Raw genomic sequence first — 111,714 nt, forward strand, 5'->3', positions numbered from 1 at the left:
CCAAGGGTTTCAAATGTACAAGAAGGTCTTTTTATTTTATTCAGTGACTGTCAATAATGTGAAATTGTGATGCCTTGTGACCCCATGTAATTTTGGTACGGTTTGAAACGGTATTGCTTACCGTTTAATTCACTGGGCAAATTCAGTGGCTTGCTCGAATTCTGGGTTTTATACAGCAGGGCTTGTTAAAAAAAATTAAGCCAAGCAGAAGTGTATAAATTTGGGCTTGTTTATCCAAAAGACTAATTTCGATGACTGTTTATTATATGTAAAATAAATGACGGAATATTCCTTACAGACAGAATATTCCTTGCAGGGTTGTTTCTTCGAAAATCCTAGGAGCAATTTTGTACCTAAGAGAGTTCAACAGAAGTTCTACCGCAGGGTTAAATTCACCTCCTAGGTACAAAACCGCTCCTACAAATCTAGGATAAAACGACCCAATCGGAGTGTACATAATCAATTCAACTTATGCTTCAACACCGTTACTATTATCAAGTGTCACAAGTTTATCACACAAACTGCATAACCAATAATAACACATAATACAAAGATAATTTCAAAAATCACTGAAAGCAAGATAAAAAGCGAAGTAAAGCCTTAACTGAACACATTTCTTTTTACCGGAAACGTTTTTTTTAGTTTCGCTTAACATACTTATGTTATGATCAGCACAATGACTTTGCAAACTGATTTTCCTTAACTGAACAAAGTGCTTTATTTTCACAAGACAATTTATCAAAACTTCCAAAGAGAATGATTTTCATAATTAAACAATGTTAACACTGGAAAATAAAATAAGGCCATTACAAAATGTTTTGATTTGTTGTGAACATTTATCATTTCTTAAAATGGCTATGTCAGCTGCAATATTATCAAGGACTAGATGTTAAAAACGCATGGTATAGCTAATTCAATGCAAGACAGATGCTATTTTTTTTTCTGTGTTTATGTGGTGTTCGCCGTGCCATCGATGCATGCATGGTAGACCTATATCAGCTAATGATTGTTTTCGATTATAAGGATATGAGTATATACTATGATTTTAGGCCAATATTTATGCCTGTTTTGAATATTCAGATAACTTAACTGTGAAAATATTTTGGATAAATTAGCTGAATATTAGAACCAGAGTTCAGACAATTGAACTGAATATCTGCATTTAAGATAATTCAGATAAATTAACTAATTTTCAGAACATGTACCAAAAATTTAACTGACGAGTTGGGAAAATTAAACTGAATATCTGCAATCAATATAATTTGGATAAATTAACTGAATATCAGAACCAAAGTTCAGATCATTTAACTAAATATCTGCATTAAAGATAGTTTAGATAAATTGAATAATTATCAGAACCTGTACAGATAATTTAACTGATGAGTTGAGATACTTTAACTGAATATCTGCACTTAAGTTCAGATATCTGAAGAGTTAGGATATAACTGACGAGTTCAGATAAGTTAACGGAATATTAGTATTTTGCAGTATTTGTATTCTGAATGTCATACATTTATTTTCCATGAAAACATTTCCCACTAAGGAAAGTTTTACAAATGTTCTGTTTCTTATAAGCTCAAGTATGAATCTAGTTTATTGTGAAGATAAAAAACATCCAAGTTCTGAACCCACATCAAAATAGAAAAAAATAGAAGCCCCGTTGGAATTCTTAAGATAAAATGTCACATATTCTTTTAAGAAATTCAAAACTCAGCTTTGTGGGAAATATTGCATTTTTTTTAAACTCAAGACAAAGATAACTATTTTGCAAGATAAAGACACTTACAATGTCAATAGGTCAGAACTCAATAGTGAAGTATAATCAAGTTATTCATAAATGATCTGTAGAAATAAATTTGACAAGAAGACAGGAGTTTTAACACGATTTATTTTAGCTTTGGTTTTAAAAGTCACAAGACATAGCAATCACAAATATGTTACAAAAACTTGAAACTGAATGATCACAACAGTTGAATATCAGCATCATGTAGAGTTCAGATAATTTAACTGAAGGGTTCAGGTCATTCTATTGAAGAGTTCAGATAATTTAACTGAAGGGTTCAGATCATTCTATTGAAGAGTTCAGATAATTTAACTGAAGGGTTCAGATAATTCTATTGTAGAGTTTAGATAATTTAACTGAAGAGTTCAGATAATTCTATTGTAGAGTTTAGATAATTTAACTGAAGGGTTCAGATAATTCTATTGTAGAGTTCAGATAATTTAACTGACGGGTTCAGATAATTCTATTGAAGAGTTCAGATAATTTAACTGACGGGTTCAGATAATTCTATTGAAGAGTTCAGATAATTTAACTGAAGGGTTCAGATGATTCTATTGAAGAGTTCAGATAATTTAACTGAAGAGTTCAGATGATTCTATTGAAGAGTTCAGATAATTTAACTGAAGGGTTCAGATGATTCTATTGAAGAGTTCAGATAATTTAACTGAAGGGTTCAGATGATTCTATTGAAGAGTTCAGATAATTTAACTGAAGGGTTCAGATAATTCTATTGTAGAGTTCAGATAATTTAACTGAAGGGTTCAGATAATTCTATTGTAGAGTTCAGATAATTTAACTGAAGGGTTCAGATAATTCTATTGTAGAGTTTAGATAATTTAACTGAAGAGTTCAGATAATTCTATTGTAGAGTTTAGATAATTTAACTGAAGGGTTCAGATAATTCTATTGAAGAGTTCAGATAATTTAACTGAAGGGTTCAGATAATTCTATTGAAGAGTTCAGATAATTTAACTGAAGAGTTCAGATAATTCTATTGAAAAGTTCAGATAATTTAACTGAAGAGTTCAGATAATTCTATTGAAGAGTTCAGATAATTTAACTGAAGGGTTCAGAAAATTTAACTGAAGAGTTCAGATAATTTAGTTAAATAGTTCAGATAATTTAACTGGAGTTAAAATGGTTTAATTAAAGAGTTCAGATAATTCTATTGAAGAGTTCAGATGGATTATTTGAGGGTTCATATAATTTAGAGTTCAGATAATTAAACTTAAAGAGATCAGATAATTCAACTGATGAGTTCAAATAATTCAACAGACAAGTTCAATTAATTTAAAATGCAGAGTTCAGTTAATTTAACTGATGAGTTAAGATAACTATCGTGAATATCCCAATAGAGTGATATTTTAACTAAACAAAAGCATTGTGTAAGACCCAGGCTATTTGACTCGGCACCAGCATAACATAGAGTTCAAATAATTTAACTGAATATTTAGGTTATTTAACTGAATTAGAATACAAGCTTTTTGTTGGGTTCCAATTATTAAGCTTGAAAATAGTTTGTATAGTTTGATGGTCAGAAGATGTCTTATATCTATTTCACTTAATATCAGCATTATGTGAGGTTAAGATAATTTAATGATGTTAAATGATATGAATTTTAAAGTTGTGATTTCGATTGCTGAATAAAGGAATCGATATATTGCAAATTATAAAACTAACTCATTATGCATTTTAAGCAACAGCTGTTGTGACAAATATTACAGATATAGAAGTATATAAGTCTGATTTCATCAGAGGTACTTCATACATTTACATACCATAGGGAACAATCCATTGTGTCAAAATATTTTCCGATAATTATCATCAATACTTAATTCTCCTTTAAGGGATATTGTATATGCTCGAATGATCATTGACAACTTGATTTATCACAGAAGTGATAAGCACCCCCAGACACTGCCCCTGTACACAGGAATGCTATTTTTAGAACACTTATTATTAAGTCAAGGGCTATTACTCTTGTAAGACTGAGGAAAATGTTGCACAATTTGGGCATGCATAATTTCCCAGTTTAACATGTGCAGGTTAAGGTGCTATACTTTAGAAGGTTATTGCGGCACTAGATTTTTCAAGGACGCAAGGTGGCGTGACAGACAAACCCCTATTTTGATATACATCTATCAGGCATAATAATGAAATTATGGGGACAGGCTATGTAGTTAAAAATATTCTGTGATCTTGGTTAACTGTAAACTTGAAATAAACTAGAAATGTGTCCATAGGACACGGATGCCCCCACTTCGATTTTTTGTCACAGAAAATAAGCCATAATGATTATTCAGGATAAATGATTAAAGCGATTTCCATGGCTATCAAACTTGATCAAGATATTGTGGTCACAAACATGTGTTAAAAGTTTGGTGAGGATTGGACAAACAGTTTTCAAGAATTAGATCGGAAACAATCTTCGGGACGTATTTTTCAAGTCTTTTTTTGCAAATAAAGGGCCGTAACTCCTAAATGACAAAAGCGATTTCCATGGCTATCGAACTTGATCAAGATATTATGGTCACAATCATGTATGTAAAGTTTGGTGAGGATTGGACACATACTTTTCAAGAATTAGATTGGAAACATATATTTTTGAAGTATTTTTGGCAAAAAAGGGCCGTAACTCCTAAATGACTAAAGCGATTTCCATGACTATCGAACTTGATCAAGATATTATGGTCACAAACATGTGTTTAAAGTTTGGTGAGGATTGGACAAACGGTTTTCAAGAATTAGATCGGAAACAATCTTCGGGACGTACGTACGTACGTACGTACAGACAGACAGACGTACGTACGGACAAGGGCAACCCTATATGCCGCCACTTTGTGGGGGCATAAAAAGATATTATCGAAAAACGAATACAATTATTACGAGATATAGTATAAATTGTGCATAAAATATATGATATTTTTTAAACAAACATGTTATTTTGATACCACTATGCGAGTGCTAGTAATATTATCATGTCTACAACAGCTCAGAAGTATTTGAAATATGATAATGTCACAGAGTACAAATATTCAGTGAACAAAAAAAAATTCCTGTGCAGAAAAGAGGAGACTCTTCACCATTCTGGAAATAAATTCCATAAGTTTTAATACCCATTTTTTCCAATTGCACTGTACTGATGATAGAAATGCGGCTTCTCTGGATTAAGCGCTTCAGAATAACCTACGTTATTTAACACATGCAATAATATTCAAACCAAGTCTATGAGAGGTAATCGATATTCAACTCGTTAGTATTATGGTCATAATCTTTAAATCCATTCAACCTATAGGTCAGTCATTTATATCATGAAATCTGATTAGCTTCATCTTTACTAAGATCCAAATAAGACCACCCAACATGTATTTATTTGTGAAGGGCTACTATGTGACTAGTTAACCATTTCATTGATTTAACAAGTATGAATTTGTACACAGAGGTGGTTTAGCCTCAGGCCTAAAATCATGGCAATTTTTTGAATCAGTGATACTTTTTTCCAACTATAATCTTTTGTTATAATAAGATTGTTTATTTAGTAAATCAGTATACCTTCAATTTATTTTATTTACTTAAAGGCACTCCCACCACTCTTATTGATAACAATCATTTTTCAGTTTTGATGCTTAGTCATTTCATTAACTTATTTTTATAAACAAAAAAACAAACAGCAACTGGCATATTTATATTCTCATCTTTTGTAATTTCAAGCCTTAACTTAGTTAATTCATTTTTCAGCAGCTTTACTATCACTTCTTAGCAAAATACATTAATTTCTGTGACACTTTAAAATAGTCATTAACAATAAAGCTCTAATTCAAAATTTTAATGATATAATAATTTCACATTTCACACAAAATATTTTTTTTTATGTCTGACCCTAAAAAGTAAAGTGAACAAATGTCTAACTTTTGCATTCAGGTTGTCACGGTAACCGTTTTGAATATATTGCACCACTTTACACAAAACAATTACTTCAAACAAGTTGAATAAAATGACATTTACCATAATTTGTACACATTTAAACATTCACAATTCAAGAAATCTTGCAAGGATAAAAGTCAACCTAATTTATGACATTATCATGTCTAGCTGTGTTCGTAAAATTTAACATTTAATGATCAATAAAAATACGACCATGTTCGGATAATCCCGTTAGCAATGCAGATTTCAAAACATGAAGAGTGAAAAAATAATACAGCTTATATTAAGGGACAATTTCAGTTGGCATGTATTTGTTAAAGTACAAATATCTTACAAGTAATTCACAATATATGTATATTTTGAACTAGTATTTACTGTATGCAAACAAGAGATTTTTCTCTTAGAATCTCAATTTAACAATATTATACAGTTGGAAAAACCTATACAATGTGTATAATCTTTCAATTATGTACCAGTATTAACCTATCCTAAATTGTTAAAAATATCTTAGGTAGCATATTTCATTTGACAATAAAAAATTGCTTCAACTTGATTTGGAACATAACATTGTTTTTCATGATTAATTTCCTTTCAAAACTTTCTGAACCCTTTTAGGGAGAAAATAACACAATTTTTAAAACCAAAAATAAAAAGAATGAGCTTACCTTGATCCGCATATAAGGGACATTAAATTGTTCAAGAAATAAAGGCCTCGTGCGCCTAACCCTAACATGTGGGCTCTTAATTTCATTATGTTGATTTATGACATTAAATTACATAAATAAATAATCATAACAACGTAGAAAAGAGTTGATGATATACGACAGATGATTTCATAGACATAACAAGAGAACCAATTTCAATAAATAGAAGAACAGATGACGAGTCATGTGACTATGTTTTCAACATAATTGAAATTCAATCAATCAATGTAGCACGGTAAAGTTGCGTAATAATTAAAATGACCTATGTAATATAATAACAACAATACATGTATTCAGATTATAAAAAAGCTAAGTTAGGTCTACACATTTCCACGGGTAAAATGCCCCATATTGATTTTTTATCTGTTATTATACACCTACAATCAAAATTGGGTTAACACCCACTATCGAAATTAGGGTTAACACCCACTATCGAAAATAGGGTTAAAACGATTAACAATCATTGCTTTTGTAACAGTCAAGAGTTTTAATTAATATAAATTGCACTATGCCAGCGCCCCACGATGAACATTTGGCAGCACCCTGTTACACACAATGTAGGGTTACATCCTACAATTAAAAGCAGGGTTATACCCTACCATCAAAATTTCACAAAGAGGCTTTGCCTTGTACAAGTTCATTCAGTAAAATAAGGCGCCCTACAGTATATTAACAGCAAGATTAACTTCAGGAAATAGCAAAACATCACACTGTTTTAAGGAACACATCTCCACAAATCCATCAAAGTTCTGACTAACAAATGTCTATTCTCTTTACTTAAGCCGAGAATGTCCACTTGTCTTCGGGAGCGTACAAAATGTAGTATTACTTCATAGAAAACTTCACCAAAGTTGCAAAATACAACAGCTAAACACATGCCTGCCTATTCCTTGCAGAGAAATGGATAATCAACAGGGCGTGGGATTTTAGAGCAAAAAAACCTCTACCCCACTGTACGCCACATTGAGGTCATGTATATGTTCTTTTGGTCATGTGACAGACATATGACCAATCAGATTCATTTTTCCTTTAACACAGTAATGTGGCAAAATGTTGAATCGCCACACTGATGTAATGAACAAAGGTTTAAAATCAAGGTCACTTTTTACGACATATTTAGCGATTAAACAATCACTCTAGAAGTCAATATTCTCACACAAGGTTATACTCTTTGAGATTAAGTTGTAAAATTGTGTCTTTTACTGCAGCGAACACAAACCGAATATTTTCCGTATCTGCAATGGAAGAGAGGAAATATGAAGTCATGTTAAGAATTTCTTAAAATAAGCAGTGCTCCAGCTTGCCTAAATAGCAGGGTGGGGCGCCCATCTGCCCTTTTCAGAAATAAGTAAAAATATAATAAATATACATAATTTTGACACTTAGATTTTATAACAGCTTAGCTATTCATATCAACTATTAGTATTGAAAGCAGTTACAACACATACACAATATGAAACTTTGACCATTGCTTGACCCTTGCAATGCCCCATTAAAACTCATTTAATGTGCATCAAGTGTGCCTTTTCTGACCTAGCACCCTGCCCTTTTCCTTGCTGGAGCACTGATAAGTGACATGTAATTTGTGAATATTTTCCAAGTCTACAGTGCATTTTTGGGGACTCTTGGGGAACCAATGAACCATGGGTCCTAAGTGAAATGCATTTTAATGTTTTAAGTTATACAAATGGTAACTGCACTCACTACACTTAATGTAACATACATGAGTGCAGTGTTTTTTTAAAAATTGGAAGTTTTTTTGCGAGAAAGTAATGGTCGTTATTCAGCAAATTACTTCACCCCCCTAAATCACTGATATATCTCATAGTTCACATAACTGATTCAAATGCTTATAAATTCTTCACCCAAGGAGTATCTTTCGAACATTTTTAAACATTGGTAATGGAACTTCCTACATATGTGTGTACTATCACTAAAGTCCTAGTTTTGGCACGCCAATGACACAAGGCTATGACAAACCCCAAAAGCAGCCCTTAGAAAAATGAGCTAACAAGTGTGCAGCATACACTACTTGACTGTTGATTTCTAGGCCGAACAAAGAGGATTTCTGGACAACTATTTAAGCCAAGGGTAATAGGCTTGCTACCACGTTAAACCCAGTTAGCTCAAACTCTGAGGGATCGGTGAAATTACCTTGAGCCTTAGTAAATTTCAGCCAAGCGTGATCGTTTATCTTCAGTATAAATAAAACAGTCCTTTACATCTAGTTCGAGCCAAAGAGGAGTTTGCGCCAAGCCAATCTGAGCCAACTTAATTCGACTGTATAGCAAGCTCATATCTCTTGGCTTCAAAAGTTGTCCAGATTAGTTGTGTATCGTCTTTGGCATTATGCATACCAAGTTTCATTTGAATATAGTATGTTGTATTAGTTACTCAAAGTTTAAGATTTTGAAAACAGGGCTATGACAAAACATTCTGTTTTCTAAGGGAGAAATTAAGACAGATGAGCTTAAAAAATATGGCTGATCTTTTACCTGTAGCACAAGTAAAGTGAGAATAGATGATCTTGTCCGGGTCAGGGTTCAGGTCCACAAACATCCGTAATATAAACTCCCGAGCAGACTGGGCATCCTTCTTTGGACCTGCAAATACAGTCATTAAAATAAGGACAGTCTAAATAAAATCTCCCCGGCAGGATTGGCATCCTTCTTTGGACCAGCAATTAGTCATTAATATTAGGAGAGTCCAGATATTAACTCCTGGGTACACTGGGCATCCTTCAATGGACATGCAAATAGTAATTGAGATGTAAACTGTTGTAAACATCTTTGGATCTGCAAGTACAGTCACTGAAATAAGGAGAGATATCAACAAAGACCAACAAATTTAACCACACTGATATTTGCTCTTTGCATAAAGATCTTTTTCATTTTCCAAAAATCTAACTGAAGAGTCCTCCTGTGTACAGGTTGGGGGCATGATGGTGAACAAGCGTGCGAAGTTTCAAAGCCAGATGTCAATGGACTTTGAAAATATTTGAGGTAGTACGCAAGCTTGAACGTAAATTTTAAGTCGAAAAGGGGCATAATTTGTCAAAATGCTTGATAGAGTGATCTCCTCCTGTGTACAAGTTGGGGGCATGATGGTGAACAAGCGTGCGAAGTTTCAAAGCCAGATGTCAATGGACTTTGAAAATATTTGAGGTGGTACGCAAACTTAAACATAAGTGGTTACGCCGACGCTCGGGTGACTAGGATAGCTCTCCTTATTCTTTGAATAGTCGAGCTAAAAACAAACGTGTTTTGTTCAATATAGACATTTTTCCTAACATACAAATACCATGATATTTATGTATATTGATATACCATATACTCATTGTAATATTTTGAGTCCTGTTGACAATTTGTAGCATCCTTGTGTGAAGATTCACGGGCATGTTGATCCCCAACCCCAAAGTAATAAGGGAATAGCAGACTAGAACCCTGTGAAGTTATGTGTGTAATGCCTCTGGCAACATGTTTACCAAATTGTATATAAATATCTCATACTTATAAACAGTTTTTGAGCTCTTTATCAACACTCAATAGTCATTGAACAAGCCCGAATTCTTATATTATTGCTTGGCATCAATTTTTTGAAAAAGCCCTGCTATAAAAAAATCAAGAATTTAAGCAAGCCTGGAAAGCATTTTACCAGTGTAGGGCTTGCGGGCTTTCGATTATTTCGACAACTGGCTCAACTAGCAGCCGACACCCAGTCTATCACAATACCCAAGACAAGCTCCAAATGGTTGTCTGGTTAGCGCACTCGCTTCTCACCAAGGCGACCCGGGTTCGATTCCCGGACTGGGCGCATGTGAGTTTGGTTAGTGGTCACCAAGCCGGACAAGTGGGTTTTCTCCGGGTACTCCGGTTTCCCCCACAACACAAGACCACACTCTCACGCAACATCATGCCAACGAGAGTGATTAATATAATGTTGTAATAGCTTGTTTCACAATCGTTGTAAAATTAAATAAAGTTTAAACTAAGCTCCAAATGCGTGAACTTACCATCAAATTCTGGGAAATAGTCAACTAAATGCGAATGCATAATTTTTTCTTCTAGTAGGTCTTTCTTGTTGAGGAACAGTATAACTGAGGAGTTCTGGAACCACGGATAAGTGATGATCGTGCGGAACAACGCTTTCGACTCCTCCATTCGGTTCTGGAAAGTAAATTGAGTTAAAACTTAAAGATGCTCTCTGACTCCCAAATAAGATGTTCCACAATTAATATTATACAATTGGTTTAATTTACCAAAAAGGATGAATCATATAAAAAAAACAATGGGTCTAATAAAGGATACCATGTTTAATTTGAAAGAAAGGTGCCGAAAACACCATATTTCTATCTTAAGAGACGATCACTGCATCTTTTAGCACTTACCAATCATTTAATATTGTGCGTTTTCCGCTATTAAATGCATGGTTACAATCTTGTTATCAGTAATAAATATTTTTCATAAATGCATTATTAAGTTAAGTAGTTAAAGGCTTATCAGTCAAAATGATGTTTGTTATACATGTGTATGTATTTATTTTAAACTCGAGTGCCACTTTAAGCTAGTGGAAAGAAAGGTTCATTAATCAAATGCCATCCCAATAAAAACATTGAATAATCAATGTGGCTGAATATGATGATATTGTAACAAAAGTTTTCGTAAGTGTTGTGTAAGTTTAAATTTCAGAGTGATTATTTTCAACTTGGCTTGGAAAGGACTCATATAATTTGGACCTTGCGGCCATCAAGCTGGTTAGAACCTTTTATTCTAGTGTTTCGGACTTTTTATGATATACTTCTTACAGATTTCATATGTATTTCAGAAATCAATAAATCGTTTCATATCTAAAACATTGCAAATGGGTCAAATTATTGAGTAGCTTTATACAAGGCCTAAAAAAAAAATACATTTGGTTCGGGTTACCCGACCCTACCTACGGAATAGGCGGCGACCCTACCGTTTTTATAGTCAGTTAAAAAAAAAAAAGTTAAAAAAAAAAAAATAGTAAATTTTTTTTTTGCTTTTTATTTTTTTGTCTTTCAATATGAAGTTTAAAACCTTAAATGCTTATATAGAAGATAACTTTAACACCATTCTCCAATGATGAAAATGACATTCTTATATAAATCCTAATAAAAAAATAAAATAAAATATAAAAAAAAGCCTACCTACCCTACCTATTTTTGAAAAGGATGTAATCCTAACCAAACATTTTTTTTTTTAGGCCCAATGATTATTTAGATAGAAATATTTCATCGAAAATAATTGTATACATATAATGCTTTGTTTTTCCTTTTAGTAAACTTGCATTGTTTGGGGATCCCGGACCCCAATGCACACATGTTACAGGGAAATAACCAAATTCATGTCACATTAATTTACCTTCAAATAAACACTTACAATACATATGACAACTGAATATTTGTGTCAGAAAAATCTAAATACCTGTCAACATGTTTGTTCTCCCCTTTCAATATGGTAAAAAATGAGATCTTATCCTGGTGATTGGGAAAAATATATACTTTTGAAATGGACCAGATATTTGGACCCTACAGCTGGGGGGATAGACCCTGATAATACACTAGGATAAATAATACACAGTGGAGAATAAGTTCGACAAAATCGGGCAAAAAATCTTAATTCTATGTTAAGTACAAGGGGAAGAAACAATTTATCCTAAGTCCATTTTTTTGATCTAATGATCTATAGTATGCAGGCAATAATATTAACCATATTCTGAGAGGAATAACTGCATACTAACTATCGTAGAATTATGAGTATTTTACAAACCCATTTCTATGACTACAAATTTATCTATGAGCTCTCACCATCTCTCAATCAATGATTTAACTCACGCAGACTTATTAATTATACAAGTAATACTAGTCAGCTAACATTCATTATCCTAGCAACTAAGCTGACTTTATTAATAATCAAATAACAATAAGGTACATGTATCAGTATTAAATAAGCCAATACTATAATTATAATAGACATCAACTGAGATCATCAATCCTGCCTTAAAGAACAAGCCCAAATTCACATGCTAGTACTTGCAGGGTTCGAATTTAGACTCGCACACTCGCAAAATGCGAGCGACATTTGCAAAGTGAGTGACTTTTATTCAAGCTCTCAAAATTCTGCGAGTGGCTTTTTCTAGACCACAAAATGTTAAAAGGAAAGTAAAATAAACATGAACTTAACTCCGCAACGTAGTCGAGTGTAAACAGCCTATAAGTGGCATGTTTACACTACCAGTTGAAGACAATACGGAGTCACGCTCTAGTAAGTTTTCAAATATAAAACAAATACGGAAAAGGCCAAGTTTTATCTCGAATCTTTCTGGGGTGCTCCGAGGCATGCATATTTCAAAGCAAAGCGAATACAAATGACGTAATCACCTAGCTCAATCATTGGCTGAATTTGGCGCTTTCGCGCACTATATGTAAACCCCATTGAATATATTTCCGCCCAACTGTTAAAGAGAATAGACTTAATCAATCGATATATTTCATGGTCTAAAGCATCCTTGCTACATTTACTGTTGCTTTTATTTATTTTGAATTTATAATGTTATTGTTTTTAATACTTAAATAAGACTTAATAAACCTGTAGCTTGCTTGCCGAATGGGTATTACCCGATGGCGAGGGTGAATATACAAAGTGAACAATGTCAAATTATTGGATAGCTTTGTTATCAAAAAGCGGCCAGCATCTGATGAGTCTTTCCGAACCCCCCAAAATGAATAAGCCATTAACAATTCCAGCAGTTGAGCGACTCGAGATTTATACGTTTTAATAGTCATAATATGTCTTGGGTGTAAATTTCTAATTAAATTAGACAATATCATAAGGGAATAAAGCAAATAATAAAATTGCAAGTTGATTTTTCATTTTGCGAGTTGCCTCAAAAAGCGCTCGCAAAATTATGCGAGTGCTCCTCAGAACCCTGACTTGGTAACATTTTTTTTAACAAGCCCTGCCATTTAAAATCCAGTATAAGAGCAAGCCCGAAAAGTATTTAACCAGGGCAGGGCTTGTGCCTACCTCTATCAATGCATTACATCTTCATTTAAACATTTCCTATGACGTGGTCACAAAAACATAAGGAACTTTATTTGCTATATCACTGAAAGATTTTACAAAGTTTGATGAAATCTAAAGATCATTTGCTTTATAAAAAAAAGATTTTACAAAGTTAGCAGAACTCTAATTTTTAAAAGTTGAACATTATAAAAATTTAGACATTTTCTAAATGATGAGAGGTCAATGCTCCTAAAAAAACAAATATATATATCTTTTCTATTTTCATGGGTGAATGTTGCAAAATTTCAAAATACTGAAAAACTAAGCTGGGGGCCCGGGTGCCGCAGGGCCCCTGGTGGGTCCAGGGCAAAGCCCTGGCTAGGGGTCCAGGGGCCGGAGGCCCCCGGAAGCTCCAGGAATTAAGCATTTCAAAACACATTTCCAAGCCTTTCCTGACTTAATCAATCAAATCTATGTTGTATATTTATGATATTTCTGGCAGCTTTTGTCACCTCCATTTATTTTTCAAAGAATGTTCAAGGTCTTTAGTATTATACCCTGGGGGTAGAAACTTTATTTTTAAATTTTGACAGCAGTATTTCGATTTATCTCTATGTTTATTTTTGCCTCCAATTTGCGGTATGTCGTAAAAGTCGTAAAGGATACTGACCGTAAATAATCGGCGAAAACCGGCTTTTTCCCCGAGGTTTTCGGATAACATTGGAATGACAATGCTTTTTTACGGAAAGAAACGACTATTTTCAGAACGTTCTGCTGATATCGACGACACTTCAGGAAACGCTATTTATAGAATAAAATTGGGAAACCAGTTAATTTAACTTTGTTTTGTCTACGATTTTGAGTAGACCGCGATGTTGATGATGGGGTATGGGGTACACCCCCCTCCCCCCCGAAAAACTCGCCGGATTTACACGATTTGGAAAAATGACCCCTGAGAAGACTGGAAATACAGAATTCCATATGAATACGGAAAACTGTCACCCATGTATTTTATATCTTTCCTATTTTTTTTAACCTGGGTATAAGAAAATATATACCTTTTCAGGAGGGGAATGGGGGTCAATCTGAGTACCAAAAAGGGCGAATAAAATACTGACAGTGTATTTTTTTAGAAACAAAGGCTAGTTAAACCTGCATACTTACTTCGTTATCTGACTCCACCAACACCTGGTCATATTCACTTAAGGCTACTAAAAACATAATGGACGTAACGTTTTCAAAACAATGGATCCACTTCCGCCTTTCTGATCGCTGCCCTCCGACATCAACCATTCTGAAATGGAGCAAATACAGTGGTGTGTAACCTTTAATTAATGTTTACATATCAAAAAACCATCTGTATCAGCAGTGTACGCGAAAACATTTTGGTGGGACATTTTTGTTATATTATACACAGGACATTTTCATGTTATGTAGGACATGCTTCAGTAAACATGTAATTACTCCAGTTAGTTGTATTTTATGATATCATTTCAATATAAAATTTTTCATCGACATACAATTTTTGACTTGTCACATGATGAATTAGACATCAGTTAGATAACGAGAAATAAAAGAACAATAAGCGGCTTTATGGTCTTCGCTGAACCTTCCAAGTCAGAGTCAATATCGGAATCATATTCAACTGGCAATGTTCAACTGTCCTCTTGTGTTTTTGGGTACACTGAATCAAGAGTTTATAACAGCTCAAAATTTTCAATCTTGAAATATAGCCAGGGGTCTATTTAAGGCCAGGGGTCTATTTAAGTAGAAGATATTCATGCCAAACCCAGGATAAAGGGGGCTTAAACTTGAAAGGGACTTAGACTCCTGTGAAATTCTTTCCAAAGTCTTTCATATTCATTTCAAGGAACTTCCTACTGTTTTTGATGCAAATGGCCGAGCAAAAAACAAACTTCACAACAGTACAATATTCTGGCGTTAAAAGCACTTATTCTGATTTCAAAAGTGATCCTGAAGTTGAGAAACCTAGTTTAAATTTGAAAATAGCATTTCTATTCAGTTTGTAATCTTAACGTTATCATAAATTTTGTTCATCTTACAATAATATTATCACCACATGAAAGCAATTTGCTATGCGTATGAACCAGTTATCAAAATAATCATTGAAGTAGTACTAATTGAAGCGAAGTCCAAATCACAAATAAAATTATAATCTTAAACTCTAAACATGCAGTTTTCTCAATAACTTTTTGTGGTACAGTCCCAAATAGAAATGTAGCCGACCAGCTAGAAAGGTGCTTTTTGAAGAAAAAAACACACTTTTTGGCAAATTTAAACTGACTGTAAAGTCATTTCAAACAGCTTTTTTGGCAAGCAGTCTGTTCTTACTGAGAACTCTGCAAGTGTTTAAGTTGTACTACTTTTCCTTCAAACAACTAAACCATTTCAACCAAACATATACAGGAGGACAGGGCTTTTTTTACAATATACGTCTATATAGAAACTTTGAAAATTTTCTGCTCAGAATAAAGTCTCACTAGCTTACACCACAAGCTAGGAAACTTACTAAACTGCTCAGAATAAAGTCTCACTAGCTTACACCACAAGCTAGAAAACTTACTAAACTGCTCAGAATAAAGTCTCACTAGCTTACACCACAAGCTAGGAAACTTACTAAACTGCTCAGAATAAAGTAGAAACTCACCTAAAAATGATGCTATCCAGGTCAAAGGGGTATTCTATGATGCCAGTTGTGGGCGATCTCACACGGAGAATGTCCTGTAGTGTTGGCAAGTAGTCCGGCTTTGTGATACGGTCCACATCATCAAGGTAGCTGAAACACAGAGGGAATGTTGTGTAACATTTTAAGGTGGATCATCTAAAACAATAAATTGTAAGCAAAATGTCCAGAACGTGACTGAAACAAGACCAGTGCTTTAGACTAGTTGCTGGATACCTAACCTCACACTTGAGGGAGATGATTTTCATGGTTTCATTACATGTGTCTAACATATTGATGGCACCATTTAAAAATGCCGAACTTACATTTTTGTACTTTTTCAGGAGATACATGTAACAAAAAACAATATAAAATGTCATATACGATGACATGTTGGTTCGGGTTTTTCTGCAACTTCTACTGACCAGTAAACTCAATTTCTATTGGCTGTTAAGTCCGGTGTTTTCAGAAAAGGCGGCAAACTAAGATTTGTTAATAAAAAGATGAAAACCCTGAAATAGCAAAAAATGTAGGTTCGACTTTTTTAAATGGTGCCATCAATATTAAGATGGAACATCCAAAACACTATAAATTGTAAGCAAAATGTCAAGAAGTGTTATACGACCCACATCATCAAGGAAGCAATCTTCAAGAAAGCAGAAGCAATTAAAATATTTTATGTAGCGTGGGCAAGAAATCTGACTGTGCGTACAGTCCATAACTATAAGATATATACATTCTTTTCTGAAGATTTTATTTATTTGCATAATGTTGATATATTTGCTTTGATAAATTGCTTCTTGACATTATTATAATTTTATCTGTTATTTGACAGCATTTGAAACTCAGACAACGTAATAATTCATTTCTGACAACTCAACGTATACTTTGTACTCATATCCATATACATCATGTGCCTTCATATATAGTCTCGTTATACTTTGTATAAATTTATAATTTCCTCATGTTGGTAAACTCTGTTTGCATTGAGTGTATGAATTAACTTTATAACTTACATTGTAACATCATGCGGAATTTTCTACTTAATATGTTGCATTGTAAATCTGTTTGAAATTGAATAATTCCATTAACACTTGAAAATTTAGAACCAAAGGCACTCAAACTCGGATCATTTGGCAAGAAGCAATAGTCGAAATTAACACAAGCCCTTCACTAGTAAAATGTCATCTGGGCTTGCTGAAATTCTGAATTTTATATAGCAAGGCTTGTTCAAAAAATTTATGCCAAGCAATAGCTCAAGAATTCAGGCTTGTTCATCCAAAAGTCTTAATTTCATTTCATCGACTGAAGAAGCAGGGCGGGACACTTGCTTCTAAGTTTCAGCTGTGGGTACTGTGGCCCTCTTGCTTGACAAGTGATAGTCTTTGATTATCTTATGGGGTCCTAAAATATGGTTTACAATCAAATTTTTTTTGCATGTGCCTTGGATATACAGAAAGTTCAAATGGGAGTTCTTAGCTTGAAAATGGAGTCATGCCCTGAGGCCAGGGCATCCCAGTTTGACTTATGGTCATTTTATTTAGTACTTTATACAAAATATCCTAAAACAGTAAGAGTTGTATTCTGATACAAAATCAGTGTTTTTTTAGGCCTGATTTGGGGCCGAAATTCGGCCCCATTCCCCTCTCCAAAAAGTATATATTTTTCCCCTATTTCAGTAAAAAATTCCCCTCCCGACGATGTCAAAATCTTCCTCTAAAATAACTTTGCCGATCGTAATTACGGCACTTTTCAATACGGTAAACGCAGTTTGGCGCCGCATTTTACACGTAGTGATCATACGTGCTAGTCTCCCTTGATTGATCGGTATCGTTCAAGCGCTCAGAAAATTAATTATATTACGATTATACGAAAAAACAAGCGTCCCGTCAATCTTCAAAATCAAAATGTCGCACAACGCGAAATTTTTGCATTTATACATTTTCCCCTTTTTGCCCTTTTACGACGCGATTTTCCCCTCCTGACGGGCCCTGGCCCCATTCCCCTAAAAGTGAAAAAAAACACTGAAAATATGAGCATGAACATTGCCTTACAGCTAAGAACTAAAAGATTCAAACGTACAATACATCGGAGAGAGAGTTAAACTGGTCCCTAAACTTTTTTTAAATGATTAAGTATGTCAATTACTTCTTTTGTTTTGATTTAAACTAATAATACAATAATAAATACTGACTTTACATATGTGGCAGTCAAAACCTGGTTTCCTATTTATAACAATCCCTAACATTTTCTGCCATCGGTTCCAGTTTGACTATCAATAATCGGTTCCACTCAAGTAACCGATTATCGATAGTACAATACCTTAATTGTAGTTTTATTCTTGTTCAATTACTCACTATATCCTTAACGTTGCTTATGTTATGTGTGTTTGAAGTTATTTAGAGATTTAGAGTTGTTGCTGTTTTGGCCATACTGTTAACATTAACTGTTATAACAACACTTGCGAATTAATAAATGAACTCATAGGAGAAAATTGGTGGAAACTAACCAAAACCAAATAACCAGAAGAAAGAAGAATATTAACTCGCCGGTTATATCGATCATCGATTATGACCAAATACAATTGATTTTCGCCGACTTCAGGTCCATCCAAACAATTTTCGATTCTAATCGATCATCAGAACATCACTAGTACTCACTACTTGGCTGAGTCTGTCAGCTGATACTCTCTCCTCCTGTCGTAGCACTCCTGTATACCGCTGTCATTCCACAGGCATTTGATGGCGTCCACAAACTGTTGTTCAAACGTCGTAACTGTTTCATGTTCATGGTCTATCTGCCGAATCAGGTTTGCATTTTCCTGCAAAAAAACCTGGAGCATTTATTTAATCAATCCGTGGGTAAAATTAGCACAAGCAAGCAAGCCCTGGCTACACTGGTAAAATACTTTCCGGGCTTGCTTGGGTTCTCTTTTTTATATATCAGGGCTTGTTAATAAAGTTGATGGCAAGCACTGTTTAATATTAATAATGAGGATTCGATCTTGTTCATCCAAGTCTATTATTGATGTCAGATTGAATTAAATATCAAAATTTTAGCATCATCTGTTATGTTCATATGCTCAATCTTCATGGGTTTTTTTAAGCAGAATACGAACATTAACTTCTTAAAATAATATATTCTTATGTCTTTAAACTATGACGAATTTCTGGTTTAAGGTAACCTTGGCTTTACCTGGTGTAACAGGAGACACACCAACATGTGTACAAAGTTAAACGTCTGGGCCTTTTATTGATTAATGGACATTTTAAAAACTCTCAGGGTTTTTCCAGACAATCAAAGTGCATTATTAAATAGTTACTATAGATATTATAGCAAGACTTAAGTGCCCTTGCCATTGTCACTGATAACATGTGTACAAAGATCATAGTGATTATCTTGAACAATTGAGTTATGGCCAAGTTTAACTTTTTGTATTATTTTTTCAAACTAACAAGAATCATATCAGGTACACATGACGTGCATTATCCTGATCATGAACATACGTACTAAGTTTCAGGTGAATATCTCCCAATCTTATTATAGATAAAGTGCAGTTTTTGAATGACGCCAACGACTCCAAGGCTACAACAATAACTAAACATTTTTTTTCATAAAAAGATGGTACCTCTGACTTCAATGTGCTTTTGGGTTTAAAATGTTCAAATTAAGCTACTCAGTATGTGCTTCGAAAATGGATTTGGAAAAACGAGTTAACACTTTGTGTGATGTTCAAACCTCATTGTTCGGATCTTTATAGTTGATCTTCAATGTGTCCATAGCTCGAATCATCGCGTTCATGGCCATGAAGATATTCTGATAGACAATCTTGATGAAGCCGCGTTTATCGTCGTCTGAGTATCCAGTGCCATGGATAATTCGCATCTGTTTGATGAAGGTGCTCTTGCCACTTTCTCCCGTACCTGAAATATAGCCAATTTCACATTAAGATGAGAGTTATGTAATGTTCATAAGGCAAGATACAATAAACTTAGACTCAAAGGGATTTTTCAACTGACATCGTTAGGTTGCATTTAGTCAGAAGTCATCATAATTTGCACAAGCCTATAGTGAAACCATTTCATGGAAAAGAAAAAAAACTTCAAACTTCCCTACAAGATTTAGTATTTACATTAAGGCTATAAATTCCTGTAATAGTGTAGAATTAAGGGGCTTAAATGCTTAACCATCGAGCTTTTATCACAGCAAAATGTTCAGTCATTGCAACAGAGTTTTAAATGAAACCCCTTTTTAATGTACAGAGACGATAAATTACCCTTACACTCCTGGTTTCTATTTTCTCAAACAATTTCAAGTCCCTTAAAAAACAGGTACAAGCTAAGCACACCAGTTTTGTTATGTAATAACTTTTGTAATATTCTCATTTTGAGGAGTTCTGCAACAACAAAAGCCTGAAAGAAATTATCTGTATGAAAATTATGATGTAAAATCAATTTTAAGGAATGGCTAAATGAATTAAGATACTCAAGCTTGTTACACTACAGATTTGGAGATATCGGGGCATGACACTCTGAAATTTAAAATGTCCACAGGCCCACCTTGACTAGGCTTGCTAAAGAAATAGCACACAAATACTTAGCCCAGCTTGTTACAAAATCCCATTTTTTGCACTACTTTCTGGCTCTGCATTATGTAATGAAACCATGAAAATCATCTCCCGCAAGTGTGAGGTTAGGTATCCAGCAACTAGTCTAAAACACTGGTCTTGTTTCGGTCACTTACTACCTTACAGTATAGTAGAAATTCAGCAAACATTTGATTTTTACTGGTTTATACAGTTGGTTTGCGGTTTGACAAATGCTTTGACTTTTTGCATAAATATTTCCAGCAAAAGGAAACCCCAAGCAATTAATTTAGAGAGTCAGCAAGGTTTATCGAAATCTTGAGCATCAGGGCCGCGTTTCAATCAAGATCGTAAGGCATTAGATTAAAAAATTCAAGGCATTTTGGGCATAAACTGCATTTCAAAATAAATATGCGTAATAACATTTATCGCATAAACTTCACTGGTGTACCTGATAACTCTTAAGCAGAATGTAGTTTACGACTAAGATGAGTTATCGAAACAGGGCCCAAAACTATATTAGACAGTGACATGAAAAAATTGTTTGAGGTAACTCCAGTTCATGTGCTCTCTCCCCGATGACAGTTTGACCAAGTTATCCTTTCCTATATGAGAATTTAGTCATTAAACTAGTTCAGATTGCCATGTGCCAGACCAAGGTCTCTATCCAATACCCAGGAAAATTGGAAGTAAATTTTGAATGCATATTGCACCAGTTAATTGTAACCACGGCCTCCAACCAGGTCCAGGGAATAGCGGGGACTTTGACTTTTGGTCCATCCAAACCCGGGTTAAATCCCCGCCCTGCGGAGACGAACTACTGGTAAAATCCCTCCTAAATCCCCCCGCACCCCAAGTTAAGGCCCATTCCCTGCTATTTTTGGTGCAACGACAAAACAACGCATCCACCCGGCACTGCATTACCGTCTTGAAGGTAAAAACACGGCCTGTTTCCCCCGCTATCCCCAGTATACCCCCGGACCGGGGGGGCGTTGTTACAATTGACGGGTGCATGTGGTCTCAGTAGGATTACCATTTTTCCCAGTCTTGTCAAAATTGAAGTCAATATTAAATGAAATATGAAATAAAACATGGACCTGTGAATGGATATATATGTTTATAACACCAAAACAGTTTTTCAATAACATGAATGCAACCAGACAGCGATGAAGTATGACCTCACAGAATTCTCAAAACTTGTCAAACACGTCACCCCTGTCACATTAATCTGTTTTTTTTTATCTCATATTTTCTTAATTAACAAATATCAAACACTAATAAATGTAAAACAAACTTTCCAGGGTGGTGAAAGATAACAGACATTCCTTTTGTCTGACCTTTTGAAATACATAACATTCAAAAGGTTGTCTTACTTAAGGCACACCAAAATTGAACAATTCATTAGTTTTTAGGTCAACTAAACATGACAGTTAACACTAAACTATGCACAAATCTGTTCATAAGACTGAGCTCATTTATTTTTTACATATGCATAGCAAAACTGTCCGAAAACAGATTTTAAACATCGACTTTAACGACAGATTCAGGTGTTGTTTATGTTTCGTAGATTCACTGATAAAAAACAAGAAACATTTCATGAATGTGGAAAAATCAACGTCATAATCCTCTGATCTTCAATGATGCTTAGTGACTGTCAGGCTAATACGTCTGTAAAATTGCGAAAATATGGAAAATAAAGAGAAAATGATATAATTATTAATATTCAAGATGGCCGACTTCACTGGGATTTTGCAGCATCGCCGATTTTGCAACACAAATAACAAAGACATGCCTCCATTCTTCACAAAACCATACCTACCCAGCAAAAGCAATTTGAGTTCCCTTCTCGCATCCCGTTTGTCTTTTCTCAACTGCTTCTCGATTTCTTGATTGATACGTTTTTGTTCCTGCTGCTCAGCGCTTAAACAGCACGCCATGTTGGAAAAGATGCACCGACGCTCACATACAATATTAGACTGGCTGGCTCGCAACGATGCGACCCCAGTCTGGCTTAAAATCCGGCGTCAAGGGTCCCGGAATAAGCCCGTCCCTCTATACGGGAACAAACCACGTTCGAACGACGGCCCTTTCTGAAGAAAACATCCAAACTTTTTGTTGTCTATCGTTTCTTCTGGATTCTGCCTTCATTAAGGGTGTGGTGAATTAGATGCGAAGGGGGCGGTTCCAGTCGATGGAACAGCCGACGATAAGCTGTATGAAAACCACAATTATTGCTTTTTATGTGGTGAAATGGATAACATTTTGGCTCGTAGAGATAAAGAAAATTATTTTCTTCCTTGCTGATTGAAATAACGTAAATGAGAAAACATACTTTGGATGCAATTCATGTTTGTATACATTTTAAAAACGACCTAATTATGGGAAACCGCAGTCAATTGGTACTAGGCGCATTTTGATATCAACAAACCGAAGCGGGGAACCAAATTGTTTCGGATCTTATTTCCCGTTTGGTGGTCTCGTTTTCGCCCAAGGTCTGTGCATACGTAATGAGCCGGGATGACTGCTGAATGAAATAAAGCGGACTAACCCAGCCGCTGTGTTAAACATCTTGTAGTTGTCTCGCTTGGAGTGGTTGTGCACCTTTTAATATAATAGAAATAGGAATGATGGATTGATCGAATTCGATTTCAATAATAAACGAATGAATCAAAAACAATTACTAAAGATGCACTATTACTCCCAAATTAGATTTACCACAATTTATACAATCGGTTAGATATACCAGAAAAGATTAATAAATGTCGAAAACAAAGGTTCTTATGAAGGATACCGAATTAATTTGAAAGAAATGTGCAGAAAACACACGGTATTTTACCTTATGAGACACTAGCAGATCACTGTAAATCTTTTAGCATTCACCAATCATTTAATATTTTGGGGTTTTCAGCTATTAAATAGAATCAATCAATCAGTCAATCAATCAATCAATCAATCAATCAATCAATCAATCAATCAATCAATCAATCAATCAATCAATCAATCAATCAATCAATCAAACAATCATCAATCAATCAATCAATCAATCAATCAATCAAACAACCAACCAACCAACCAAGCAACTAATCAACCTATCTATTTCAAGCATTATCTATCATACAAGTAGTTTTTGTGCTGGCATGGTGAGTGTTTGAGCACAGTAGTTTGATGGGAATGAACTTTGATATCAAGTTAGGCAATTCGTAGTAAAACTGTAGTATTACATAGTTATTTTAAGCTGGATCGTTGGTAAGAGTGACCTACCTGGTCATACTATCGAAGTAGTTGATAACTTTAACTATTTAGGAACTGTAATAAATTATACTGGAAGTTATACATTTAACCAAGAGCATTTGGTTGGGAAAGCCCTTAAAGCTATGAATATATTATTATATAAATGCAAAGAATATGACCTAAGTCCTAAACTGTTTTGTCAATTATTTGATGCTTTTGTTGGTTCGATATTGAATTATGCATGTGAAATATGGGGTTATACTAAGTCAAAAGAAATAGAACGTATACATTTAAAATTCTGTAAGCGATTGATGCAAGTTAAAATAAACACATGTAATGCTACAGTATATGGAGAACTCGGGAGATATCCCTTATATATCAATAGGTATGTCAGAATTATAAAATACTTTTTCAAACTTAATCGTAGTACTAATATTATTATCCAATATGTTTACACCCAGGCTATTAATGATTGTAATAAAGGGTGTGTAAACTGGGTCTCTAATGTTAAAAAATTGTTAAACGATTATGGATTTGCATATGTATTTGATAACCCAAGTGCTATATGTGTTAACACATTCATATGCGAATTTAAGTGTAGAGTGATAGATACTTTTAAACAAGAGTGGTACGGAAATATTAGTAAGAGTACTGTTTTAGACATGTATAGACTATTTAAAACCTCTTTCGAGTATGAAAAATATCTAGATTTAGCGCCTAAAAATTTACGTTTATACTTTGTCAAGCTTAGAGTTTCTGTACATCCGTTGAGAATACAAACCGGAAGATATGCACGCAACAATATATCTCGCAATGAACGTTATTGCCTATGTTGTAATGACTTAGATATTGAAGATGAATTTCATTTCATTTGTGTTTGTAGGTGCTATTCGCAAATACGTAAACTTTTTATAAAACCACTGTATTATGTAAATCCATCTGTTTTTAAGTTTCATAAATTACTGACTTCGTATGACAAGACTGAAATTATGAATGTCTGTAAATATATGAAACAAGCATTTGTTATACGCAACTCAATAATTAATAACATGACATAAGTACACTACTAAAGAAAATTGTCCTCACTGCCAATGTTATCAAGTAATACATACTATAAGGTTAGTTACTTAGAAATCAATTCTTGACTTTTGCTTGACAACATGCCTTAAATTTGTTAAAAAATCCTCTTAGTTTGTTTAGAGAAATGACATGAACTTATGTATAACTATATGTATTAAGACGATGTACAATTGTATAAGTCTAATAAAATATCTGTTCTGTTCTGTTCTGTTCATAAATCTGAAGAAAAGAAATATGATTTTAGGTTAAATGTCACTAAATATTTTTTTTCCATGTCGTATGACACCAAGGAAAGAGTTCATTCCCATCAAACTGCGTATTTGAGAAGAAAAGCCTGATTCATACTTTTAGAATAGCTAGGCTTAACTACAGAAAAAACACATACATTTTTTCTATGGCCAGTTTGTTTGCTTATCGTTAGTCATAAAAGCAAACAACAAGAACGTTCTTTATGTTGTTGCCCAACTAACTCAGAAGGGCTTCAAGCCTGGTACCATGCGTCAGTGTGTTTCCTGTTTTCTTCTACTCATGAAAGGGACTCGACCTAATTTTGGGTTAAAAATTGTTTTCCTAGTAATGCATCTGGAAAGACTTATTTTAATTAACATTATTTTACTCCTAGATATCAAGATTGCAGATTGTTTGATTGATTGATTGATTGATTGATTGATTGATTGATTGATTGATTGAGTGATTGATTGGTTGATTGATTGATTGATTATATTAAAGTGACACTCTTATTCAAAATCAATGCAAACACATTATTAATGTATACAAACTATTTTGGTTTTAATGGGGTGGGGGGGGGGGCATGCCGGAAAAAAGAAAACCGGCGCAATAACCACAAGGTCACATGGAGTTATACAATAGAATGTTGTTGTGTTTATAAAGGTCTGTCCACGCCCTATAATGGCTACATTGTTGGTTGGCCCCGTCACATCCCCAAGTGTGACTTAAGTTTACACAATTTCGAATCCAAATTATATACAACAGAAATGGATAGTTTGACCTTATAACAGTACATTGATAACATCACGTGATTATGCCAATCAACCACTCATGCAACAACGAACTCGCTGGAAGCCGCTATTAACGCAATTGAAAAAGGTAGATTTTAAAGACGATATTTGAGCAAAATCAACATTTGCTGAAGGGTTACAGCAGTGCCGTAGCTACACTGAGGCACACCGGTGTTTTTGGGGGGCATATAAAAATCTCTATAGCTCTAAAAATAACTCTTTTCGACTTACTTCATTTGCCTCAATGTACACAAACCATTGACAAAAGATACTCCAGAATGCAGGAAATCGCTTCTTGCCAAAAAAAATGGGGGGGGGGGGGGGCTGCCTCGGTGTTTTTTTTTAAGCTTGGCTACGGCACTGCAGCTGTCAGTATCTTAGTTTTAACACTCTTCATGTTTTACCACACTTTATTTCGTAACAAAGTGCATTTTACGAACCATAAGCGAGTCCCTTTAACTCAAATATCGGAACGGTAACTTGTAGATAAGACATAATTACCGGCCTATTACTACTAGACTGGTACCCTACGTTAATTCTCCTACACAAAATTGTTTGGAGCAAAGAGAATGAGGATACTACTGTGCGGCTATTAATTACAAAGCTTTTCTCTTAAACCACACGCTTTAAATTATTGAACCCGTTCCAATAAAAATTGTTGATTTTAGTCGTGAACTGAAATAATAAATGTGTCATAGTTTTATTATTTTTCCTGCATATTTGAGTGAATTGAACTTTAGCCAGGATTATAAATGATGAAGAAGTTGAGGAAATAAAAAGAAATCGATGAGTTGCCACTTGTGACCTTTTACACAGATTTGAGATTGATGAAGTTAAGACTACAGTCCTTTATTGAAACGGGCCGTCAACATGATACAACACAGAACACGACAGTTACACCCGCCACTACCCTCATGATTTTTAATTACACACTCGCACTATTTTAACGTGTATCTAATCTCAATAACTCGAGTTGTTGGTGCCATAACTATTACTTATAAGTTAAAACGAAAAGAATAGAAACAATTGTTTGTTCTGAAACATGCATGCTAACTTCAGAGATGTTCTTAACGTTCACAATTAAGAGGGGAGGGGGGGGGGGGGGGGTGGAGTCGGAGGGGGGGAGGGGCAAATTAGGGCGTTCTTCTCCTCACCAGGAATCAAAATTATAGGCTCAGCACGTGTAATGGGGGTTCGGACCTCCCCAAAGGAACATTTTGGCTAAGTTTAGTCTTTAATGGTGCATTTTGATGAGTTTCCGACCGCAATTGCACATAGATACTAGCCGCAGTGACACAGGATATGCGTTTTATCAGACATGTTTCATGATTTCTTTTGGTATTTCTCTTTCGTTGTTTTAAAGGGTACCAGTATTTTGGTGCCCGTTCTGGTTTACCAATATTGTTGGTCCCCTTTTGATTTTCTTTTGTACAAGTTGCATTCCTAGTAGTAGTGGTGGTGGTGGTAGTAGTATAGTAGTAGTAGTATAGTAGTAGTAGTAGTAGTAGTAGAAGTAGTAGCAGTAGTAGTAGTAGGTGTGGCAGTAGTAGTAGTAGTAGTAGTAGTAGTAGTAGTAGTAGTAGTAGTAGTAGTAGTAGTAGTAGTAGTAGTAGTAGTAGTAGTAGCAGCAGCAGCAGCAGCAGCAGCAGCAGCAGCAGCAGCAGCAGTAGTAGTAGTAGAAGAAGTAGTTGTAGTAGTAGTAGTAGTAGTAGTAGCAGCAGCAGCAGCACCACCACCAGCAGCAGCACCACCAGCAGCAGCAGCAGCAGCAGCAGCAGCAGTAGCAGTAGCAGTAGCAGTAGCAGTAGTAGTAGTAGTAGTAGTAGTAGTAGTAGTAGTAGAACTAGTAGTAGTAGTAGTAGTAGTAGTAGTAGTAGTAGTAGTAGTATCATAAATTCAATATTGGATACTTTTCCATGGCTGTTGTAATTCAAGATTGCAATGATATAACGTAAATTAAAATACAACCTACATTTTCAACCAACGAAATTGCAGATTGGCAATATCATTAAGCATTATGCCTAATTCAATAAGAAGTTTCGCAGTTCCGCCTTCAGCCACTCATCCGATTCACACTCCCTGCGTCAGATTTTGCGTAGCGAATGTGTCAGCCAATGAGGTTGTATTCAAAGTCAGTAGGATGACCTGAAGTAACATCTTAATGATTAAGAATGGCTTGTTCGTTACGCTCACTCCATCCAATTAATAAGATTCTACATAATGTCATCTAACTATTACTTGCGACTAAAGACAGAGACATCGTGGTACATACAGCGCATTGACGATGATACAATAGAATTAAACAAATGTAGTGTTCCCGCTACCGTTTAGATGTCCCTATGATTTGTAAATATTGATATGAAACACTAGCACCCGGCGCCGGATTTACTTTTTATTTCAATATGGGGGAACACGTAATACAAAATACGCCAAAATTGCACCTTTTCGGACACAAAATTGTTCAAAAGCACCCCTGCAAACATTTTATATCAAATACATTTCGGTTCTGAGGGAGGGGCGCAAGTCAAAAGGTTACGCTCCCTAAGTAATTCCCCTTCTAAAATGTAATCCTGGGTCCACCCTTTGGAAAATAAATAGCTTACAGCCATTTTCCTTTTCAAAACGGACCGCGTTTATATCAGGTGATATTTCTGTGTGACGTTACAAGCCACGTGATATGCTGAGACTATCGATATAGGTTAACAGGTAATGCAGGTAATGCATTTCCAATTGCGTATTTGATTATGTGAAAGGAATTAAAAACTTTTATTATTGAAACATATATATCTTTTAGCCATACGGAAGACGTATGTATATTTGTTTATTATTTGAGTTAATTGTGTTCGTTATTTAACAAGTAGATCGATACAATAGACATTAATAAGGATTTTTTAAAACGAAACTTAAACGTATTAGGGAATTTCCGTAATCTCGACCATTCCATGCTATTGTATGAAGAGAATCGTACGATTAGTTTGTTTATGCACATTTGTTCTTGAAATTAGTGTTGTGTTTTAAATGTCCGTTTTTAAAGTATGAGGTATCCTAAATATACGCTAAATACATACAAATTATATGATAAATACACAATAAATATCGACTTAACTAAGCTAAGAAAAAAGAGGTCAATTATATGACTGTTTTTTATTTACATGCACTTCGAATATAACAATTTTAGAAAACTTGCAAATGCCTGTAAAAACTTTAAAAAAAACTAAAGCTGTCACAGAAGTGACGAATACCCCCGAATGCCACCTAGATACAAAAATGGCAAACTATGTCTTTGAAAAGAGGCCATAACTCCGAGGTTATTGTACACTGCATTTCCACTTATCATGCTAAACCATTGTGTGTTGTTTAGTTCAAATCCATTGAGTAATTTAGAAGTTACGCTGCTGAAAAGAAAAGGTAGCAAATGGTAATAATTATGTACTTAGCTGAAATATAATTATGGTTCTTGTACACTGCACTTCCTCTCGTCGTGCTTAACCGTTGTACAAAGTTTAATAAAATCTTTAAGTTTTGAAGTTATGCTCCGGACAAGCAAAAGTAACAAAAGGCAATACCTTTGTGATTAGCTAAAATAGAGCTATGGTTCATGCACACTGCACTTCCCATCATTGTGCTTTACAATTGTATGAAGCTTAGTTAAATTCCATCGAGCAGTTTTTAAGTTATGTCCCGGACAAGAAAACAATGCAACGGACCGACAAACAAATAGACCACAGGGTCACTCCAATATACCCCTCAATCCTCGTTTGTAGAGGGTATACATATCATAAATATATTGTTTCCAAAAAAGGAAGATCGCACAAACTTAGATGCCCTTGACCCTATTTATAATTTCAATCAGAAGGGTAGTTGGACCTGTAACTGTTTCATACCATGTTGTAAATGACAACACGCCAATGGCAACAAGCGTAGAAGTGAATAGCGTTATGATGAATCCGCATGATAATTATAGCACTTTTAAGTTTCGCTTTTTTGTTAAGGTTCCGAAATAAGAGTTGACCCATAAAAGAAAACGAAGAAGCCATTTACAAACAAGGTAAAAATACCTTAATCTTAACGTTTGTCTAGCTCATGCCAGAAATCGCAAATGTCACAGTCTTATATAAAAAAAGCTTATACATTTCTCTCGTTGTTTTAAATAAAACGTTCTACTGGTTGAATATAGATACAAATATTTTTCAATCGATGCGATTCGTTTAGCAGATGGTAAGGATACCATATAATTAAACTTAATCATTGTGTCTGTATATGTTGTTTTTTCTTGCCAGACATAATTCATATTTACCCATGGGTTAGAAGATTTAGACGTTGCATGTGATTCGAAAAAAAACACTACATACAATCATGACCAACATGCTTGTGCTTGCTTTTGACAACACTTAGACCTGGAATATATAATCTGCATATGGACTTTACAGAGCTGTGAACACAATGGCTAATACTTAACGAGTTTTAACATGATGTCCAATTGTGCCTGGTCGGTATAAACAATTGCCGTCACTTTAAGATGGCAATACATTATTCAGCGACTTAAATAGTAAACAAATATGTCAAAGAAATATGAAGATAACGAACTGTTTCGTAATTGGATCAAGGGAGTGCTTGGAATTGATTTTCTGCATGATGGGCTTGTCGAATTTGTTGACAAGGAAACTGAACGCCAATGGGACACTATCGTTAAAACAATACAAAACAGATGCAAACTTAAGTCGTTTGATTGTAAAGATTGCACGATTGTAAACCTATTACCAGAGCACCCAGTTGGTTCTTGCTTGAATAGTTATCCAGATGAATGCAATTGTTCAAAAAGAAAGAAAAAGAACAAAAGAAAATGTCCATTGAAGGGTGCATGTGGTATATTTTATGACATGGTGATTGATGAGCATGTCAAGAAACAACCGAAATGGGACAACACAAATGTCGAGAATTGGCCAAACAGCTATTGGGAATACGCCAAATGCTTCATTCCTGGTCCAGGACACATCGATGACGATACATCTGCCAATACCGACACAGCAGCTTTGCTAAGCATTTGTCTCAACAACAATGACATACGTGGACTACTGGGGGATCCTGGTACATTAGAAAAGGTAAACTCCTATAACATTTGATCGCATTGATTCATCTAATTGTACTTGTACAAACTTACTTTTGAGTTAAACATTTTCTTCTAAAAATAAATTCATAGCAAACTTCATCTCAAAGTTTAAAATGGAAAAAGTAAACATGGTAACACAATCTTACATTTTGTTCTACTAGTCTCAAGCTATCTGCTTTCAAACCCAGTACAGCCGGTATATTTTAAAGAAGGCTTACTAGAATCATGGAAGCCACAACTATCTTTAGTATTGACATAATATGCTTCAACTAATTATAATAATACATGCAAAAATGATATTAAATAATAAACAACAATATGGTTATGCTTTTTAACTTAATACATATATGTGATTACACATTTCAGTCCAAATCCAACAGGAATGAATTGCTTCACTCCGGAAGGATGGAAATTACAAAAGAAAAACTGGCTGAAGTGCTTGCAAATATGAAGGCTGTGCTATCAACAGATGCTTTTTCTGGTTACGCTTGTGCCAGATTAGCAATAGACAGCATTGAAAAGGTATTATTATTAGTATTATTATTATTATTATTATTATTATTATTATTATTATTATTATTATTATTATTATTATTATTTTAAATTGAAAATTAAAAAATAAGCAAGCCCATATTTAGATAGTGTCCGATGTCTTTATACATTAAACCTACAATTTTCTCCTGAAATGCATAAAAAGGATGCGAGATTTCATTTGATATGTTGCAAATTAAAGGTAATATAGAATGATATATATTGCGTTTTTAGCTGGAAAGAGATGAAATCAAAGTTACGATTCAAACAGATATTACAGCTAGAAAAACAGCCTTAAAATCGATTGTATCTAAAAAGAAAGAAATTGAAAACGAAATAAAGGACAAAGAGGATGAAGTAAATAAAGGGATTGAAGGGGACAGAGAAAACAAAGATTCTGGAGAAATGTCAATTAATGATCTGTACAAAGAGACAGCAAAACTAACGAAGGCAGAGGAAGATCATACCACCAGCATTTCTAAGCATTTAAACACATTAAAGGACGAGGTCAAGGCGATGCAACTTTCCATTCAAAATCACGAGGATGACTTAAAGGCTATAACTGAGGGACTTTCTTCGCAGAGCTGTCTGCTGAAAACAATGAGACAAGTATTATAATTATTATTTAAGTATTATTTTGCACACAAATCTGTGTTTCGATATATATATTTCTTAGAGCTAACAGTACTGTACATAAGACGGTAGAGATTAATTTACACTGGCCACCCGTAAGAGATAGCCCCTGTATGTCTCCAGATCACACGGACTACCTTCAAGGTTGAAGTCACTGCGGAAAGATTTCGGAACTCCTCGGCCATTTTTTTATCGAAACTTTATATACTCAAAAATTGGTATGTTTAAGTCCGCTGCAAGTAGATCGCGTAGTAATTTAATTTTGCAGTTAAAGTTAATGACTTAACTCTTGGTAATCTTAATTATGTTTTCAATAATACACTTCACTGGCAATCAATTTAAACTGAGATCAACAAATATAAGCTAAACTACTATATTTAATTAATGATATAATTCAAAAATTTGCGAACTACTTCTACTGATGTACCGGCATACATCCGAGATTGTTTTCGATAAAAATGACCGATGAGTTCCGAATGGATTTCGCTACATTTGGTCGCTATGCATAAAACTAAACTTAAGCGTACATGACTGACTGTATACTTGTTTTAAAGTTGCTGGTACAAATTATTTGATTATTTTCCATTTATATAGGACCAGATAGAGCACGGAAAAGAATTAAAAGATACACATGAAGGTAAATTTTGTATTTCATATGCTTTCCTAACATTTATGAGTACATGCATTATATATAAGGTATTCTATTATGTGCCATTTAATACAATACTGTATTAAACTATGGTAACTTTGTATCTTTTCTGTAACGAGTTTTATGATATTTTGTTTCAAACAGCAACGATGTGAGTTTGTTTTTGTAACAAGGTACAAGGTCGGCCAAACTAAAGTTAAATAATCATGTCTTGGTAAAACATTTGGCGCTAAATTAGTAGGGCGAAATGGCGTCAATGTCGAGATATTTTACATAAGTGTAATGTAACAAAATACGAAGGGGTCGAATAACCCTCGAAACAAACAGCGTCATATAGTGAAAATTTAATAACATATTACGCTGTTTTGATTATAAAATAATAATGTGTTATAAATGAACTGTTATCATGTATTCGTTTTCTATAGTTTCATCCTAGCAACTTATTATCTTAATTTTAGATGTAAAGAAAGTTTTAGTTGGAATCGAAAGTTTAGGAAAGACGAATTTTGTGAAAGAATATCCGCTTCCACGTAAGTACATATATGTTAATCTTTGGTTACAACAATTTACAGACGTGGATATCGATGATTTCATCAAGGGTGAACTGCAGCGATGTTACATTAACAAAACTGTCCAGTGAAAGTTGGACATAACAAACCCGTAATCCTTGTTATTTATTATTTGACATGTACAGCGACTAAGATGGTATAATGGTTATGTAAAAATGACAGAGAAAAAATCCATTTAAAACAAATGCCACACAGAATAGTATAACAAACTTCTAGCCCAAATTTTCTTTTTACAGGTGAAAAATACTGATGATTGGTTGTATAAAAAAGCAATTTACTAGAATGGATCACGATTATATCAAGATATAATAAGATAAATAACATTAATACTATTCATTCATAATCATTTTGTATTACAGCGTCCAAATGTTCTCCTTTTTGTGAAGGTATTTAAGTGTATTAGAAATGGATAACCTATCCAAATACTAAATAAGTTAACAAAAGTTTTGATATTCAGTCCAAAGAGTTTTCGGATTGGCCAAGATTTCAATATTTCACTATGTATATAAATCGTTCAAATTCTGGTCATTCAAATTAATAAAAAATACCATTATTCTATATATAAATGTCAATGCAACACAAAAGTCTTTACGTATATAGACGTGTACAAGTATCATTTTGCAACCTCCTAATTATTTTTTAAAGGTATACGGGTTGTTATGGTCGTGAAAAATGTTGACGGGACAAAAGAGAAAATAGTGAGCGAGTTTTTAGTCGAAGTTGGTAACAACATGCAGACAAGCCTTTCTGTTGCCAACAAGCAATGGGAGCCAGTGGAAAAGGTTTTCCTTTCTGTCCTGCACGATTTAAACGATGGTTTGTATACAATGTTAAGATTTCCAAGGAGTTTAACGAATAGTTTCCAAAAAAAGGGAACCATTTAAGTACACAATCATAAACTTTTTCTACTAGATCATCTGAATAAAAAGCTTCCTTAGAATATACGTATAAAGAAATATTGATGTATTGTGTTCAAGCTAATAATCGTTGAATATTTTCAACTGCATTTTTATATTTTTAAATGAGTAAAAGATCAAATCCGTAATATTCCAGTCACTGCTCTGGTTGTCAGTTTCCATTACACTGCTTATCATTAATTTCCTGTGTAACGTCAGCTTGTCCAGAATAGTTCAGTGACAATACAAGGCACAGTTCGCCTTTCCTGTTTTACGCATTATGGCTATCGTTTAATGACTGCATCTTATATTTTAAGCGTTGGCCCTGTTGCTCTAGCTTGATTCACCAGTTTGTAGATGATGTCTGTATCCGATCGTTGAGTACCTGAAAATGCTAGTTTGTGACTCTCTTTCAGTGTCGTTTGAGCCTTTATCTTGTGCCTCTAAACTGGGTATATATTTCAATATTACAGCATGGCATAGCTTTTCATTCTGCTATTCATTTTGCAGGTACGAAAGACGTGCTTGAGCTTAAAAGCGAATGCGTAGCAATTTACATACAGTGTTATTCCCTGCAAGCACTCGTTCAACTTTGTCGAGAGGCCATGCATGGTGCTCTAACGAACCGCTTTCGGCCAGTTGAAAAGGAAGTCCGAAAGATTCATGGATTTAGTCAGGTCCGGTTCGAAATTGTTATCTTTGAGAAAGACTTCTTGTTTGTAACAAGTACCATCTGTGAGTATATTTGGACACAAATGTAAAGTATAATATTGAAATTACATGTATAGTCATGAAATGTTAGCTTTTTATAAATCCGAAGAACAGGCCCTCATTTATCGAAATTGTTACAAGCTTAAGTAGCGGCATTAATAGTAAATTTAACCTGATTTCTTGTTATCAGGGACTTAAAGCTGCACTCTCAGATATTTTCCATTTTTACAACATTTTTATTTTTTTGTCTTGGAAAGGGCAATTTTTTTGCGTAGATATCTGCAAACCAATGATATAAGATTGCTGACAAAAAATCAGATCGTTGATTTTCATATTTCCGTACGAAAATGAATTTTGAGTGGCCTAAACCAACGGTTTAGGAAAATGGTCTTATTTAACTGGTATCCATGGGTTTTCGCAAAAAGTGGCTAGTTCCAAGACAAAAAATAGAAAAAGTTGTCAAAACGTTCAATCTGTGAGAATGCAGCTTTAAGATGTTTCGAGAAATTGGGGTCAGTTCAAAAGGTTGCAATATTTCCGACATCACGTAATAAGTATTTGACTATGATATCTTACTTAACTTTTTCATATGAATACATAGTAATTATTTCTATTTTTTATTAATGCACCATTGTTACTTTTCTACAAAAAGACTACAATGTTAATATATTAATATACAATATATATAGGTTTTTAGGTTATAGGTCAAAGGTTAATATAATAGGGTTACAAATACTGCGTTTAGATCCGGGAAGGTTGTATTCAACTCGCGTGGATTTTTGCAGATTAGAATTTTACTAGGCGTAAGCCGAGTGAAATCAAAATCTGCAATAGTCCGCGAAAGTCCAATACGACATTCCGGATCAAAACTCAGATATAACAACCCATTTAATATATACATCACTTGTTAAATCACATAAAAGACACAAGTTTCATAATAAATGTCATTTTATTGATGATTTTTTTCTGCGTATGACGTCATTTAAACATTGCACAATGATACGTTTATGATATGACGTCAGCAAAGTGAAATACGACTGTCTTGAACTGGAGTGGAATACGGACTACCGTATTTTTTTGATATGTATTCAGAGGGGACTTATGACGGATATATAATGAAATGTATACTAAAATAAACAAAACGATGTATTGTTGTTATATTTCTTCAATTTAAACAGTGCGAAGGGCCAAACAAAAGTTGGCGATGCAAGATAACAAAACAGCAGATACCAATGAACACGTGCGTAGATTGCTCAGTGAGCATATGCCTCTACCTGCGGAGCTATGCAATGAAGGTAACATGTATTGTGATATTTTAGTTTGTTATCAACACTGTAAAGAAGTATTTGGTAACTATTCTAATAAATTCATATGCGCCATGTATCAGTAGATGTTATAACATATCAATCTTGATAAAATAATGGAATACTGTGATAATTCATGTGTTGAAAGAACAATATTTGCAAGACTTTATTTAGTATGAGGGAGTTTTCTGTCACTAAGAATATCGATTGTCTTCGTTTATTGTGTCGAAACTGTTTGATGGATATATTTCTTGTTTATCATCATAATGGTGTTTAATTTTTACTATTTTTAAGCCTCCGATGATCAGAGTGAAGGTGATGGAACAAGTGTGAATGACTCTGAAAATGATTATCACGAGAAAAACGGAACGATAACAGGTATCTAGTTATTGAATATGTAAATTCGACATTTACAAATAACTTATAGACCAACTCTTGTAAGTAAGTTGTAATTTACTTGAGGTTTAAAATGTTTTGTAGCATAAACACATTGTCATATATACCGGGATACCGACCTATTTGAAATTAGTTTTGTTACAGTGTTAAAAAGAACATGAACGGTTCATATGTTAAATGCTTGTGGATGACCTTTTTTCAGATAATTATTCAAGTGAAACAAGTCATTCAGAAATTGAAGATCAGGTTGACGATGATGAAATACCTCCTGTAGAAGGTGTCCTTGCAAATAATTCCATTTATTAGCATTTGTTCAGTACAAAGTATTTTATGGTAATATCCCGCTCTCGGTTAAAGGAGCACATCTTTACAGCGCGGATCCATGTCAGAATTATTTTCATAAAACAGTTAAAAAATGTTCGATGAGTAAACATCGTTCTATGAAATATAAAGCTATAAACACATCTTTTTTGTAATCATGTCTCATTTTAGATATATCCATAACTATGCTTTAAACATCAAATAACTAATTCAGATATATGTTAAAAACGTTTGCAGAAAGAAATATATGCTTGAAGAATCCAAAGCTTTCCATTTTTTCCTCCAAAAAATACTTTTCATAAAATACTTTGTATTCATGTATACACATTTACTTTTACATGTTTTACAGATCCCTGCAACGTTCAAGAATCCTCAGAAGTCCAGAGTGAAACAAAGGAAGGAATTCCTGACGCAACTGAACACCAGGATGAGCTTGGGTCTGTTACTGGAGACCGGACAGAAGGTACTGCATACAGTTCTATCTAAGTGGACCACTGGTGTCCTATATTTTTGAAATAATTAATTCAATTTCTTGCCGCCACATAGGCATCTTGTGCAGTGATTTTTTGGACCTGCCTATACCATGCAAATTGGGAAAAAGGTCGACTTTTAGAAAAAAATACAAAATCAAGACAAAAATAGCTAATATAATGGAAAATATACATTTGTTTTTACTTTTTATGCATACATTATGCTGTGTAAGAGTAAGTCTTGTCAAGATTTTATTTATATTTCAAGAAATTTTTTGCTTTTTTATTCATAAATGTTATCTGCGTTTATCCGAATCAAATAATGCTTTTTTGTGGAAAAATGCAGTTTTTCGCAAGGGGAAACAGCCTTTAGTAGGCATTTAATTGCACCCAAAATCACGAAGTTGTGCCATAAATGAAATTACAGAAATAATACCTTTTAAATCAAAGATATATTTTGCCTCGAATATAGTTTGTCTTGAGTAAACAATCTTTCTCACTCTTAATGTCGACACGTGTGATAAGCAATTTTCTGCCTCGTTCTGTTTTGTCATATTTATCTTCTACTGTTAAAAATAAATAAGTACAGAATTAATCTTAATGCAAAATTGGTCGTTTTGGTCGACCTTTTGCTAATGTCTTGCTTAAGAAATCATATGAGCTATATCAATGACAGTTGCCTTATATTGAAACCTTTGCGCGTTTCTCATTTTTAGCGAAAAACATTTGCTATCTAAATTATGTTCTTCAGAAACAATCACAACCGTTGAAAGTGAGTCAGACGATGAATCGTTTGCTGCGAAAGACCCACGTACCGATAACGCCCATGTGCTTGACTACAAGGCAAAGGGGATTGACTCTTTAACTGGTATAACACGTTTCAAATGCATGCCTGGTCTCACTTTTATCTTAATTAAACAACTTCATTTTGTTATGTATGTAGGCTCCACAAGTTTCATCATTTACAAATGTCATTTTTACAATAATTAAGCTGAGAACGCGAATTCTTACCCTCTTGGTTCACAGATCTAAAGAATTTGATTCTTGGCTTTGATGCATGTAAGTGGTGAATACAAACCAATCAAACTAAATGAATATTGAATTATCTAAACATTTTAAACCGTCTCAAACCGCAACTATCCATACAAATCTGTTTACTCGTAATAATTTAAACCTGTATACATCTCTTTAAATAGGAACAGTCACACATATGAAAGAAACACCATTTACTCGGGATGAAGCTGCAATAGAATCATCAATCGACAAAAACGATGTACCATGCAATCATAACGAAGTTGGCACAGCGTTATCAGCGGAAGTTGGATTAATGCCTAAGCATAGTTGTGAGCAGTCTGGGATTGAAGATTTAACTGACGGTACTGAGTTTTGTAAAACAAAACATCGTTCAATTTTAAAAAAAATGCTTTGATGTCTATTATCAGTTTACAAGTTCATCTGATTCGTGTCAACATTACGTTTTACTTCTTATAGTCCCAGACATGGCCATTCGATGTTGATTTTAAAATTGACTCTACCAAGTTACTGTTTTAGAATGTCGTCTATGTTTGTAAAATAGTAAAAAAGGAAAGTTTCTAAAGGCTTTCGTTATGTTGTTCGGTCATAAGGATAAATTTCAACATTTGGAACTGGGCTTTTTCGAAGATTAGAAAACTGAGAACTATAAATGGATTACATATTGGTCAAATAATTGATAGTATTAACTTTCACCTAGGTGCCATTTTAAACTAATATGCTTGAAAGGGAGAAACGAAAGTTTTATTTGATCAGGGTTTCGTGTCTCAGAAGAAGACAAAAGTAGCTAAACAATGATAAATGTATACACATCGTGATTAGTATCTTAAACCGATTTCATGTATTATCCTCCTGATAACGTGACTGCCTCCACTTGACTGATGTTGCTGGGGACGTAACATACTTTAGTAATAAAAACCATAGGATATCACCTGAATGTACATGCAGTCAATCGACGGTTGTATATTGTTCTATAATTTAATTTATTGGTAAATGATGACAGCTAAAGACGTTAACCGTAACATAATCGCCTTATAACATTACAGAAACACACGAATACTCTAAAGCTGTCGAGGAAGAATTAAAGACCGATCCCTGTCTATCTCAGTATGCAACTGAAGTAGACGAGCGCGCAAAAGGTATTACGACCTAGTTTTCTTCGTTACATTTTGAGAGATAAAATGGTGTATATTGTATCAATCTGTAAGGTGCATATGCGGTTAACATGCGGATCTGAAATGTTCTGTTAATTTCAGTTGACAAAACGAATGTACTTAATAACTTTTTATGGATACACATACTCATAACACGTTCTCTTTTTCTGTGAATGTAGCATGGAATAGAATGTCTGATGGTATAGAATGTCTCCGAATGTCTAATGGTAAAGAATGTCTCATGGTATACAAAGTATTTCACGGGGCGTGCAAATTTGAGGGACAAAGGTGCAAAGTATATCTAGCCACGCCACAAAATAGGTTCGCTTTAGGACCAATCTAAGTGGGTGACAACATGAAAAACTGATTTTTGTTGATTTTCCTGTGTGTTATTGTAAGATGGAAGAAATACATGTATACGATATTTAAACACATATTCATTTAGAGGGTTTAATAAAAAATTGAGTGCCCCATGCTTTTCATATTTGGTTTTGTGCAGCATCAACCAAAACACGATCAACTATCTGTTTATTTTGAGAGATAACTGTTTGATCTTTGAGCATTTAACAAAGCTAGCACGAAACACGAAAAGAATGACCAAGAATAGGGCTGTTCAAATATATACATTTAACTAGACGCGCGTAACACATAGGGTGACAGTCAACCGATCCATTTGTTTACACTTTCGTTGTTAAAACTTATATGTTCATATTATTTTACAGTTTTACGAAATTGATCTTTCAAGTAATGTATCCCAATCATTAACAACCAGAGATTGTGACTTAAACCGTAATTGGCGAATAATTTATTTATAATGTCTTATAACTTTTCGTATATAAACTATGCATGATGGTTGACAATTTACAGACTGTTTTACAAATATCACCACGTACAAATGTTTTTCTCACAAAATATTTGCTAACACATGCAACATCCTTCATGCTATTTCATATGCCTTTTATAAATGTTCGTGCCAGCCTATCTTTGAAGTTATATGATGAAAAATTTAAACAGTGGGTAAACATCTTAAATAAGTTTTAATCGAATGTGGCTTGGCGTCTTTATTAGTAAAAAAAGTATAAGATTGACAATATTTAGATTGAAAAAGTTACATTCTATAAAACGGTATATCTTTTAACCAGGGTTAATAACTGGCTTTACGGAATCACCATGCAATCAGAATGGAACTATCAAAGATTCTTTAGCGGCAGCTCACTGTTTACCATATCACGAGTCTGATGAGGTTGACGTTGAGGATAACACAAACGGTAGTTAAAGTTTTAAAACATTTGCTGTTGTGCAAATTCAGGCATGAAATATATCAGGGTTTCGTTGAAGTCCTTTTAGTGGGGGTTGGGAAGGAGCTTGGCTACATAAATGCTGACTATCAGATATTATTCGTTTATCATAACCTTTTAATTTATTTCTAGCACAGGATGGTTTAAAGTCTGTTTTATTTTTAGCCCCTTTCTAGTAATTGTTTCAAAATGAATAAATACCTCCCGTGACACAGTTGAACATGGAGTTTGTACTTCCTATTTTAGTCTTTATGAATACATGCCGTATAGTATGTTGGCTAATTTCCAACCCTTTACAATTTAAACAGTAATTATTTTAACAGAATCGCCGCCTGCCATCCATGAATCACCAACATCTGCCTTACTGCCTATGCGCGAATTCGTGGTTGATTCTCAGAGGAAAGGTATTTGCAACTTGCAGCTAGTATTTTCTTTTACCGATTTCAACATATAATCAATGTAATGAGGTTTTCTTTAGTTACGTACACGAATCAGTTTTCTAAAACTCAATTTATAATTAATGTGTTCATGTTATAAATTTTGCGCTAAAGCATTGTTTCATAAAATGACAGCTCACTAACGGTTTTTGTACCGAATGATAGACATACATGTCTTATCTTATTGCAGTATAAAAGCACACTTGCAATGTGACGTTACTGTTACCATTTACGATGATTAAATTTATTACAATTTCCTGGAATCATAATACACATATTATTAATTTATTATATGAATATTGAACTTGCTCAAAGTGATAATATTGTATGACACATGTGTTCATTCGTCTTTATATGCTGCAGTTGATTTTACAGAGATGTTCGGCGAAAGCAGCAAAACATCAGTATCAGAAATTTCCACAGAACTTGCGTGTTTTACATCAACCGGCATTCAGCCAAAGAATGATGTTGACACTGTTGACGATCAGGCGGAAGGTATGGACACACATTTGCCAATCATTTCTTATATAACATGTTGATTTATCGTTCCTATCCATGAAACTGTATCTATACCCATAACTCCTGTATAGCGCTACTAGATATTGAACCCAAAGTGATATTAATGATGGAATATCTTTGAAATTGCATTTCAGAAGCAGTCATGAGCTTAGGCAATACTTTCGACAACGCACAGCCACAGAGTGAAGACCAAGTAGAGCATCGTAAATGCCTTAAGGGTATGTTCCACTTTGTATTGTCTTGCTTACGTTAAATGTACCTTGAACTACATTTCTTCAATTGACTGGAGCTCATCATTGTAACTCAGGTGATTAATTTGATAAACTGTATAAAACCACTATACAAAAAAAAACTGTAAAAAAAAAGTATTTTGATGTATGCTATTACTTCTTCGACATTATCATAAGACAATGTGTATGGAAATACCTATCACTTTATTACGTGTTATTGTGTATCTGTTTTATTGTTAGAATAGTTTTCTTATACATGTCAATCATTCCTGTTAATTGTTCTAACCATTGTAGTTGGCGACATGAAGGTACTGTAATTCCATGGATATACAGACTCTTAAAAAGTAACAATGTAGATATACATGTAGTATGGGATGTTTTGCATTGGACGAGTCAAGATGAATGGCTTTCGGAATGTCTGAAACATCGGTGACAAAAAATCACACACTGAAATAGGCTCATAATGAAAAGGCTTTAGATTCTAACTGAAATATGTGACAATATGATAAAAATCCTCATTTTTCAATATCGGGGACATTATTTCATTCACATCTGACACGCTCTCGTCGTTTATTGTTAAGGGGACTAGACACCGGATGGCTACAAAATCGGCAAATTCAGTATTTCCTCAGAACAAGACTAGAATTGTCAATCCGACCTCATACTAGGCCGATTATACATCATTTTACATCATTAAAATAATATTTTGTCGCCGTTTCAGCCGAGTTACCCGTTTAAAAATAGCGTTTAATGGTGTTCCAGTTAATATTGTCTTTATTTAGCATGTGAAGATCAGGAGATTAGTACAGATACATATACCGAAGCTATGTATTACGTGGTAGACAAACTTTTCGATTTTTGAAAATACGTGAATAATTCTAAAGAGTCATGTGTCGTAAGCGAAGTTATACATCAGTTATTAAGGTTCTATGCGCTGAACTCAACAATATCAATTGCATGTAAGTTTTTGACAATTTTATATTTTCATCGGGTTGTATCATGTGGTATCTCGTCCGTTTAATGTATTTTATTGGTGGCATGCGCTTCATTCTTGTATTGGCAATGGTGTGATCTAGTTGTTCGCTCAAAGATATGTTACAATATATACAATGTAATCCCGATTATTCTGTTCGAACCCTGTCACACTGTCACGACACTGCAAATTGCAGCGAGTTCGTACTGAGATTTAACTAGTGTCGTTGTTTAGACAGTCCTCGTACAAGTCCCGCAACTCAATTATGCACTGTCGCATGGTTTTATATGTTCTAAGCAACTACCGTAGTTATTGCGGTACAAACACGAAAATAGTCAGATACCAATCTTGGTCCACTGCGACATTTAATCAAATTTTATTCGACTTCTACATGACATTTGGCGCATGCGTTACGAGAACCGTACTTATTTAGGCCGGAGTGTCTTTTAATACACTGTTATAGGAAATGCATCGTTATACACTCTTTTAATCGAGTAACGAGCATTTAATATAAATCAAAAACACGTTTCATATATATAATTAAAACAGTGTTTGTTAAATTGGTCATCATCTCATATCATGTCGTACTCATAGTACAACATTTCAAACCATATTTTATCAACTCGTTCTATTGATAGAAACATAATCTCGTTTAAATCAAACTATGTCGGACAAAAGCTATACGGCCTGAAGCATTTCCGAATTCATGTCAAATATATGTTTAATGTTAAAGTAACTCGTGAGATTTAGTTAAGACGTAAATATCCCAAACAAATTGCAAGGGCCACGTTGAACACCGCTACAAACATTAGTACTATTTATTTAACCGGCAAGTCGTAGCCATGACAATTTCTAGCGAGTGCTTTCTCTCAGCATATAGCGGTATGCTGGGAGAAATGTCAAGACCGTGTGGCATGGGTCAAAGATGTAGATACTCAAGTCAGCTTATTGTAATAAGTATATTGTGCGTATGTTTACATATAACACAATTATAATGGTTTTTAATCATTTTTGGATGCATGCAAAATAAATTATTTCTAAGGGGTATACTAACAAGGTATTAAATCCATTACCCCAAATCAAGTAAATAATGCAGATAAGACGATAAATAGAGTTAAAAAAGTGAAAAAATGTTTGTTCCGATTGAAGTTAAAGACCAGTCATGCATAAACTACAACCGTTTTTCTTAGTATTTTTCATTGTGAAAATAAGACGAGACATATAATTAATTTGGTACGTTTTTGACAGAACCATCCAAAGAAATGATCGAAACTGAAGAGGTGATAACAAGTTATTCTGAATTTCTAAGCAAAACGTCAGACGATCAAAATCACGATGGACCAGGAATACCAGGTATTCGTCCAACAAACGAAATTATGGTAAAATCAGTTGACATTTCTGAAATATTTCGGAGGAAGAGTCAACTTTTATTCATGTTATCAAGCAATTAACTATCCAGTTTTCTGGACGCACTGAGTTGTATACTTAAAGCAAAAATAATTATAATTTGCAATTTGCAAGTGTGAGAGCTAATAAAAGAGCAAATTATTTCAGGTGATGATGATTGTGTCGGAGGAAATTCAATTTTGACATACAGTAATGAGTCCGTCGCGCATGATGCAGGGGGCGACAAAGATACGGGCTATGGTAAGGTCATAGTATTGCCATTCAATTTAAAGGTTATTGCCTATGGTAAACACATACTTTTGCTATCCAATTTAAAAGATATGGGCTACGTTAAACATAAAGTATTGCCAGCTAATTTAAAAGTTACGCGCTACGATGAACACGAAATATTGCCATCCAATTAAAAAGATACGGGAAATGGTAAACGCATAGAATTGTCATCTTAATTAAAAGATACGGGCTACATTAAACACATACTATTGTCATCCAATTTAAAAGGTTCGGTCTATGGTAAACGCATGTCCCTGTATATTGCACCTACATCTCATGATATTAAGAGGAAATACAATGTTACTTCTATATATTTACTGTTGTCCATTAATTCATCATTAGTGTGGTTCTGGTAGAGGTAACATACTACGGTGGTGTAGATGTGACAAGTATGATTAATTTTCTATCTGGTGACCAGCAATTAACATCTTGTTCCAAAATCTTCTCTAAGTCGTGACCATGCTAAACTAAGTCATTGGAACTCGTTATGTAGTGGTCGCCTTTCTTCAACTTTATGCCACCGATTCTACTTATTGTCTCAATTATTAAGATTTAAAACAGTTTACAAAGAAATTCCTTAACTACCATTTGAACAATATGAGCATGTGGTATTTCCCTCGAATCTTATCAATTCATATATGATGGCAGAATTTACTGCAGCATTTAACTACTTAGCGACAAGAAGCAGGTCGACAAAGCAGAAAGCTTTTTAAAACCATGTATTGATATAAAAATAAAAATGTGGTATATACTTTTTCCGTCGAACTACAGCTAGTTATAAACATTATACTCTTCAACGATTGTGAAGAAAGTCATGATAACTTATACTTAGTCACTATCGTTGGCACGATGTTGCGCGAGGGTGTGGTCTTGTGTTGTGGGGAAAACCGGAGTGAACCCACTTGTCCGGCTTGGTGATCACTAACCAAACTCATATGCGCCCAGGCCGGGAATCGCCTTGGTGAGAAGCGACTGCGCTAACCACTGCGCTAACCGGACAACTACAGCTACAGCTAATGAGACACTGTTGATTTGTATCCAAACTTGTTCACATTTACCGCTTCAGATAGACAGGATGTTAGTGGTTCTGGTGGTGAAACGCATAAACCGAAACGTTCGGTTTCGATAGAAGACGATCTGAAAGGTATGATACTAACCTATCATCAGAGAGATATGATACTATTGAACAATCAGAAAGGTCAAAAACTAATATTCAAGTCAAGGTTTAGAGAAACTTAACATGTAAAAATATTGATCTACTGATTAAAATATTTATTTCTGATTTTGTCAAGACACTCAGCATTTCATCCACGATTACATGCATTGTTTTAAAGGAACACCCTTAATTTATTTACGACATGCTACCGAAGTTGTGACCTTTAGCAGTAATTTTAAACATAATTTATTTTACAACGATTGTGAAGAAAGTTTAACTAATATATATATACTTATGCAATCTCGTTGGCACTATGTTTCACAAGTATGTTGATTATTGCTTTAGGGAAAATCCACTTCTCCAGCTTGGTGCCCACAAATCGAACTCAAATACGTCCGGAATCGAACCCGGAACCCCAATGCTGAGATTTGAATGCGCTAACCAATGCGTTAACTGGACAACCGACAGTTATCAGTTAACGTTTTACAAGTTATAAAGGTTCGATATGTACAGCACAACATAATATTTTCAGTTAATTAGTAAATACTAGTGTCATATGAACATTTTTAGTTGATCCTTAAATTACAGATCATTCAGAGATCCCTGCTTTAGAATGTACACACCAAACTCAAAGAGAACGAGAATGTGTGCTATGTCGTGTTCGATTGTCAAACATCGTAGAATTCAAGAAACATTTACGAACAAAATCACATGTTGAAAACGTCCGCAAGGATAATGATGGAAGGGAAAGATGGAGTTGCAGGTCCCCACCTTATGGTAGAAAGGAGAATTATTCCCTTTGCCCAAGGTAATTTGTTACATGCACGTTCTTTCTATCTAAAACGAAACAGTCATAAGAAATATGTGTGTTTGTATTCCTCAACGTAATGACCACAATTTGCATGGAAGTTATCTTTGTTAATGTGAAGAATAAAATACAGTAATAAAATGTACAAAAACCAACTTACAAACAACAGAAATGGGAAACTAACAGTATAGGAAATCAAAGTGTTTAGGTACCTATCAAATGCAATGAGTGTGCCATTATTGGTGGGATACAAGTCATTTTAAAAAGCCTACTGAAAATACGGTTATTTTAAATGAATAGATACTCAAATTCTATGTTTATCACGGTCTGTAACAAGGAAACGTCATACGGATGAAAAAGAGCGTTGCGCTGTATCCATAACATCAAGGAAACATATCTTAGACATGATTTGAGTACGAAGAATGCTAAAGCTAGGGTATTTGGAAGAAATAAAAACACTTTATGGCTATTTTATGAAGAACCTTGCCTGCGATTGGGGAATTTCATTCATGTACCGTTACTTAACGCCGTTATGCTAGCTATTTGTAATTAAAAAGCTTCCATGTTAAATTTCATATGATTTGTAAATTAAACCACCTTTAATATTGTATTGTAGAATGTTTGTTTGTAATTTTCACGAGACAAGTTATTCTTTAACGCCTGTTTAACCTTAGTCAACACCCTCTTTCGATTTAAGGAAAAGGAATATCCAATGGTTACAAATTGGATTGAATCCATGCATTTGGACACATTTCAGAAAATATGATCTGCTCACACATCTTAATTTGTTTTAACAATTATGTTTTTAAACACCATCAGTGGCAATTTTCCAAAGCTCATTAAACTGACTTTTTTTCTGGCGAAGTTTCCGCAGTGCAGTCATTACTGCGAGGATCCCACTGGGAATTGATAGTTTATTGATATCTAGGGGCGGGCTGCATTCATGTAACACAATAAAAGATTAACCAAGAATACCTCAATATCCTAATGTTCCATGGTTTCCACTGTAAGAAAGTATTATGTTAACAGGTATTGTACCTGTGTCTTTACTTAATTTTACCTACCAAAAAGAAGAAACGTCGCAATGGCCTTTATGAGATTCCTGTAGGAATCGAGAATAATGTTGCGTTCATTTTAGAATGATAGGAACTTACTTGTTTGGTAAAAAATGATGTTTCGCGATTAGTATTTCCAACAGTCGTTTACCGCGATTGTTTGCTATGAATTGGGTGAGTTATGCTGGTTTTATAGACATACCTCCCTGGGGCAAGGAACAATCGCTTATTTGTTAATATTATTACAATGTTGTTCTGAAATGCATTCGGCGCTCGTTCACAAGTTTAAACAGCTTTAATAGTGTTATAAAACTTACCAAAGCTCTACCAACTCGGGCTAGTCCTATTTACGCGCCTTTTATATGGTCCATTACGATCAACTGCGAAGGCGTGCACATGATTATCGCAAAAACGCGTTCTGTTACATGTGCGGACACGCTCGAAAGCATTTAAATGGACGATCATGCCATTTGGTTCACTAATCTAGTAATTGCCTCTGTCGCGGACAATGCGCAGTTCCATATAGTAATATGGATGCCAAACTATTTCGTTTTCACTGGTTTATGACCTGAAACATGTGTTATTTTCGATAGAAAGAAAGTTTGTGATAGTAAGGAACGTTTCTGTAGTTTCAATTTGTTATTTTTTCCCTAAAAGGAATATTTCTAACATGTTTTTTTTACAGAAATAAAAACGGCACGTGTCCCTACGGCAACCAGTGCACCGAACCGCATTCGAAAAAAGAATGTGAAGAATGGACTGAACGAATAGGTCATAGAAAGAGAATCATTCGCTTTTTGTCGGAAAACCTAGAGAAACCGGATTTGGAGAATGATATTTCAGACATGTTATCGACAAACACAATGGTTCGTTTGACATTTTTATATATTATTAGGTAGTTCAAAAACATTAAGTTTAGGCATTTGGGCTAATAATTTTCTTAAATCATTTTTTATCATACACGTTTTCCAGGAATCACCGATATTGGACTTTGCCGTCGTGAAAATAGACAAAGATCAACATTTACGTGACAACAAGAAAAACTTAAAACATACATGGAATGTATCTGTTGAAAGTGAAGTAAGTTTTTTATTTTGTTTTTGTCAAAACAGCTGCCCTAGCAATAATGATTTTAGTCGTAAAGTTACAGTAGGGTAATATTTTTGTCACATGTTTATTTATTCGTAACATCTGAACTTTAAGTAATATTTAAGATGAAATCACATCTGAAGAAAACAAGTAAGTTAACATGTTGCCAACTGTGACGTTCCTGCAGATTTAAGATTTTTGAAATTACGACTGAAATCCTTTATTAAAACAGGCATCTGATCTGTTGTTTTGCGATATAGCTGCTACACAGTGTCGATAAATGATTTATTTTGTTGTTTAGGTTTTTAAGCTATATATTTAAAATTAAATGCGTTTTGGTAAGCTATCAATACAGTATCATTATGCTTTACAAAATACATTGCAGTACGCAATTAAAAGAATTAGACTTGTGGATCTCAATTATGACGTTTACTTCTGCATCGGAAAAGTACATGACATTTCTTCTGGAGATATTTGTGACACCTTTGACGATATGCAAGAGTGGACAAATCCCCGATATGTACAAAGCTACAAACACAATTTTAAATACAACATCAAGGTACGGACATATTACTGATCTGGAAAATGAGACATTGAGTATTCCATTGGCATTGTAATGATGCAATGTAATAATGATGTCTCTTGATGAGTTCACCTGAGTGTCAATATTCTTGTTTAAAATGCTATTCATGTGTGTGTGTGTGTTTATTTGTTCTGTTTCAGATCCAATTTTCAGCTGATATATATGGATCGTTTCAACAAAAGCTCAATATAGAGTTTGGACGCAAACAAGTAATTACAAAAGAATTTGCTGTGGAAACTTTGCAAGAAACCGATATAGAAGAAGTAAAGAAAGAGTATTAAATTAACGAGTCAAAGAGATGGTCGAAAGACGATGTCCAGGTCGTACCATTCAAGCCAATTAAGTACGTGTGTATAATACAAATGCTTATTATCGTTACGTTTATGTAAATATATCATTCAACGCGGTGTTTTAGCAACATTGACGTCATAATGGTGTTATGTTAGGCCAGCAGCCTTCATTTTTATAATAAATTGTTCAAACCATTCAGATTTTACTCACACATGTGTTTAAGTGAATATTTGAAATTTAATAGAGCAATGCATTCACAATAAAGTTCATTTTCGGAATGGAGATTACTCAATCATTTTAAATTGGATTTCTTATAATCGAGTTCACTATTTTTTGCAGAAGATCGGATGCAAAAGCCGAACAAGAATTGCTCAAGAATTATCCATTGAGAGATATCATGTCGGATGACTTTTCTAAAGATCTGACACCAAGTCCTACGAAAGATAATTACAAACCGTGGATGCATATGATGTTGTATGTCGAGGAACACGAACGGCTCAAACAAATCTCAAAGTATTCATCATTTATACGCTGTTGTTAATCTGATATACACCTATAGCATATAACAATGTGGTTTAAACCCGTATTCCCGAACGTCTTGAGCGTTCAGACTCAGGTTTAGAAAGTTGTTTTCTAAAACGATGCAAACTAATAATTTTGACAAAAACTGTTTCGAAGATTGTATAACAGATTATTTGTAAGTGATACAGCAACTTCCACTATCTTTGCTACTCAAATTGCATTTTACGAAATTAAAATTTTGCTTTTCTAAGTCTGAATCTCAAACTCAGACTCAATACATTCTTGAGTTTGAACCCTGTTTCCCTGACCATTTCAAGGCGACATCATGACCTTTTATCAATAAAGATGTTTTAATGCATATGTAATCTGTCTTTGTTGATATGGACGCTGTATGGACGTTTGCTAGGGCCTTAACTTTGTCTCGTAAAAGAGGGTCTTCGTTAATGTTTTATTTCAATAATTAGCAAAGTGATCGTAGTAAAAAGAACTTGCTACAATACGATCTTATGGAAGAACTACAAGGTAACATCTGCATACATGTATCAACGGAAAGCACGATCGATATTATTTTATTCGCGAAAATAAATTTGTATGTAAAAAAATATACATGCACTGTTTGATTGTTTTGCTACAGATACAACATGATAACAACATTGGAATTAGATGACTGCTTGCCGCCGCTAACATCGACGGACGGATACAAATATGCCGAACCGGGCCATCTCTTTGCTCGTATTCAGTTTAAAGAAAAATTATCGTTAGAAAGTCAGGCGGGAAGACTTATTCTTCAAAACACCAATTTAGTTTGGTTGTCACCCACCTCCTTGAACTCGAGTGAAGAAAGAAAGAAGGTAACGTTTATCGAATTTAATAATTACATATAAACTGACTAGAGACATCTGTATTCTGTTTTGGATTCCCAAAACAAACATTTTTTTGTAATATGTGCACTTATGGTAAATATTGTTTCATTACAAGTACCCATGATTATAAGTGAATAAGTATCGCAAATATATTCTGTGTTTGCAAAATGCGGATGAATGAGCATTTTCATTAAGCCTTGAAATTTAACTGTTCATTTGACCCAATCTTTGTGGGTATATAACCATGGTATTATTATTATTCGACGTGCTAAATATTAACCATTCAAGACGTTTGACCACGCTAATTGAAAATATGTGTATAAACATGTAAGTAAACACCTTGTCTTACACAGGGAATATAAGCTACTTATATGCGTCATGAATAATTCCTAACTCGTATTTTTATTCTCATCACTTTCAGGTATACGAGACAAAACTAGAATATCGAGAGGCAGATAATATTGACGTCGAGCTATCTGAACAGTGTGTGCTAGATCTACAACTGAGACAGGGTCAAACCTTAGAAGTCGAGGTAAAGTGCATTTTATTTTAACATCAAGTCTCAAACAAGGAACACAATGCCATGATTTCATATATTGAGTATTGCCCATTTCAGGTTCAAATTCAACTCAACCGAATTCATTTGTGTGAGCTACACGAGGCAGTGGATGAAATAGAGATTCCTGATCTTGTTTGCCCTGAAGAATTTCCTCCTCTTGATGTACAAATTTCCACAGAATCACGGTGACGTATTTGTTTTAATTTCACATTTATGCCACCAATTAGCTTCTATGTATCCTAATATTGCTTAGGACTATGGCAATTATGAGTCAGCCAAAAAAGTGATTTATTGCTAATAGTGTGGTTCACACATTTTGCCGTGTCAATAACACGAAAAAACTTATGTGTTGTTTCAACTTAGAACAATATCCTAATCTTGAATATGTTAGAAAAGAAAATTAAAGGACCTCTAGTTTATTTAAATTCTTATTCATTTATATATTTATAAGTACTGTTTGAGAATAATATGACATGAACTGTAAATAAGGCCATCAATTATGCATAAAACAAATGAGTTCAATATGTTTATACCGAGTTGTTACATGAAGTACATTTTTCGCGCTAAATTTACGTTTCTTTACTTCCGGTTTCATACCACTGTCCTATAAAATAGTTTTGGGGAAATAGAGCGGTTATAGTTTGTTCATCGCTGAACAAATTTATAATAAATATACAACTGTTGGAATTAATGCCGAGTATCCTTTAGTGTGTATATTTACAATATAATTGATATTAAATATCACTTTAACAGGACGTCAAAAAAGACTGATTCTCAATTGAAACAATGTAACGACCACCAATGGGATGCTGTTGCAAAGTGCGAAAGTCCCACGGAACAGAAATCTCCCCCATTGCTGATTGTTGGGCCTTTTGGAACCGGAAAGACATACACAATCGCCCAATGTACCAAACATGTTCTTCGCACTCCTGAAAATAGAGTACTCATCTGTACACACTCAAACAGGTAACATTTTATCCAAATATTAATATTATATCAATTCAATTAATAATATGAAGCGAATTTTTAAATATGCTAATATAATTATTAATTTTATAGTGTTTTTTTATTAAAAACAAGAGTATGTGACGAATGCCCCCGAATGTGACATTGACCTTTGAACAATGCAAGTACATAAAAATGGGAAGAAAATAGCAATAAAATGTGTGGATAAATCAAGTAATGTTTATGAACAAGTAGAATATATAAAACACTTATTACCTCTCATTGATGTTTGAAAACACCAGATGATTCCTATGCATGGTCACTGTAATATGTCAGTGTTGTTGTTGGTTTAATGCACACTAAACCAGAGAGATACATATGGTCAAGATCCCAATACATGGGTCGGTGCGTGAGAATACTGGCGAAATCCTTTCTGTGTGAGCGTGTGGAATATTCGAGAATTGGAAGGGCAATCGCAGTTTGATTTACATGTCAAATACATACTGCAAGAGATTTTAAATTTCCTCTGAACATAGAAAGATACCACTCATATTTTACAACCTACACTCTTACGTCCTCATATGCAGCATTCCATGGTAAACAAACATTAAGTGTGGCCAAAGGTATTGACACGGGTTTTACACGCGACACGTCGTCTTGGTATGTCAAACATATTTATTAAGTTATAAGTTATTTCAAAATATGTCCATACATGATAAGTGACAGCCCGGACACGACCACCTATACCTAATGTACTTATATGCAACAATCCTTTGTGATAAAACTTCAAGTGTGACCTTGACTTTAGGGGTTGGGACACGGGTCTTGCACGCGACTAGTCGTCTTGGTTTGTGGAACACATGCAAACAGTTATTCTAAAATGTGTCCATACAAGAGAAAGCTACAGCCCGGACACGATCACCTATACTCTATGTCCTTATTCCATAGTAATCAAACACCGTCAAAAATAATATATAATAGCATGGAGGAGTCAAGATCTTACCTGAAAAAATACCGAATAATACTTCACATAATTATCCATCGCAATAAAATCATATATTGTATCTGCATGACTAAATTCTTTAACTATTTAAGGGCCTACAACGTTTAATGTAAAACATTGTATTCAAACGTTTTTTCAGCGAAGCAGATATCTACATTCGAGATTATTTTCAACACATTTATCATGAGGGCAATGTTGAGGCAAAACCTTTGCGAATATATTACCAGGAAAGACGAATAGAAACTGTATCGGCTGATGTTCAAAAATTCTGTTTACTACAAACGGATGAAATGTCCGCAAGGATCCGTTTTCAGTAAGGCTTTGCATCGTGTTGAATGCATAAAGCGTACGTTATTTTTTTATAGATAACTCATACGAGATATAGTCAGTTTTCATTTAAATACAGATACCTTTTGTCAGCACAGCGAACAAATATTTAGATCTTCGAAAAGCCCGTGTAAAGTTATGGTATAAATGTACAATGCTTTGTCATGTTTAGGGCTCCAAATAAGAAGGACATCGAAGATTATAGAGTGGTAGTTACCACAATGGGATCGTCAAAATTATTGACTCGATTGCATCTCAAAAGAGGTATGTAATGTTTTATGTAAAATACTAATAATAAGGATAATGCAGTTATGCATTTTCAAAACGTTATTTTAATGATCGTCCTTTTCGGTTGTAGACTCTCTGGAACATACGATATTAAAACTCAGTGTAAGTGGAGTGGAAGTGTTGTATTTTCGATTACTCTCAATGAACTGCTCCAATATCAAGCAAACTGTTATTATTATACTTTGAATTATTTCGTGCTGGCGAGGAATATAAATTTTCTTTCTGTCATTTTGTGAAACATTAGTCATTGATAAATGTTAAAAGAATGTTTGTAATCAAAGGTTACTTCACTCACATATTTCTTGACGAGGCGGCGCAAGTCCTAGAAAGCGAAACTCTAATACCGCTTTCCTTGTGTGGCCCAAACACGAGGGTTGTTTTGGCGGGTGACCATATGCAGGTATGGACGATAGATTGTTGCTAGTCTTAAACTCTGCTCATGTATATCCGTACCTAATACAAGAACCACATAAAAAAAAAAATCCTGGCATTATTGTGTTGCGCCAATGGATACAACCCCTGATCTACAGACATTGTTCTTTGTTGCAATTATTTTGGTCCAATAAAGTAGTTATCATTCAGCGAGTGTAACTGTGTGAGGGTTGAAAGATGTAAGTAAGATCGAATCCCATAAGCAGCACGCTCTCTAGCCTCTAGCCTCGAAAATGCGTCATAACTATATCAGGTTAAAAATACATATCAATAACAACACTTACATAAATTACTATTTATATCAAGTAAATATCTTTGCAGATGAGTCCCGAGTTGTATTCCAAGTTTGCCAAACAAGAACAATTCAGCACTTCCTTACTGGAACGGCTGTACAACAAGTACAAAAAAGGTTCACCGTACACGATAATGTTATGCAAGAACTACCGCACCAATCAGCACATCATTGAATTCATGTCACGGACGCTCTACGACAATAAAGTTGTTGCAGAAAAAAACCCACCCCAGCATCCCCTTTTCTACCCTTTAACGTTTTACACGGCCATGGGTAGAGAAGTTTGTGCTGGTATAAAACAAGGATACTATAACCAAGCGGAGGTATGCTTTCTTTTCTGTGTTCGCATCTTTTTGCTTTAACCTTACCGGTTTATCAAGCTCTTGAGTATCAATGAAATAAGGTTGTCGCCATAATTATATGGCCTTTTATTACAAGTTGCTGAAAAGGAGTCACCCCAAAACGCATTAATTAAAGAAATGCTATCTTGGTATCTGTGTATATTCTTATTTGCAATGATGAGCACCACTTTTGTATGCAAATGTAGGCGTTTTTGTTATGGTATTATTAACCTTTATGCTTTATGATTTTCGTCCATTTCTTTTTCACAGATTTCCGAGGTTACAGACCATGTTCACTATTTGCGAAAAACCTGGCCAGATGAATGGGGACTGTTCGATGAAAAGAGTATCTGTGTCGTTGCACCATATTTCATGCAAGTATGTATGCAGTGACAGTATGATGCTTTAAGTAATTCAAGTACACATAATCGCGCATGTTATCAGTATGTTAAAAGAAGTACATACTTGTATTAGTAATGTAATGGAAACTACAGGTACAAGCAAATATCAAAATTATGATAACTTCATCTTTAACATCATTTCTTTGCCAGATTGCACTTTTAAGACACCAATTGAGATCTGTTGGTCTAGCTGGCGTTACGGTTGAGCGTGTTGGAAACGTTCAAGGTATCACTTTGTTTTTACACTTTATGCGTTTGTTTTGTTTTAACGATGCAGTGTCGCCATTATATAACGTGTTTTGTAAAGTGTACAGCAATTTTACATTTCGATCGTTTTTATTCAGGCAAGCAGTACCGTGTAATGATTATCAGTACTGTTCGAACGAAACTTCCGAAAGATATAGAAGACGAAGAGGATGTAGACATAGGATTTTTGTCGAACATCAAGCTCATTAACACAGCGATAACAAGGGCACAGTCCCTTGTTATAGCAGTTGGGGATCCCGTCGCACTCTGTACTTTTGGCGATTGCAGGTAAGAATTCATTTTCAGCAAGCAGAGCAGGTCCATATTTCGTAACATATATCAAAATGGGTCAAAGTCGGTGTCAGTTTGTGGCTTGCGTGATGCTTTCGAACCCTTTGCTCTTGGTGTATAAACGTGTCCACCGTGGGGTATCTGTGAATTTAATTTAAGTGGTTCACACTATTCATTGAGGTAGAACAATATGTTCAGCTAATGGTTTAACAGGCCCGAGTTAACTGTATCCTCTTTTCTGTAACCCCTGATCGATGCCGATATTCTGTGCGTCTCAGAATCTCCTTGGTGCTTTTCTTTAACCGGTTGTCTTCCGTCAATGTTCAGGGCGACTCTGAACCCCGATGACAGGAATACTTGCTACTTGTGCGAAAACCCAACGAAACGTTATGCTTTGTAGTCCAGCTAATCAGCTAACAAATACACACGAAATATGCCACATGCATTCTACACTACACTTATATCAGTAATTAATTAAATATAAAACAAATACTATCGACACAACAACGAGTAAATATTTTAAAGCAACCTTTCGGTACAGTTCACAAATAAAAGTTAAAAATAATATTGAATGAATCAACAATGAAAATAAAATGATAAAAGCTCCATTTAATGTAAACATTACGTCAACTTAAAATATATATATACATGTAGAATGTTTCCTGGAAATCGGTTTACCATTGATAAACAACATCGTTTATCTCATTACTAACCTTTTCTACAGAAAATTCTGGGGCAATTTCATAAGAGAATGTAATGAGCACAACTCGTTCCATGGAATGACTTTTGACACTATAGAGCGGCTGTGTCAACAGAGTCAACTTTCACTGAACCCGGACGCGGAGGAGTTTTATCCTTTGAATGACCCTTTTGAATCGACGAAATCCGGTGCCTTTGGAACTGCACATAGAACAAGGGTAAGCATCATCATCATATGTTATCTAGTTCATTAATTTGCGGGTAATTTCTATTTTTTGTTATGCTTCCCGTTTCAAAGTGATTACCACAAGAATTTGCCGATTTAGCACAATGAAAGCATGTTCTTATAGTTTTTTCTTTGGTTGTTTGTCCTTGTATCGTTTGGCTTTCAAAACTTTGCCGTATTACATATTCTTGCTATAGGGTGACTGTTTTATATTATTATTTTTTTTGATGAAGACAAGAAATAACAGCAGTGAAGAGAATTGGAAAGCGTACCGCCCAAATCCATCCACACCTTCCAAGGCGAAATCAGAACAACACTGCAATTGCTCCGTTAAAACACCGACGACAACGAAAAGCACATTTCATTCAGCTTATGAAGTTAATGCGAGGCCTTTGTCTGTCGTCAACCCAGACATGAAGGTAAATGATTTCTTTTTGATAGGTCATGAGTGATTAAATGCATCAAATAAACCAAACAGTTTTTTTCAGTTTAAACTAAAATCCACCTTAATATTTTTTTTACAAACATTGCACTTTGTTCTTTATAAAATGTTATCACTCCTGCCTTGATGATGATGATAAATATTGTGTATGACGTCATGACGTGCAGTAAGTTTAAATCAACATCGCCAAATAGTTGTCAAAAAAAGTACAACTAAACTGCAAGTTTTTTCTAAATGGAGCGTTGTTGCACGTAACCAGGGTGGTGAAAACATAAATTTACTTAGTCAGTCATTGAAATTAGACTTTAGGATGAACAAGCCCGAATTCTTATACTTTTGCTTGGCATCCATTTTTAACACATGCCCAGTTATATAAAATTCAGAATTTGAGCAAGCCCGAAAGGCCATATTACCAGCACAGGGCTTGCGGGCTTTTGTTAATTTCGACCACTGATTACTTGCTCCGTAAAACCATCAAAACACTTACATAATAGTGTCTTTTATTGAACCATTAATTTATGTAATCTTTGTTTTAGGATGGCAATACAAATAGCAATTTCAACGGAGGAACAGGACAATTGCAAAATGTCCATGCAGTTATGACGCCGCGTCAAGAACAAGACGGTGTAAAAGACAAGATGCAGACTTTAGGACATGCACCATTTTCGAATGGAGGTTATCAGGTGTCACAGCAAACGGCACCAAACGTAGTGAAGCCACAGGTTGAAAGCAGTATGTCCTATCCACATTTCCCGATGCCAACTCCAGCATTTAATATGAAGCCACCGAGTGCCTTAATGAATCCAGCCCTGATTCAGAAACCCAGCACATATCCATACAATCCTCCTCAACCAAATATCTCGTTTCCACCAAATGTATTGCAATCTGCTTCACAACCGATTTTCTGGAATCAAAATGCTCCTCCACAACAAGGCAACTTTTATGGAAACAACATGACGAACTTGTTTGCCGGTGCTAATTATGGTTTTATGGGAGCGAACGGTCCAAATGCGCAACAACATTTCAACCCAGGGTATGTGGGACCGAATATGTATGGTGGTAACACTCCAACGCAATTTCTGGTAAGTTAAAAGTATTAAAAGTCACAGAGGGCCATTGGTATTGTAATTTAATATACAATTAACGTAAACTAAAATAGCTGTAACGAATTGTCATACAATTCAAAACTACTATACAATTTTGAAGGATTAACCAAAATATCACATCCAGAGCTTACATGTTTTCCCAACATTTATTACAAAATATTTTGTAAAATTTATGTAATTATCGTTGTTGCCTTATTACACTTTGTGTCATCTTTTGAATGTATGTTTGTATTCCATTCGTGTTCGTGTGTCTAAAAAAACAAGATAATTCTAAATTTGTTTGACTCATGGGACTTACCATGTTAGTTTATCGAAATGATGACATCATCGACCATATAAGGTAGTGTATAAAATTCTGCTAATTACTATTTTTATTTCTGTGATACTTGTATTTCTTTAAAGGAATACACATCTAAGAAACACATTTGTTGACATTGCAGAGTCCGCAATTATTCTTTTTTTTGCCACCAATGACGCAAACAGCTCCACCCCAAAACTTTGCTGGTTCCTTCAACGCAAACCAGTCTTCAACCCAAGGGGTGATTAAGATATTTCGTCTTTATACTTTGTATATTAAAATAGAACTTGCTTTAAAATCTCGACACTTTAACTGAGTAATCCAATAAATAAATGAAATAATGTTGTCAAATACTTATCTTACTCAAGAAAATGTAATGTATTATCCAATAACAGGTGAAGTTATCTTCTCAAACCAACATGAGGCCAGGCGAAATGGAAGGTAACACGAAAGTACTTGATAATGAACATCGGAATTCTGCTATACCTCCTTTTCCCGATTTTCGAAATACACAGGAGGAACAGGAAGAGTGTTTAGCGCAGAAGTCTTCGACAAGTATTAACAATGACCGTCTGTGCCTAGAAACTACCCTCAAACCACCGACAAGAAAGTCAGGTAGTGTTGCTCAGAATGTAAAGCCTGACAATGAATTACCAGACGAAGAAACCTTACCATACCATCTGCCTGTGAGTCAAATCAGTGAGACACTTGTGGTAAGCACTATTTATAGATTTAAAGTTGTATATGGACTATGTAGAACGAACGGCTTTACGCCTACGCTCGTGTATCGCTTTTCATTCCAAAAAGGGGCATAACGCTCAAATTATGACACGATAATGACGCATATGATATGAAAATACATAGACTCTTCTTTGAAAAATAAATAAGATATTAGAATATAAATGCGATTAAAGCACAGAGTATGCCTCTTTAAATAAATCATTATCAACGACAAAATATGGCTAAATGCATTTTGTAAAAAATATTTCAACATAATTGTAGAGCGTTAACGAGAGTTCCATTTCAATTAAAGCAGCCTTAAGCAGCATTAATCATTCTAGTCGGACACAAAATATTGAAAAGAGTTCAGTCGAAATCTGACTCGATCGGTAACAATGATGCACAAAAGGTTCTGTCAATAGCTGTTTGTACTTGTAGAAAAAAAGTCTTTAAAGCTGTGATATAAAAGTAAAAGCTTTAATTCGACTTCGTTGCAACATTTCATGTTTCTTTTGTAGGCATGATGTAAATAGAGAATACTAGGTTAGTGCCGTGGATGGAGGAAGTTTATCTGGCAAGGCGGAGGAATTTATCGGGTGAGCCGAAGGCGAACCCGATAAAATCCGCAGCCGAGCCAGATAAACTTTCTCCTTTACGGCACTAACCTAGTATTCTATTTATCCTGTTACTTTGTTAATTAAACACTATAAAAACCTTAAAATTATTAAGTATCTTTAAAAGTAAGGTGGGGCAACTGTTTTTTCGCTGTTGACGTCATCACACCCGGTATCCATGTTTAAATCGCCCCCAAAATAATTCTCAAAACTGTTCAACTTTTTTCAATACGTTGATATTCAAAGTCATTGCATTTTAATACGTAAATATAAATTCAAAACATAAAAAGCTTTTAAACGTGCATAAGCATGGATCAGTCTCCAAACATTATCTGATGATGTAACAATTATTCCGCAAGTCACAGAGTACAGTACACAGGTCAAGATTCAAGATCACGAGTGTTTACAAACAATCGACACATATTAAATGGATTTAATTCATGTTAATAGTGTTGGATGTTCAGAACTGCACCGGCAAAGAGATTATACATTTCTGTTGTAAGTGAGATTTTGTCATTCACCACAGAAATGGAATAAACTATCTCACAGTTTCCAGCATTAGCTGGTGGGGTAAGATTTTCATATCACATGTAGATTTTCAGGTCGATTGTTTTGCCAGTGTCATTATTTTGCATAATGATGGGACTTTATGGGCGAGTGATTGTTGAGGTCGGCTGTTGGTGGTCCATTGATAAGATACTGAACAGTATTTGTGCTGTTCCTCTGACATTGCAGGATATAGAAAAGAAGTTCGTTTTCGCGGTCACATGACCACCTGACTGTAGATAAACATCACGTGGTCTACCATCCTAATAAACTAAAATTTTCACGGCACCTTGTTATTGGATCGATATGTATGCAAGTGACAGGATAAAATGTAAAGTTATTCGGTTTAATAAAATATTGATATAGAAACACTCGAAACACGTAAACATACAGTCGAACCTCGTTGGCTAGAACTCCCATTGACCGGCGAAAATACCTCGGAATGTTTACCTTCAGTATAAAGAAATAGGCCCTTTACCTCCACTTCGAGCCAACGAGGAATTCGAGTCAAGTATTATCACCTTTCATGAGATCTGACAGTTATATAATAATAATTCTTTGAGTGAAGATGTTGTTTATTTTCACAACTTACACATTTTAATACATAGCCAAATGAAAATATATATCCACATATAAACATTACATAGCCAAATAAATATTATAGAATGAGCACATATCTAAAGGTTGCATAACTCTCCCTTTCATAACAGACGTCTGAGCATATACGTTCCAAAGTAACTCTGAAAACAGGACCTAAGCCAAAGGAACCAGGTCATGAGAGTAATAGCTTTGTTCCTGAACCTGTTAAAAGAGAAAACCTCGACGAACTGGATCAAATTAACGGACAGACTTTAAACATGGAACATTTTAGCAAAGGGAATACTAGGAAAACAAAAAGAGAGGTACCAACTACTGTTACACTCGCTAATAAAGATAATAAAACACCAGTGGACGTGAACTTCTCAAATACCTATTCGGATATAGGAAGGCATAGGGAGGAGATTGGGGTAAGCTTTATTTATGCATTAATAATATATGTGGCTTATTAACACTATAGTAATCATACATACGTTTTACATTTCGCAAATATCAATGAAGCAGGAACGTTGTTTTAATATACATGTATTATGGTTTCAAATAGGAGATTAAGCATATTTCTAATCCAAGAAAGAAGAAAGCCAGTAAAAAAGAAATAGAAATAGCAAATGCCGTTAACGCAGCAGAAAATGATACAGAGTTCTCATTTAAAAACACCAAATCGTCTGGTAAACGAGATGCACAGAAAGGTAAAGAGTATATTTCTGGAGAGGCATCGAACGGTACCAAAAGCTTAAGCCCGTTGCGCAAACTTCCGTCCACAACCATGTCCAGTGGAGTTGATCAGAGTACGAATGAAACAGAAATACGTGGAATTAAATCAAGTAAGAAGGAACATATACAAACGGCTACACACAAACGTGTGGTAAGTGATATAAATGCGTTATTTTTTCACGTTTTGACTTGATTTATGAAATAGTGGAAATGCAATCGAAATGAATGAAAAAATGAAGATGTTTCATAACTTGCTGTAATTTACGTTACCTCAAAAATGCAATATTTTATGCGAAAAAAACAAGCATCAAAATAATATGCATCGTCTAGTGAATAAAATATAAATTAGACATTTAACTACAGATGGTACGGATGAATAAGCCACAATGCGAAGTATGAAATCACTGTACTTCACATGTATATAACGTCATATCATAAGTAAAGAATATTGCCTGTTTATACATATTAAACAGATACTGCCTACAGTGAGCATTTGTCATCATTTTGTAATCCGATCTATACAATGATTTGAACGTTACTTTGTGAAAAACTGCTACAAACAGTTTGAAGTAAAAATTAAAAGGATTATTGAATTCACACATTTCTCATCACAACTCTATTTTTTATTTTTTGGAAATTTTTTTTAGCGGCTCTAAAATTTCACGATATTTGACAAAAAGTACCAATCTGCATATAAAATACGTTACTTCAATTTCATTAGCATGACTTGACATTTTTACTAGATTACACATCACTCATATATGTTCTATGTTAAGGGACTAGAAACATCAATTACATTCTAAAACGGATATAATATTGCATCTGTTATATGTAGCTTACGTAACAACTTTTAACAATAATATCATCAAGAAAGCAACATTACTATATATTTATAATTGTTCAAATTTTGTTGAAATCACGGACTAGAAATGTGCTGTACACCCTCGAAAACAATTTTCTTTTTACGTCTAGTTCTCTTACATGACATTAAAGCAATTTGACATTTATTAGTATTTGTGTCATATTCGTGTTGAATTGCATTACTCATTCATCGTACCAATTATGCATAATTTACATGAAAAATATTACTTCACGTGTACGAGATTAGACATTATAGTAGAATTTTGAAAGTCAAAATACCTCATTTCATTCTCGAAACACGTTCAAACCGATATGCTCGCAATATAGCAACATCCTGCTCTAGTCTGTATCAGATTTGCCTAAATACTCGATGTCAATCATATCGTATTTTCCCGAGTCATTGTATTTTACAACTTCACTAGTACACAACGTTTTAATAATCTCTGATAAAACAATGTTACGACTTGCCACTCGTTGTCGATACCACTTGGTCCAACCACTACATTCTATATCGCGGTGTCGTAGTGGGTAATTTTCATGGGAGTGAAGCCATAGTGAATCAAGTGAATCATGCATTTCAAACGGATGCCCTACAGGGCGGCAGTAAACTCGTGTTGATACTGTTATGCGAGTCTAGAGAGGAACCTTGATCTTGGTTCTTTATGCAGAATGTGACATATCTCAATTTGTTCACCTGTGTATATTTTGTGATACCATATAACAGACAAACGTTCAAAAGAAGGTGACCAAGTACAGACAGTAAAGCTATATGGAATTAGTATTAGTTCTTTCCTAGGATATAAAGATGCGCCATTGTTGTATCTTACCTTGTTAAGCTATGAATTGCTTGTACTGAAAAAATATCTTCACCTTTGTTTATAGAAATCTCAAAAACATTGAAAAGTCGCCGGAAATCTAACAATTACCTTGTTAATGCGTGCCTCTTGTTAGGATGTAAACAATGCCTACTTGGGAAATATTTCAACATTGACACCTTCAACACGTGTACGACAGTAACACATTTCTCTTAGAACAACAAAGGTCTACAAGTTTTCTGCAGAGTCAAATTTTCTCTGGTCGAAAAGTAGACAAAGCAAAAATGTTTTGTCATTGTTGCCCATAAAAGATTTCCAATACGTATTTAGAACATGGCGTACCTCTTTCTTAAGGCAAACATGGCAATACTTTATTTGTTTAAGAACTCTTTGTAACATTTTACTTTTGTAAACACGTTGTTTTTTATGTTACACTTTAAAAGTAACGTACTTAACACAGCCTCGGAGCGTAAACATATCTCATTTTGTGGCTTTTTGCTTAAGCTTTGGGAAAATCATTACCAAATTGCCCCTGGGGGAGCAGGGCGATTTCACAGGTTAAGGCGTATATTGTAAAAACATTTGAATAACTTATTTTGGAAACTGGCGTATTTAACGTGTGGTTGTGGTACTATTGTTTTAGGAATAATTAATCCATGATCAAGGATTCTCATTTCAGGTCACCAAAATGCAAATTGGGAATCAAAGATCAGTTAATACTGGTCAAGAAAACGTCTCGAACGGAAAAGGGACGAAGTCTGTTAAAAAGTTTATGCCTTTTGAACAGTTTTTGCACGAGGTCAGTCCCATTTAAAAGTGTGTCTTATACTAACATTTTCTTATTATAACTCTGATTGCTGTGCTTGAATCTACAAAGGACTTTTTTTAAATGTTCACCATTGGTCAGTAAAACAGCTATTGTAAAATGATATTACTATCAGGTGGAATATAACATTCTATATCCGACGAATTCTAAAGATTTTTGAATTCATTTCGAACAAACCTTTTTAGAGAGCAGAGAAGTCAGTAGTATGTTTAGCAGAAAATACAAGGACAGCTTCTCGTTCAAGATCAAAGCGAAAACAGTCTTTAAACAAAGGTCCAGATCAGGAATATGCGTACAAGGTAAATAATTCCTTCATATATTCAACCATAGCTTTAACCTCACCCGCGTCACTGCCGAAAAATAAATCAGCCATGTTTATTAAGTTTTCTTGATAATGTCAGACAAGATTGTAGGCAAATTAAGAAATTAAATCCTGGCTCGGAGCTATGTCGATGATCAGTTCTGGTTATTACACAGAGCTGTAAAAATGTTCATTAATTACATGTATAGGTTTAAAGCTGATAATACCTTAAACTGTTCACTATCATCTGTTACGGCATACACATACTTAATGTTTAATAGTAAACGTGTTCATAAAGTTAAAAAAACAACTTTATTTAATACAATAACTCGTGTCATTAAAATGTTACAAGTTAAGAAATAGTTACAGTAAGTGTTCCTACAATATATTTTTACATGAAACAAATATGTTAATTAGAGGTCAGGAACCAACAATGCCTTCTGTCGGGATCCTGAAGTTCGTCCAGTCAGATCATATTCGGAAACTTTAAAGTCGTGGAGGAATACATCTAGTGAACTGGAATCAGCGGTTGGTATATCGTAATAGTTTATATTTAGTTCATGTAGCTACATGTGCCGGTAGAAGTTGCAGTTAAGATTATTTGCCATTGGCAAAATATCTCGTTAAACTTATGCTGATTCCGAATATAACGCCACCTTGAGCTATCGTACATATATATCTAATTTGTACAATGAACAAACCTGTTTAAAGTAGTGTAGTAAATGAAGTCCACGCGTAAAATTACCCGTAACTTCTCCATTATGTTAATTCCGCTAAAATCGCTCCACATACTACGACGTGAAAACCGTAGTGTCTGAACTTATGTGGTGTGCCTGTCGATTCAAAATTGTCTTTCTCCAGTACCATACTTAATACTAAGACAGTTCTCAAAATCGGCATAATTGAATAAGAATGAATATTATTGTGTGTGTTGTTACAAAAAGTATCGATATGATTTGAATAACAAATAATTAATACGCACAGCAGGGAATGGATGAGGAGGTTTCACTTCGTCCGAAATACCAACAGTTTTTGATGAAAGGAACGATTCTGCCCACACAACGAGGTCCAAAATTAACAGAGGTTAGAATGATTTTGTCTGTAAAAACATTCTTTTTATAATATGCTAGTTTAAAGATCTTAATTAGCTTAAATACATTTTATAAGTGCGTGCCTCTTTGCCATTTGAAGCGTAGATAACAGGCAACGCTTATAAATGCATAAACCATTAGTCAGTAAAACAGCTAGTGTGTGGACTGTTTGAGCGTGTTCTGTTTTTTCTTCACCGTGGCTTTTCGGCACTGGCCTTGTGCTTTGTCTCTGTGGATTTCATTGTATTATGGAACTACTCATATATAAAATAATATCATTATGAGGTGGAGTATAACATTCTGGATATTGTATGTCCGACAGATTCTAAAGATTTTTGAATTTATTTTGAACAAACCTTTTTAGAGAGCAGAGAAATCAGTAGTATGTTCATCAGAAAATACAAGCACAGCTTCTCGTCCAAGATCAAAGCAAAAACAGACTTTAAAGAAAGGTCCAGATCATGAACCTGTGTACAAGGTAAATGGGCAACGTTTGCAATAATTCCGTCTTATTCAAACATAACCGTTACCTCATTTGAGTCACTGCCGAAGAAAAACATTCAGCCTTATTTATTTACCTTTCTTGATAATGTCAGACAAGATTGTCGGCAGATGAAGTAGTAAAATCCTGACTCGGACCTTTGTTGATGATTAGTTCTGGTTATTACACAGAACTGTAAAACATGTTCATTAATCGCATGCATAGGTTTAAATCTGTTGATACTACAATCTGACTAGGCATACAATACTTTGTAATGCTATTTGTAGTTAAATGGTAGAGTTTGATATCAAATGTATACATACATCTTTCCAGGAAGAATGGCGAAAAATTTCCTATCAAAAGCGGCAACCACTTACCTTGGGAAATTTTACCCCATCATCAATTCACGATGAGACCATACAAAACACGTCGAATGGTAAATCAAGTGAAAAACAGAAAAGAAGGAAGAGTAAGGGCTGGACAGCGACAAGCCATCCTCCAATGACAAAATCACGCACCAATAGAAGATACTTAGATTCTGACAAAACCTGTTCATCTTTGACAACACGCGCTAAAACACCAGATCAGGAGACGTGTACTGACACTATAACACCAAAGGAGGAGTTAACCATAAAAGCAACAAATGATAATACCCAACCGATTACACAAATACATGATGAAACGGAATATGGTGAAGATATGAAAATAAAGAAGAACATATCAAACTATGAACGAAAATCAGCCGAGACGGTTGTTACCCCCAACACCGAAATCAAAAGAGAAAGACCTAAACTTAAGGGATCCATACGAGATTTATCCGAACAACCGGATGTTGCAGAGGAAGAGCGTGTAATCATTCGAAGGAAATTTCCACCTTCGTACGCAGATATTGTACGCGAAAAACACCAGTAATCATAGCGTTTATCTTATTTAGCATTTGCTGTTTGTATTAAACTCCACAAACTTCATCTTGAAAACGTCATATCATTTTGTTTTTGATGTGTTATAAAATCGACAGCTTTGACTTCGGTGATATTTTTTGTATTTATGTGTGGGTGATATGTTATGTATTTATGTGTTGAAACAGTTTGAGTAGTGCTATGAATGTACAGACGCTTTGGTGTAATGTTGAATATTAATACCAATCTGTACATTAATACATGGTTATACTGGCGGAAAAGAGTACCTGTGCATACAAAGACATCCAAAATAACTTAAGAAGTTCCGTGATTGGACATTGTTTTCCATAATAAGTAAAAATAGCAACGTAACTCAGAGTCAGATACGGAAGGGTACTAATCATAACAGGCCACATTTAAATCTAGCAACGAAACTCTGATACAATTGGGTTCCCTTCTTAGATGTTGGTAAAGCTTTTGTGTATTCTTTAAGGACCTGTGTAGATTGTCCATGCACATGCACACCTAGTTAATTCGTCTAATGTATGTTTTATGAGTTAAGTTCGTTTGTACGATTTTCATACGAGTTTTTGCCTTATACTGTTTTGATATCAACATGGTACTGTCTCCGATGAGCATTGTAGGTTGACAATTAATATGACATTGATAGATGTTCAAATAAGTTGTGAGGTTAGTCCTCCAAATGAGCTCTTATTGCCGTTGACACTTCAATTGAAGTAAAACAATCGTTTTGTGATGGTGTTTTTAAATTTAGCGTGTCTCTTGTTGATCATCTGCTTTTCCTTTAAAGATGTGACAATTTATTGTGTTCCTGCTTGTAGTTAATATTGTATTGGTTTTTGTGTGTTTTTTTTCACTCTCCTTAACATTCACTACCATGATATGACTGGCCAAATGTAGTAATATATTTATGTTTTATATATTTGTACGATGAGATGCTTGTTTCATAAGTAAAAACTAAACTTACATTATGTTATGTTAATTAATACATGCTCACTTTAAGCACCATGCTTAAAGTCTCAGTGCCACTAAGATTAAAAATAATAGTGAGAATACAACTGTGATAGAGTCCCATATCATGTCATATAATGTCTGATAATTTCCCAAAGACCACACGACATTTATCAAAAAGAAATGTATGGGAAATAACAACGAAATTCCAAACTGGTCCAATGACTTATTAAAGACTCATGAGGCAGATTAGTGGGCATTGCAACAGTGGTGTTAAGTGACAAATCGCTGATAGGTACTCGCTCATATTTTTGTAAAATGCTTATTTTGTGTATGACGGATTAAAGAGTGGCGAATCACAAGGGGTATCAAAAATAATATACTCAAAGCTGGAACCCTTCAGCAAATGTTGATATCTGCTCAAGTATCGTTTTTGAAGACAAATTTTTTCATATAAGCGCTAATCGGTTTGTTGTTTTGTAATTGGTTGATTGACATTAGCACGTGATGTTGTCAATGGTTGGTCAAGATGTCAAGATATCTACAAGCTTTATATCCTCGGTTTTATTACCGGGAAAACTATGTAAACCTAAAACCTCAGAGCTAAATATGCAATTAATTGGTATTCAGAAAGTGATATGCAAATTTTGTAATGTCTTTGTGCGCGCTAAATTTAGATAATAATTTTGGATTTGTTGTATATTGTTATTGCGATAAACGCGTCTTTTTATCATTCAATGGGTTACAAAAGGTCAAAAAGGATAAGAGATGTCATTTGGATATACATACAAAAAATGGTTTACTAAAACATAATGGGACTTTAACTTCTATTGGAATCCGCTCATAACATAATGCACATTACCTTTTTCTACGTCATGACTTAAAAATATTCTTATTTAATATTTCAAGGTACGTAAATGATAATGTATCAACTACATTTGTTCGCGTTATCTTACAAACATTAATTGAAAGCAGACGCAGCAGTTTGTGTATTGAAACGAAAAAGGTAGAAGAATACTGGCGTTGTTTTGGTGTTTTGTAAATTAATGATATGGTTCAGTAATAACTAAAATCTTGAGTCTGTGATTCCGATGCAGGAAATCAAATTTCAGAGTTTCAAAGACATTGATTTCACTTGTTTGACAACGGATGCCATATGTAGAAAAATTAAAGTAATGCCATTTAAACAAAGGAAACAATTTTAATTATTATAAAACAACTTTAGTATTAATACGCCGCGAGAGTGATATAAACCGATGCAATAGTTTTGCATATATAACTAGTCAAATAACTATGCAATTAAGGTAACCGGATCCTAAAAAAATGTTTTCATACGTGCTGTCCAAAAACGCAAACAAACATGTATTTGACACTTTATTCAAACGATATCCTGTTGGTCTCAACCAAGTCAGCTCTACGATGAAACGAATGGTGAAGAAGGCTGGGATTAATACAAATAAACACCTCTCATCACAGTGCCAGAATATACCTCGTAAATTGAATAATAATAATTTAACTGCGAACCAGATTGTTCAAATATCTGGACACAAGAACATACATCCATAACAACACAAGGAAATATCCAATAGCCTGTACTTCAGCGAAAATACCCCGTAAACTTCCAATCAAAATGCCTCAGTCCAGGCAGTTCGCCAGCAATGTTAAGTCCATACAGTCACTGAATCGACATTAAATCTCACTTTTCCCGAGGGAGCGGGGGGGGGGGCGAGTTCTATATACCAGCACCCGGGACCTGTTATCGGAAAAGCCGGGACTGTTAATATCGATCCCGTCTCGGGGCAAATACAGTGCTTTATGCCGGGACACTCAAAGCCGGGGCCTCGAGATAGGTGTTTAAGGGTAGAAAGTTTAAGTATACTTATTTAATCAATAGATGACCTTTGAAAAAAAACATACAATGCTTGGCACTTTTCGATGTAGAGCAACTTGAGTGAAGAGTACGAAGTAATTTATTGTTTCACTACCATGCGTTGAACACTAGTTTTGGTGTAATAAATCGTCTTCCGATAAGATTTTAAGGCATATTTGGTTTGTATTTTTTTTCTAAATTATATGATTTTTGTTTTATGAGCTTTAATAATATGCTAGTTTAGAAATCAGAGGGGTACATGTATTAGTTGCAATTAAATAATAATTATGGAAAATTCTATTTGAGTTGTTTGTTTTAGAGAAAATAATGATATGTTGTCAAGCAATGGTGTCATAAGTGACGTTGTTCTTGGCCGGTATTCATAAAATATCTTAAGTCGTTGCCTAACTTAAGTCGATTTTCAATTTTTTGAGGCCAGATATAAAGAAAATTAAAAATGATTAACACAATAGTATATTACATTTAATTAAAGTGACACTTTTATTCAAAATCAATACATACACATTTATAACAAACATAAATTTTGATTGATAAATCTTTAACTACTTACTAAATAATGCATTTATGGAAAATATTAATTACTGATAACAAGATTATAACCGTGAATTTAAGGTAGCACACCTCTAAATTTTTTAATGTGAATCATTTCCTGGATTCAAAAACAAAATTTAAAAGAAATTTGCCGTCAAATAACAATTTTATTTAATTTGAATTACTCTACCCCATTTCAGAATTTTCAATAAAACGACATCAACAAAGAGACAAGAAAAATCCTTTATTTCATTTATTTTTCAACATTTTGGTAATAATTTGGTATCAGAGTAACAAGAAATATATTTGCTTTCAGAAGTAATACACTATTCATCACATCACCAACAAATATAATCATTCTGTACTGAAATAGCCACATGGTATTTCAATTTTAACATACTGTTTTGACCGCGTAAAATTGGAACATCAAAGTTAAAGCAAAATTATCAAGTTATAGAGATACTCATGACCTGTTCTTTATTATTAATTATCTTTAATCTTGTAGGAACATTATGCCAAAATATCAAAATGTTTCACCGTCTCATTTAAAAAAAAATGAGTAATTTCCAACCACCCATTTCAGCCGTGCCTGCAAGTTATAAAATCTTCAAAAAGTTAATATTTTTGTGTAGAAATGTGTTTAATTACTTTTTAAGAAAATTACAATATTAACTTCTGTCAAAAATGAAAGCTTATGAAAACAAGGAAGAAAAACAATTTAAAAAAATGTGTTTCTGGCTGGATTCGAACCACTACCTTGAAAGCCTTTAAAAAAAGAGTTCCAAGTGGAGGTTTTCATTAGGGGTGTGCTACCTGAATAAATGAAAACCCCAAAATATTATATGATTGGTGAATGTAGATTTACAGTAATCTACTATCGTCTCATTAGGTAGAAATACCGAGTTTTCTGCACTTTTCTTTCAAATTAAACTCGGTATCCTTCGTAACAACCATTGTTTGCGACATTTACCCATCCTTTCTTGTATATTAAATCAATTGTATTAATTATGGTAAATGTTATTTGGGAGTAAGAGTGCATCTTTAAGGGGTTGTTCCTTTTGTGACCTAGTGAACGGATTTTGACGCTTCATATCAACTCAGTTTTGTTTACTAATGCTATGGTTATCAAGTCAAGTCAAGTCAAAGTTTTATTAGCAAATTCAATTAGAACATTGCCAGTACACAAAGAACATACGAGATGGCATTAATGACAACAAAATAGAGTGAAATATAGATATGAAATAAATATGAGATCATTTTTACAACATTTAATCTTAAGGAGAAAAGTATGAACTATACCTATACGTGAAATTTAGACATGTTAATTATGCTAAGCAGCATTTCTTCTATCCGTAGCGAATGATAAATAAGTAGCAATATTATTCAATATTTTATCATTATTACAGGACATCAAGTTATTAAATTTGGTCATATTAGGCCAGTGAATATAATACCTGGGTATATATTTTGTACGTAAATCCAAATAAAGAGGACACACTAACAAAAAGTGATATTCATTTTCTACAACATTCATATTACATTTATTACATTTTCTATCTTCTCGGTTTATATTTCTATATCTTCCTTCTTCAATATTAAGGTTGTGTGCCGAACATCTAAATCTAGTAAGAAGTATCCTTAACTTATTGCTATTAATACAAATTAAATATTTTTCAATTGCAAAATCTTGTTTAAAATTAACATAACACTGTAGCTTGTCTGAATTTCTAACATTTGTATACCATTGTTGTAAGTAAGTTTCATATATTCTTCTAACGACAGCTTCTATCTGTATATTCGTTCAACAACTGTTTCAGATTAACTGTCCAAGTGTTTATATATTCGCCATTAACAGATTTCATATTAAATACCTTATACATAAGAAACTCGGGATAACGTTTAACCTTGAACCAGTACTTGATAATTCGTATTTTCCTAAACAAACTTAATGGGAATCTTGCCAATTCACCATAAACTGCAGCATTGCATGATTGCTGTCTTACACCTAAAATTTGTTTTAAGAATTATAGTTGTACTCTCTGGATATCTTGGGCTTTATGGAAGCCCCATACTTCAAAACCATAATAAAGAATAGGAATTATCAAACAATCAAATAGTTTCAGTTTATCAAGTATGTGCCTACTCCGATAACTTATTTTGCGCTTGCAAATATGTTCCATTTTGTGATAAAGTAATACCTTGATAGATAAATTTGTTAACAGCATCCAATTTATGACCATCATATTGCAAATTAACATTTTCTATTCTATTTCCCTTTTTACAAACCATTACGAAGCTTTTGTCTATATTTACAGATATACCCCAAATATTACAATAGTCGTGTAATTTGTTAAGTAATTGTTGAAGTCCATTTTCTGTATATGAAAATAAAACAGTATCATCTGCAAACAACAACATGAATAGTTGGTTTTCTTCGATAGTGATAAAGTCAATATTATCTATTTTTAGATACTCTTCCATATCATTTATATAAAAAAAAAACAGAAATAAAAGTGGTGAAAGAGGTTCACCTTGTTTGACACCCATATTACTGTTAAAATAATCACTATATTGCGATTTAACACGTACACATGACTTAACTTCTTCATACATATTTTTAAGTATTGATAAGTTTTGTAGATGCACCATATTGTAATAATTTGTACCATATACCATTTCGATATACAACATCGAATGCCTTACGAAAGTCAATAAAGGCACAGTACAACTTTCGCTTATCATAGTGTATAAATAATATATTAATAATAGATGACAATACAAAAGTAGCGTCTACAGTACTTCTTTTGCCTCTAAATCCATATTGACAATCTGTGAGAAGGCTAACATCATCTGCCCATTTCCGCAATCGGTTATCCAGCAATATAGAAAATAATTTAGAAAATATACTTGTAAGGGTTATACCTCTATAATTGTCAACTTCATTAAGATTTCCCTTTTTAGGCAATGGTACAATTATACCTTTTGTCCAGCTTTGGGGGTAAACACAGTTTACATACATATAATTAAAAAGTTTACACAAAATTGGTGCGAAAACATCACTGCATTCAATAAACATTTTAGGCGTTAAATCATCCACACCACCGCTTTTACCTCTTTTTAATGAACTTATTGATTTTACAACTTCTTCTAACGTAAAATCATTATCTGCCTGATCTATATTAACATTTTCATCATTTTGACCGTTATCAATGACATCATTTGAGAATGTTTCGCCATCAAAAAGATTTTTAAAATGATTCATAAAATCATCTTTGCTAATATTATGTTCGTTGGGCTTAATATTTCGGATTTTCTTCTTTCCAAAATTTCTGAGGCTGCGTTTTAGACATATTATGTAATTCACTTCTTTGTTGAAAATTAAACTGCCTCTTAGCTTTACGAGTAATACCACGATAATTATTACGTTTCATATGCAACAATGCGCGAAATTCATCAGTGTTATGTTTTCTGTACATTCGATTTGCAAATCTAAATTCACGCCTCGCAATTTCACATTCATTATTGAACCAAGCATTTTTATATTTTCGGTTACATCTAGAACCACTTAATTTTACACTTTTACCACATGCAGCAAACGCTTTATCATATAAAAGACTAGAAAATGAATCAACACTGTCATCAAAGTTACATTCTCCACTTTTGATGCTATCAACAATACCATGAAAATCATTACTACAAGATGATATATTAATCTTAAACATACTAGTATTTGTGTTTTCATTGCAACATGTAAATTTCTTAAACTCAGCATTATTGTCACTATTCTCAAAATTGCGCATGTCAACTTTTAACATAAATGAAATTGGAACATGTGGTGAGAACCTGTATAAATCATGAATAGTAAAATTTTAACTAAGGGGAATAAATCCCCTGACACTACCAAATAGTCAATAACACTATTACCGTTATTCGAAAAGTAAGTATAATTGCCGACAAGTGCATCATTACCACATCTGCCGTTAACAATTTTCATATTACTAGATAAACATAGATCCAACACTTTAATACCCAATGTATTGATACGTTTATCAATAGAGTGCCTAATTGGAAATAAATCGTCACCATCATTTCAATCTACAGTTGGTATAAACCGTTCAAAATCATTTACATTTGACAAAACATCAGACCGTTCGCCCGTGCGGGAGTTAAGGTCACCTAAAATTGCAACTAATCCAAGATCACCATATTTTCTTACACCTGATTCTAACAGTTCCAAAATCCCAATTTTATGCCTCTGGAAATACACTGAATTGCTAGGGGGTATATACACGCAACAAATGTATACATCGTTTTATCACATGCTTACCCTTGTTTTCCGTGTAATATACCCATTACGAATATTTTTATCTTACACATGTGTCAGATAACCTATCAGACATTTCTCTTGGCTAGACTTATCACACGCAACCTAGATATCCATCCGCATTGTTTGTAAACAAAATGGTTTAAATGCCAACAAATACTTACCTCAATAATGAAGCTGAAAGACTTCCGGGAGACAAATGACTAACGAATCATAGTGCCAGAAAGCATCTTGTACAAAAACTTTCTGATAACAATGTTCCGCCAACCAGATAATGAAGATCATTAGTCACAGAAATATCCAGTCAGTCAACAAATAGTGAAATACAGCCACATTAGTGACAAACATCACAAGAATATTTCAAACATTTGCATCTTGACCAACACAAGCAATACGCAATCAATGCCATTTGCTTGCCAGTTTAATCAGCTGTCGGTTACCGAAAACACAGATACGAATTCCGCAGCACAGACATCTTCTTACACATCCCATGACGGCTAGAACATCATGTTCTCTGGAAACATTCTTGGTGGAACTTTTTCAAAATCAACATCCATGTAGTACAGAGAAAGGCTTTGCCGTAATCATCTGCATGTTGTGAAACTCCAATTACACTAAGAAAACGCTGCAAAATCATCGTAGAAAGCGACAGCGAATAACCTTTAAATCCGTGCACACAGTTAAACTTGACAGACCGATGTAGGTCACATAAACCGCGTAAATGAGTGTACTCTAAGTGTGACGTCATCAAATTGTGTACTTATTGGGTTTTTTGGTAAAAATCGTTCGTTATTCATGCTGTTGGATATTTTACAACACATTTTTATAGTTGTGACTTGTTAAGCGCTTTATCAGAATTAAAACTTGATAACCGCTAGTTACTTTTGTCATTTTAATTTGGAACTATTTATATGGCGCATCGTTAACATTCTACTCTGAGTACTTTGGCTGTCAAACAATCGGTTCAGAAATTGGAACTAAATTGGTAATAAAAACACCGTTTTAAGCATGTGATAAAAAAGATCTGACACTCGTTGTCATTTAATACAAGAATTTTATTAAACTCGTCCATGACAGTTGTTAGTAAGCTCGCCAGAGGCTCGCTTACTAACAAATTTCATAAACTCGTTTAATAAAATCTTGTATTAAATGACAACTCGTGTCAGATCCTATATATCCATGTTAAAATATATTTTATCGGCTTTAATCCATATAAATCCACTGTCATCTGTTTCGCATACCGTTATTCCTTGAAATAGTGATGACTTTATTAAAAGTAATACCCCACCGTGTCCCCGTCTAGATTTATTACTTTCTGGCCTTGGTACAGAAATAGTATGATAACCATTAATATTTATAGCGTCATTATTTTTTAACCATGTTTCACATAGGAATACAATATCAAATGCTTGAATTACATTAATAAATTCAGAGTCATTAACACATGATTTTAAACCGTCAATATTCCATGATCCAATGTTCAAGTCATACACACACTTTTCTCCGCGCCCCTATTGAGAACCGGAAGTGGTCGAAGGTGGATCCGTCTGCGCTGGTGCCGTCGTTGCCTAAGAATTGTCGCCTCGCCAGTAGACGCTGCAATTGTCACTGGTAGATCCCCGGCCGCCGTCAGTAACGATCGCGGTGGCTCCACAGGAGAAGCCGCAGATGCCTGCGGCCACATGGAAAGTGACGGCATAGGTGATTGGGTAACCGCAGCCGAACTCGGCACGCTCGCCCTCGTTGTCTCGCTATCCCTTGTATACGCCGGCGTGACTGTCGACGGTGACGCTAGCGTCGGTCGCCCGGAAGACGCGGGCAATCCCGTAGCCTTAAGTTCAAACTGTTGCGACGGGAAATGTGCCTTATACAGTCTGTTGTTAATATAAAGTTTATCTCTTACAAGATTTGCGCGATTGCCTTCGCGTCTTGCCAGCTTCATGATCGGAACAAGATGGCGTCACCTTTCGTTAACTTCCGGTGGGTACTGGTCTGTCCCATTTGGGCCTCTATAATCAAGCTTAACTCGTCGGAGTGCATCCTTAACCACCATTTTAGATTTAGTGTCAACAAACTTTGCAATAATCGGGCGAGTTTTTCCACGAACATATTCTCCAACTCTATGAGCTCTGCTAATTTTAACACCGTTTTCAATAAATAATACAGTTATGCAAAAGTCAAGGACCTTAGTCTCACAATTGTCACTGAACGGATCATTCCGATCTTGATGCCCCGGTTGCGTCACGGCAGAGTATGACAATGGCAGTCCGTTTGCTCCGTATGTAGCGGGCGGAGGGCCACCGGAAGTTGCGGAAGGTGGGCCACAAGAGGAAGCATACGTCGGTCCACCGGAATGGACACTGGGCGTACTGCCACCGAATGCCATGTCTCCCGGGCCTTCAGGGATACCCCAGAACAAGTAATAATCCCTTATTGAACGACATTTTAAATTGATCACACTTTCATTTGCATTCTCAGCGAGGCTTTTTAACTGATTGTTTTCACATTTCACATTTTTGAGTTCATTTTTTAATAATCCCATATCGCTCGTGTTTTGTACAGACGTTGCTAGTAATCCATCATACTGGTCACTGATAAATGAATGTCCTCGATTTTTGACTCCATACATGACAACCTGTCCGTTATGGTTTGAACACTTGACTTGATCTGATCTAATTGATTTAAATTGTTATCCATACTGTCTAAACGTTGAAAAAGAGTATGTACATAATCGGGGGTAATATTTTGTGACATGTTTTGCGAAATACATATGAATTACCCGACGCCATGTAATAGGATGTTTGCTGATTGTAGAATTGCGGGTTCATTGGATTTATTGGAGTTCCCATAATAAAAGGCTGGCTTAATGGGGTTGCTGGTTGCTGCTGCGACCCTTGGGCCCTTTGAGCCCCCTGTCTGGTGGCCATTTTGCGCTTAGTTTCTTTGTCTTCAGATGGCGGGGTCCGGTTTTCCGTTTTGCGTTTTCTTGGCATTGCTGCTCATTACACAAATTACGCACTTTTACAAATAAATCACTATAAACACTTTAAACCGTTTTAATCCATTTATCTATTAATATATCCATAGAAACTAACCATTGTTGAGATTTTTCACTAGGTTTAAAAATTCGCGGCCATCTTAGTTCAACGCATGTGCGACAGGACAGGTTATCGTTACATTGCAAATTGGACGGGGAACAAGGACGAAAATTATGCACAACACGTATAACACATAAGTGTATATTTTCTCGTATAAAATAACGTACACACATTTTCATTATCCACATAGGGTTAATAAGATGAAATATAAAACATCATTTATCATGTTTTCAATCTAACATAATATTTTTCTTCATAACATACAACATAATATATCTTTGAAATTTCAAGATATTGATTTACCTTCAAAAATAAATACAAGTATGGTGATCTCATGATATGGTTGATTTCGCACAACGTAAACAATTATCAACATGGCAATTTTAAACTAAAAAAATATTGAAATAAAAGATACCTATTTACTGATATCATCAAACGTGTTTTATCACGAAATGAAATGAATGTTTTTGGAGATCTGACATAATACTTCTTATCCTTGACTGTAAAGGCACATAAGATATAAGATATTTGATAAATTGTAAAATTACATTACCTGCATACAGAATACAATAAACGAAAGATACATTGATTTATGTAGATCCTGAACGTGGAACAGTTTATGTCTGCGATTCATTGATCAACAGTACATTCACTTATTAATATGACAAATCTTATAGTATATAACTTTTACCAATCATATCTGTAATATAGCTATTCAAACAAGAAAATAGATCACCACTTACTATCACGAGACTTGATAATGGTCTAACACTTTTGCGTTATCAAAATCTTATTTATCCTGAATTCATTTGATTGTTACTCTTATATGGTAATGATGTCTAAGTTCAATAATAAAAAAAAACAAAAAACTAGAGATTGCTTTTTTGAAAAAGCGCTTGTCTCCCCTATTGTGTGGTCGTAGCTGAGAAAAAATAAATGATGGACATGAAATTTGTAACTTTGGACTGGAGACAAACCAACAGTGAAGTTTGGTTTATTCGATTATATTAAATAGTGAAGAGAAGAAAGTGTTGTTGATTAATCATGGAAAATGTAAACGAAGTTTGCATTGTATGAAGTTCCTGGGCGCAAGCGTTATTCAATTATTGATCGGAAACCATTTTTCAGCTCACAGTCATCGTGACCATGACCTTTTACCTACTGATCACAACATCAATAGGGATCATCTACATAACCAACTTGCATACCAAGTATTAAGTTCTTGGGTGCAAGTGTTCTTTAGTTACTGAGCGGTAACCATTTCTTCAACTCAAGGTCATGGCAACCTTGACCTTTGACCTACTGATCTCAAAATCAATAGGGGTCATCTACTAGCCATGACCGACAAGCGTACCAAGAATGAAGTTCCTGGGTACAAGCGTTCTTAAGTTATTGAGCAGAAACCATTTTTAAGCTTAAGGTCACCGCCAACGTATCATTTTTTACCTGAAGGTAACCTTGACCTTTGACCTTTTGATCTGAAAATCAATAGGGGTCATCTTCTAGTCATGAACAACTAGCTTACCAAGTATGAAGTTCCTGAAACCAAAGGATCTTTAGTTATTGAGCGGAAACTTTTTCTTCACTTCAAGGTCATGGCAACCTTGACCTTTGACCTAGTGATCTCAAAATCAATATGGGTCATCTTCTAGTCATGACCAACTAGCATACCAAGTATGAAATTCCTGGTTGCAAGCGTTCTGTAGTTATTGAGCGGAAACAGTTTCTTCACCTCAAGGTCACGGTGACCTTGACCATTGACCTACTGATCTCAAAATCAATAGGAGTCATCTACTAGTCATGAACAACTATGAAGTTCCTGGGTACAAGCTTTCTTTAGTTATTGAGCAGAAACCATTTTTAAGCTTAAGGTCACTGCCAACATAACATTTTTTACCTGAAGGTAACCTTGACCTTTGACCTTTTGATCTCAATAGGAGTCATCTAATAGTCATGAACAACTAGCATACCAAGTATGAAGTTCCTGGACCCAAAGGATCTTTAGTTATTGAGTGGAAACCGTTTCTTCACCTCAAGGTCACGTTGACCCTGATCTTTGACCTAGTGACCCCAAATTCAATAGGGGTCATCTACTAGTCATGACCAACTAGCATACCAAGTATGAAGTTCCTGGGTCTAAGAGTTCTATAGTTGTTGGGCGGAAACGAAGTGTGACGTACTGACTGACTGACTGACAGACTGATGGACTGACTGACGGACAGGGCAAAAACAATATGTCTCCCCATGAATGGGGGAGACATAAAGATATTACACGCAAATGATTTTTACATGGAAGGTCACCACGACCTTGACTATTGACCTTGTTACCCCCAAAACAATTGGGATCATCTAGACATCATGACCAACCTCACTTCAAAGTTTGGTGAACCTAGATCAAAGCATTCTCCTGATATTGCACGGAAATATTTTTTTACATTAGAGGTCACAGCGACGTTGACCTTTGACCTTGTGACCCCCCAAAATATAGGAGTTTTCTAAACCTCATGATCAACCTCCCTACCAAGTTTGGTGAACCTAGGTCAAACCATTCTCAAGATATTGAGCGGAAATGTTTTTTACATTGGGGGTCGCCGCGACCTTGACCTTTGACCTAGTGACCCCAAAAACAATAGGGATCTTCTACACCTCATGACCAACCTCCCTACCAAGTTTGGTGAACCTAGGTCAAACCGTTCTCAAGATTTTGAGCAGAAATGTTTTTTATATTGGGGGTCGCCGCGACCTTGACCTTTGACCTAGTGACCCCAAAAACAATAGGGATCCTCTACACCTCACGACCAACCTCCCTACCAAGTTTGGTGATCCTAGGTCATGCGGTTTTCCAGTTATCGATCGGAAACGAAGTGTGACGTACGGACGGACTGACGGACTGACGGACTACCGGACTGACGGACAGGGCAAAAACAATATGTCTCCCCCAGAGAGGGGGAGACATAAAAAATCAAAACAATATACATTGTAAACTTAAACTACTTTAAATATTTAATGCTGCATTAATCGCTTGACGTCAATTTGGTTGCACCAACTTACTTACCTCCATGTTAATGACAATTAAAAATTACATGAAAGGTTGTGTACCAAAAGGAAACATTGCATATGATAAGCAGAATCACTGACAAATATCACGATTTCAAGTATTGTGTTTAAATAAAATAAACACAAGAGATCTCTGAAACAGTATGTACCCTGCGCGCAATGTTGTCAGGAATATTTGGTCAATTGAATAAAATATGCATAGACCGAAGTGCCAGCTGATTTGACCTGATGAACTCAAAATCAGTAAGGGTCATCTACTAGCAATGCCCAGTCTCTATTTCAAGTTTGAGTCGGTGTGTGCATTGTCAAGTTATCTCTCGGACATTATTGTTCGCGTTCAAGATCATTAAGGGTCATAAACTGGTCACACACAACCTATTTGTCAAGTTTAAGGATCATATGATTATGTTTGCATTGTCTTGTTATCACTCGGTCAAGCTTTTTGCATTTAAGATTACTGTGACCTTGACCATAGAGTCAATATCCTCAGAACTAATAGGGGTCATCTACTGGTCATGCCCAACTCCAGATTAAGTTTGAGAACAATATGTCTAGGCATTGTCGAGTTATCACTAGGACAAACATTTTTGCATTCAAGGTCAAAGTGACCTTGACCATTAAGCCAATGATCTCAAAGACAATATGGTTCATCTACTGGACACGCTCAACCTCCAAATCAAGTTTGAGGATCAAACGACATGTACAAAGCAATATACCCCCTCTATTTCGAAGGAGAGGGGAGAAAATCCACATATTTCTTGAACAGCTCTTGCATTCTCTGTTCTATCGAAGATATAGACACAGCACATTCTGATAAGGAAAAAATATATATTAATCATATTATAAACATGCGTATTTGACCTTCAAATATATTGCAAAAAAATAGGTCAAATGACGCTCGAGTTTCGATACAAGCTTTAACATTTGTATCAATTGTGCATATCATTTAGTTTACAAGTTATTAATAAGCAAGCAATATCAATTCAAAATATATCAAACATTTAGGGAATCACGAGCCATGATTAAAGTATTGACAAAGACGAGACGAGTTCAATTACTTTAAAACATTGTTTCTATGAATTTCATATTTGCAATATTCTTAACCAAACAATCAAACAAGTTTGCAACAAAAATAATCAGCACCATTTCGATAAACAGCAACATCCAATGAAATCATATCATTAACAAAGTATCACTTTTTCAACCCATTTATAACACTTCTACATTATTTATTAGTTCGCAAACGTTTTTACATATAAAAGTAGCCAAAATTATGTTTGATGAAGATGTCCAATAACAGCAATAATTACTCTTTTAAAATCTAAATTGTCTCTGTCAACTCTTCGATATGACTATGTCAGCGGTGAACATACATGAGAGTAAAATCAAATAATAAAATCAAATAAAAGCATGCAGCTTTAAAACGTATTTAAAATGTATTATATTCGAACACTTTCGATATATGGCAATCACAATATAATATTATTATATACACGTCAACAGGTATACATGTTTATAAAACTAAAAAAAAAGCTTGATTGGCAGTCAATATGTTTATATCAATGCCAAAAGGCTTCAAAATTTCATTCACTGAACAAATAAAAATATGAATTTAAAAAAATGAATTAAAATAGCATACGTATAACCAAATATATATATTTAAGACCTTGATTTACATACAGTTTCATGTCCAAAGAAATTTTGTTTTGTATGGCATTACATCATCTAATTCCATTATTTTTATAACAACGTGTAAATAATAGTTAAACATTCAAAAAATAGATTTTATTTAGCACAGGTCATAAGTTTATAAGTATCAAACTTTACTATTATTCAATTTCTGTTGTGAATAAAAATGAGATAACAAATATTGCGTTTCTTTAAATATTTTGCAGGTCTTAGACTCAAACTCAAAACATAAGATAATGTAAGCCCATTGCCTATGTTTGTGAACAGTCTTAGAACTCAAATCTGCCAATGACAAGCGCCTTCCTTCGCCGAGATGTTATAACCTTAATTTTATCAATTTGAAAAAAAAAACAACAACAACAAAAACAAAGCATAATCTGTAATATATTAAATATAATATGGATTCTTGGTATTGAATGGTACCTGTTCACGTTTTATAGGATCAGACATCGGGTGAAATATGAAAAAAATGCTTGTTTCAATTTTAAAATATCATCACAACTTCATATTAGAGCTCAATTGATTTTAATTTGGCATCATGAGCTTTTTTTTCTAGCTTTTAATTTAATGCCTGTATTAACAAATGACTTTATAATTTGAAAAGTCTTGACCGACACAAAATCTGTGAACGAGTCCCTTTAAAACTTAGTAAAGTTTCTGATGTCAAATGAAAATGATTATACAATATAGCGAACTTAAACTAATGTCGTAAAATAAGGGCTTGCAAACACATCCATGTAAACAGATATCATAGTAACCTTAATCACTAGAACCACAATACAACAACTCAATATGACACGTATTGTAAAAGTTGTACTAATAACTAAACTGGTAAGCTTATCTAATCTTAATTTTGAATGATCTCTAAGTATGAGGAGATCTACGGTATACCTAGCATAACTTCATATTACATACTCGTGACATTTTGCAAAATAAAAATGAAAATCATCACCACCCGTCTTTTTGGGAAATCACAGATTCTTCTCTGCTCTCTTTTTCACTATTTCAGCGTAAGATAATTTCTCAAAACCATCTTCTTCTGGCTTCTCTTTTGAAGGCACTGGCGATGTATATTCTGCCTCTCTAAAAACCTTCTGATCGTCAGTTTTGTTTAAACTTTCCGCGGATTTCACAATACCGATGTTTCCAGAACGCACGGCCTGTCGTGGATATTGCGGACTGTTTACGTTTGGATTCAATATATCTATGGACGGATTCAAAATAGATTTTATCCAATCTTCTGAGCATTCACCGGTGTCTGGTTTTACGAAACTTGGTACATAACGAATAACGCCGCTTTTTTTTCCGATTTGCTTTGTTCTGCTCGAATTCTTTGATGGCGTCTCATCATAACTTTTTATTCCGACCGATTCTAAGCGAGCGTCGTCTGTTTTACGATACCAGGACTGTTCATTTCTTGTGGTTGGATTCGATCGGTGACGACGCATTATAAACCCATCAGCATTATCGAACTGGAAACTTTCTTTCTCTCTTATTGTCTCCACTCGATACGGGTTGTCGTTCCTCTTAAGATCGGCCTTGTCCTGTAAAGAAATAGATCATTGCGCATGCTCTGTTGCTCAAAACGGCAAAATACATTTCAGCTAAAAATGAAATTTTATGTCACCTTCATGTATATTTGAATTTAGCTTTCTTGCGTAATTTAGTAATTATCAATTTTCAAATGAAAAAAGTACCTCATTTTCGTTGATATGATCATTTCAATTATACTTGGTTCGAACAATCGGGACAACATAACACATGCAAAAAAAATCTAGACTGATATGAATCTCCGCCTCGCGGATTTAGTTTAAACATTTTATATATTACACCGATTGTAAAGAAAGTAACGATCACTTTTATACCAAGTCACTTTCGTTGGCACAATGTTGCACAAAAGTGTGGTATTGTGTTGTGGGGAAAACCGGAGTGTCCGCTTGGTGACAATTAACCAAACTCACATGCACCTAGCAGGGTCTCATTGTTGAGCAGCGAGTGTGCTAACCACTGTGCTTACCGGACAGCGGATTTTGGAACTAGTACTATACTTTCTGACAGGCGAGATAACTGGTATAGGTGACCACTAGACTTGAACGTAAAATTTAAACATCATTGTTTAAATGCACTCACTTTTGACAGCAAATGACCTGTGGCGCTCGACTTTGATTCTATCAGGGACGTTATCTCATCAGAAAATGCAATATTGTAATGATCTGCTCGTGTCTCAAATGTCTTGGTGGTCTTTAAAGCGAAAAACAAACGTAGCATGACTCGTCGTCAAAGGTTATCTCGTTTAATTTTAAGTTGAAAAGTATTTGATAAGTACAAAAAAATACTTGTCAGTTCAAATCGTAGAGCATATCCATGATTTGGAAGAAAAGTTACTAATAAATCTTCATACCAATTGATCCTTTTTGGTTTCCTTGTTGTCGTTTTGTGTTCCAAGCAAATGAATCAAAGAATCATTGTTATCTTTTCCATAAAGGTCATGGACGATTTCCGGGTTCTCGGCAGTATTTTCGACCTCAGAAGGAAACACTGCATGTTGTTCAAACGACGCATCACTGGTACCTTCAACAGTTGACGGCAATTGATTAACCCCACCACAAGGATTTAGATAGTTCAAATGAGGCAAACTTCCCTTATCCCATGTTGGCAAGCAATAAATGGATTCTGGTGGGATGTTCGTACTACCATGCATACTTTCGGTCGCATCTGAGTTTCCTTTATCAGATCCTTGTGATGGCAATGGATCAATCGATGTTTGAGCGATGTTTGTCTTTTCGTAAATAAATTCTGTTGCTTCTGGGTTCATCTTAAACGATCCCGGTGATGGCGGAAGATCAATTGAGGTTCGTGAGATTTTCGCAATGCCAGGTTTGAACAATGTTGCATCTGGATTCATACCATGATATCGTTGACTTCTTATATAGCCCGGGTCTCTATTGAAAACGGTATCTTGCTGTGTTTTTAATGGCAACGCTTGCTCGACGTTTATCTCGCTGTGTATTGAAAACATCGAGGATTCGGTCATTGTTGTTGACGGTACAACATTCATATTCGCGTGGGGTGCAGGTAGTCCAAATTGAACATTGTCAATTGAAGGTATTTGCTCTGTTATCAATTCCACTGCTGCTTGATCTACACAAGGTGGCACTGCAATGCTTTGCAACGGATGTGTCACAGCTGGCTGCTTTAGATCTCCAAACTTGTTTTCTTGTGATAATGGCTACAAAAGGTACACAAATAATAAAGCATACTAATTTAAACCAGACAATATAAAATATAATATTTATGCGAAAAGCTACAGAAACAAGCTCAGTAGCAAAACTCCACAAGCAAAATAAGCCAAATAAACATTACATAAAATGATCGTTGAAGCACAAACCATACGTATTTTGGGGGGCTCTGTAAAATCACTTTAAACATAACAGTTATTTTTTGCTGAAACTATGTTGTTTCATTGAATGATGATTTAAAAAATCATGTAATATGTGAGTGTTGTTTTTTAGGCTTAAATACTTGTGCCTTGTGCAATATTACTGGTAGTAGTGAGGATGTTGGGTTTTACTGTGACGTTTCAAGTATTTCATAACTGGTGAAACGATAAACAAGAGGCCCGAGAGGGCTTTTTTCTTATCCAAGGCATTTTCTTAGAGGTTAATACACAGCGTTGCAAGCCATTGAGTGATAATTGCCCGAGTAAATCATTATGGCCTGAGACGTCGTCGAGGGTCAATCTGAACATGAGGGCCAATTATCACTCAACGGCCTGACTACGTCGTGTATTAAACTCTTTAATACATATGTTGTTATACATATGTTGTTGTTTTTCTTATTCCGAACCCTTGTAAGTTTAAAGCTTTTTTTAAAGTTAACCTGCAATCCAGTTGTGCATTCTTATTTGCTTCTGGTTTGACTACGATGAGTAAACTCACGCTCAAATTAAAGTTTTTGAGGATAAGTCAAAAAGAAAAACAACAGTTTGCTGTCATTTTATGTTACCATCAATTTACACTGTTCCCCTTGAAATATTCTCAACACGTCTCTCCGATTTTTTCTTTACGAATAACTGACATCTGTCGTTTCATGCTTTGAATGTCACAATTCTATTCAATAAACTTGAACACGTAGCAGGTAAAACGACTGTTTGTACTTAAATAAATTATACCTCGTACTCGTGACTACATGTCAACATGCATGTACAGTGGTTGTTTTTCAAGTAAATTCAATTTTGCAGCTTCCTATGATTTGATTTTAGAATGTCAACGCTGAGCAAACAAAACGCAGCCCTAATAGTCCACACTGGTTATGTAACACTAGCATAGTTTCCTAACTGCGCTCGCGTTTGCCTCCCAATAGGATTTTAATAATTAATATGGTCAGGCGTATCATTAAATTGTGATAATTAACATAAGGAATTATTCCACATTCCCCAAATTTTATTTTAAGACAAAATTTGATTTCACGTGCGAACGTTGACCTTGCCCTTGACCCTAGGGACCCTAAACGCAATCCCTTTAAAGGTCTCCATAAACTCTTCCTATTGACCAAGTTTAGCCAAGATATGTCATCCCTAACTAAAGTTATTCTGTTTCAACTGTTTTTCTATTTTTAGAAACAGTGACCTTGAACTTGACCCTAGGGACCCCAAAAGAAATCCCATGAAAGGTCTCCATAAACTCTTCCTATAGACCAAGTTTAGTCAAGATATGTCAACCCTAACTAAAGTTATTCAGTTTCAACCATTTTTTCTATTTTCAGTAACAGTGACCTTGACCTTGACCCAAGGGACCCCAAACGCAATCCTATGAAAGGTATCCATTAACTCTTCCTATAGACCAAGATTGGTCAAGAGATGTCAGCCTTTTCTAAAATTATTTAGTTTCAACTGTTTTTCTTTTTTTAGTAACAGTGACCTTGACCTTGACCCTAGGGACCCCAAACGCAATCCCATGTAAGGTACCCATAAACTCTTTCTATAGACCAAGTTTGGTCATGATATGTCAACCCTAACTAAAGTTATTATGTTTCAACAGTTTTTCTTATTTTAGTAACAGTGACCTTGACCTTGACCCTAGGGACCCCAAACGCAATACCATGAAAGGTACCCATAAACTCTTTCTATAGACCAAGTTTGGTCAAAAAATGTCAACCCTTACTCAAGTTATTCAGTTTCAACTGTTTTTCTATTTTTAGTAACAGTGACCTTGACCTTGACTCTAGGGACCCCAAACGGAATCCCATGAAAGGTATCCATAAACTCTTCCTATAGACCAAGTTTAGTCAAGATATGTCAACCCTAACTAAAGTTATTCAGTTTCAACCGTTTTTCTATTTTTAGTAACAGTGACCTTGACATTGACTCTAGGGACCCCAAACGCAATTCCATGAAAGATACCCATAAACTCTTTCTATAGACCAAGATTGGTCAAGATATATCAACCCTTACTAAAGTTATTCAGTTTCATAGGTGAGTTTGACGTCGCCCGCCCGAACAACGACCGCCCAAACAACGACGTTCGACATTTCAATAACCAGGTTTCACTATGTGAAAACCTGGTTAATAATAAAGTTGTCAAAACGTTCAATCTGTGAGAGTGCAGCTTTAAATATATTTATTCAACGAATTAACTTGACTTAATGAACAGATATCTAGACAACCACTAACATTCTGAATGAGACTTGTAAATAAAAAAGCACTTATAATTTAGCCTTTATATATTTTTTTTTTGTTCTACTTTTAGTTTGCAATTAGTTTTAGTTACCAATGTTTTGGAAAGAATACAATTTTGGTCGAACATTTGGTGGGATTTTTGTTTTGTAATACTTATGACAAAACATCACTGTACACGATGTTTTAGACAGAAGGACACACGGACGGACGGATATCGAAACTTCGATATACCTCCCTTGAGGCAAAATAAACGCAACGATGAAAGATAACGATAACTGAGTTGCGTAACTGCCATGAAACTGTCAGTGACAAAGAAGGCTTATAGGGAACGAACTCGAAACAATCCTTACACTCATCAACAAGACAAAAGCAAATCGAAGCCTTAATTGAGGCAGCATCAACTAACCCGAGCGACTGATTCAACCGCAGATACAGGACTGTTGGGAGGAACTCGGATGCTGTCGATCCACGTCCTTGGTACGAACTCCTTGGCTAGTGGATTCAACCTGTATGTTTCCTCAACCTCAGTATTTTCAAGCAACGACTTAAAATGTTTCCATGTCAGGCCAAAAAAGCTTCCATGGTCGTTGCATATTTCCAGGTAATATTCCCATACTTTGCTGTCAAGGATATTAAAAAAGTACATTGAGAAGCATTTATACCGACTTGAAATAATGCTTGTTTGTATAAATGAATGCAAAAAATCGAAAAAAGATATAATCGTTTCTCTCAAATAGTTCTTCGTTACTTGGATCGGCTATTGAAAATTACATGGCAAATACTAAATATTAAATGATATGAACTAATTGTGAGATTCAATGTGTACAAAACTACCATACAGCATACATTCCGTATTCCACATACCTGCAGCGTCCTATGAGGCACAGAGCAACAGGATCACCAACTGCAATAACCAACGACTGTGCCCTTGTAATGACCGTGTTCAACAGCTTTAGGTTCGACAAAAATCCGAGATCATAGTCATCATTGTCTGCGGTATTCACAGAACAGGTGTGCTTGGTCCGAACTGTGCTCATGATGATCACACGAAACTGTTTGCCTGCACGAATATCAAAGTCACACTTAACACTGTGCGATCATGCTGTTTAATGAGTAGTACAATACCGCTCGAATGACACTCATTAGTCAGTTGTCAATTTTTAAATATGACTCTCCGACATCACATTTATATCGTTCAGAGGATTTTGTCAAGACATTTGACGTGAATAAATTTGAAGAATCGGAGATGCACCGCACATACTAAGTACAATAAGCTTCATTTCTTTAAAACGTCAAAAAAGATCGTTCTAATAACAGCTAATGGATGTCTTCACAATTGATAAATTTGATCAACTATGGAAAAGTCATACCGACTTTCATGATACAACTTAGAAACACAATTTTAACGCTTTAAAAATAAGTTAATTACAAGAGCTGTCACAGTATGGGACGAATGCCTCCGAATGTGACATTGACCTATGAACAAGGTCAGTACATGAAAAGTTGATCTTGCCTTTACGTGTCAAATACATATGCCAAGTTATTTTAAATTGCCTCTGAACATAAAAAATACCACCCATACTTGACAACCTACACAGTTATGTCCTTATATTCAGAATTCCCTTGTGAATAAACACTAAGTGTATCTTTCACCTTACAGGTAGGGACATGGGTCTTGCACACGACACGTCGTCTTGGTATGTGGAACACATGTGGCAAGTTATTTTAAAATCTGTCCATACAAGGGAAAGTTACAGCCCGGACACGACAACCTATACTCTATGTTCTTATATGCAGCACTCCATTGTGAATAAACACTAAGTGTGACCTTGACCTTTGAGGCAGGGACACGGGTCTTGCACGCGACACGTCGTCTTGGTATGTGGAACACATGTGGCAAGATATTTTAAAATCTGTCCATACAAGAGAAAGTTACAGCCCGGACACGACAACCTATACTCTATGTCCTTATATGCAGCACTCCATTGTGAATAAACACTAAGTGTGACCTTGACCTTTGAGGTAGGGACACGGGTCTTGCACGCGACACGTCGTCTTGGTATGTGGAACACATGTGGCAAGATATTTTAAAATCTGTCCATACAAGGGAAAGTTACAGCCCGGACACCAAAACCTATACTCTATGTCCTTATATGCAGCACTCCATTGTGAATAAACACTAAGTGTGACCTTGACCTTTGAAGTAGGGACACGGGTCTTGCACGCGACACGTCGTCTTGGTATGTGGAACACATGTGGCAAGTTATTTTAAAATCTGTCCATACAAGAGAAAGTTACAACCCGGACACGACAACCTATACTCTATGTCCTTATATGCAGCACTCCATTATGAATAAACACTAAGTGTGACCTTGACCTTTGAGGTAGGGACACGAGTCTTGCACGCGACACGTCGTCTTGGTATGTGGAACACATGTGGCAAGTTATTTTAAAATCTGTCTATACAAGGAAAGTTACAGAGCCGGACGGACGGACGGACAGACGGACGGACGGTGCGATTTAAAAATAAAATTTCATGATACAACTCCTCTTTTTGAAGTTTAGACGCTTCAAAACTAATAAATGAAAAAACAAGAAACAGCGTACCTTGGACGTTGGTAACCATCTCGACTGGGACGTGGTGAATCCCTCGTCTCCGCAACTCTGCTCGTATGCACCATATCTGAAACATGATTTGAAAAACACCATGAACACTACAGGGACAAAGCTAGTAGTCAACATTTCAAAGCTTGGGGTACAAACGACAAGCCAAGTAGTCAACCAGTTTCAAAATTTAAATCCTATTCACAGGCCCCTACGACATGCCAAGAAGTCAAACAATTTCATATTTAAATCCTATTACAGGCCCCTACAACAAGCCAAGATGTCAAACAATTTCATATATAAATCCTATTACAGGCCCCTACGACGAGCCAAGAAGTCAAACAATTTCATATATAAATCCTATTACAGGCCCCTACGACAAGCCAAGAAGTCAAACAATTTCATATATAAATCCTGCTTACAGGCCCAGAAGTCAAACCATTTTAAATATAATCCTGTTTAAAGGCCCGAACGACGAACCAAGTCTTCAAATGATTTCAAATATAAATCATGATTATAGGCCCAAACGACAATCGGAGTAGTCAGACAATTTCAAATATAAGAGACCTAAACTACTTTGAACGAGAAACACAAACATACAAACACAACTACCGTGACAAGTACAGTAGTCAAAATTTTAGTTTTAAATCCTGTCAGTAAGCGACAGCATAAGGGCACAAATGACACTAAAAGAGAGACACAAACCAACATACACAACACACAGACCGCACAAAGATAAAAACGCTTTATTTATAAATGGTGGAGTGTTAGGTGAAACACGTGTTCACTGGAACACGAGTTTACTGGGCGTTTAAACGGGTTCATATGGGTACAACCCCACTATCGGCCCTCCCTAAAACCATTAATATTACAGTATTACAGATATGTTACAGCAATATGTTTATTCCATTCGCATATGAATAATGACAGCTACGAAATAGAATATATTTATACTTTGAAATGAAAGTGTTGCTAGTGTCAGTATTTTTTGAAAACACTGTCTATGTGAAAAGTTTTTAAAAAAAAAACCCGTACACATGCCCTTTTTTTCGAAAAAAATGAACAATAAATAACTACAGAGGCTGAGAGCACACTCGTTTATATCATGGTTAAGATGAAACACATCTGCAAGCAATATTGTGAATTTATTAAGCAACCGATCAAAGAGAACATATCAACGTTGAAATTTCAATGACTTTTGGCGACCATCATAATTGCGGGGGGGGGGGGGGACAAGTCACTTTTACTCATATTTTAGCCAAACATTTATCACGATTAAAATATACCAATGTTTTTACAATTGTTCAATCCTTACAGAACATATATAGACAATGTACGTATGTAGAGATAAAAGGTCGATAACTATAACGTAACATTCAGCGGTTTTCTTTCAAAATGTAAGTCTACTTTTTTTTAAATCTATACAATATACTAGATGGAAATGTAAGAAAACCAATAGAACGAACCTTCAAATGCAGGTATTGAGAATCTTACCTGCATGGTGTATGTCGAGACAACACAGATGCTTTTTCTGTCAAACCTTCCCCATTCTCGCGGCCAGTGTTTACAAAGTTGTTGGACCTGATCAACAACTTCGTACAACTGTTAAGGAAAATGTATGCATTAATACGCAATGATTAAATATAAATGGGTCTTAAACTTGATAAAGAGACAATGTCCCTTCTTGGTCGCTATAAATATCAGTCATTTTTTATAACCTATATTTATTTAAATAACCTAAGACTTATCAATAATCGACATTAATCAAATTGACCTCCATTGCTGTTGCACCTCTGTCGATATTTTTTATACTAGTGGAAGATCAGAGCATATCCAATGATTGCCTAGTAAACCATCGTATAATATTCCCATATCAGAAACATATTAACAATCATCTATGCTTACTTTAAGCGTTAATATGACAAACAATATGACGTTAAATTATTTGATAACATAACACAACCATTCGCGACATTTCTAATGGTAAATTTCATTCATGAAATCAACTTTAAGTATTCTTATGTGTAACTATGTCTGTGCCTTATTTAACCCATCAGCTTTCAAACCTCAGACATGTTGTAATATCCAATCTTCAAGTCAGGCATGATTTCTTTTCCTCTGGCAGTGAAAAAAGTGAGCGGATAGTAAACCTTATGAGGTGCAGGATTTTTGACTGCTTTCAAACGGCTGTCATAAAAGAGAGCTGAGGTGAAGTCAATGATAGCCTTGTTAGAGCGATAATTGTCACCAAGAGTAACAACAAACGGGCTGTCCATAAGGTAATACTCTGCAAGTCGCTCTAGCATTGACATCTGAAATTGTTCTTGCTGGGCAATCTTTGAACAAACGTCAGGGCTTATCTGGAATAAACAATTTAAACTGATTCACTTATTAATCACTGCGGTTCATCCGTGTATGAAATGTTCAGATAGTGCACTTTGTGAAGTCCGAAGAACTATAAAATGTGTATATTGATCAAATGACTTCATACCTCTACGGACCAAAATAAGAAGAAATTGAATGTTTAGTTACACACATTCTTTGCTTAACTGTCCTGAAATATTCTAACACTTTAAAGGCATACAAACATTGAATAAAATAAATTGTCTGAACAATGGTGTTGTAAATGTCACTTCTTCCGCCAAATTTCACCGAAATAATACGTTATTAAACCGATCACAAGCGTAGTATTTTTGAATTATTTAAGTTGCATCAATTTATAGAATCAAAATAGGTTAGTTAAAAACCTCTTAAAGGACAAGTCTAACCTTTGGTGAACTACTTTTCTCAATGTTTGCCTGAACTCTATTTGTAAAACAAAAGAACGTTTAAGGACTTCGTAAATCGTTATATACATGTAACCCTGGTTGTTATAGCTCAAACAGGTATGTTTCTGAAAGCTATACAAACCTGCATATGATCACCAGCAAGTATAATCCGTGTTTTTGCTCCAGCCAATGAAATTGGTATAAGCAAGTCACATTCCAGGGATTGCGCTGCTTCGTCGATGAATATATGCGTGAAGAAATCTAAAGAACAGAATACAATGTCATGATTTAGGTAACATTGCTTTTTCATGATAAAATTCTTAGGGATTTGAATATCATAAGTTTGACATATTAAAATTTGTTTTCAAATAAAAGACAATCAATCAAATGCATATAGTTAGTTCACTTTGTAACAGTTACTTTTGCTTTCACTGTGATGATATCTGTAAGCTGACATAAACACTCTACATCCTGGATAAGATATGAACACTTATACTACTAGACCGTTCGAATATCGAGGACAAATATGGATAATAAAAAGTTCAATACCTTCTGGAAGATCTAGATAGGTAAGCAGCTTTGCAGTATGCAAGGTAGTCACAATAACCCTGTGTTGAGAAACTTCGGCCTTGGTTGGTGATCTACAAAATTCAAAAACACCCAGAAACCGGGCATTAAAACGCAGTAACGTTACATAATTAACAATAAAAATTGATTCATTAGAAATATTAGATTGACCATTATGAGCGGACCATGCGGAGGAAATCAGCTTAGTTACTCAATTCTTACAAACGGAAATATTAACATTCGATGATTTTGTAAATAATATATAGGATCTGTTGAAACAAAACATTAAAATGTGGTTTATTTTTAATTGATGACACAATATATGTTTAAAACATCGAAAACTCTAAATCAGAATTCGTTGTAATATTTTATTTGGACCAACTTAAATTCGGATGTGTAAGAAAACTCGTTCAACAACAAGAGCTGTCACAGAGACAGCGCGCCCGACTGTTCCGCCACTTTTCAGTGTAAGGATTGAACAGTTTTGGCGAAACATGCATGGATCACTGTTAGATTAGATTTCATTGCAATACATGATGTGCTGAGATATTAAATTAAATTTGGTAACATGCAAAATTTTAACCAGAATTTTTAGGTCTAATAATAAAGGGCCATTATTTGCAAAATACAGTTATCTAACTTGGTTATTCAATTAGGCTGGGTTGTTGAATACCATTATATAAAGTCTCACAGGTTCGGATCATGATGGTGCAAAGTTTGAAAGGCATATGTCAATGGACTTTGAAAATATTTGAGGTAGTACGAAAACTTTAACGTAAGTTCTAAATAAAAAAGGGGCATACTATTGTAACAAAGCTTAATACAGTGACCTCCTTCTGTACACAGGTTTAGATCATGATGGTGAACAAGTGTGCAAAGTTTCAAAGCCATATATCGATGGACTTTGAAATGATCTGAGGTGGTATGTAAGTTCTAAGTAAAAAAGGGGCATAGTATTGTAAAAACGCTTGATACAGTGACCTCCCCATGTACACAGGTTTAGATCATGATGGTGAGCAAGTGTGCAAAGTTTCAAAGCCATATATCGATGGACTTTGAAATGATCTGAGGTGGTACGCAAACTTTAACATAATTTCTAAGTCGAAACAGTGGCATAATTCTGTCAAAAGGCTTGATAGAGTTACCTCCTCCTGTATACATGTTGGGGGCATGATGGTGAACAAGTGTGCAAAGTTTCAAAGCCAGATGACAATTAAATTGGAAAATATTTGAGGTGGTACGCAAACTTTAACATAAATTCTAAGTAGAAAAAGGGACATAATTCTGTCAAAATGCTTGATACGGTGAGGGAATGATGGTGAACAAGCGTGCAAAGTTTCAAAGCCAGATGTCAATGGACTTTGAAAATATCAGTCGGTACGCAAACTTTAACGTAAGTCGAAAAAGGGGCATAAATCTGTCAAAATGCTTGATACAGTTACCTCCTCCTGTGTACAGGTTGGGGGGATGATGGTGAACAAGTATGCAAAGTTTCAAAGCCAGATGTCAATGGACTTTGAAAATATTTGAGGTGGTATGCAAACTTTAACATAAATTTTAAGTAAAAAAAGGGGCATAATTTTGTCAAAATGCTTGATAGAGTTACCTCCTCCTGTGTACAGGTTAGGGGGAATGATGGTGAACAAGGGTGCAAAGTTTCAATGCCATATGTCAATGGACTTTGAAAATATTTTTGCGGTGGTACACAAACTCTTTCAAAAACTACATAAGTGGTTACGCCGACGCCGACGCTCGGGTGACTAGGATAGCTCTCCTTATTCTTCGAAAAGTCGAGCTAAAATGGCATTTTCAGCAAAGGTCCATGGAAATATTAGGCGTTGACTGTCATTTGTCACTATTTTTATCTTTTTGATAAAGTCATTATCATTGGTATACCAATTCCTCTTTATTTCTACCTCATTCAAAAATTAAAACACAAAGCTGATGGACATTAACTCCAATGTAGTTGAATGATCTTTTCAATATCGATTTGCAAGCCAAATTCATTCTGGTAGTGTAAATGATTATCTTCATTTCGTTAGGCTATTTGAATTGAGAAATTGCACATTTTCACCTACAGAAAATATTCTTTTTCGATTTCGACCATGCAGTTTCGGTAAAAATACAGGCACTCAATATATAGTATGAATAGCTAGGAAATGATAGCTACATAAATAAGTCAGCCACTCATAGGAAAATATTCGCAGAATAAAAATGATCGGAAAAATACGAAATATATGTGTACGCTTAATTTTGTCAACAAACAAACCGAAGCCGGATTACCCAATTGCAAACAATTGCGCTTATCACCACATAATAAACGCCGAGTAAGGCCGCAAAGCTAATCGAAGGCTATGGGCTAATGATTGAAGTCTTCTGGAGTCCGCTCAGACGCAAACAGACATTTTTCCATTAATGAAACAAAGTAAAATACCGAAATGTCCCCTTTTTTCCGTCGTTCTCTTCCAGTGTACAGTAAGCCAGGACAGTTTTTGGAACAGTCTGTTTCCATCGATACTTGTAGTAAATTCTCAGTGGCCGGGCTTCAGAGATGCCAGCTTCAACAAACTGGTGCATGTAATCTTTGATGTACGCGTCAGCCTCGCTGTTCAATGACAATTGAAAACAATTTTGAGTTAAATGAAACAATTAGTCGTACAACAATCGAACAGGGGCAATTTTAGCAGTTGCAAAATGCTTGTCTTGTCTGATCAACGAACATAACCCTATAATGTTCATATTTCAAATTCATTGAGATGTACCATTTAAATGGAGATATCAGGAATACGTGCACTTGTTTTAGGACTGAATATATTGTTGATAAAACAATTTGCAAGAAATAATATATTTTTACCTGTTTGAACTAGTGCTTATGAGCACTCGAGACTTTGGTTCTTGTGGAGACTTCATGCTTTGGGTGATGATGTATTTCACTGCCTGTGCAATCGTATATGTCTTTCCCGTCCCGTAGGGCCCAACAATAAGAAGCGGTGGCGTCACTTTCTTTAGGGTGCAGGAAGACTTGACCACGGCAGTAATTTGGTTTTGATTAAGATCTCCCATCCCTTCGTTATCGAATGTCCTTTCTCTGAAATGTATATATAAAATAGATCTTAATTGTCCTTTTATGTATGTCGTTATAATTTGTTTAAGTATTGGACAGAGCGCATTATATTTTGCTCACTTTAACATAAATGTTATATTTTAAAATTTGGCATAAGCAACAAAACCGAAATATAACGAAGATTCATGATTTAATTATGGTTTATAGTTTATTTCATACGATACTGTTAACACGTTAGGGTGGCAAATCAACAAATGGCCGAAATGTTTCGAATGTTCTTAAGCGTATCAAGCTGAAGTCATTTTATCAGGTTTAAATTCTTACTAATTAAAAATAAATTTATTACGATAATGATGAGGATAATTTACTTTTAAAGTCCAAAATCTCTTATGAATGTAATTATAACACGAATGGAATGAAAACAAAAAGGTGAGTCCTGTTATTAAGGACTTTTTTTCGAATAAAGAGGGCCAAGAGCTTGAGTGAGATATGTATTTTCGTATTCGGTAAACGTCTAAATGCAAATGGTTTGCCCTCTCTCACAAAAACGAATATCGGGTTATAATAAAAACTAAATGCCATTGCACTGTATTTCATGCCAAACTTAGACTTTTCCCTCAGTATTGAGGGTACTATGGCAACGAAAGCTTATGTTTTCGCGACCGATACGCCATTAGTCATATAGTGAACCTTATGACGAACTATTAAACATTGATTGAACATGATTCATGGCGTTTCACATACTATTTCGTATATAACTTACAGAACCGACGCTGTCTTTTGAAAATCGTGTGTGTGGAGGAGAGGCGGAAAAACAAAGTCTAGGTGATGTAAGTTGTCCACAGCCCGATGCATTTCACAAAATACGACGCGGTCGAGTTGAAATTGTATCTACGAAAGTAAAATAAAAAAAACAACATTCTCGAACAATTCAAGCAAAGGACAGCAACTAACTTAACAACCATTTGTAACATCGTATAATGATAATATTTTATATAAATCTGGTATCAATGAACAAAGTAAGCACCCGAAAATGTTTGACATGACACCGTTGAGATATCTATTACTTCTAATACATATTGCGTCTACCGAACTAATAGTAAAGGATTTATCTTTTACCAACACCAGTTACTATAATCAAATATCCCTATTTACACCAACAACTAAGCAAATTATACCTCGACCTGTATTTCCAGTCCACATTTAAGTCTAAGTCCCTGTACGCATTGTCTGGACAATTCTACATCTATGAAATCACGCTCTCTATGTTCTATTCGGGCTTCATAAACCTAAATAACAATAATTAAGGTTTAAGAATTTGATTTGCTAAAATACGCATAACAAGTTTTCTTATACATTTCACTTGAAATACAATTTGTGAATATTTGCGTTAAAGCTTTATTTGGAATTTATTATACAATCAATGAGATTTTCATATTCGATAAAGCAGCTGCGTATATCGAAATGTCACAAATAAATAACCAGGCATGGTACACCATTTTTTATGCAAATCAGCCTTAATTTCATCCGATAGCCATATGCACGCGAACCTGAGTTCAATATATTCTGGTATATTTATCGAGAGCGGTTAAATAACTTTAAAGGATAAAACGGGCATATATATTATTGTCTTGAATTAACACATACCGTCATTTTTGAATGTGCATATCCACTTTCAGCCGCAACTGGTGCAATCCATATCATATGAGTCTGTCTCAGAATCATTTTTCCAATTTTCGAATCGACAGACAACTCGTCGTTTAGAGAAATTCGCGCAAACAGTTCTCCATCTTGAGCATACAGTGTTTCAGACGTCGGGTTGTCAATTGGTTTAAGACAATCTTCCAAGATCAAGTATGTCTTGATATTGAATCTACAATATTCATCAGATACATCAAACAAGTGCACACGTGATACAAAACACGTTTTAATATTTCATATTTGAAAAGGATGAAAATTGGCAATCGGAAGTTGTATTGCCCTGGTTCGTTGAACAATGCTCAACGCAAAACTGAAAAGTGCACATGATTTCTTTTCGGTTTCAGGTATTTAAATGTTGTACATCAAAGCCATGCTTAGAAATCATAAAGCAGCTATCATCAACCAATGAGTTATTTAGCACCATTTTACGATACGAGTTTATTAAAATCCAAAACAGTTCATAAAATAGTTTTTGCTCAAACTACTGAAACAATTGCAATCGTCGCAAGCTTAAAAAACCCGTTCAAGAGCACAGGGTCAAAGCCAGAAATACAGAACAAAATAAAAACATTGGTAAAGCCTTAGAACAGTCAGAAAAATGTAATTTTATTGAGGGTTTATAATGGTTTTCTTTCACTACCTCACACTTATCCCATCAATCACAAAACACTCAAATGTTAACTCTTATCCAAGTACGCACGTGTCGATCACAGTAATACAATTCGATGAACATGTAAACACACTGAGGAGTAAATGCTATTGGTTTTGAAATACCTCCTGGCTCCATATTGCACTTTAGCGTTTTGATCATTATTACTAATAAGAAAAAGGACTGTTAAGGTAGGTACAACATAACCGCATTGCAAACTCCCAAATTATAACAAATACAAAATGTATAGACAACTGAGGCAAGTTGGACACTCTTTTTTGTATTTTTTTAACAAATGAATCTGCTCGGTGAAGGTCAATATGTTTAATTAAGTTTTTATCCCGTTTGCCTCTTTTGGCCGAGGCTGACATTCCATAAAATGAAAGACAAACACGATGGGCAGCAGGTTCCGAAAAACACGGGCTTCTCGTTGTGAGAAACTTATCTGGCCTCACCTTGAAATTTCCTCCAGTCCAGCCTGCTCCTCTGCATACAACATCATGTGCATCCATGTCGTGTAGTTTTCCCTATTAAGAGAATCCGGGAATTCTTCTGATAGGAGCTCTTTAAGCGGATACTGCTTCATAAGTTTGATTCCTATATCATCTTCCTCCGTTCTACGTTGGAACAAAATCAGATTTGTAACAAGACCTTTCGGAATAGCTCCTTTCTTGCGGGAGCACAATATACGGAACATGATGACAACAATCTCGATTTCATTAATAAAAGCAGAAATAATAAAATTGCCCTAGCTTGATCAACATTATAAAGGCGTACGTATTCAAGGCTGTGGCATTTAAATTTAAAAATGGAGAAGCGTTATTTGCACTTGCTTCTTCAATGTACAGGTACCGTTCGCATCATTTTGTTTTAACATATGATGTTACAACATACGTAAGTATAAAGCTCGGTTATATAGGTAAGCGGGGCTAGATATTGAAATGCATATATCTCTTAGTGTATGTTGGACTTCGTTTCTTGTGCCTTTCATCAAGCTCATACAAAAAAGAATTGACGGCTGACTCATCCCTGTATCTCATACCGGTATTTTACATAATGTATGTACAGTCGAACCCTGTTGGCTCGAACTCGCATGGACCGGCAAAAATACATCGAGTCTCGGAATATTCGAGCCAGTGGTAAAGCTTTCCTTCAGTATAATGAAATCGGTCCTTTGTAACAGTTCGAGCCAACGAGGAACTCGAGCCAAGCGGTAAAGCTTTCCTTCAGTATAATGAAATCGGTCCTTTACAACAGTTCGAGCCGAAGAGGAATTCGAGCCAAGCGAGTTCGAGTCAACGGGGTTCGACTGTAGTACGAACATATTCACTACCCTTACCTTTCAAAGAACTCCATAACGTTCACATTTTCTTCCTGCCATCTCCCTTCGCACTGTTTTTCAAACTTGTCACGAACTTCATCAACGCTTGTCACAGGCGCAGATTCTACAGCTACCTGTTTGAGAAGAAGTTCCGGCTTTCCAAAATCAAAGATGATGTTTTGATAAAACGATCCGTATATTTCTGTTTGGAATGCAACCTAAAAACCAAAAAAGAATAAATTGTAATGAATACAAGCAGTCGTTTTTTTCACATATGTACAGAAAAGGCCAATGGAAACCGATTAAAGTCAGTCTTTTCATGTCTACAACTGGCTCAAGACCACAGTTATCTGCCCCCCCCCCCCAAGATCCGGATGTGAATACAGAAAAAAGAGTGCTTGTGTTCAAGTATCAATATTTTATTAAAATTGAATGAAAAAGAAGAAAAAATGTTCTTTTTGCAGAGAACTTGACTGAATTTGACACTCTATTGCAGAAATTGATAGTTTTCAGTGTAAATATTGGAAAAATCATAGCTTGTGGAAGTCTGAAAATTAGTTGTTTGTAGCAGATTGACTCCTTGGCAGAAGGGTTAAGTATTTGAACTCAATTTTGACAGTCGGTTCAATGGTCGACATGGTGTTTTCTTGTGATTATATTTTGTGTCTTGAATTGTTCTAGAGATGCCATGTCCTTGTTTTTCAATTAGGATGTGTATAAAGTCAAAAGCCAGGTTAGTTTCTATATGGAACATATAGTAAAAATAACTGTGGTCTCACGCCAACTGATGTATATGTAGTATTGAGTTATAATGGCAATTGGGAATACGACATGTTCTTAGCAGTCTCTAAACCAGTACATGTATGGACTGATACATGTACAAACCTTTATCGTATATTTGTATACACCTCGGTCCAACAAATATTTTGGGTTTTTCCACTCATCTTTTTGTTGAAACCTTTCGTAACAATCGTCACGGTTGTCTGTGCTGTCTGTTATATTACTTATACTGTAGTACGTCGAAGCTTCCTGGTCAGTTAGACACACACTTTTCAGAGAATACTGGAAGAGAAATTAAAGATATATATATTCTGGTAAAACATTGGTACTTTACTTTCTAAGCATCAAATGATTGGTCAACTTTCTTCCCGATTAAAATATTGATTTTATGCAGTTCTATTCCGTATTTGCAAAAGGCTAGGTTAAGATACAAAAACATGCTTGATAGCATGACGTCACAAAAGTTTTAAACCATGATGTCACGAATAGTGTGAAAACATTTCTGCGTCACGCTGTAGATGTGCTAACTAAATGTCTCTATATTCGAGCCAAGTATATAGTATGTATCCAATATAAGGTATGTTAAAACTCTGTTATTGGCTAATATCGCTTACTTAATTAGGTCAGGACTTCAAACTCACTTTTTTATTTAAGAACTAGAAAAAATCACATCTTTATTTCATTTTAAGTCAATAATTGTCAATTATTGTACCGTTGATAAACTTAGTCTGTAATCAGGAAATAATTTTACTTTTGCGTGATATAACGACTAAAAATCACGGTTTATATTCGTCCAGATGCATAGAAATCTACAAATGCAATTATGGTCATATTTATGTGATATATTTTGATGAAATATAAGACTTTTTTAACTTTTAAAAAGAAGACAAGGTCATTTTAAACAACCGAAAATAGTTCCGGTCGACTACCGTGCATATAACGGCAATAGTGGCCGTTACTAACTTCGTTGTGTATATGAAACAAACTGCCTATTTTGTTTGAATACAGTTTTTCGTCGTGGCACAGCTCCTCAAATCATATCACCGAATAGATATATCATATCCACATACAAATACGTTTTCATAACATTCGAATCGAGTAATTTACTAATGGTTACCTCGCTGTTTATTTTGAACGTCCATTTATTCTTGAACCTCTTTGTGATGGTATGTACATTCAAATCAGAGAGAGATTGGATGAATACAAAATCAAGCTCTTGCCTTGTCTGGAAATAAAAAATTGGTAGAACAAAATTCACAAGAGTACAAAAATAGCTGTTTCGGTTTGATTGCGGCTCTTCAATGGCGGAGATGGAAATAAATATTTTCCCAGCCCGCCCCCACAGCACATAGCGGTGTTATAATTTAAAAAAGAGATTTTATAATAACAATTTATACGACATCATAACGACAATATATTTATCAATCATACCGCTTTCATCTGCTTTTCTTCTTTAAAAAGCTTGTGCAAAGAATAACCCAACGCTAGACCCTCAATATTTTCTCCAATATGAAGAACAAGTTGTCTCATTGATTCCAGTCGCTTATTCCATTCTTTTAATTCGCTATCAGTGTGAGGTCTAGTGCATTTATCTCCGTACGGACATGCTTTCTTCTTTGAATACCTGAATTCAATTAGCGCAAAAATCGGAACCTCTGTATAGACATGTATGTAAAATTCCAAAATCATACTAGAAGTATACATGCAAAGACATCCAAATACAAATCTCGTTGTTTAGCAAATGAATCGATAGCATATCAAATACAAAAAAAAATTGTGAGAAACTCTCAAGAGCGAAATTAAGTATGTATTATGCAATGAAAGTCTTTTTTTACTATATCTATATTAGAAGTTTACACTCCAAATACAACTGAAATTCCATATGAGTTCTTTGAAAACCTCACCACAATAAACAAAATCAAATTCTAAAAAATCTTAAAATGACAAACAGTTAACACCAACACATATGTTTTACCTTTCACAAAGAGTGAAGTTTTCAAGTTTCACTCCTCTAGGAGGAGACCTTTGTGTCCACTTAGAACGCTCATCGGAGAGACGGTGGCTGATATTGGAGTACTCTGATAGATGGTCGGAAAGTTCTTCACTTGCTTGGAACTTTTTCCTGCATGATTTACAGACCAACTCATTCGGAATATCTGCAATGAAAAACAGCACCATTATTGTGTGGACTAGCGAAATATCATTTAAATTCACGGTATATCCGTTTACATTGAACGCCTTATTAATAAAGCAGAAACCATCTGTCAAATCTATTAGTACAAACCCGAGCTCATACTTATAACTCCGGTTTCATTAATCCTCATTAATGCGTTTCGACAAACATTAGAAGCTAATATACATGTTACCGTTCTTCAATACATGTCACATCCGCAATCTTACACTATGAAAATATTCCACACAACTTGATGTTAGCTATTATCGACAGTTTAATCAATTAAAAGAAATTACCAGCTTGTCCCATGTGTGATTCTTTCATAATAGTGTTGCGTGTGTCGATTTCAATCATTTCAATCACATCCTTGTCATATTCGTCTTCATTTGTTTCATTATCTTCATCTTCGTCTAAGCCATCCAGGAAATCTGCCGTCACAGTATTGTCATTTGAGGACGTCTCTCTTCTGGCGGTTGAACTTTCATCTGAATCACTTGACGATTCAAAAGTGAAGCAAATCTGGTATCGTCTTCTTCCGGATGACGTTTGAACAGTTCTCACTTCTTCGACCTCTCTGTTGGTGTTTGCATTATCATTTTCCTGAATAGTTTCGCTTCTCGTTGAACCTAAGACTGCGAAGTGAATTACATTTCAACACCAGTTTCGTTTTGTACTTGTGTGAACAATGTATTCGAGTATTTTAGATCAATACAGACCTCTTTAGTATAATGGGATTTATTTTGACTTGAATACGAAGATATCTATCATAAACTGATACGAATCACACTGGAGTTCGTTTGTTTGACAGCAACCAGCAATAATCGTGTCCTTTAGAGACCACGTGAAAGATCCAATCATGACCCGAACCGAGGATCCCCTTGGATTTAAATCTTTATTTCACTTCACACCTTGGCTTATATGTACAACACCTATCATCAGCCAGTATATAAACAAATATAGATATATATAACTTTGTAAAAATAAAAACCAATGATATACAGTACCTATTGCGTTAACAGATTTCAAAAAGTCCTCTTCGTAGACAACTACGTCCAATTCAACGTTTTTTAAACCAGTCAGGCGTCTTACTTCCCTTTCTACTGATCTAAATGTCTGTGTAAACTCCTTTGCAAGACACCTTTCACAAAGGTCAGCCCAGGCTATCAAAGACTTGCTTCGTACATAAATAGCTAAACATTCTTCTTTCAATGCCGTAACTTCGTTTTCATCTGAAAAATGTACATGCTTATGTAAATTAAATAAAGTGACATTTACGTTTTCTTACAATAGAGCAATTTGACAAAATAAAGTTCACACCAAACCACAAGCAAGAGATTTTTGTAATGAACTTAACTTACCTTTTTCAATTTCATTTAATGCCATCTTCAGACAATGTCTAAGCTGTGTTTTCTTTTCAGGAGGAATTTTCTCCATATTTACGATACTGGTACCGACCTCAACGAGCCTCTGTGACAGCTGCTTTTCGCCATTTTTGTCAGTGTTAGAGATGTTAACTGTCAGCTTCAGTTCTGATAAAAAATATCAATTGTAAACTGAAAATCAAAATCAAGATGGCATTTGCACTTTATCTTTTGTGAAGAAAGTTATGATAACTTATACCATGTCACTCTCGTTGGCACGATGTTGCGCGAGAGTGTGGGGAAAACTGGAAGACACGGAGAAAACCCACTTGTCCGGCTTGGTGATCACCAACCAAACGACCATGCGCCCAGGCTGGGAATCGATCCCGGATCGCCTTGGTGAGAAGCGAGTGCGCTAACCACTGCGCTTACCGGACAACCCCTATTGTTGTTGTTGAAGAGATCGTAATACATAACAGGGAGACCGTCAGGCCCCTTGGGGTTGTTTCAATAAAGATGTTAGTCAATTTTGGTCGTCAAATTGAATTTATCTTAGTGTCATAGTTTGTTTGTTTGAGTGAATTACACTTTACTTTAGTATTAAGAATAAACTGAAAGGTAAGGAATTTAAAAGAAAAATCGATGTCTTGCCTTTTGGGACACTTAAACGGATTTAAGGTCATTTAAGGAACGACTAAAATGCTTTTTGAAACGGGCCCCGGTTGTTCGTCCTATATCGTATGTCTAGTATTATACTCGACGCGATGCGCCAGGCAAAGGAGACACTGGTACCATTTTTTTAAATAGTCCTTGATCAAGACAGCAATATGAAATAGTTTCTATTAATCCTTAATAATTGACGTGAACGTGTCACAAACCTGGCACGACATTCGGAGCATTCATTCGTCGAATCTGTTCGGTAAGTTCTTTGATATCTGAAAAATGCACATTAGCCTATAAGCCATACTATGGTACGAGTATAATTTCATGAAAATGAATGGTGGAGTTGTGCCGTAATCAATATAATCAATGTCCATCGCTATCCACCATACCTTAAGAAAACGTAACGCATGCTAGAGAAACTGGAAGGTTTGGAAATAGAGTTATTCGTTTTCTTACAATAACTACCACGTAACGCCACAATAAAACTGGTGTTGAACTTATTTAATTATAAATTGTCAAATATAATTGTGTATTGGAAAAAAGATCAGAGCCTCCAAAACTTAAAGTGTCAATTATTGCTTTCGAAATACCATGTATTGACTAAAATAAACGCCTACCGTTGCTTGATTGTAGGACAACTTTATGAGTTGCTTGTGCCGTAGAATGTGTTTCAATTCCTGTCGCACAAACATCTTCGAGCAAAGTATGTGTCTCCACCAAAACCTTACTTTGTTTCTGTTGTTCCTTTAAGAGAATACGGAAAAAAGTTAGATATGGTGTTGTTTTATTTTGCACATATGTCTTATTGACGGAAATGCCCGATGTAGGTATAGATAATAAGCTACTACGGTATTCCGGACACTGGTCGTAATTCAGATGTTGAAACCTAATAAAAATATTGTTGTAACGTTTTAAATTTGGCATTGATGTTTTAACATCTTCAAAGCGTGTATGAAATATATTTTCTGAAACGTAGATGCTGTGCCAACAAATGAACTCTTACCTCTGACAAAGAACGCAAAACATTATGTTGAGAAAGAAGGCCCGTTTTGATTTCTTCTAAATCTGATCTGTGCGTTCTTATAGTATCTTTTACTCTCAGCATCTCTTTTTCCACTTCCTGAAGCGAAGCCTCTATGCACCTGTAGTGCTTGTTTTCAATACAAACTAGCTGAGCGAGTTCTTTTTCTATTTTGTCCCTCTCTTCTGCTGTTAAAGTCGCCTTCACAACAGATGTGTCGCCATTGGTTAAAGGCGTTTTCACAGTCGTCGTGTCATCGTCTGTTGATAAGGATGAATATTCGTCGGAGAGATTAAGCTTCAATTCGATTTCTCTTTCAATAACTGCCTTTAATGCATCCTTTCTCATATTGATACCTTCCTGGGATGTGATGACAATCTCGTCGGTTTCTAGCTGTGATATATAAGATGGTTAAGGTTTATTTGTTAAGTTGTCAAAAAAACGCTGCAAATTGATTTTAGTCTATTTTTTATTTTCTTAAAAAGGTCCTAGCCTCGTTAAGGTTCGAGGATTTTTTTATTTTACAATGATTGTGAAAAAAGTTATTACAACATTTATCAATCAATCGTCGATAAGATGTTACACGAGAGTGTGGTCTTGTGTTGTAGGGAAAACCGGTGAACTCGGAAGATACCTACTTTTCCGGCTTGGTAACCACGAACCAAATTCACTTGTGCCCAGGCCGGGAATCAAACGGCGAAAAGCGAGTACGCTAAGCAGACAACGAAACAATGCAACAACACCAAATTGTATAATTAGTCTCAAGTACGAACAATGTTTAAATATACGTATTAATACATACCATTTGAAGCTGTTTTAGTTCTCTTTGCGCAGCTTCGTTTTCATCCAGTTCGGAATGTTGCAAAATTCCTTTCATGTCGTTGAGGTATTCTTTCAACCTCTCGTTACTGATCTTGAGATCGCCTGAATGAAGTATTTCATTCCTATAATCTTTAACCTGCACAAATAAAGCGATATCTATGATAACATTATGTTACAAGCGAAATATATTGGCAATAAAACAACTTCTGTTTAAGCTTTATACGTAATTATTATTTCTTCAAAATAAAAACAATTTAGACTGTATTTAATGTTTTTTGTTCGTTTTGTTTACACAGCGAATACATTTTTTTTTTCAAATAAATGTTTTGTTTCATTGTAGGCTTCCCGGTAGTTTATATAGATTTATCAAAGAAATAAAAATGATATTTTCACTGTTTAGAACAGTGAAAATATTCGTTTGATATTTTTCACAGTTCTGTATTTTAAGTCCGTTCTCAATCAAACGTCATCGCGCACATTTTGCGCGCTTTTTCTTAAAATTAACTGTCCACATCGTATAGTTTATATAAAAGTCATTCATATGATGTAGCAACCTAACTTTTATAGTAGCATTCCTTACACTTACCTTCTTTAACAAGTCAAGAATATTATTGAAAGCAGCATTCAATCCCATATTGTTCAGACATATGCTCAACAGCCCAGACGCATCTATTTGAGAAAGAGATATTTTGTTCTTGTATCCGGGTGTTGAAATATAACATTTCAAAAATTCAAAGCTATTAGTCGACCAGAGTTCAACTGAAGTGTTGCACCAACTTGGGTCTTTTTGAGAATGTTCATCAATGACACAGTCATAGAATATGCCACAAGCCCCGCCCTCAGGACAAATCCGTCTGCCCCCCTGCCGCTTGCAATTACAAGATTTGACATTTTTTTGGTTACATGGCCGTTTTTCTAGCGCATGGTGAGGTAAAAGGTTGCATAATTCACACTTTTCACAAGTGAACGTGTCGATTTTGGCTCTGCCTTTCACGTATGTCACAAATGTTTCATATTGTTCTTCAGTCTTCGTCGAAACGTAGTCCAAGAGACCATCCTTTAAGCAACGAAGACCGATCGACGATCTCACCCAATTTCGGAACTGCCCAAGCTTCAGTTGACTTTCGAACGTCATTTTGTTGATTTTCGAACGTCAGTTTGTGCTTCTTTTGTAACGAGCCCAACAGCGCACGCGTCATGCCTTAACGGGCAGTGAAGAGGTTGAAATGTTGCAAAGTTTTTGTTACGCCATTTTTACAGTACATTGGCGTTTACATTGAACTTTTTCCATTTTTTTGTATTATGTTTTCGGACTGTGTACACTCCCTTTGCAGAATATGAAATGATTTAATATATTTAAAATCATTTACTTTGTAAAATTACCTTCAGTTTATGGCATTTCGTGATAAAACAGTTATGACAAAATCTTAACACTTTCCTATTTCTGACATTATACAGGTCTATAAAACTTGAAATATCTTTGGATAGTGTATGTTCTAGGAGTGTTTGTTATCTGCTCAGTTCAGACACACACATATATATATATATATATATATATATATATATACTATTTGTCAAGCATCTTTATCACTGAACAAATATCAAATGTCTTTTTCTAAATGTATACGTCAATATACACACATTAAAAAAAAATACAAGCAAAAGTAAACAATATTTTTTAATAAAACATGTTTTGTTTTAACTTCATATAAAGCTGCACTCTCACAGATTTACCGTTTTGACAACGTTGTTATATTTGTCTTGGAATAAGCCAAAGTTTGCGTAAATGTCTGTAAACCGGTGATATAAGACTGCTGAAAAAAAAATCAGATGGTATTTTCCATATTTACGTTCGAAAATCAATGTTTTATGTCTGAAAGCGTTACTAATGCTTCAAATAAAAAATGGGCATAAAAACATCATTTTTTGAAGTAAGAAAACTGCGATCTATTTTTTGTCAGTATACTTTTATTTTCGGTGATCAGACATTTATGCAAAAATTGGTTTCTTTCAAGAAAGTTTTAAAAAAGTTGTCAAAACGGTCAATCTATAAGAGTGCAGCTTTAGGGTACGTCTATTAAGTCAATTTTATATTAGCTACTTACCACATGATAATACAAGTATTATTATTATTATTGTGTTTAAGAATAAATTTTCACAGATTAATAAAAAAATTTGTAACTATTGCCGACATCTACAGAAATTTATTTTAGAATATTAACTGCAGTATAAGCTTAAACATCGCATACACCTCATAGGATAGGTTAAGAGCTATTCGAACATCTGTTGAACAACTTCATTTACCCAGTATCCGAAAGAATTCAGTCCGAATATACAACAGTACACTTTCGATTTCGCTTTCATGAAATCGACGCTATTAGATTGTAAATCAGATATTTATGTATGTATTGAATATCTATGATCACTTTGAGTACCATGCATTCATGAGTTAACTCAAATTTTAACGTTAATCAAGCCACTTTATTTGTTAATTCCTTTCTTTTAAACGGAATTTTCTTTCTTTTAACTCCATTGCATAGGCAGCAGCCAACTGTTAGGCATATTAACGTGAGAAGGTAGCACAATACATCTTCGCATTTATTTTCGTTCTTATTTTGTTATTTGCTTAGTTGAGTGTAGCCGTGTGGTTCATGTGATGATTTATAATCTGACATAATCTTCCTCTGTTATTCTACCTTCATCAATAAAACTTTACTAGCTTAATTTCATTTGCTAAATAAATCTGTGACGTGTTGGCAGCGGCCTTCTTTAGGAGCGAGGTGTTTCCAATTTACATAGGAAATTTGGGAAAATTACGTGTCCTGTGGTATCTCCATAAACCGTATGTATTCATTCGTCTAAGAATTACAGCAAGCATGCTCCTGGTCTGAAGTCTCGGTTTTGTCTCAACAATAGGTCCTTGTTCCCGGTTATCTCCCTTGGACTTGTCTACCATCTGGGTACCAGTATCAAACAACACCACATAAGCAGCTGAGAATTGGTCAAGGATGTCAAACGCTCGCACACCGGCAATGCCCAGTGGCCAGATCAGCCCAATATGATGACCCGATAACGGTCCAATAGTTGTTTACGTCATTATCCTCGTATGTAGCTAAATTGTAACTTATAGTATTAAATACTATAAAGTCCCAGTATGATTCAGTGATGTAAGCAAAATTATGTATGTATATCCAAATGATTTCTTTATAGTGACTCGCTCATGTTTTTGGACTAAAAAATAGTTTTCCCGGTAATGCATCTGCAAACACTTACTTTATCATTTTTTTACTCTATAATATCGATATT

General features: G+C 34.9%; 3 protein-coding genes across 8 annotated transcripts; 1 reads left to right on the plus strand and 2 right to left on the minus strand.

Moving 5' to 3' along the window:
• Positions 1-1,870: 1,870 nt before the first annotated feature.
• On the minus strand, positions 1,871-22,865 carry LOC128222552 (guanine nucleotide-binding protein G(q) subunit alpha). Of its 2 annotated transcripts, none has more exons than XM_052931615.1 (8): positions 22,527-22,865; positions 19,861-20,045; positions 18,783-18,943; positions 16,108-16,236; positions 14,604-14,733; positions 10,424-10,577; positions 8,907-9,014; positions 1,871-7,646 (listed from the first exon to the last, which is right to left on the minus strand). In XM_052931615.1, the coding sequence occupies exons 1-8, from the start codon at positions 22,642-22,644 to the stop codon at positions 7,564-7,566; spliced, it is 1,068 nt and encodes a 355-aa protein (XP_052787575.1). In that variant the 5' UTR covers positions 22,645-22,865; the 3' UTR covers positions 1,871-7,563. The 2 variants fall into 2 exon arrangements, with proteins under 2 accessions (XP_052787575.1, XP_052787574.1); XM_052931614.1 differs by having other exon boundaries at positions 18,783-18,955.
• Positions 22,866-28,729: 5,864 nt separating this feature from the next.
• Positions 28,730-68,664, plus strand: LOC128221764 (uncharacterized). Its single transcript, XM_052930365.1, has 53 exons — positions 28,730-28,844; positions 30,030-30,085; positions 30,318-31,139; positions 31,514-31,669; positions 31,913-32,287; positions 32,906-32,948; positions 33,419-33,490; positions 34,175-34,345; positions 34,936-35,160; positions 36,315-36,431; positions 36,735-36,818; positions 37,039-37,113; positions 37,507-37,620; positions 38,379-38,495; positions 38,824-39,003; positions 39,706-39,798; positions 40,956-41,081; positions 41,435-41,515; positions 41,924-42,043; positions 42,202-42,285; positions 44,519-44,623; positions 44,825-44,917; positions 46,014-46,091; positions 46,692-46,911; positions 48,652-48,832; positions 48,939-49,046; positions 49,441-49,614; positions 49,779-49,912; positions 50,269-50,442; positions 51,086-51,302; positions 51,736-51,846; positions 51,931-52,058; positions 52,627-52,839; positions 53,961-54,134; positions 54,321-54,412; positions 54,718-54,836; positions 55,190-55,483; positions 55,772-55,879; positions 56,053-56,128; positions 56,247-56,436; positions 57,164-57,356; positions 57,598-57,783; positions 58,343-58,888; positions 59,353-59,451; positions 59,606-59,923; positions 61,801-62,097; positions 62,232-62,552; positions 64,757-64,876; positions 65,089-65,202; positions 65,622-65,732; positions 66,189-66,287; positions 66,660-66,773; positions 67,110-68,664. Exons 3-53 carry the CDS (start codon positions 30,597-30,599, stop codon positions 67,686-67,688), a joined length of 8,862 nt encoding a protein of 2,953 aa, XP_052786325.1. The 5' UTR covers positions 28,730-28,844; positions 30,030-30,085; positions 30,318-30,596; the 3' UTR covers positions 67,689-68,664.
• A 9,952-nt stretch (positions 68,665-78,616) lies between these two features.
• LOC128222124 (probable helicase with zinc finger domain) lies at positions 78,617-110,945 on the minus strand. Of its 5 annotated transcripts, none has more exons than XM_052930989.1 (30): positions 110,713-110,945; positions 108,995-109,734; positions 108,389-108,544; positions 107,569-107,979; positions 107,183-107,309; positions 106,781-106,837; positions 105,900-106,070; positions 105,546-105,770; positions 104,838-105,173; positions 104,344-104,524; positions 103,800-103,992; positions 103,486-103,593; positions 102,474-102,650; positions 101,607-101,806; positions 100,723-100,884; positions 99,565-99,790; positions 99,096-99,206; positions 98,681-98,808; positions 97,708-97,941; positions 97,288-97,458; positions 94,836-94,927; positions 94,429-94,547; positions 93,585-93,878; positions 93,013-93,120; positions 91,522-91,597; positions 89,779-89,974; positions 89,321-89,534; positions 85,639-86,466; positions 85,368-85,478; positions 78,617-84,781 (listed from the first exon to the last, which is right to left on the minus strand). In XM_052930989.1, the coding sequence occupies exons 2-30, from the start codon at positions 109,541-109,543 to the stop codon at positions 84,209-84,211; spliced, it is 6,534 nt and encodes a 2,177-aa protein (XP_052786949.1). In that variant the 5' UTR covers positions 109,544-109,734; positions 110,713-110,945; the 3' UTR covers positions 78,617-84,208. The 5 variants fall into 5 exon arrangements, with proteins under 5 accessions (XP_052786949.1, XP_052786950.1, XP_052786951.1 ...); XM_052930990.1 differs by having other exon boundaries at positions 110,660-110,726; XM_052930991.1 differs by lacking the exon at positions 110,713-110,945 and adding an exon at positions 110,514-110,615.
• Positions 110,946-111,714: the final 769 nt, after the last annotated feature.

Source organism: Mya arenaria, chromosome 16 (assembly GCF_026914265.1).
Source record: "Mya arenaria isolate MELC-2E11 chromosome 16, ASM2691426v1".
Classification (NCBI taxonomy): Eukaryota; Metazoa; Mollusca; class Bivalvia; order Myida; family Myidae; genus Mya; species Mya arenaria.

Bases quoted from the DNA above. Each gene is read 5' to 3' on its own strand.
- LOC128221764 (XM_052930365.1), top strand. From the start codon at position 30,597: ATGTCAAAGAAATATGAAGATAACGAACTGTTTCGTAATTGGATCAAG. The intron at 62,098-62,231 runs GTAAGCTTTATT...GGTTTCAAATAG, and splicing joins GGCATAGGGAGGAGATTGGG to GAGATTAAGCATATTTCTAA. The intron at 65,733-66,188 runs GTTGGTATATCG...TAATACGCACAG, and splicing joins CTAGTGAACTGGAATCAGCG to CAGGGAATGGATGAGGAGGT.
- LOC128222552 (XM_052931614.1), bottom strand. From the start codon at position 22,644: ATGGCGTGCTGTTTAAGCGCTGAGCAGCAGGAACAAAAACGTATCAAT. The intron at 16,237-18,782 runs GTGAGTACTAGT...TCTGTGTTTCAG, and splicing joins CTGACAGACTCAGCCAAGTA to CTACCTTGATGATGTGGACC. The intron at 14,734-16,107 runs GTGAGTTTCTAC...GCTCCATTTCAG, and splicing joins CTGGATAGCATCATTTTTAG to AATGGTTGATGTCGGAGGGC.
- LOC128222124 (XM_052930989.1), bottom strand. From the start codon at position 109,543: ATGACGTTCGAAAGTCAACTGAAGCTTGGGCAGTTCCGAAATTGGGTG. The intron at 107,980-108,388 runs GTATGTATTAAT...TATATATCACAG, and splicing joins AACTAAAACAGCTTCAAATG to CTAGAAACCGACGAGATTGT. The intron at 104,525-104,837 runs GTAATTTCTTTT...TTTTCATTGCAG, and splicing joins ATCACACATGGGACAAGCTG to ATATTCCGAATGAGTTGGTC.